General features: G+C 49.2%; 33 protein-coding genes; 12 read left to right on the forward strand and 21 right to left on the reverse strand.

Moving 5' to 3' along the window:
- Nucleotides 1-5,366, reverse strand: part of FFUJ_07545 (related to phospholipase D) — a gene marked incomplete at both ends in the record, with an annotated part of 5,478 nt that extends 112 nt beyond the window's left edge. Inside the window, one exon of the mRNA XM_023577810.1 lies at nucleotides 1-5,366. This exon is cut by the window's left edge and continues 112 nt beyond it. Coding sequence (XP_023430813.1) covers nucleotides 1-5,366 — 5,366 coding nt within the window.
- A 2,601-nt stretch (nucleotides 5,367-7,967) lies between these two features.
- Nucleotides 7,968-8,532, forward strand: FFUJ_07546 (uncharacterized protein; the record flags this gene model as incomplete). XM_023577811.1 has 3 exons in its annotated part: nucleotides 7,968-8,087; nucleotides 8,151-8,253; nucleotides 8,321-8,532. 3 exons carry the CDS (start codon nucleotides 7,968-7,970, stop codon nucleotides 8,530-8,532), a joined length of 435 nt encoding a protein of 144 aa, XP_023430814.1.
- A 1,624-nt stretch (nucleotides 8,533-10,156) lies between these two features.
- On the forward strand, nucleotides 10,157-11,521 carry FFUJ_07547 (uncharacterized protein; the record flags this gene model as incomplete). XM_023577812.1 has 3 exons in its annotated part: nucleotides 10,157-10,242; nucleotides 10,444-10,659; nucleotides 10,798-11,521. 3 exons carry the CDS (start codon nucleotides 10,157-10,159, stop codon nucleotides 11,519-11,521), a joined length of 1,026 nt encoding a protein of 341 aa, XP_023430815.1.
- A 1,907-nt stretch (nucleotides 11,522-13,428) lies between these two features.
- On the reverse strand, nucleotides 13,429-15,749 carry FFUJ_07548 (uncharacterized protein; the record flags this gene model as incomplete). XM_023577813.1 has 2 exons in its annotated part: nucleotides 13,429-15,274; nucleotides 15,322-15,749. The coding sequence occupies 2 exons, from the start codon at nucleotides 15,747-15,749 to the stop codon at nucleotides 13,429-13,431; spliced, it is 2,274 nt and encodes a 757-aa protein (XP_023430816.1).
- Nucleotides 15,750-21,003: 5,254 nt separating this feature from the next.
- Nucleotides 21,004-23,043, reverse strand: FFUJ_07549 (related to dityrosine transporter; the record flags this gene model as incomplete). XM_023577814.1 has 3 exons in its annotated part: nucleotides 21,004-22,093; nucleotides 22,341-22,483; nucleotides 22,600-23,043. The coding sequence occupies 3 exons, from the start codon at nucleotides 23,041-23,043 to the stop codon at nucleotides 21,004-21,006; spliced, it is 1,677 nt and encodes a 558-aa protein (XP_023430817.1).
- A 938-nt stretch (nucleotides 23,044-23,981) lies between these two features.
- FFUJ_07550 (uncharacterized protein) lies at nucleotides 23,982-25,415 on the reverse strand (the record flags this gene model as incomplete). Its single annotated transcript, XM_023577815.1, has 1 exon — nucleotides 23,982-25,415. One exon carries the CDS (start codon nucleotides 25,413-25,415, stop codon nucleotides 23,982-23,984), a length of 1,434 nt encoding a protein of 477 aa, XP_023430818.1.
- Nucleotides 25,416-31,548: 6,133 nt separating this feature from the next.
- FFUJ_07551 (related to GCP3 (gamma-tubulin complex)) lies at nucleotides 31,549-34,249 on the reverse strand (the record flags this gene model as incomplete). XM_023577816.1 has 2 exons in its annotated part: nucleotides 31,549-34,051; nucleotides 34,113-34,249. 2 exons carry the CDS (start codon nucleotides 34,247-34,249, stop codon nucleotides 31,549-31,551), a joined length of 2,640 nt encoding a protein of 879 aa, XP_023430819.1.
- A 571-nt stretch (nucleotides 34,250-34,820) lies between these two features.
- On the forward strand, nucleotides 34,821-36,324 carry FFUJ_07552 (related to transcriptional coactivator HFI1; the record flags this gene model as incomplete). XM_023577818.1 has 4 exons in its annotated part: nucleotides 34,821-35,052; nucleotides 35,108-35,394; nucleotides 35,443-35,545; nucleotides 35,600-36,324. 4 exons carry the CDS (start codon nucleotides 34,821-34,823, stop codon nucleotides 36,322-36,324), a joined length of 1,347 nt encoding a protein of 448 aa, XP_023430820.1.
- A 3,251-nt stretch (nucleotides 36,325-39,575) lies between these two features.
- On the forward strand, nucleotides 39,576-40,820 carry FFUJ_07553 (probable CAMP-DEPENDENT PROTEIN KINASE REGULATORY CHAIN (mcb); the record flags this gene model as incomplete). XM_023577819.1 has 2 exons in its annotated part: nucleotides 39,576-40,067; nucleotides 40,119-40,820. The coding sequence occupies 2 exons, from the start codon at nucleotides 39,576-39,578 to the stop codon at nucleotides 40,818-40,820; spliced, it is 1,194 nt and encodes a 397-aa protein (XP_023430821.1).
- Nucleotides 40,821-41,325: 505 nt separating this feature from the next.
- Nucleotides 41,326-41,985, reverse strand: FFUJ_07554 (related to BCAS2 family protein; the record flags this gene model as incomplete). XM_023577820.1 has 2 exons in its annotated part: nucleotides 41,326-41,891; nucleotides 41,949-41,985. The coding sequence occupies 2 exons, from the start codon at nucleotides 41,983-41,985 to the stop codon at nucleotides 41,326-41,328; spliced, it is 603 nt and encodes a 200-aa protein (XP_023430822.1).
- Nucleotides 41,986-43,276: 1,291 nt separating this feature from the next.
- Nucleotides 43,277-43,747, reverse strand: FFUJ_07555 (uncharacterized protein; the record flags this gene model as incomplete). XM_023577821.1 is given in 3 exon segments in its annotated part: nucleotides 43,277-43,502; nucleotides 43,565-43,721; nucleotides 43,735-43,747. 3 exon segments carry the CDS (start codon nucleotides 43,745-43,747, stop codon nucleotides 43,277-43,279), a joined length of 396 nt encoding a protein of 131 aa, XP_023431503.1.
- Nucleotides 43,748-47,001: 3,254 nt separating this feature from the next.
- Nucleotides 47,002-51,405, reverse strand: FFUJ_07556 (related to transcriptional regulator protein SPT6; the record flags this gene model as incomplete). XM_023577822.1 has 4 exons in its annotated part: nucleotides 47,002-47,255; nucleotides 47,317-50,929; nucleotides 50,996-51,184; nucleotides 51,241-51,405. The coding sequence occupies 4 exons, from the start codon at nucleotides 51,403-51,405 to the stop codon at nucleotides 47,002-47,004; spliced, it is 4,221 nt and encodes a 1,406-aa protein (XP_023430823.1).
- A 1,984-nt stretch (nucleotides 51,406-53,389) lies between these two features.
- On the forward strand, nucleotides 53,390-55,096 carry FFUJ_07557 (probable MAP kinase kinase; the record flags this gene model as incomplete). XM_023577823.1 has 4 exons in its annotated part: nucleotides 53,390-53,671; nucleotides 53,725-53,882; nucleotides 53,935-54,466; nucleotides 54,518-55,096. The coding sequence occupies 4 exons, from the start codon at nucleotides 53,390-53,392 to the stop codon at nucleotides 55,094-55,096; spliced, it is 1,551 nt and encodes a 516-aa protein (XP_023430824.1).
- A 416-nt stretch (nucleotides 55,097-55,512) lies between these two features.
- On the reverse strand, nucleotides 55,513-56,079 carry FFUJ_07558 (related to HAD superfamily hydrolase; the record flags this gene model as incomplete). Its single annotated transcript, XM_023577824.1, has 1 exon — nucleotides 55,513-56,079. One exon carries the CDS (start codon nucleotides 56,077-56,079, stop codon nucleotides 55,513-55,515), a length of 567 nt encoding a protein of 188 aa, XP_023430825.1.
- A 1,013-nt stretch (nucleotides 56,080-57,092) lies between these two features.
- Nucleotides 57,093-57,823, reverse strand: FFUJ_07559 (uncharacterized protein; the record flags this gene model as incomplete). XM_023577825.1 has 2 exons in its annotated part: nucleotides 57,093-57,625; nucleotides 57,688-57,823. 2 exons carry the CDS (start codon nucleotides 57,821-57,823, stop codon nucleotides 57,093-57,095), a joined length of 669 nt encoding a protein of 222 aa, XP_023430826.1.
- Nucleotides 57,824-58,130: 307 nt separating this feature from the next.
- On the forward strand, nucleotides 58,131-58,748 carry FFUJ_07560 (uncharacterized protein; the record flags this gene model as incomplete). Its single annotated transcript, XM_023577826.1, has 1 exon — nucleotides 58,131-58,748. One exon carries the CDS (start codon nucleotides 58,131-58,133, stop codon nucleotides 58,746-58,748), a length of 618 nt encoding a protein of 205 aa, XP_023430827.1.
- A 1,382-nt stretch (nucleotides 58,749-60,130) lies between these two features.
- On the forward strand, nucleotides 60,131-63,432 carry FFUJ_07561 (related to Lactobacillus putative histidine protein kinase SppK; the record flags this gene model as incomplete). XM_023577827.1 has 3 exons in its annotated part: nucleotides 60,131-60,196; nucleotides 60,273-62,856; nucleotides 62,906-63,432. The coding sequence occupies 3 exons, from the start codon at nucleotides 60,131-60,133 to the stop codon at nucleotides 63,430-63,432; spliced, it is 3,177 nt and encodes a 1,058-aa protein (XP_023430828.1).
- Nucleotides 63,433-63,750: 318 nt separating this feature from the next.
- FFUJ_07562 (related to DNA directed DNA polymerase II chain B) lies at nucleotides 63,751-66,131 on the reverse strand (the record flags this gene model as incomplete). XM_023577829.1 has 3 exons in its annotated part: nucleotides 63,751-65,392; nucleotides 65,446-65,884; nucleotides 65,942-66,131. 3 exons carry the CDS (start codon nucleotides 66,129-66,131, stop codon nucleotides 63,751-63,753), a joined length of 2,271 nt encoding a protein of 756 aa, XP_023430829.1.
- A 352-nt stretch (nucleotides 66,132-66,483) lies between these two features.
- On the forward strand, nucleotides 66,484-67,296 carry FFUJ_07563 (uncharacterized protein; the record flags this gene model as incomplete). XM_023577830.1 has 3 exons in its annotated part: nucleotides 66,484-66,567; nucleotides 66,625-67,160; nucleotides 67,215-67,296. 3 exons carry the CDS (start codon nucleotides 66,484-66,486, stop codon nucleotides 67,294-67,296), a joined length of 702 nt encoding a protein of 233 aa, XP_023430830.1.
- A 1,086-nt stretch (nucleotides 67,297-68,382) lies between these two features.
- On the forward strand, nucleotides 68,383-70,678 carry FFUJ_07564 (probable serine/threonine protein kinase (SNF1); the record flags this gene model as incomplete). XM_023577831.1 has 4 exons in its annotated part: nucleotides 68,383-68,762; nucleotides 68,828-69,663; nucleotides 69,719-70,357; nucleotides 70,410-70,678. The coding sequence occupies 4 exons, from the start codon at nucleotides 68,383-68,385 to the stop codon at nucleotides 70,676-70,678; spliced, it is 2,124 nt and encodes a 707-aa protein (XP_023430831.1).
- Nucleotides 70,679-71,514: 836 nt separating this feature from the next.
- FFUJ_07565 (probable isocitrate lyase (acu-3)) lies at nucleotides 71,515-73,426 on the reverse strand (the record flags this gene model as incomplete). XM_023577832.1 has 5 exons in its annotated part: nucleotides 71,515-71,872; nucleotides 71,931-72,483; nucleotides 72,576-72,918; nucleotides 72,976-73,131; nucleotides 73,196-73,426. 5 exons carry the CDS (start codon nucleotides 73,424-73,426, stop codon nucleotides 71,515-71,517), a joined length of 1,641 nt encoding a protein of 546 aa, XP_023430832.1.
- Nucleotides 73,427-75,965: 2,539 nt separating this feature from the next.
- FFUJ_07566 (probable neutral trehalase (alpha,alpha-trehalose glucohydrolase)) lies at nucleotides 75,966-78,347 on the reverse strand (the record flags this gene model as incomplete). XM_023577833.1 has 4 exons in its annotated part: nucleotides 75,966-76,119; nucleotides 76,175-78,044; nucleotides 78,101-78,164; nucleotides 78,219-78,347. The coding sequence occupies 4 exons, from the start codon at nucleotides 78,345-78,347 to the stop codon at nucleotides 75,966-75,968; spliced, it is 2,217 nt and encodes a 738-aa protein (XP_023430833.1).
- A 1,859-nt stretch (nucleotides 78,348-80,206) lies between these two features.
- FFUJ_07567 (related to yippee family protein) lies at nucleotides 80,207-80,938 on the reverse strand (the record flags this gene model as incomplete). The annotated part of the gene is made up of 1 exon (XM_023577834.1): nucleotides 80,207-80,938. The coding sequence occupies one exon, from the start codon at nucleotides 80,936-80,938 to the stop codon at nucleotides 80,207-80,209; it is 732 nt and encodes a 243-aa protein (XP_023430834.1).
- Nucleotides 80,939-81,791: 853 nt separating this feature from the next.
- FFUJ_07568 (probable cytosolic nonspecific dipeptidase) lies at nucleotides 81,792-83,275 on the reverse strand (the record flags this gene model as incomplete). XM_023577835.1 has 2 exons in its annotated part: nucleotides 81,792-81,972; nucleotides 82,005-83,275. The coding sequence occupies 2 exons, from the start codon at nucleotides 83,273-83,275 to the stop codon at nucleotides 81,792-81,794; spliced, it is 1,452 nt and encodes a 483-aa protein (XP_023430835.1).
- Nucleotides 83,276-84,544: 1,269 nt separating this feature from the next.
- On the forward strand, nucleotides 84,545-86,509 carry FFUJ_07569 (related to MPE1 Role in mRNA 3` end formation; the record flags this gene model as incomplete). XM_023577836.1 has 3 exons in its annotated part: nucleotides 84,545-84,716; nucleotides 84,768-85,056; nucleotides 85,108-86,509. The coding sequence occupies 3 exons, from the start codon at nucleotides 84,545-84,547 to the stop codon at nucleotides 86,507-86,509; spliced, it is 1,863 nt and encodes a 620-aa protein (XP_023430836.1).
- Nucleotides 86,510-86,988: 479 nt separating this feature from the next.
- On the reverse strand, nucleotides 86,989-88,062 carry FFUJ_07570 (probable arsenite translocating ATPase (ASNA1); the record flags this gene model as incomplete). XM_023577837.1 has 2 exons in its annotated part: nucleotides 86,989-87,624; nucleotides 87,673-88,062. 2 exons carry the CDS (start codon nucleotides 88,060-88,062, stop codon nucleotides 86,989-86,991), a joined length of 1,026 nt encoding a protein of 341 aa, XP_023430837.1.
- A 1,061-nt stretch (nucleotides 88,063-89,123) lies between these two features.
- Nucleotides 89,124-89,558, forward strand: FFUJ_07571 (related to transthyretin-like protein pucM; the record flags this gene model as incomplete). The annotated part of the gene is made up of 1 exon (XM_023577838.1): nucleotides 89,124-89,558. One exon carries the CDS (start codon nucleotides 89,124-89,126, stop codon nucleotides 89,556-89,558), a length of 435 nt encoding a protein of 144 aa, XP_023430838.1.
- Nucleotides 89,559-90,090: 532 nt separating this feature from the next.
- On the reverse strand, nucleotides 90,091-90,665 carry FFUJ_07572 (uncharacterized protein; the record flags this gene model as incomplete). XM_023577840.1 has 2 exons in its annotated part: nucleotides 90,091-90,500; nucleotides 90,566-90,665. 2 exons carry the CDS (start codon nucleotides 90,663-90,665, stop codon nucleotides 90,091-90,093), a joined length of 510 nt encoding a protein of 169 aa, XP_023430839.1.
- A 3,482-nt stretch (nucleotides 90,666-94,147) lies between these two features.
- Nucleotides 94,148-96,085, reverse strand: FFUJ_07573 (transcription regulator Staf-5; the record flags this gene model as incomplete). The annotated part of the gene is made up of 1 exon (XM_023577841.1): nucleotides 94,148-96,085. The coding sequence occupies one exon, from the start codon at nucleotides 96,083-96,085 to the stop codon at nucleotides 94,148-94,150; it is 1,938 nt and encodes a 645-aa protein (XP_023430840.1).
- A 758-nt stretch (nucleotides 96,086-96,843) lies between these two features.
- Nucleotides 96,844-100,103, reverse strand: FFUJ_07574 (uncharacterized protein; the record flags this gene model as incomplete). XM_023577842.1 has 3 exons in its annotated part: nucleotides 96,844-98,772; nucleotides 99,674-99,809; nucleotides 100,081-100,103. 3 exons carry the CDS (start codon nucleotides 100,101-100,103, stop codon nucleotides 96,844-96,846), a joined length of 2,088 nt encoding a protein of 695 aa, XP_023430841.1.
- Nucleotides 100,104-102,566: 2,463 nt separating this feature from the next.
- Nucleotides 102,567-103,405, reverse strand: FFUJ_07575 (uncharacterized protein; the record flags this gene model as incomplete). XM_023577843.1 has 2 exons in its annotated part: nucleotides 102,567-102,757; nucleotides 102,814-103,405. 2 exons carry the CDS (start codon nucleotides 103,403-103,405, stop codon nucleotides 102,567-102,569), a joined length of 783 nt encoding a protein of 260 aa, XP_023430842.1.
- Nucleotides 103,406-104,858: 1,453 nt separating this feature from the next.
- On the forward strand, nucleotides 104,859-105,943 carry FFUJ_07576 (related to endo alpha-1,4 polygalactosaminidase precusor; the record flags this gene model as incomplete). XM_023577844.1 has 2 exons in its annotated part: nucleotides 104,859-105,485; nucleotides 105,539-105,943. The coding sequence occupies 2 exons, from the start codon at nucleotides 104,859-104,861 to the stop codon at nucleotides 105,941-105,943; spliced, it is 1,032 nt and encodes a 343-aa protein (XP_023430843.1).
- A 369-nt stretch (nucleotides 105,944-106,312) lies between these two features.
- Nucleotides 106,313-109,193, reverse strand: FFUJ_07577 (related to Zn(II)2Cys6 transcriptional activator; the record flags this gene model as incomplete). XM_023577845.1 has 3 exons in its annotated part: nucleotides 106,313-108,607; nucleotides 108,685-108,709; nucleotides 109,045-109,193. 3 exons carry the CDS (start codon nucleotides 109,191-109,193, stop codon nucleotides 106,313-106,315), a joined length of 2,469 nt encoding a protein of 822 aa, XP_023430844.1.
- Between the last annotated feature and the right edge of the window lie 958 nt (nucleotides 109,194-110,151).

Consider the following 110,151-nt stretch of genomic DNA (forward strand, 5'->3'; position numbering starts at 1 on the left):
AAAAGCTCTTCAGCCTGCCCCCGTGATGGCATGTCGTCGATACTAAAACCGCGTCGGCTATTCTTAGTAGTTGCACGGCGTCTGCGTTTCACTGAGCCAAACTGCCCCGGTGGAGGGGCATTAGTATCTCTTGAGGAAGGTTTCTCGAGCGTCGAAAAAGTAGTGCGCCTCTCTCTGTCCTTGGTACCTGTCTGTGGGTCAAGGTATCTTCCACTACTGCCTCCATCGAAGGCAGGGAATGGGGTATCTCCGGGCGAGTAGACTGGAGATGGTGCCTCTGTATGTTGATGTGCATCGGGGCCATTGTCATTTTCCAGCCCAGTGGTGGGTCGTGATGATATAGCCTCACCGTCTTTCATTGCTTGTTTTTCATCAGTATCACGCTGGCTCTCGCCAGGAATGACGATTTTGATTCTATCCTCCTCATGGTGGCCAAGAGGAAGCTTCTCGGTCATTCTTCCGATTGCCTTCTCTGCTTCAGTTTCAACAGCCTTGGCCATCACCTCTGGTCCTGGTGCACTAACACCAGCACCACCCGCAGTGGATCCACGATGTCTCGAGGATGGAGGAAACTCCGAGTCTTCACCTCTTGATCGGCCACCTTCCATGCTTGCCCGGAACCTCTCGCCGTAGGTCGTGTACTCTCGATATTCTGCCCAAGTGCTCACTTCGGAATCCGGCATACAACGGAACACTCGTCGATAGAGCTTCGTGTTGTTTTGAGCAGCCCGGTTCCAAATTTCGTCAATAAAGTTGGGGTTGACTGGATCTACCATACAGTCTTTGTCGATGTGGGCTAAATGAATATCTGCGGCCATCGGATGGAAAATACCATTAACCGGTTTTCCTGTTTCAGGATCGATATGTAGTGGAGGGCCGCCAATGTCAGTATCGTCGCTTATCGGCAAAGACGGTAGCTGTGCGGGACGGGGCAGACCAAGTTGATCTGTAGTGCGACGATTTAGAGCCGGCACAGGGGGGAGGCTGTCGTTGTGGTTTCCTGGGTCCAGATATCGATTATCGGGTTGTGGACTGTGTGGCTGTGTTTCTTTGGGTGATTGCAGTGTCCCCTTGCCTTCATTGCCGATATTGCTAACAAGAACTTCGCGACCGTTGATGATAACAGAATCGCGGCCGGCATCAAGGCCGGATTTCTCGGCAGTCTTCCAACGGTCAGGCCCATAACCGGTCACGTCCAGCTCATGCTTCACCTTATCCTCCGATTGATTGATGATAGTACTATCCACTTCTGCGTTACTGTCACTGCTGCTGCCGCTGCTGCTGCTGCTGTCGTCTTCAACCTCAACAGCAGCATCTAGATCATGGTTAATACTTGGAATGCGTAGGTGATCGGGGCGTTTCGGTGAAAGCTTTGAGGAATCGGCAGGACCACCATTCTCTTCATTATATATATCCTCCATCTCTTTCTCGAAATCTTGACGGTCAAGCTCTGCCTGGCGCTCTTGCTCAAGTATTTCGTCAACATCGAGGCCGAGATGTTCTCGCATCAGTCGGAGTCGGAGTGTGTGAGCAAAACGGCCAACCTGGTATGGTCTTCCAGCCATTGTCGAGTTGATCATGTCAGTATCTCGAACGATTGCAGCACACTCCGAGTCACGACTACCAAGCATTGATCGCTCATTAATGTTAGCGGAGCCGATAAGAGCCACGCGGTCATCAACGATAATTGTCTTAGCATGGATGTAGAGTTGCTCGGTGACAAGGACATCGTTACTCATGACTCCCCATTGACGAAGCGAGTAGAAAGCGATGTAGTCTTCCGGCTCAATGCCAGCGGTTCGAAGCCTGCCAAAGATGGACTGTTCGCCTCTACAAATACTAGCGTACTGACACATCAAGATCAGGCGAACACTTGTACCCTCCTGTTCATCGACGGTATTTTGAAATCCAGGCATAAGGGGAATAACAATAACGCAACGCCAGTCTTCATCATTCTCGTGGGCCCGTATGATGCGTTCAACAAGAGCGTCGCCGATACGATTCACGATTCTGGTGTTATATGCCTCAGTACTGGTAATGAAAAACTGGTTTTCCATATAGACAAAATGATCTGACTCCTCGATCATTTTGATGTATGCATTCTGAATACTGTGCTCAGTCTGTTCGATACCCAAGGACCAAGTGGTGGCAGATCGGAGAATCTGGACTTCGCAAGTGCCTGTTAGACCCAGCTCCTTCAACTCATCTACGTTAGCGTCCGGCGGGGGGAGCAGGAAGGGCAACGGGCGTGTAGGCTTTCGTCCTCGGCGAAGATAATTCCAACGTTGGACAAAGTGGCGCGTCAAGTCTCTTGCAGGCTGGCCCACAACTTGCATGGCAACATCATGCCAGGGCATGCGAGGTACTTTGCTTCGGTCGTACATCTCCTCATACGGCTCGTTGAGCCTGAAGAAGTCCTGCACTCGAGGGTTTGAATAGTCCTTTCCGGGGAATAACTGGCAATGCTCTGCATCCTTAGGTGTCTCAGACATCTCAAATCCAGTTGGTTTGTCGTCGACGATAGGATGCTGAGGACAATCCCATCGTCCAAAGCACAAATCAATTCCTCCAACAAAAGCTACATCATGATCCACGATGCAGATCTTCTCGTGGTGAGCGAAGAAGAACTGGTTCTTCTTGAATTGGTTAGGGGATCGTTGTACGAAGATGTTAGGGTGGAGGTTCAACAATGAAGATTTGGTATGCTCGGAATCTATCGGAACGGCAGCTTCGACGTTTCGGTATACTATGACAAAGACTTTAACACCTTCTCTAGCTTTCTTCTGCAGCAGTCTATCCAGTCGCCATTTCTGGCTGATAGCTGCTGGTCTGCGCATGTACAGCTCGGGGCTCAGCCACCAATCGTGGATGTAAATGACATCGCGGGCCATATTGATAGCTCGAGAAACGTTCCACATATAGTCGCGGCCGTCAACGAGCCATTGGGCAAATACATGGTTTCGCACAGGAGAGAAGCTGTCAAATCGTTTGTTCTGATACCAGGGAGTTTGCTTGAGCATCTGGTTGATGGAGTCCTCAAACTGCTTCATCACGGATTGGTTGCGGGAGAAGAGGCGGACCTTGCGTTCGGATGAGCGAAGGGTCATAGTGTGATGTTTGTCAGGGGGTGCCTCCACAGTCAAATCGATCTCAGCCTTTTTCTCAGCGGAGCCAATCGCCTTGACTTTACTTCGCTTCGAGGAAATACTGAATTTCGAATCGACTAGGTACACATCGAAAATGTTCATGTTTTCGGGAGACTCTACGCAGACGATATAGCTCTGTCGTACGAGGAACCATTTTCGACTGTGTCGAGAGATAACCTTCGCTGGTGTCAGAGCACGGCGAAAGTCTAGACCCTTCGAAGGTTGGATATGAAGGTAACACTCCTTTCCGTGGTAACTACCCTCGGCGGCGAGGCGAACACCAAGGGCCGAGAGTTCGAGAAAGCGGCAGAGTCGGTTGCTGTCAGCTCTAAACATGAGCCATCTGATCATCTCAGACAGGTACTTTTCAAGAATACGCCGTTGCTTCTCAACATAACGTTGTCTCCGCGTTGCCATGTCCATAGCAGGCATTCCTGGACCCTCTGGGTTGGACATATCCCCAGGATCGGTAATGCCTGTGGATCTGCGCCTCGGGCCCATCCCCAGGAAATTGCGAGACTTCCTTCGTGGGAGGCCACCGGGATTCTCGGGGTCACTGAAAATGCCGTCCCCTGCTGCTTCAGTTGCTGTACCTTCACCAGCTGTCTCTTCTTCTCCGCGAATACTGGCTTGATCTTCTTCGTCGCTTTCTTCTCCCTTCTTGCGAGCACCGCGAAGATAAGGGAAGGCCGAGTATGGAAATTTGGGCTGCTTTGGCCGGCCACCCAAGTCCATGCGTCCGGGCATGTACTTATCGTTGTTGATAGCAAACTTGTAACGCAAATGTAGGTTGTAGATATCTCTAAGCGTTCGAGTTACGGTCCAACTCATTCTGCTCGGTCCACTTCCGTATTCCAGTTCTATGGTGAATAGCCAGTGTCGGTCCTTGTCGTCATCCTCCATGGGAGAGCTATCGGTAATGCGAAGCTTGAGCTGCTCAAGAAGAACCGGAATCCTCTTGTTCCCGTGTTCATCTCTTTGGATCATGCTAGCAAGCATAAGAACGGCGGGAGCGCCAGCCCTTAGTTCGGCCATCAGCTCGGCCGATTTATAATAGTCAAAACGGTCTTCTTTCTTCTGCCGAAGGAGTTTGAGTGTGTTCTTGACTTGCTTCCACTTCTGAGCACCAAAAGTGGACGCACGTTCAGAAGTGAAGAAGGGGCGTCGAGGTGTCATAGCATCACCATCCGAAACCCCTCCACCACCAAAAACGGTAATTCGGCGGACGTGACCTGTTCGTCGTCCGACCGCTCCAGGGCTTTCGACTTCATCAATTTCCTCGCCATGGTGTCGCACAGCGGAAGTCATCCAAGAGTTTCCTCTGCGGAAAGCCATGCCCAAGCGGTCTCTACCTTCGCCTTCAGAGACACCATAATCAGGGACAGTTGTATCGGGCATACTTGCGCGGCGCTTAACCAACTGATCGAAGCTATCCAACACATCGATGTCGCTCACAAAGCGCCGAGGCGTTCCGGGTGTAGGAGTGGTTGCCTTCTTTGTGCGGCGCATCCTCCTCTTCTGTTTCTTTTTCTTCGATTTGCCATCTCCGGGGCTGCCCTCGTCGGCTGTTTCCTCGGCGTCGGCATCGGCGTCAGTGTCCTCCTCTGTCAATGTGCCAGGGACTCCACGGCTCGGTCGCGTCGGAGAGTTGATGTTTGATTGATTGCCTTGACTCGAAGGTCCAGCCACAGTAGATGACTTTGGTGTCGACACGCCCCCATTGTTGGTGAGAGCCTTGAGTTTTGACATCAATGAGGCACCACGAGATTTGCCTGGGGTTTCTGGCTCTTCCCATGAATTGCCTCGCATAAATGTTGGAGGCGTATCGACGCCATCTGGGCGGGTGAATTGTATGCTCGGCCTCGAAGGCGCCTGACTATTGTCTTGTCCGTCACCATCAACGGCCAGGCCAAAGTCTCGGTCGCTGATGCCATGGTCCTTGAGCGACTTGGTTGAAGCTGGGGTGGATCTCGGTATGGCCGTTAAAGGTGCCTTGCCGTGGCCCGAAGCCAGTTCGTTTGAAGCTGGCTTTATTTCTTTGGTCGAACCTGGAGGGTTTGACAAGGCTGTAATCTTAAGCCCGACAGGAGGTAGGAGAGTATCGGAGGTTGATTTGGAAACAGAGGGGGGAGCAGGTTGGAGATTCGGGTTCTCTGGGGAAACTGAACGAGGACTGACGTCCATGGGCGAGACATCCCCGTCTGGTCGATGTTGCGTCATGACGAGTTGTCGCTCTCGATTCGAAGGTCTGGTGGTAGTCCTATCCTATATTACCTAATTGGCAAGGACAACAACGGGCAAGCTGAAAAAAGGTATTATGTGTTCAACTATTGTAGCCACGTAAAACATGCTGAAAGGAACAGAAAATAATCAAACTTGGATATTGCGATCTATATGCCGTCGTTCTGTTGTCACAAGCAAGCACAAAGTGTGTAGTTCGTAAAGGGGGCCTTCAAGCGTCGCACGCACGTATGTTGGTCGCGCGGCGAAGGGTGGTGACGAACTAAACAAGCGGTCGATGAAGATGGATGAATGGTGGAACAGCCGAGATGATTTTAGTACTGTAGTCGAAAAGAGCTTGCTGTACAGCGTTATCGACGCTGTCACGAGACTTGTGTCGGACAATAACTATCGGGGTTCAAAGGGAGTTTGGTATCCTTTGTTAATCACGGTCCATGTACCAAAATTTCGGGAGACAAGCTTAGTACCTAACCCTTGTCAAGTCAGGAGCGGATGGAAGATCTGTCCAGGTTTCTCGCTGCGCGTTGGAGATGGACAAGAAAGAATCGAGCTCCACTGAATTTCGAGTCTACCTGGTAAGCTTTAAACTAGAAATGGTATAGGCTTTAGTTAGAACATCCTTATTTGCACCTGCAGGACGATGAAGCCCACCTTGGTAATCCCCCAAGTTACCTAGAGCTTCCATCCATAGGTAACCGCTCTAGGGGAGGAAAGAAAATACAGGTCCTCGATCCTAAATGACAAAAAGACTTAGGTAATATAGCCTAAGTTTAGGATGACTTTTGCTAAATTTATTTTGACACCTCACAGCAAGGTTCGCTGTTTTCTTGGCCCCCGAGGGCCGCTCACGTACCCATCACGACAAGATCCTCAAATAATGTGTGGGTTTCAGGGTGAAACGACGATCAACATTAGATTGGTACACATAAATTTTCTGTAGGGTAGCCGTGACTTGAAGTAGAAAATACCTTACCATTATGCCAAAACGGAAGGTACCTTCACATTAAGGAAGGCAGGTATCTCAGGTTTTACCTCCTTCGCTCTACCAAGAAGCGCGTGGGAACAGACTAGGGTATCGACTCGTAGAATACTAATCATTAGTAGTTAGTTGTCATGTCATGGGTGCTTCACATGAATTGCGTCCATAGGTGCTGTCATATCTCTTACTCCTCAACCAGATTTATGTCCAGTTATTATTATCTCTTATTACACAGCCAAATAACCGTTATAACAACTGTTACCCCGGCACTGTTACTCGTTGTGAGCAACATCATCTCAGGTTCTCTGTTAGACCTATGATTTGATCGATGCAAGCTCAGTTTAATCTTCCTGTCTCCCGACCACATAGTAGATATTGACAAAGACAGTGTCCTCTGTCTTTGCGTGCCCGAAGCATGAGCAACCGGAGTTGGCCAAGAAACAAATCACACTTGTTTGAACTCATGCATATCTACGTATGACACTACGATCCTGGTTTTATATGTTACACTAATATCACCAATAATAGCCATTCATACTGTACGTCGAGGTGTCAGTTGCAGTGACCAGCGACTTGACCAACGCACAGGAGGGACAAAGGAAAACACATAGTTCTTTTCAACAAACCCAACTCAATCGTTTCGGGTCTCTTATTGCCTGCCCGTCACCCTCGATAGCAATATTGTAGGCATTTTCATCAGGCCTATACTGCAAGTGTTTCAACTCAGCATAGTTCCTTCAATACGCGCTTGAGATTACCCTATACAGCACGTTATGCTCCACTTAACATTCAACCAATTGTCTAGGTAGGTAGGCATTTATATTGCCAATTTAGACAAGTATCCGGTATCTTATATACACACTTAAAAGTAATATCCGGTGAGCCACTGTGATCTCAGAGTAAAGTGGTGGGTCTTATACTATTGCTCGTACATTCTATTTTATCTTCCTTTAGTGCCTACCATAGCTTGCACAAGTTTGGCAGCCTGCTCACTAGTTTTTTTTGCTCTGTCTGTTAAACATCGAAGTCTGGATTCCATTCATCAAAATATTCCCCGAAGCCTGGTGGAAATCTTAACTCGAGTAAGCAGATGGTGCCGTGGTTGGGGTATTGTTAACACAATGACTTCCTGGAGTCTTATCACTTCGGTTCCCTTATCGTGGAGGGCATGAAGGGTTTACCAGCAGAGGAGACGTTTTTCTCGTAGAGTCACCAGGGATATCGTCCATGATGGTATGAAATGTCGAAGCTACTCGAAAAATATGTTCTCGACAAGAGCATATCCCCAAGTGTGCGTCGAGACATGGGAAATTACGTCAATCCAGCGATAATGTCCTTGCCGCCGAAAGGACCACTTGGAGGTACACAGAAAGCAACCCAGGGCTCGTCTAACGAAAAAAAGCTGCGATTGTATTCAGAAAGTCAACTTAAGAGGTCCAAGTACTGGTAAAAATGTTGACGGGACTGGTGGGAGGGCTAGCGGCACCATCACACTCAACCGGAATATAATGAGGCTGACGCTGAATTTTACCCCCTTTCCCGGGTTTGGTATTTATTGAATATGGCCTAGGGAGCCATTGCCCTCAAAATCTGACCCAAAGATGACCAAGTATGGATCTCCTCAGCCCATTGCTGACCATGGATTGAGTATTGCTACGGCCATTGCAATCGCTTCGAAGAATATTGTTATGCCCCCCCCTAACACACTGGCCTCCCTGGAAGTATAGCACGAAACTATGTCAGGTTGTCGATGCTAACCATCAATAGTGCTGTTGCCAATCAAGAGGACTCAAATTACAGCAAAATCTTCCGAAGAGTATGGAGAGTATATGCAGGAGCCGATCGACCAAAAGAATATTGAAGTCCGCCGGGGTGAGCGTATAGATGGTATGGAACTTGTGGGCTGATTGGGAAAGATCCAGCTAAAGGACTGATGTCGGTCCTCACCCGCAAGGCAAAGAGCTGCACAAGGGGACACTATCACAGGATGATGTCCGTGGAAACACCTTTGTTATGCTAGCTGCAGGACATGAGACCTCTGCAGGTGTGCTTCAATTTATCTTTTTGGAGCTGGAAGACAACGCAGTATCACAAAGGAGTCTTCATGGTACCACTGACGAGATATGTGGTGATGGTGACCATCATTGTGCGACTGTGAAAACCTGATCAACCCTAACATGGCCAGCATGTTGGGTGTTTGCACTAAAGAAACTCTGAGAATGACACCTGCGGTTTTCGAAATTCCCGTAGAAGTGGTTTCAAAACAGGGTCGGGACATCACTGTCGACGACAAGAGTCATTTGTCCTGAGCAAGACATTCATATCGTCGGGTGCCGTATCGTCGTACCGTGATCCACGGTGGTGGCCGGGACGGCTCAGCCTGATTAACGACGGCGAGGATGACATTAACGCTGGGTCCCAGAGCGGCGGTACCGAAAGAGCCAGGAGTCAACAGCAAGATCAACAGAGTCAGGGGGTGCCAGCACCGGGATGAGGAATTTGGGAGCCCTGCTACAGGCACACGTCTTTTTTAGCCAAAGGCAGACTCGTTCATCTCCTTTTAGCGATGGCCAAGATCATGCCTCGGCAGACGGATTTCCCGGGAAGGAATCATTGCTACGCTTGCGGTTTTGTTCGAGGACCACATCCTGGAGCTGGCTACAGATGATTGAGCGAGTGATGAGCAAATGGGTCGAGAGACACGGCGCGAAGTCTACACCAAACCCAACCGAGCAGCAGAAAGAAGATGTAGGGTGCAACTTCAGTACTAACACTCAAATCAGTGATGAGATATGCCGGTCAGGCTGTTTAAGAGAGGACGAGAAAAACTTGCGAGCTGTATTTAGAGTCACGACAGCCAATGGAAGTGTTCCTATAGTGTCTGTATAATACATGCTAAACTCATGACTGGAGCGGTTCCAAGCTGTGTTTATTGGACTACACCACTTCGCTCAAGGTACAGTTCTGGCATTCACATTTACTACCTGGTAGTCAAGCTCTTTGTAAGGCTCGCGAAGGGAATAATATACTACTACTACCGGCATATTTGGATCCATGAATAAGTGTGTTTTTGAGTTGTTTTCATCTTTTGACTGTCAGCAGTCAACTGTTATGTTTAATGCCTGCATGACTACGTTAGTAGTTTATAATGGCATCTGCCAAAGGTCCAAATTTGACATCTTGACAATATCGATTGTGGTAGATATTGCCATCGAATTGGATTGAAGAGAAAGCTCCCCACTACGGACGGAGCACGTAGGTGCAAGCTCCTCCAAGATATATGGCTGGGGATGAGTAATGAGGTCATTTTTTGGCGCAAGAGAGCCCTGGCCCGAGTTGCACTTGAATGGCACTGATACCTAGGTATTTCCTAGCTGGAAGTCCCTAGGAGCTCCAATTTTCCGCCCTTTTATTGGGCGCTTCTCTCACAACCAAACCATACACACCTTTCTGCGGGGCATGACCATCAGATCGAAGGAGAAGACACGGGAGTTGAAAAAAAAACATAAACAAGGGACCGGACCCGCCGCTCATTGTTGACACGGGCCCTTCCGTTCTTCACCAGCCCATCAGCCGTCAGCCATCAGCCGTCCCCCATCCAACGTGGACCCCCCCAAACAACACATTCGAGCTTGTGCCTCTGTTCTTCATCACCATCACCAGCTTCATTTTTTCCTTCTGGCCGTGGCCCACTCTCCCGCTCCGTATACATATTGTACTTTCACTTGCAATACCCCGTCAATTGCTGAAATTCGCTTTATGCGCATTCGCTTTCAACCTATCCACCAACATGTCCAACCACAGATACAACTCTTGGCTCAAGACCAAGAAGAAGGGCGAACTCGAGAATCTTGCCGAGTCTGTTGGTCTGTCAGAGTATGTTTACTTCACCCCGATCTACTGATATACGTGCCATTTGCGCGCGCACCACCCGTTCTCCAATATTGCCCGCATCACCTTTCTTTGTTCTTATTCTGCGCCCAAGCTTGTCCAAGCGCTTTCGCGACGCGCCCACTCTACCATTATGACCCCTCCATGCAATCAATGAAACACTCTTGTGCTGACACGAACATACAGTATCGACGGCTACAAGAAAGACGACCTTGGTGTGGCTCTTGATAACTTCCTCACTGAGAACTCGACGCGCTTTCTAGCCAACCCCGAGCTCGCTGGCTACTTCAACAGTCGCTCTAAGGCCCAAGGATCTCCTGTCAAGAAAGAAGTGTACCGTGAAGATGCCCTGAAGGTAGTCCGAAGACGGCCTTCCAAGGCCGTAGAAGAAGTAACCCCCGAGTGAGTGACCTCCAGTCATACAAGAGTCTATGGCGCGTTTTGCGCTTCTTCTGAATTGGGCGCGCGCCACGATACAAATAATGCATCACGCGTCGCGATTGGAGCAACTAAGCTAACATGATAATTTCTGAACCGTAGAAGCGACGATGCCTCATCTCCCCAAGCTCCATCGACAGCACTCGTCGAGACTCCTGGTCGCGCTCTGTCCGAGGTCGCATCGCGCATCGCGCTTCCAGCGACTCCCGCTGATGTTGCTCTCGCTGTTGATCGCTCCACTAGTATTGTGCGCCAGCGCGTCTCGTCACTTTACGAGGAGAGTGGAATCACCGAGGTCAGTCATGCGACTCGCGACACTCTCAGTACCGTCACCAGCATCCTATTCTGTGTCGCGGGCTGGGAGCTTTGGAACGTTCGACGCGAAATTCTGAGCAATGTTTACGCGTTTACAATTCCCGCCATCAGCACACTCGGTACATCGGACTACCCTGTCTATGTTCCCGATATGTTCCTTCTTCTGACGTCTAGCTTTTGGTCTCCAGCCTTGACTTGGATACTGACCAGCGTCATCATCCCCTCTTTTGCTGGTTACTTCTTCAACCTGAGCGCGACAAGCCCCCCACCTTCGCGCGGACGCCCTCGCCCAAGCCATGCGGACTATGTTGTCGATCCCTTGACTTTCAGCATCGTCAAAGCCTTGGTTTCATTCGTTGTTTACGGGCAAGGCGTTAATTTTGGCGGTCTTCTGAATGACCTGTCTATAATGCGCCTCGAGAACGCCATCTATGGCGGCTATAAGGGTATCCTGACCGGTACTGCTGTCACTGCCGTGGTCAGCATTTATGATGCCGTTCTGAGGAAGTAAGATGTTTCGAGGAGAGCCCGGTATTATACAGGGTTACTGATTTTCAACAACCTCATATACGATTTGGGAGACAGCAGCAGAGATGACGAGCAACCCATATCGCTCGTATACTCAGCGACACTCGCTTGAGTTATTCAGTCTTGCCGTAACTCGGAAACTTGCATTTGGGCGTCATGGCGTTGGTGGGGTTTTGAGTGTTGAAGGCGTCAAGGGATTTTGATACCTCGAGGATAACTGTGTTCTCTTGTCTTTGCCTCTTGAAGATGGTACTTTTGGGTTAAGCAAGTCTTGGTGATGCGCCTTTGCCTGCTCGTCTGAATCGTTCAACAGCCCTTCGTCGTTGAACGAAGTTGAATGTGAGTGACGGGGTAAGGAATTCCCCGGCAACGCATGAAATGGCGAGCGCATATTGCTCTATACTATATTGACGGCCAGCCTGGACCTGGCATTTGGTTCTTTTAGATTGATATTTTGGTGTCATTCTGAGTTGGGACATGGAGACCGGTTAGTTGGAAGAAGGCGCCTTCAATTGAATGGATGATGGCTTAGCTTATAGTAGGGACTTTCGAATTATGAACAGATAATATGCCCTGAATGACTCTCCTTCTACACCTCTTGCATTCCAAGAGGATACTGTTCCGCGAGATGAATCTATGTATCAGAATGATTTACGCAAACAACATCCCATCACCTTCTTACAAGATCTGAACCACGAATGAGCTAGGACAAGAGATGCCTCCCTTTCGCTACTGATACTTACGGGGCAAATATAGCTTCAAGTGATATGACGGTTCATAGATTCGTCGAAATCAAACGGACTATGGAGGAACGGATCGATGACTGTTGCTTACCGACCTTACCTCTACTAACAAAGCTGTCCTAAGAATCCAATCGATAGTGTGGGTTACCACATACCTTATGGTGTCGAAACAGCTCACGTGTAAAGTTTGGCCCCTGATCTCTGATCCTTTCTGTATTTTGTAGCGAATTTACATTTGCCCGAAGCTGACTTGAGGACGCAGCAAATGAGGCACATAAATTCGTTGTTAATACCTCTAAGCAGGGGAAAGACATGTGGCTCTATCGTGGAACCGACCACCACCCAAACTGAGACAAGTTAAGTTTACTTCGGATGTCGTCTGTTGAGCAACGTTTGGCCTATATTACGAGTACCAACAATCAAACCAAAAGGTTGGTTTCAAACCCAGTTAGAATTTCACACCAAACTGCCACCTCTAATACTAGATTGAATCTATACAAGTCGCACCATGTTCACATTTGTCTTCCCAAAATCCCCCGGTCCAGAACGCCCCGTAGCATGCGCGGAGAACCCTTCCGCGTTTGGTCCTGGATGCCTCGTACCCAGAAACAACATGCCACACTGATTGAGTGACAAAAGTAAAGTAAATAAAAAGAACAGAGAATTAACAGACAAGTTGAAAACAGTGAATTTTGGGTTTCAAAGATGCAGACAACCTCGAATGATTCCCAGCCAAGACGAGAAGGGGCGAATTAGGACCATGTTCTGGAGACCGTTGGCCGAGAGAATACCCAAACATTGGAAGTGAAGAAATAAGTAAGGTATGATAAGGTTCAAATAATAAAGTGTCTAGGTAGTTCTAGGACAAGTTCGCTGGGTCCGTAAACGGAATGCAAGCCGGACTAAGGAAGGAACTGGATAAAATGGATGCATAGAAATCGCGTCATCTCCCTCATCGTCATGGTGGTACTAGGAATCGGATGTCTTGCCATTCAGTAGTCGTGGGTATATTTGTACAGATGCTCCTGCAAATGCATATGTGCGTGGTGATGTCTGTCGTGTGCGCTGGTAGAGGGAGGACATGTAGCGTCGCCTTGCTCATGACGGCGACAAGGTTGAAGAGGGACTTTGTCTCGCGTCCCTAGACTCAAGGTTTCTCTGAAGGATGTTCAAACTTGATGGGATGCACCAGCATACCACGCAGACACAACCGGCCGCTGCTGTTCTCGTTCATCTCTTCTGTCTTGCCACCTCTCTCCCGTCCCTCATTGGCACGACCTCCATGCTTGCCACGGCCATCTAGCTGGGCATAGCCCAACCATCGGCGCCACATTAGACCAGCGAACTCGCTGTTAAAGTACCAACTGGTGCCCTTGTGATTATGCTCGTTGAGTTGGTCAAAAGGACTGCCAGGACCAGATGTCGAGTGATCACGACCAGCGTTGAAGGCTGCATCAATTTCACTGAAAGGGTACCAGGCTCGGTCGAGGAAAATTGGGTGTGGGGCGTACACTCCCTTCATACCATGATGCAGCGCAACGGTTGGAGGGAACATCTCGGAGAACATGGTGTGGTGGTATCGCCAAACCTCTTCATGCATGGACATCAGCAGACGTCGGCTGAGACGCGATGCAGTAATGATGGCGCATCGTCGCGGAGGAGGAGCCTTGTAACCTGTAGCATCATCCGAAAAGACCCAGCCAGATTGCTCGGTGTCGAACAGTGGGTTGAGAGTGATAATATCAGCCTCTTCACCAACGCCACATTTGGATCGATCGGGAGCATCGGAGCTGCATGAAGGGGGCATCATCGACTGACCCCACTCATCATGTCGTAGCTGTTCCTTGCCCTCGAACGATAGCGGGCCGAAGATGGGAGCGCGACCTGAGGCCAGAGTGTCTTGCTGCACAGTTTGAGAAAAGTTCTCCCAAGTGCCATGGTAGGGAGGAATATAGTAGCGAGCGCTGCGTTCCCAGAGAAGGGTTCGAGGCTGCTCCTTGGCCCACTTGCCTAGGCGGTCAAAGAATTCGTAGTAGCTGCCCAGATATCGCATATCCATCTCCCAGTTCCAGTAGTGTTCATACTCGGGGTGTTGCATAGCGAAAACTTGGAGAGGGAAGTGGGCGCTACGGTAGATGCCGTGGATATCGGCACCACTGGGGTTCTCGATCGTCTCGCCAAATCGTCCAGGGTACATGAGTCTCATTTGAGGCTCACTCCAGAGCGATACTAGGCCTCGGAACTCAGCAGGGACGTTGTCATTAATGATACGCTGTACAGTCCACTTATCAGACCAGATGGGCTCATCAATGTTTCGCACCTGCATCAGAAAGTGAACCTGGTATTCACCACCTGATCGCAGGGATAGCTCGCTGATGAGCGCACGGAAGTTCAGCACAGCTAGTTCAGTCCACTTGAAGCCGGTGTATGTTCGAACGACGACAGCAATGCGTCCCTTCTTGTCGCTTGTCTCCGAGAGTTCCTGAGTGTCAGGGTTGACCTGCTTGAATCTATGCTTATTGGCCTTGTAGCAGTCTTCTTGTGCATCTGCCCAGTTGACATCGATGTAGTTGATTTTCCCAGTCTCTGTCCAAACATGCTCGTTACCAGACGCCTCGGTGTCCAAGCCAGTATCTAGACCACCCTGGGCTCTGCTATAACCCAGGCCGTAAGGTCCATACCGACTGAAACGATCGAAACAGACGTCGTCCCTGAGTCCGAGGAGCTTGTACGAACCGATGGCGGGATCCGGCATGTGCTGAGGAACACCGTTGTAAGCATACAGATCAGGAGCAGGTACCGTTTTCTTCGAATCGAGATAGCAGGTCTTGACATCACTGCCATGGTCGTAAGGAATGTACTTCTGAGGCTTAGGCACATGATCGCTCATAGTGGGAGAGGGCATCGGAGCCTTATCAGTAATATTGGGATATTCGGGAACAAGGTTGGCTTTGCTGACAATAGTCCGAAGACCGTGGAAGTACCCGTCGAGGCTGAATACATAGTTAGTAAAAGTATTAAACTAGACTGTTCAACGTACTGAGGAAATCTCAACCAAGGCATCTTCTCAAGTTGCGCAGCAACTTCTTTCTTTTCATCAGCAGTAACATATTCGTTTTCAGGAACGGTTTCGAGCTTTCCATCACCATCCATATCACCGGTAAGCATTACAACGGTTTCGCCGTGTGTGTTCAAGACGGTGGCGGTCGCAATGGGTTGCTGAGTCTTGGTTCCGCTCATCTTTCCAACACTGTAGCCAGAATTTCGGGATTTTACAAAAACCAGGGTGATGAGCACAGCCACGCCAAAAAGCCAGGTCAACACCCTTCGGGCATGGCAGGGGCCCAGAAGTGATCGCATACGAAGTCTGGGTTTCTTCGTTTTTTCTGAAATGATGGAATAGGGGAGAAGAGGATCGATCTTCCTGCCCGATGGGCCTCGCGAATTATTGTTGTTGCGGGCGGCCATGGTGACTGAATGGCGCCGCTGCATACTAGGCTGAAGAGTCTGGCACGCTTAGGCCGAGGGCTTGTCGGTTCGCAGGAGTTTGTACAGCGGGGGCGTGGGATGGTAAGATTTACTGGTTGAGACAGGTGATGGCGAAAATTAACTTGTATGCGGAGCGAAAGTCGTAGTGGAGCCGGCCGACATCGAAGGTTTTATTTCAACAGGTTGCAGGTGAAAGTAACGACTGGCAGTCGTCGAGATATCCTGGAAGGTAAGTCGACGAAAGATATTATCCGATAAAGGGCGGAGGATGAGCAGGTGAAAAGACTACCTCGTCATGAGACGACGGCAGTGAGATCAAAGGAGGTGAGGCTGAACAGCACAATCGCACGGCGCGACGCAAACGATTGAAGCAACACGGGAACGGTGCTTGTCGAATTTACGATTAGAAGAAGAGGGCGTCGAGGAGAGTGACGAACAGGCCGAGCGATGAGCGAAGGCGTTGACGAGGGGGAAAAGAAAGGAGGGGGGGAGTAAGAGAAAAGAAGTTGACCAAGAAGAGATAGGAGGGAGAAAAAAAAAAAGCGAAGCCAGACCAGGCCAGGAGAGGAGAGGCGAGAGCAGGGGATTATGGACACGGGACAAGGGGTTGCTATCCAGGACCTTGCAAAGGGCGATAGGGGGACGAGGGAGGAAAGCACTCGGGGCAGGTCTCTACCTACTGCACAGTACAGCTCGGATGTACCTACGGATGGGGCCCGCTAGGTACGGGGCTCCGCTAAAGAGACCGGGAAGGATGGATAGTGGAAGGGGTATGGCTGGGCTACCTATGGAACCTCATTTATAGGGAGCAGGGACAGTCTTCTGTAGGTGACATTCACTTTCTATCTCATACCTACCTAAGCTAAGGGGGTGTCAGAAAACGTCTGACGTGAAGATTTGATTTTGTATGGTGAATGTGGAATCCCGCGTCAGACGTTTTTTTGACACCCCGCGCTAAGGTACGTATGTGCTGTAGATGCACATTGTACTGTGTTATTTGCACCCATCTTCTTTGACTGAAGGCCTCTCTAATTTAGACCTGCATCTGGTGGCTGTCGTCGCCTAGGCACTCAAGAACTTCACCTATGCCCCGGAGAGCCCGGGACGCACGACTGCAGACAGGATGTTTATAGCTGATGTAAATTGCGCCCATCCAAAACAGCGTTCGACGGATCACAAGTAGGTGGATGTGTTGAGAGCTCATGAGGAGAGGCTATTGGCAGAGACTCGGGGCTCAAAAGAAAGAGGAAGGAAATAACCCACTGATATCAGAGACCCTAGGATATTTGGGGATGCGCAAACTGTACCTACGCTGTACAGTGAATGTCGGACAGTACATGTAAGGTGTCTTCATCTTCAGTTTCGAGACCACCTAGGCCTGCAGGGAAGCTTGTACACACTTCCAAAAAAAGCCAAGTCTCGCTACTGACAAGGGGCCCAGGGAACTTGGGTCAACGTCAGGCATTTGGAGAACATCGAAGAATTTGGACTGGAACAAGGCTCCATTCAAGCTTTAGAGACTGGATACCAAAGGCCCCAGAAACGGCAATAAGTGGTTCACTGGCAACTTCTTCAGCTCGCATTCAGCACCAAAAGGTACCTAGATTTTGCCGAATCAACACCTTGAAGAAGGTCTTTTCCCTTGACGCTCTATTAGACGGTGTTGCTGGGGGTGGGGACAGATGTCCAATGAGAAACACTATATCCTTCAAATATCCAACCAACGATCGAAATCAAACGCCTTCGGGGCATATCTGATACTCAATTGGCTGAGCAATTTGGATTTTGGCAAGTCCCCGCTGATCTGACATACAGTACTATCGATGGCCTTGGGAACCAATCCGTTGCAGCTCTACGTTGTAAACAATCAACAGGGCCGTTATTGCTATGGACATGACAATGTCATCGCCAGCTCTACTGCCGCCATCGCTACCGCTGTCCTGGGGACGGGCTTCTGATGCCTCGCTAGTCGTTCGCTATTCTCTACCGACGAGAGGACAGGACAATGGTTGTCAGGAACAGTCAATGGCAATCACTTCCAGCTAAGCCTTGAGTCCTTGCTTGACCCAAGCCTTGCATCCCCTGTCATTGCGCCATATCCCAGCAACGTTCTGTCGCCTCCATCCCAATCAGAAAGATTAGAACGCGCACTGGGGGCTCCATGGAACATGGGCCCGTGGGTCTCCGAGCGAGGGCCAGTCCGCCCCTATTGTTAGAGAAGGGAGAGGCTCTCGTGGCTGAATATGGCGCACTTTGTCAATCATGAACCCTCTGAGCTCAAACATTGCCATGCTTGCCTCTGGCGGTGGTTGCGCGTCCTGCAACTCCTGATCGGCGTCTGATTCGAGACCATGGACTCAGCCGCCTGTCAATCGACAAACCCATCACCGGGCGCGGCTCTTGCTTTGTGTCCTAGAAGAGGCATCAAGCATGGAACTCGGAACTGTCCCTGTCACACTGCGACGTCAGCAGTGTGTACCTACCTATGCTGAGATCTCCAGCTAGAGACCAGCCTGGAAGTCAATGGGCTCGAGGCATGTCTCACTGGCAAATGAGTGCCGAGAGCGACCCTCCTCTTTTATGCTTGTTGGCATCTCATTTCGACCCTTTCCGAAAAGTCGTCACTCCAATTATACGGTAGTAAATTAGCTCTGAATCGACGACAAGCCGTTGAAACAATCCCTTTCTTGCGACATAGATCGATGTTGTCGGTTTAGAATCTTTTGCTGAGCAATCAGACTAAAGACATGAGTCGGTGAATCTTATCTACGCAAACCCCGATTCTCTCCCCCAGCCACGCCCCCTTCCGTCTAGTCGAAGGACAGGGACACACGATGGGCGAGGGTCCTCTCGCCACGCGTCCTTAGGGTCTACTCCAATTATTTCTTTTCCACGGGGGTCAAATGGTTTATTGTGACTGTGGACATTCATAACGGAGAATTGTATCAAGTAAAACTGTTGGAGATTGATGCACACTGCTTCATTCTGTAACGTTGGTTGCGAAGCCTTGTATGCCGATCCGATCCAAGACAACGTCAACGTCAACATCAATCTGAGAATAGCAACCTGACCCCCACTGTCGGCCTTTTTCAGGGTCGGCCAGCGTACCGATTTGATTTTACAGAGTCTCGCGATTAGCCATCTAGTCTGCCGTGGTCTAATAAATGCACATCTAGTTGATTCTACCCACAGTAGAGCAACGGCGAGTTCACTCATTTTCAACCAACCTGTTCTGCGATTCAGTAGAGGCGAGGATCCATGACCGTTGAAGTTTGAACTGTCTTCTTGGCCAAGCTTTTAGCCATGGTTGCATCGCGAGAAGTCGCCAACGCCACAGGTGCCACCTCCAAATGAAGTTTAGCGACAGGGGGCTGGCGAGGAAAGTTGACAATAATAAGCAGCACATGTTATCTCAGATAGACCAAGGCCAGCAGCAACAGATTGCCAAGGGCTGCTCACTTGCTGACACGAAGTCAGCAGCCGGCGTTTTAGTGCGTGCAAGGGACGAGCGAACCAGTTCTGCAGATGCATGCATCGCCTTGCCTAAGGTAGTCAGGTTCTTTCTGCTTACGGAGTAAGAAGAAGATGCAAATCGCTGACTTGTTAATTAGCTCATCGTTCACTACGATGTACCGGTATTATTTTGTCTGTGGATATGAACAAAACCGCCGGAACCGCCGGTGACTCAGCATGTTCTATTGTTGGAGATGCACTACGCAACGTGGTAGTTATCACTGTGGTATATGCTCCACGACGGAAACCCTTCACATAATGTCCCCGTTCTCGTGTTTCGTCCGTGTAACGTCTTGCTGGCGATTATGCTGCCACAGGGTGGGCTTGCTGACTGGGGATTGTACTGACTATGGTGTGGGGGGAGGGTTTCCCGAGTCTACCTGGTTGTGCCGATGTCGTTACAAAAGTATAATGCATTATCGTATCCACTATGTTTCTTTATTACCTTGAATATGCTTGATATTTGAGATCCGATGCCTTCGTATTCTTAAGCGAGCGTTTGGCTTACATCAAAAGAGGACCCGCCATTTTCTGATCAACATATTCCTTGGCAATTAGCAAGTTTATCGCTACCTGAGGATGATTGACTGGGTCGTGGTCATTTCCTAAAGTCCCCAATCCCAATTGATACTAGAGGCAGCCGTTGTGAGAATCCAATCTCCAAAGCTATGCAAGGTCATTTCAAATGGAGCGGGTCTCGCGGTAAGGCCAAGTTGAAAAAGCTGGTGTTGACCAGTCACCACGCGGCAATTGACCGGCCCTGCATCGTTATCAGCTTATTTTGGCGTCTTGAGCTAGGAATTTCTCATATCAACCACTTAACTCAACTGGGGTTGAGATTGACTTGCGGGCCGGAATCCCTCAAAATCTGGCCCATACTATTGCAAGGTAGCTCATCATGCTGCGTTGCGTTGCTCGCACGAACTCGACATGAAGAGAAAAGGCATTATTGCGTTTCGCAAGGTGTTCATGTATTGTTCCCTTAATCCTATTGTATCATATTGTATCGCATAGGCCAAGACGTACGTTGAGGCCAAGGTAGTACCATGTAACCTTGAATTCAAAGAAAACAACGAGCACATACTAGAAACCTATGGTAAGCCCAACACTAGTTAAGCCTAATGTTAAGGTTGCGTTATCTTTCTGCTGCACTCCGTATGTGCATACATTTCTATACACTGCACCCTTCCCACTTTGAAGATGCCACCAAACAACATGGCTTGCGTTGATACAGTTATCGGTCGGTTACATCTTTCAGTAAATAGGTAATAGTTAGTGGTAATATCAAGGCCCTGTAGTATAACAGTACCAACGGGGAAAACATTGTAAGGCTGGCTTATTATTACCCCCCAGGTTCTTCGGTTCCCATCTGAATAAGGCTGGGGTGAACGGCAAACTTTGACATTTCTCCCATGATGCATTGCATCATAATATATTGATTGTATCTATCACATGCAATTGATGGTTCATAGATGCAACATCTTTGCCGTCCATTTATTTTCTACTAGTTCATCTGAAGCGACAGCCCTATTTGTAGGAAAATGAAGGCTCACAGAAATGCGAAACAACTTCACCACTTCACTTCTATGCCCTTATCAGATTCTCAGTTGCTCCAAATGCTGGCCATTCAATCTCATTATCCTCGGTACAGCTTGCGCCTATATCTGACCAATGATGTCCCCGCAAGTTGTCCCTATCTAGTCCCATTCCTTTGCAAGAATCAGGTCTCACGGCCTATGTTTCGGCTCTGCTGTTCTGGACCACTCCTGTCAGACGCGAAGCTGGGTCCCAGTATTTGAGCGCTTTTGGGTCGATCTGTATCCATATCATGACCGGCTTTGGCCTCGTTCTCATCCTCCTTAGGACCCTCTAGCCTTGCTTGAGTTCTCTCCCGCCAGCCTTTCCCCCATCGAATTGCAGCCATGGTAGCCAGAGCTGAGCCTATCAAATACGCTGCTGAGATGGTCGAAAACCATCCAATGCCGACAGCCTCGACAGCTGGTAGAACTACGGCTGAAGCGATGCAACCAACCAGATATCTTGCGAAAAAGTTGGTTGCAGCCACCTCTGCCCCATGGCCAGGCATGACGTCGAGACAGTAAGTGTTGTACGAGGGAAAGCAAAACAATTGCGCCACGCCCTGTACGAACATGGCGATGACAGGCACCGGAATACCTCCAACCTCCCTGTCGACAGTCCAGCCATATACCAGCATGCTTCCCGGCATGATTGCGCCCATGAAAGGCAGAGTAGACCGAAGTCGATCTTCCGGTATACGGACACCTCCACGTTTCTTGATCCATCGCTTGGCCATCATGTCCGCCCAGTGCCCCCCTCCGAAAGTCCCTACCAGGTAACCGAAGCCGGGTGCCAGGTAAAACAGACCCGATAGCAACGGCGAGTCGAGCTTGAAGCGGGGATTCAAAACATAACGGACCGGTGTTAGGAGGCTGTACATGTTCCAAGTTAAGGATGCACTACCACATGCCACCAGCGCAATATTGAAGAATCGAAATAGCCGTAAGACTCGCATCGGGCTGATCATGCCGAGAACCTTCAGTGTCCTTTTCTTGCCCGAGAGGCTTTTCAGATCGTTGATCCTGAGGTGATGAGCTGTTTCGCATACAACAAAGTACACGCCGAGTACCCCGGTAGCAGCCAGTCCCGTCTGAAGCCAAAAGATACTCCTCCAGGACGAACTATATGTTACAATAATGCCACCCAAAAATGGTCCAAATGCAGGACCAACAAGTGTGCCGGTCAGAAACCATCCCATTGCTGCACCTCGCTCTATTGGACGATAAATGTCACTATTTCTTGTCAGCATCACTGATTCTCATAGCGCTCGTTGCTATTGAAGCTCCGTGAAGATCGAGCTGGTCATTTGAGCAAACAACCAGACTCAGAGGTTGGTTGCTCAGAGCATAAATACTAGGCAAGTCGAGGTTATTTTTGCGGTCACCAATAAGATGGCTCACTGTCTTACCTTTGGCCTGGGATTCTTTCAAGGGCATGGGGCAGTTTATAAGTTGAAGAATGGAAAACCTGGCAACTTACCCAATGCATGCTGGGCCGATGAGAATGAAGGCTGTTCCCCCAAACGCCGAAGCTGCTCGAAAGACAATAAACGAAGTGAGGTCAGGAGCCAATGCAGTGGCTAGGCTGAGTAAGAAGAAAATAGCTGAAGAAGACAAGGCTGCCTGTGGAAATGTCAGTGTTTCTCCTGCTCTTATGGACACTGCGTCAAAATTGGGGAAACGAGTTGACCTCCTGACTTCAGCCAGAGCACCGACTGAGGCTCACCACAAGCACTTACACTCCGCCTTCCATAAACCTGGCTCATGGGTCCCCAGAATAAAGGTGATAACGCCATAACAATCATGTAAGCTGCATTACTGAGATTTATAATGCTTCCCGTGCTGTTGAAAGTCTTCGCAACCTCGGGTGTCGCTGCTAACACTGAAGTGCTCGATATTGGCGATAGGAACGCCCCAAATGACAGCACGGTCACGATAGCAACTTTGCGTCTTGAGGAAACTTTGTCAAAGATCTCATCACCTACCTCGCGGTAAGGCACATTGCCATCTGACGCAGTGATGATGGCAGCCTGTTCGAACGCATCGTGGCCAGATATGTGTGATATTGTGCGGTTGATAGCGTCTTGGGTTGGGTCTCGGGCTGCAGTCTGTGGAGAAGATTCTTCCTCGCTCATGGTAGATGATGAGATTTCATCCTGTGAATCATGTAATGTCTTCGGCATGGTAATCGGTGGGCTCTAAATGTTGATTTGGGTTTCCGGAAAGAATGTGGATTTACATTCCCGCTTCAAACAAAAAATGATTAAACAAATCAATATTTCCTAGATATATATGAAGTCAGAGCAATAAAGTAAACGCGATAAAGAATCAGCAGCTATAAGGCATCTTAGCACACGAAAGCTCCACGCGAGGAACATGCAAACTTCGTCCCTAAGAGCCCTCGATTATTACATGCTAGCAAAAGCAGTACCATACATGGGATCATCCCCTCTCCACTTCTCCATCACTCTTGAGCCCAAGTGATCGATCACATTAATACATACATGCATAGTCGCCTGATGTGTCCGTATATCCACATCGCATCTATTCACGATCAGCTACATTTCCGAACACCGACATCCATGACCAAACGGAAGAAACGCGTCACTTCGAGGCCCCAGGACTGGGGACACTTGCGAATGGCTGTTTGAGAATTCGGAGTGCATTCCGGCGCAATTTCTTACGCTGGATTTTGGGTTGTTTTGGGAATAAACCGGACATCGGCGCTGGTCTTCGGGTGCGGTCTGCCGGGTCGGAATGGTGCTTCCGATACGGGTCACTGTGAACCCACTTTTTGTTCGGGGGTTACCGTTCAGGCATTCCGGGATGACAAGATTGCCTTCACAACTCCAGCATAGGTACGGACAGGTAGATACAAGGCTGGTCGATGGGTTTTTAGCGGATCAAATCTCTGTTCAATCTTATTTCTTATTCTTATTACAGCGCCTACAAGCAAACACCTAAGTTGTAATACAAGTTCTGTCATAGAATCAGATGCTAGAACGCCAACGCCTCCCAATGCCTGTGTATATGCTTGTCCAGTAGTCTCACCGAAAAGCCATGCCTCCCCAGGGTATTCTTGTATCTAAATATGCGTCCCACAGTTCCTCCGTCATTCTTCCTAGGCCAACAACTTCTGCACACGATTCTGTAGTACTTTATCGACGGGTTGACTGCTACGCTGCACAACCACGTTTTCTCTGCCTCCGATTGTAACGACTCGAAGCCACTCCGGGGCGACATCGCTGGCAATCAAACGCACGCAAGCTGCCCCCTCCTCCTTGGAAACCGGAACCCGGAGAGAGTCTTTGAGCTTCTCGAGTATCACTGCCATCGTAAAAGCCTGTCGTGGTAGGGACATAGGGTTGGATAGGCTCAGCATTGAAATGGTTGCTGCAACATCGCCCACGCGGTTGAGGGCCGCACGTCGCTGAAGCTCGGGCCCAGAAGGGGGAAGGGGTTCGTTGGCTTTAGCTAATTGTTTTAATCGTAACCGATCAAGCAGGCTCATCTTTGTGCCATCTGGGTTGAGGAGGGGGTTGTTGGATGCCGTGTTTTGTCTTGCTGCCTTCTCATACTGCTTCGTCACAATGCCACTCTTGAGCTCTGACAACGCACGCTGTCCTTTGTTGAGAATTGGATTCGCTGTTGTTCTGTTGTCCATGTTCTTTATCTCCACTTGCGGAAGCTCGTTCAGCGAGAGGTTACCCAACGGAAGGTCAATGTCCATTTCATCAGCAGACCGTTCGGTGCCCAATGCTCTCAGATTGATCTCAAATTGTTTCAGCAAACGTTCTTCATGGATTGGTACCATGTCGATAGGAGAGCGCTCAACACAAATCTTTCCCCGGCCATAGTCGGCAATTATGAATGGTGAACGAGTGTTGGTTTTTGTCGAAGTTTGTATAGCGATGCATCGTCGAATATCCTCGATAGTGACATGCCGTTTACCCCACGTCTGAGAAATGTGTGGCGCAAGTGTGCGTATATCGATAGGTGAATTGTTGCCGTTATGAGCAAATTGGATCATAATTGTCTTGACAAACGACCGGTGTATGTCAACGAGCTCGGCAAGATGGAGAGGAAGTGCATCCTTGTCGACCGTCTGCTTGCGCAGAGTTTTGAAGACATTGTCGAGCTTGGTTTGCACTGTATTTCCTTGCCTCTTGCTCTCAGAAAGAGGTGTGGTCCCTATGGGCTTGTGGGCAGCTCTCGCCCTTGAGGGAGTTGCCTTTGCAGTTCGTTTCCCTTTTGGTACATTCTTTTCAACCTGGTTCGTAGCCAGTTCTTGGTTTCTTGATACGGGCTTTATGGGCGTGGAAAGTTCATCGTCACTACTGGGTGCGAACGAGGCAGTCCGAGCCTTGGTTCTCGGATGGGTATCTTCTCCATCTGTGGCCGCTTTTCGTTTCCTGGTGATTATGGAAGATGCAGGTTGGGCGAAAATTTTCTTGGCAGTATCGTTTGGGGTGTAAGTTTTTGAGACACGGGCGAAGTTGGTAATAGAATGGCTAGCAGAAAGCGCAGCTTGGTTGCGCCTGGCCGGTCGAGGCATCCTCAAGTGTCTGTGAGAGTTGAAACACGTGAGGAAACGATTTTAAGTGAAGGAGCAGATGAGAAATTATCGAGAACGATCTTTGCAAGAAAGGAAGTCGTGGTCATCAAGTGAAAAGACCCAATCAAGGAAGTTGCAGTGAAGAAAATTGCTGAGATTGGGAAAGTAAAGGCGATGTCTTGGAAAGTGGAAGTCATATATGGAATGTGCTCCGTCGTCAAGGGGAACGCGAAGATCTAGGCGCGTTCTGGCGTGCTCACCGCGTCCCAGACGCGTAAAGCTGTTCCACAAACTCGCGAATAAAGTTAAGTGGTGCATGTACCACTCTAGGTAAAGTACAGACGGCTGAGGCCCAGTATTCGCATATGCGATGGTAAGCTGCTGTAGGTGTGTACTAATTTAATACCTCAGAAGTATTACTACCTTAATACTATCTACCTTAGTACCTACCTAGGCCGATGCTGTTGTATGCAGGTTTGCATCTCGGCTCCCGTTGCCTAAATTTGGTCAATTTTTGCCCTGTCCGAGGTGTCAATACGAATCAGCATCTCAGGCACAACTGATATCACTATGCTTCTACGGCAGTGATGACATTTTTATAGGAATAAAAGGTCCTAAACCTTCCATATGTCTCTATGGCCTCGAAAGACGGTATAAGTGCTAAAGTCTGCCTGTAGCCCTGAATACAAGGGCAAAACGAACGTCTTTGTACATAACCCTAGCCATGCTCCCCCAACACTGACTTGTTACCAGTAAAACTGTTTCCTTTACAAGACTAAATCAAGTTAATTTTGATGCAGTGGCCTGATGGGCAAGCATAGGTACTTATATATCTAGAGTATTTGGGGTAGTCCGAAGGCAGCTCAACCTTTCTGTGTAATATGGTGGTCCAGCAGGTCAACCAGCGTTATTTGATTCTGAGCAGTAGCGGGTGTCATAATGTCCCTTGGGTACAAATATAGTACAAGAGCGGCAGTAAGTGTTAGCTCTCCAGCCTCATTCATAATATTTCAGAAGAACCAAGTGACAGCTATTACATAATTGATCTTCTAGAAGAGATATGAAGAACGGCACCTAGTTATAGAACCTTGCTTGATCCTTGGATCAAATAAATGCGCCGTTGTCCAAAATCCATGGTCCTCGTGGTGGCTTGCATAAAAAACAACACTTCGTACCCCAATTATTTGATTTGTACCAAGACTCCAGAGTGCACTAATATGATATCGCGATAACGCCGGCAGAACAAACTGCAAAACAATGAAACGTTCTCTGAAGGCAAAACAGAAAAAAAGGCCATTTTTTAGTATGAACGGGGTACATGGGTAACGAGGCTTCGCCAGAGCCATTCAAGTTTCTCCGGGCAGCTAGAAGACTTACAGCTCAACGGCGGCCAGACGTGACCCAATATTCGGGCCTAAAGCTAACAGGACTGGGTGGGGGAGGAGCCGGTACGGTATAATCATCCTCTTGGATGTGATGAACTGGAGTTGAGGGGCGGTTCGTTTTGGTGGAAAGAGTAGCAGTGATACTGGTATAGAGGAGGTCTTGCGAAGTGACGACTCTCATGTTGCGAGGCGCACCCTGGATTGAGGACGAGTGTTGACCAGGCATCTTCCCTTTTCGATTCAGAAGACAAGAAATAGAGTAAGATTTCTGGGTGAATTCGCTGTTAGAAGAAGATCCATTGATGCGGGCGAAGCTGACTTAGAGGCCAAGAGATACAGTACATACCAGAATAGAAACAAAGCAGCTTGCGTAAACTGTGGATATGTGACGGAGCTAGCCCCAGTATAACTTTGTGATACACGTCAGGTCTGGATATCGTATCTTTAGGCTCGAGCGTGCACTGGTAGCAATGCTTCTTTTCCTGTCTCTCTTTCTTGCTTTTCTTTTCTTCGTCCTACTTCAAATTTTCTGCGCTGACCTTAGGTCTCGAGATCGCCAGGGAAGGAGTATCTCAGCAACCGGGATATCGGCTAATGGTTGCTGTTGCAAGGATGAGACCAGGACTTTCAAGGTCCAAGTGAAAACAACTGAAAGATCTTGCGCATATGCAAAGCGGCCACGGTCAAAGGTGGAGGCAATAAAAGATTAGTTTAAGCTTCTCAGATAGTTACCCAGGTGAGGTTAAAGGTAGGTAAGATATAGGAAGAGATCAATCCGGGAAAGAGGGCGGACGGCCAGTTTATAAAGGGGAGAGACATTGGTAGGGACGGAGAAAAACGATACCTACTAGGTAGGGATGGGATAGGTTGAGATCATTGAGGTACCGTACCGTACTATCAACGCAGTCCAGGTACATCATCTCACAACCCAACCTGGGCCTGAATTGAACGAATACCAACCCAGGTCCCAACCAAAGCCAGGGCAGACAAGGGCGTTACTGCCATTGCACGATACCGACGCCGTCAATACGTTATCAGCGAACGGCATTGACAGGGCGAGCCGGCCTGTGAGACGACGACATAACAAGTCATCAACTTAGCAAGGGCAAAAGCGACAAAACCTGGGGAACAGCCAACAGGACGGGTGCCATGTCTTGGCTTTGGTGCTAAGGAAGCAGGTACATGTTTCTACCTGACTAGGTATCCATGCACGGCACCACGGAGAAGAGGACACCACACACCATGTATAACATCCCTGACCTGGATACCCGTAGGTATGTATGTACTATTCCAACGATTATCTTACCTCACTCACCCCCGAAACCCCCGTGCCCACTTTGTTCAAGGTTTGCATTGTTTTGGCGTTTGCTACTCCGTAGTGACGAACAAAATCTACCTACTTATGTAGGCTCCTAGGAAGGAGACCAGAGACCACTTCCGCCCATCAGAAATCTTGGTGTGTATGGTCGAAACTGTCTTGACATGATAAGCAAGATGGTGCAACATGCACGGTCTCTCCCCTAGGTTCCTCAAGAGCCACGTTATCGAAGGGAGGTATAGATACAAGCACTGACTAGCAACCCAGTTAAGTCCACTCAAAAGAAAGAAAGGCATTGGAGTTGTGACTCTAATTTTGCTGGTTTACAGCCAATAACTGCTTCGCCGGTGACTGCCCTGCGTCATGCCGATATCATTGGGAGGACTTCAACCACTGAACAAGTGTGTCGCTTACCAGGATCGCTCCGAACAAAGGTATGTATCCCAGTTCTGTGATGCTGCCACCTAGCACAGAAAGAAAACAACAAATGCGCCTACCAGTAAAGGGGGAACGACAAGGCGGAAGGCCAACGTGTAAAGAACGCCAAAGGCTGCCATCGTCAGTTGAAGCATGAGGCCTCGGTTTGTATCTCAGAACCCACACAGAAAGAGAACACAAGTACCAGATAGGTATGTTCATGATCTCACGATTAATTACGAACAAGCCATCGCCAACACCAACTTTCTGGACCACAGATAGCGAAACGTCAGTGAGGAAAATGCATTCCATAGAAGCTTGTTTCTTTTGGGCGCAATTCTGGATCGATTGTGGGGCCCATAGGCCTGTTCCTGAACAGACAGGCAGCCCCAGCTTCTTAGGCAGTTCAACGTATTCCAGAAGGCCGGCCACTCGGCCCAAGCAAAGGGGCAGGCGAGATTTTTGTTGCTAGCACCTTGCGGTTTTGCCCCTGGTACTCCGTGGTTATTTGTGATTCTTAGTATCCAGCACTGACAGCAAACCAATCCTTGGTCTCCGTGTAATGGATGGACCACAATCAAAATGACGGCCTTCACGTCAATGGTCCGGAATATGCACAGTCAAGCCGCATTGAATAGAACTCGACACTAATTCATTTAATCACACCCCTGGCGCTGTTCAAAACACACACGACCACGTCGAATATGCTCAATGAACTGGCTTGGCTAGGCGCGACGATACGTGCCACAACCTGAGTTGCCTGCAATCACAGCACTTGAATGTCTCTGACATCCAGGATAGCAATGGATGTCTCATGACATAACGGGCACTGAGGAATGTCCGTGCAACAAACAACGCGGCAATTTACCTCCCAAACAAGGGAGATAACCACACTTTGAGTCAAAAGGGGCCAGAGGAATCACGACTGTTTTGATAATTCAAGTCACTGGAAGTTAAGTGTCCAGTATAGGTAGATGGCTGAAAGCCGTATATATGTGCATATCCGCTCAACGCAATGTCAGGCAGCTTAGCCGTGGGAGAATTAGTTGAGGGAGACGAGGTAATATGAGGTATCCATTACTCCAACCTATCATTCCGAGAAGCTGGTATAGCTTAAGGAAAGCTATACCAATAGGTAGACTTTACCCGAGATGATTATGGAAGGCTCAGCGGATCAAAAACTATACCATAATACCTGAAGAGCAAGAGATTCATGGCCCTGGGTAATGGACATCGTCGGTATTGAACCATACCTGGGCACCAGGCGAGCGAAAGCCCGTTTTGTGTGTATGAGTAACTGGTGAGAATTCAGCTTTTATTCTGTTGTATATCTGATTTCCCCACTGCTACTGAGTAAGGCAGAGTCGGCTCCTCTGTGGCCCTATGTCAGTGCCAAAAGGACGCGACATAGCATCGTCCCAACGGGAAATCATTAGCGCCCCGGCACAACCGAGAACTGGCTCGTCGTGAGAATTGGTGAGTTCCAGTACTGTCCTTACCCATCACTCCACCCATGCCTATCCTGTCGTATCTTTTCTCTGCAGGTAGCAGTTATGTTTACTGACTCCTAGTTACTTGGCTGAGACGGGGCTCGAAAGGTTGGTGGGGCACCGGAAGATATGTCCATGGTGGGGAGGCTGGGGTTAGGGGGGACATGTAAGTTAGAAGTGATACTGTAATGTACAAGTGTACTCCGTACTGTAACCGGGATCTTCCAAGATTTCCTAGATGTGATAGTTGACGACAGTCCATGTACCTGGGTTTCCGGTTGAAGTATATTTACCTTGGGATCAGGGCGAGATCAGCCAGGGAGGGAAACATAGATACCCATACGTCTAGATGGTGGTTCGTACTACGAATAGGTACGATGAATGAAATTTATGGCAAGGAGGACCAATGGACTTGGAAAGCGATTTCGCAATGTGAAGTACGCATAGTGCATGTTGCCGCTTGTGGAAGGGACAAGTATTGGTTATAGAGACTTGGAAGCAGTCGAGAAGGCTGTAACATTATGCGAGCCTGGATGTTGAAGCCTTGACAATCTTTGCAATATTGGCTTGTTCCTCGAAAGTGGTTTGCAAGAAACTGACGCCTTGCTATTAGGTGGCCGTTGAAGTTATGATATACGATGAGACGCACGAGAAAGTGAGAGCATGCTGGTTACTCATTGACCAACGCTCCCAAAACGTGATAGATTCTGGACTCCTACTGTTAACGTGTTCTGATCACCCGTCAAAGGCCTGGCAACTCCATTCTGCTGTCTCATTAATTCAGTAACCCCGAGGGCCCTGCCGATGTCATTACGACTTCTTGTCCTTCCAGTTATTGTATGCAACATTATAAATTATTAGCTAGGTCTGTTTATGGTTACGTGCTTCCAAGCCATGTCCAGAACAGCTGTAGATAAAGAGTAAGTAGCTAATCAAGGTCTGCTTATGGTTCAGGAACTGGAAGAAAGGACAGGCATCCGACTCGCTTATGAAATGACTGAGATGGTCTGAAACATACAAACAGTATAGCGCTATACTGGGAAGGCGGGCTTATAATCAATCCATATGTCGTTGATAGCGTATTTGGTAGAGCGATATCACGAATTTACTACCATCTACGTTAGTGGTGGTTCCACACAAGACAATTCATACTACCTTACATCAGTTCAGCAGTGATGAGGTACAGGGCCCAGAATCTTTCCAATCGCACCTGATAAAAATAGACAGGTAAAGTCTAGCTCAATATTGATTATATTGATTAAAGCTTTGCGTCCTTTCTCTAGGTAATAAAACAGAGGAAGTCATGAGACCACGCCAGGAGTAATAATGGCAGTGTCATCACGGCCGCATCATGTTTCACAAGAGCATTAAGAATATGGGAACAAGAGTCGTACTACAGGTACATGAAGAACCATATGCTTTTGAGCCCGTTTCCTACCTACAAACATAATTCTTTCCATATCATCATGCATGACAACTATTGCAACTTCCATGATCCATGCTCAGACAAAACAGGCCCCCCTTCACCTCTCGCCTCTGTTAGCAGAAGCACTTCGCGCCGCCGTCGCAGTTCCAGGAGCTGCCTTAGTCTTCCGTCGTGTCGGCTGATAAACGTCGTTGAAGTTCATGGCAACACCAAGGAATCGCATATCTACATCTGGTTGATACGCAAGATCACCAAGGAGGATCTGCACACGAGTTCGGAACGATGCACCTAAGTGTCGAAGACGCTCTTGTAGGACGGGAAACTCGGAGGCCACGCCACCAGAACCTGTCATCGGTGTGTCAAGGCCATCGTGATCATCGTTGTGTCGTGTGGTACTTCTGACATCAGCCTCCTGACGCTGCGTAAAGTCTGACACGCTCCAGCTGTAAAGTCCGTCAACAGAGTCTCTGTAGCTAAGCATGAACCGCAAGATTTCGCCGAGCTGCATCATATATGTCGTGCGGTCATCTTCATCAGAGCTGTGCGCACGTCGTTTTGCCCCAAGGAGACCTTTATGAGTGATGTCGTTGAGATACCGTGTATGCGCCTTGATCAGGTCATCCAAAGTGCAGTCCTCCTTCTGGATCCGTTTTTGAAGTTCGCCCCACGAGGATTCGATGACCTCAAACAAGATGTAGTATTGGAGCTGGCCCACAAAGTGAATCATCTCGGCCAGAACACCGCGCGTTGACTTCCACGTTTGAGAGACGGCAGGGTCGGAGTTCTGAAGAACTCCACGAGCACCCGTCATGCACTTCCGCCAGGTTGAGAGTACTGCAAATTCTACTCGCTTGATACGCCAGAGAAAATTGAAGACCTTTAGGTATTGTCTATTCCCCCACTCTGTCACGACAACATCGACAGGTGCATCGATCTTATATTCAAGGGTAAAGCAATCCCATCCGATATCACCATGAGATAGTTGCAGCATGCGAGCATCCAGGCGTCGTAGAACCTCGGGAGAGTCATACTGGGCATTTGAACCCCGAATGGCGTGTTCCAATTGCGCCGTTAAAGTATGTCTGTACTGTGCCCCAGCTGGACGGTCAAGGTTGGCAGCCAGAGATTCCATCAGGAGCGCAATAAAATCTCCCTGCCCTAAGAGGATGTAGTTCTTAAGCGCCTGAAGATGTTTAAATAAGTGAAACTTGTTGGCCATCAAGTCAATGAGACGCTTCATGGTGGTCTTGTAAGCTTCATCGATCCAGGCTTCCAAGGTAGCTGTGTCGCCATACCTTAACTCTTTGGAAGCAGCTTTGGAGTAATCCTCAACCCACATAGCATCACCGCAGCTATGTCGAATGAAGTTTAGTGACTTGCCGATTAGAAAGACCTTCTGGGCAAAGTCCTGAGTAATGATGCTGGGGATCATGTCTGTAGCAATCTCGAACTTGTCCTCCCAGACATTGCCTGCGCCCTTAGCCTTCGCTTGGTCTTTGTCAGGAGCCTGCTCTCTAACGAAAAATTCCTGGAAAGGGTCGGACAGTTCACCGTCGTAAATCCAGTGCCGTAAAATGTCGTAAAATGGCCGTGTGAAACTACTTAAGAGTCTCTCTGCGAATGCGGCCACCACAGGATCTCCATGTGAAGAAGAGAAACTATGGATTAGGGAGACAAGCTGGCCCCCTCTGTTCTTCTCAGATTCCTCAGCAATGAGGCTCATTAACCTGAGGCCCATTGTTGCTTCGCGTGTCCATACCACACACCTTTTGAGTGTGACACCTGTTCTTCCAATACCTTCTCTTGGAGCCTCCTCGTCAAGAGATGCAAGTGCTCTTCGTATCTGAGTCTCAAGAGTTGCTATCAAACTCAGATATGACTTAAGCTCACCGTGTACAGCAGCTCTGAGGCTTTGGCCTAGGAGCCCTTTTGCAGGAGTCTTGCAAAATCCATCGAGGCCGCGATATAGTAGCGAAGGCTCAGCCAAAGTGTGAAGTAGGGAAATGATTGGCAAAGGAAGTGTGGCCGGTAATTTGATAAGATCTGATTTTGCGAAAGGTAGATTGGTTGATGATAGTCCCTGGAGAGTAAAAGGAAGATCTCTAAGGATGACCGACTCCGGAGGCTCTATTTCCGAATGATTATTTGCCAGCAAGGTTGATTTCAGTGAAACATCTCTTTTTGCCGGCTCAGGACGTGGATCCCCCTCTTTGCTGGATGGCTTGCTCTCTTTTTGTGTAACCTTTTTGAGTCCTTCGGACTGAAATGCCTCCTTGAATTGCTCCTCCTCAAATCGAGAAGCCCTACTGTTACGTTCCCGACCTTGCCGTTTGATAGCATCGCGACTGATGACGTCTCGGTAATTGGGCGCTGAAGGCTTCACCGGGCTCAGTGGGAGCGGTTCGCTAGGGTCTGGGGAATCAGCGAGCTGATAAAGGAGGTAGAGTATTGCCCATTTGTGTTCTAGCACAGGAAGTGAAAGCAATCGGGTGTATAAATTCGAGAAGCGCAGAGCTTGGGAGGGATTGCTCTGAATGAGCTTTCGTTTTATAAGGTCGGAGGCGTGGTTGACATCAGAAGAAATGGCGGGGGAAACTGGGCTAGACCGCGAATGGTGAGTTTTGGCATATTTTTCGGATACCTTTTAGAAAAGATACATACCTATCTATTATAGATTTGACAATTTCGAAGCAAGTATCGTGACGTTCTTGCGCAATATCTTCAGGATCATTGGGATCACTAGGTACGATGTGGGTTATCAGGCTGTCAATAGCGTTGGTGATGCGATCGGGAGCCATGACGGCATCGTCGCGGGCCACTCAAGTGTAGGGTTGGGGCTGGTGAACAAGGTAATGGTAGAGAATCTTTTTTCAGGAGGTAATTCAATCAAGAAGCTTATGCGCGGGCGAAAGTTCTGGGTAACTTGTCCAATTTCATCCGCGTGATTGGGATCATTGAAGCTCAGACGCGACAGGCGCGACAGACAAAGTTGGTAGTGATGCAGGGCGAGTTGCTTAGTGCCTTTTAGAGGTTGAATGTAGCGGGGACCTGATCTGCCTCGACTTTTAGGCGACGATTCAAGTACAAAAAACCTTGACAATGCACTGATGTATCCCTGAGCTGGGTGTGCTCGCGGCAAAAAACCAACTACACTCGAAACCATTCATTCACCTTTAACCTCACGTCAACAGCAGAACGAGTCGCCCATCAACTTATACGACGCAACATGCCTTTTTCATCAGCTTAATGTCACCATAGTGATCGCATCAAAGCCCCCGTTCATTTCATCCAACTCATGTGTCTTTTTATCGCGCCGCGCCGCGCTATTTTGTCGCACGCGACGCTGTCGCTTATTCAACTCCTATCAAGATGCCAGACATCGACCCCGCGGCTTTGAGCCGTCCATCTGTCAGCCTCTCAACGCCGATTTTATCCAACAAGACACTTGCTGGGTCTATCTCTGGTGCGCCAAAGATAGCAAAGTCAAGTCAGATCATTCCCGCCCGAATTGATCTCGAACCGCTATATACTGCGCTCAAGGCCGCCATTGGCAACGAGAAATGGGCAATATATAAAGAATCAACGACCGAGTTCCTGATAGGTAGATGCGACAACATCTATCAAGTTCACATACGCAATTACTCACATATATTTAGGGCGCTTGAATCAGACCGAATATTCTGAACGAATTGACCCTATCCTCGCAGGCCCAGGGGACAAGGAACACCTACACAATAATCTCATTGCAGCTATATACGGAAATGTTACTCGAGAGATGCCCGATCAAGGGCTGGCCCCCTGGGTCAGTGCCAACGATAAGCCTGCGGCGACGACAGGGATCAAGCCAGTGTCCGGGGATGCCACGGAGCGGAGGTTGAAGGGAGATGTGATGCAACTGCCAACCCGAGACCGCAGGCGCATCAAAGATTTGGTCCAGAACGATGTCAGTGTCTCCAAGCCGCCTCCTATCCAACTGCTGACCAGTAACAAGTGGGATCCTCACGAGAGCATATCCAACATCTTTGCAGACACACGTCGCAAACTTTCTACAGTGACGGATGCCACCCCGACTGTAGGAGGCATAAACAACATGAGTATGTATTCTATCGAAACGCATTTACTGTGGTAAAGCTTTAACAAAGTGCAAGATTTCGATTTAGAAATTCGAAAACGTTATGCTCAACCTTTGGCGGTCGAATCAGGCGAGTTTCCTGACATCAATATGATCTCCGGCCGAATGCTACCCTCTTGCTACGAGGCAGGACTAGTCAATGGACACACAGTGGATGCTCTCCAATTTCTGTCGGTAGCTGTGGAAACCTTTATCAAGGAGGTCCTTACACAGGTCTTCAGCCGCACGCGGAGTAATGGACCTGGTGAATCAGGTAGTGCTGGGTTTGGCGTCGGGACGACATGGATTCAAACGCACAAGTACAAGCGACAGCTGGAATACGAAGAAGAAGCTGCGATGCGAGGCGAAATCTCCAGAGACAAGAGCGGGCTTTTGCCCATTGAGTCCAGGGCTGCGAGTGAAAGAGGCCCCTTGGGGATGTCCGATCTTCGCCTGTCCTTAGAGATGGCGGACACAGGCATGGCACAGTTCCCTGTGCTAATGACACAGGTTATATATGGATATCGGGAAGGGGAGCTGGAGAATTGGGATGACTATACCTGGGTGTGTGATCAGCCACCTGAAGCCTACACAGACGAGAAACACGATTCAGAGGCAAACGGAGGACATGTTTTTGAGCTTGCGAATGGTTACCCTGATGCCATGGATATAGACACGGAAGCATGGTGGGAAGGTGCGGAAAGTCAGGATGGTGATATGCTGGATGGCATATTGGACTCATGCCTTGCGGCAGGGTCCTGAGACTTGTCTAACGAAGTTGAAAATCTCGACTTAACTAACGTGGAGGTGGACAGTGGACAACGCCAAACGTTGCATCCATGTTGAGTCCAGCTCATCTACATACAACAAGGTGGACAGCATCGATACCAGAAGCAAAAGGGGCCCAACTCATTAAGCCGGTTTCACATATATAACCGAAGCGTCATCGCATGGCCGTGAAAAGCGCAGACTGGCGTTACAACCAAGAGAGAAAGGAATATAATAATAAGAAAGTACGGGTAAGGCAAACAAGGCGTGCAAGGAGCTGGCGTTTGACGAAGAGAGTCGTGATTCAGTACAACAGGTCGGAATCAAGGTTCAGGCGAATGCATATAATCGGACGGCTTTATCTTTGGCGCAGGGGCTTTTGGCTTAACTCATTTTTGCTTCTTCATTTGGGTTGCGGTCGTGGAAGACTCGTTTTCATGGTGTTCATGTTGTATGTATTTCTATCGCTTTGTAGGGTTGAAAGTCACCCCTATACAGCTTGCTATCAAGAGGCAACGAAAACTTGCCGCGGATTGGAGTAATGGGGACGTAGGGGAGGCGGTGGGATTTTTGTACTTTTATCATTACAGGAACGATACCCGGGTAGCTCGATGAGAGTAAAGAAGAAACCGCTAAGTACCTACCCATGATGGTTTAAAAGCCACTGATTTCGTCATGTTAGGTTAGGATAGTAGCTGGTGGCCTTCTTATGGCTGGCCAAAAGGGATTGGAATCGAATCAAGTTATTGATTCCCTTTACATGAGATATGAGAGACTCTTGTCAATTGGTTTATGAAGAAGTCATTACCATATCAAGACAAGCGAATAGAATGAATGAACAATTGTGGAAGGAAAAGAAGATAAGTGTCGTGACATGTTAGTTGGAATCCTTGCTACGGAGCTCATTGGAATGAGAGAGCTTTGTCGGGAAATTCACCATTTAACGAACTGCCAGAGCCAACTTGACGCTTTGATCAATGAGTTGGCCTCATGATGTTTGCAGCCCACTTTGGATGGGAACAAGAAATGTCGGGACTGTTTGGTGGCCAAGTACTAGCGAAGAACCATCATCTTTATTGCATGCCAGAGAGATGAACGCAGCGGGGCTCCAAGTTCCTTAGCCCCTTTGTTGTTTTAGGTGATTCTGCCTTCGGGAAATAAAGGCGTCAGCTCAGAAGCCTTGCTACCTAACTAACATCAAAGCCAGGAAACCAAAAGAGAAAGAGAAAAAGAAAGAGAGAGAGAGAGAGAGAAAGAAAACAAATATAACCTGGCGCAGCCATCCGGTCTCAAAAACCATCATAATACGAGCGCTGACAAAGGCCAACATAAATCACTAGTTTCTATTAGTATTGGAGAAAGACATTCTGGATTTGCGTTAGTTACGTGTTTCGTCTCTTCGATTGGTTCCTATCTATGTTGGGCAGGCAGCCAGGCTTGTCGATCATCAAGATGTCAAGAAGAGGGAAAGCATCCAATGATGGATAAAATCAGTCACCTGCAGATCCACAACAAGAAAAATATTCTCGGCGATGCTATAATGGTCTATACCCAGGTAAAGACTCGGCACGCACAGTAGGACAAAATCTACAGTCCATCCAATCCTTTCATTGAAGCAGGAAGCTTGGATTCTTCCCAGTTCGGGAGCTGCACCGAAGAGCAGCAGAAATGTCTGTAGAACAAGCGCCCGAGAAGCCCAAGCCCTTAACAGGCCCGTGCACAACCTTCTAGAAAGCTTCCCTGACGGCAAGCATCTCCCAGCTCCCAATCAGCTCCACTTCTCCCCATTCCGTTGGTTAGGTCTTTGGGTTTGACCAGAGAAGCTCCTTCTCTCTATGCTGGGATCTATCTGCTCTACCTTACCAGCCGCAAGCCTTAGTAGACCTTACTAGGCAGTACTAAGCTAAGGGAGTGCCTTACATGCCCGCGCTACGACCTACAGGAGACAATAACTCATCTGTTGTCTTCCCTTATCCACCTGATTTTATTCATCATTTCCTGAACTCGCTCATCCTGCCTCACGTTGCCGTTCCTTTCGTATCTCGATTTCTCGCACCCGCATCTGCTAGGCTCTTCTTCATCCTTTGTATCTTCAACTTTCTCCATCGCCATCAGTCTCCTTGACGACGAGGCGGGGATTGGAGCAACAGAACCCCACTCACCTTGCTCATCAACTCTTCCCGGCCCCTTCATCATTCCTCTCAACATTACGGCATCGTGGATCTCCAAAGCTGCTCGACATCGACCTTCATTCTCGAGATTCCTGTCGTCTTTTGATTTTCTCCGATCTTGTATCATATCGAGAATTGTACCCTTGTACCGCGCCTGGCCCCCCCCCTGATCTATAGAGCCCTACAGGATATTGTCATCCTGCTTGATCATATCTCAGGTCTAAGGGTCTAGTTACCAGGATTCAGCGTGAGTGATAAGCCTGTTTCTTCCTGTCCTACCCTTTCCCGCCTGCAATGGAAGTTTGGTTGCAAGAGCCGTGCGCTTAGAGCTGTCTGGGTACTCCATTCAACGAGAAATCGTTGAGGATGGCCGGCTCTGCACATATTGATCGATACCCAAGCTTTGCTGTTCCACCCATCCCCCAATTCGAGTTCCTTTCAGCGTTTCACCATCCCCTTCACCTTGTCCTCCATAGATTCATTTCTTTGATCTGTGCATGGGCTATGCACCAGGGTCTTGATCTAGGCCCCGCCACAACACGTCACTTTACAAGCGTGGATTGCAGCCCACGTCCAGCTTCACCTCTAGCGCATCGCCCCCGGGACTTTTCCTGTACTGCACATCCCTTGTCGTCCAGATGCCATCGATGTTCGTTCCAGGCTTCAGCTGCAGCTCTCTCTGACACTCCTATAAGCCTGTCCATTTGTTGATTTGGCCATAAGAGCGCCTCAGTAGCTGTAAGTCAGAGCATCATTCCCGTACAGCACCACGTTGCCACTTACTATTATCTCATCATTTCCTTCGCACATCCCTTGTCGCTCTTGGTTCCAATCATCGATCTTTGACGACCTTCGCCCATTACTCGATGTGTTTTCTATGGCAAACATTTTCAAAACTCTGAAGCTAACGAAACCCGTAAATAGACAATTGACGACGAGTAACCTCTCCTCATTCGCCCCGCGATACCCCTCACCTGCGTTGACCTTCAATACTCGCAGGGATCGATTCTCTGGCTATTTGTCGATACCCTCATAACACATCTGAAGAAACCAACTTTGTTCCAACTCCAAATTATGTCTGGGCCCTTTTCCAGTCCCTTTGGGGAGAACAGCAACCCTTTTGGGACAGACAGGGGAAAGAGGACGAACAACGCAATCCATGCTGTTGCCGAAGAAGATGAGAACGATACCATCACATCTCCTACAAACCCTCGATTTGGGGCTTCACCAAACTCCGCTTCCATGTTCTCTGGCCCTTTCGGTGGTGGCTTTGGAGGGGACTCTTCATCTGAGGCACCTCCTTCGCGTAACCTCCCAAACCCCGATAGCTACCCTGCTCAGTACAATTTTGGTCGCCGAACATCAGTCTCTGCCGAATCCCTGAAGCCAAGTGCTGATTCATATGACAATTGGTCACCGCCTTTTCACGAGAAGTCTGCGGAACAGCTTGAGCGTCTTAAACGTGCTATTGAAGGAAACTTCCTTTTCAGCCATCTCGAGGATGAACAGAGCGCTCAGATTCTGGGTGCTCTTGTTGAAAAGCCGATACCAGCTAAAGGTATCAAGGTGAGTGGTATATACACGAGGTTAAAACGAAATGCTGACAAGATGTTGTAGGTTATTAGCCAGGGTGATGCGGGGGATTATTTTTATGTCGTCGAGAAGGGATCTTTCGACGTATATGTCAATCCTACCGGCTCGCTTCAACCCGGTCCGGATGGCATGGGTAACCAAGTCGGCAACATTCAGGCTGGTGGTTCGTTCGGAGAACTGGCACTGATGTACAATGCACCTCGAGCTGCGACGGTTGTCTCAGCTGAGTCCGGTTGCACTGTATGGGCACTCGATCGTGTTACCTTCCGCCGTATTCTTATGGAGTCGACCTTCGCTCGGAGGCGCATGTATGAGAGCTTCCTTGAGGAAGTTCCACTTCTTGCAAGTTTGAACCCATACGAGCGCTCCAAAATTGCCGATGCCCTTGAAACAAAGAAATTTGCGGCAGGCGAGGTCATTATCAACGAAGGAGACCCCGGCCACGCATTCTACCTTCTGGAGAGTGGCGAAGCAGATGCTTACATTGGACAGCCTGACAACAAGGTTCGCCATTACAAGAAAGGCGATTACTTCGGCGAGCTTGCCCTGCTTAATGACGCCCCGCGAGCAGCTAGCATCGTTGCTACGTCTCCAGTCAAGGTTGGCAGCCTGGGCAAGAACGCTTTCCAGCGACTTCTGGGTCCTGTAGAGGGCATCTTACGAAGGACCAAGTACCAGGGTGTTGCAACCGGTGTCGAAGAGATGGATCCTCTTCACACCGGCTAAGTCAAAAGGGAAGATATATGAAAGCATGAAATTGAGGTTCGTTGGACACGCCGGGAATCCCTGTCACTGGTCTTAGTAGTGCTGTTGGGTTTGCTTCGTGCTGGTTGGGTGTAAACGTTGATGGCGATGCGCCTACGGTTGGATTGAGAAATGAACGACGGAGGACTTGACTTTGACAAGGCGTTTTGTGAGGTTTTCTACCACCTTCGCTTCTCTGAGACAAGTATTGCTAGTGATCAGAGACCTTGGTTGATATCAATATCATTATGCTGTATCTCTCCACACCATGAGCAGTAGAATGCAACGAGACTGAGGTTGGAAGTAACCATCGACGAGCAATCCGTTAAATTAGAGGAAAACCGTGAGACTATAGTCGGTGTGACTTCCTTAAAAGACTATTGAAAAGACAATGTTGGTATCAAAACGCCGGAGTTGGTGAGGGAAATCCTACAAACCGATGGGACCGCTTCTACATATTCCATGGTAAGCGTACTACCTTAGGGAGTTACTGCCCCTGACCGTCTGTGGCCCTCCGCGCGAGCTCCTCCCGGATCTTCCTCCTAAGTTCTTCAACCGCAACTTCAGTTTCTAGCACCCGGCCGACGCCAGTGCGCCAGGTATCATCCAGTGTCTTGATCTCAGCCCCTACAGCGTTCTGCCTCTTCTGCCTCTCTAGGTTCACGATATCGATTTCACGCTTAACAGCTGCGAGTTCACGCTCCAATGCCTGGAGCTCCGCCTCGAGTCCATGATTCCCTAAGAGCCAAGCGTTCTTTCCCCACTTCTCCAGAAGCTCGAGGTTTGTGAGACGTGAGGAGAGGTAGCTATGTGCGATAGCGGCAGCAGGCAGGGCGGTCGCTGGAGGGGCGCCGGGAGAAGGAGCCTCGTAACGGCTTAAATCGAGCGGTGCAAGTGGCGTGGATTGAGAGACGCGCTCAAGCTCGGCTATCATGGCGGGCGTGAAGGAGGGTTCTGGATTAGAAGTCGGCAGGGGATGTTGAGAAGATGCTTCGGCAGCGATAAGGTCACGGGCTGCGGCCAGAGCTTCCGGGGCTGGTTCCTGGTCAACATCTAGAGGCTAGTTAGCAAGGGAATGAGTAAGGGAGACTTGGAGAGCACGGCACTTACAAGGGAGGGATTCGTGGTACGCTGGAGGAATGGGCATCTTGAGTTATGTGTCGCGGTGCGCTTCGTCAACCCAGGCCGACTGGAGGTATTGAATCAATTGAGAAGACGACAACGGTTTGTACATATGATTTTTTTGTCTGGTTCTTTCTGACTCAGGAGCAGTATCTAGCTTTGAGCGGAAATCGTGATTTTGTACAGGCAGATAGATAGATATCTGAGATACAATTGTGATCACAGCCTTGCAGCCACAAGCTTTCGCAAAATTACGAGCAAGAGTGTAAGCACGGGCCATGAAGTAGCCTTATCCGGTCTGTTCGATCAGCCTTGGTGGCTGAGGTTAGCAGTGCAACATGCGGGGATAGCGTGTTACTGGTTTTAATGCTGAATCGGGATGGTGACGGAGCTGCACTCCACTCAAGAACGGTAAGTAAAGTGCAGCAGATATAGGGACAACGACGTCAATGCCACCAAGCCGAATACCTATGTTACAAACACATGCAGGATAAAAACCCCGGCCATTCCTAAGTTCGAGGCTTTCTTGATATTTACAGCCATAACGAAGAAGGATAATTAGTACTCTCACTATCCAGTATCTCGTCCTAATAAATATCGAAGCGAGTGAGTTGTACCAGAACTTGACCCTGCGTAAAACTCAGCACGCTCGAGCGCAAAACGGCTGCTCCCAGTGCCAGATATGTTGTAAGCGGCACTGGGTGTTGTGCTTTCATGGCATTGCCATAAACTTGATAATCGATGAACAAAGTAGTGGCCGACACTGCATAATCAATTTTGGAGATTTAAGGGCTCATTGATTAAATAAGAGCTTGATAATTCAAGATTGTTTTATGTACGAATTGTCCGCGTGATCAACTTCTTTTCCGTCACTCAGGCTGTTCAATTTGAGAAGGCATCTGATAATATTAGCTGTGCCTAATTTCGGCCATAAGCAGCCTTCTTGTTCGCTTTGGTGCGAAAGTTAAGATAGTTATACAGTAATACATTGTTCCGCTGGAAGGCGTACTTTCTCAGACGGCCATAAAACCATGCATGATCCACGTAGAGATCTGAAAGTCACGAGGGTTTCAACAATTCCGCCGATATCCCTTTCCATATCCCCCAGGCATTTCATCCGGTGACTCCACCACAAGGAGGCAGTTTGGTTTCTGTTATTTCATTCGTTTAGTCTCGTGTCGTTTCGTAGTTGTAAAGCAAAGATCAAGCTCGCGTCGCAATTCCAATACATGTGAACCCTCAAAGATGCCCTGGCCATAGCATATATGACAGCAGGCAGTGACTACCAATCTCTTGGTAAGGACTCGGTAGTCTGATTAGGATGAGGACCGACCGCTCTCGGAAGAGTCGGTCTTCGAGAGATCCTCGTGGTCTTCTTCCTCGGGGCCGTGAAGTGACTCCTCGAAGACCGGCTCGGGCTCGTTGACCTCAAACTTGGTCTTGAGGTCGCTCACGTGGTGAGAGAAGCTGCTGCTGTTGGAGCGGCGTCTAGTGTTTGTGAAGGTGAATTGTTCGTCAGCGATGTCGTCGTTGACGGTTCCCCTGTAAGCCGTGTAAGTGAAATGTGGAGACGGCAACATGGGTGGTACATTGAGCTAACATACCAGTTGCCTCGACCAGAGCCGTCTTTCTTCACCTTCTTTGGGTCGACATCGGCGAACCCGTTTTTACCAAAGAAACGAGGGACATTTTCCGTGGGGAGCGCGGTTCCCTCGGCAATACCCTTGTGATCACGGTCGTTGGCCTTGTGAGATCGGGTCACTGTGAGCAGTACCTGTTAGTACCATAGCATGACAAGGAAGTGGTCATAGGCTGACTTTTGGATTTTATGTGAAGGTAATATGAAGAAGAGGTGAAATTGTGATGGTATGGCGAGATGAAAGATATAAAATGATGATCAGGATGATGAATGATGGAAGGAGGGGTTGAGGTACGCGAGAATTAGAAGGGGAGCTCATCTGCTTTTAAACGGATTGGACGGCCTAAACGTCACCAACGGCACTCGCCAGTGAACATGAGCATCCATGCCTCTGGAGTCTACCTAAGCTACGCCAGGTGCGGGGTGCCCAAGTACTCCGTGTATATAAGTCGCTATACGGAGGAAGGGGGAAGCAGGAAGAGTAGGCGAGAAATGACAAGACACTGAAGGGTTCGAGAAACTCACTTTTGAATAATGGAGATGTGTTAGAACTGCAGCCAAGCGATTCGATAGCACGCGGTCGAGTTGATGCGCAAGTTGGCGTGATATTGAAACGGGTGGTGTTGGATTTCGGGGTAGGTAGGTTGTCAAGGACTCAGGTGAGTTTAGATGAGGGGATGGTTGCTTGTTTGTAAGTGAAATATCGCGTAAGAGAAAGGGGAGGAGGGTTATGATAGCAGGATCTTCAGTGTGTAGAACTGATAATTCAAGGCGGCGGGAAGCAAGAGAATTTATCTGTGATCAATGAACCTGCTTGTTTGCAAGGGGGTCTTGCCTTTATGTTCCGAGAGTCACGCGAGGGACGATGCGTGATGGCATCACCTTGTATCCAATCAGCTCATTGCAGTCCGATGCTCCTTCCCGCCTACCCAGCCTCATTTTACACGGGGGGAGGCTATGGCAGCTTCCCAACGGACGGCAGGGTTTCAATTGGACAATTGCGAATTACGGAGAGCAAAGACGAGAAGCGGAAGGGGCCAGCTCATGGACTGACTTGACTGACCTTTCATCATGGTCCATCATGGAAAGACCAGGCCTGCATATTCACCAGTGCAAGGACCCACATCTCCACCTCCGGCTCATCTGCTGTGCTGGTGAATACTAATAAGTGGACCTCGCATGTCCCATCCCGGCCGCCTATCGCGTGACCATGCGCAACCAGCCGCTGGCCAAACTCTCTGGTCCAACACCTACCAAGCTTAGCACCTACTTTTTAACGTGCTAGGTATGTAGTAGGTACAGCTTAAAGCACCTCACATTACGGAGTACAACCAACTACTAGGTACCTACTGCGGGGGGCAGCTGCCAGCATTCCATTTGCAAAAGAACTAAATAGACTGGTAGAGAAACTGTCTGATTTCAAGTGAGACTTCAGTCGAATGAAACAGACGTGGAAAGTACCTGTTCAATTCCATCATAATGTTGCTCTCTGTGTCATCTCTCTCAATCAATGAGTGGAATTGAATTCAGCCCCTGATCTCCTCTGGCCTCCCAAAGCAAAGAGGGGTCATGCCATGTGCTCCAGTGCCTCTGAGTCTTTTATAGGAACACCATTGGATTTCCACAAACACTAATACCGATGCTGAAATGCAAGGTCCCTCCCTGTACATAGATTCGTGAACTTCGACTATCGATTCTCGATGGTACAAACTGAATTACCACCGTCCATTATGTATAACAACTCTTTGGCATGGGGCTGACCTTACTGTCCAGTGCCAATGCAATTGATATCGGCATCCATGTTTCTACCAGTACAATTAGTACAGGTCTTACAAGTATTAGTCTTTGACTCTTCTTTGGCTTTTGGCTGCAGATGGCCCAGAGGCTGACGGCTCCACAAAGTCATGAGGGACAATCCCACTTATAATTATGGGACTAGATCTGGGGTAAGCCGGTGAGACACGCAGGTACCGGCGGCTTGTCTTCCGCTGAAAGTGATATACCGACCACAGTAGATGGTAATGGCTTGTAGTGATGGGCAAGAAAAGCTTGTTGAACAGTGGGAATGGCATAAGGAATCTTTCGACCGCAAGATATGCGCTGCGATACTGCGCCTTTAGATAATCATGACTCACATACAGACATACAATCATACAATAGGCAGCCATGGACGTCTCAAACAACATCGATACATACACCTTGCACCATATACGGCTGAAAAAAGGTTATACGTTCATCTCTAGAGAGATCATGAGTCTCAAAAATCAGGCTTAGGGTAAATGATATTCCAGGTTTGACTGTACCATCTCCGATACCGCCCCGACCTCGTGTCTGCTCGACTCAGCCCCCAGCGATCAATGGATCTTAACAAGGACTGACTCAGTGCCAACATGAAGCTGATGAAGAGCACATGACCCCCTCCTTATCGGCCCATTTTGTATAGCTGTCATCGAAACCCGCCGATCGCAGGCGCCAGTCGAGTTCAGAGTTCTTTTCAACACTTATCGGTGACTTGAATCCGTTTTCAGCATACTTGAAGGTTTCGTTATCCAGATCGCTCCTCATGATACGCCTGCTTCTCATGACCCGAACGGAAACCCTGAGCAGGATCCTCTTGATTCTAGAAACGCCGCCAAAGACTCAGGCCTCATGAAGTCTTGTGACCTTCCCCACTGCTCCATTTTATTATCGTATTGCCAAACAAGGCCAGCTTCATAGCCCAGGCCATCAAGAACCACTGGGGTGGCAAAGGAGCGATAACCAGCTCTTTGTACCCAGCAATACGATAAATGTCATGACAACGTATATTAGACAACTCTGACATTTAGTATAGGGCTTGTTAAGTTTGAAAGAAGTCTACAAAATCACGGGGGCGGGAGTCTTCTCCTCACACTGCCCTTGAGAATAAGCCGGAAGAAGGTGTCCTTAAACCACTGGGACAAATACCTCCATATATAGATTGTTGGCGTGGCCGAGCAAGATCATTTATCAGATAGCATGTCCGGGTATCTACTCCCCCAGGATTTCTCACTCGCGGCAACGGGGTTATCATGGAAGCCTACACTAGGTAAATCATTCGCTATCAACACAGATCAGTTAACATTGAGCCCAGGTTGTCTCATATGGCTGTATTGCTTATCCATTGAAACTCATCAAGCATGCGTCAAATTGGCTTCTCTTCATTGCTGCCTTTTCCCCTATCTTCGCCGTATCGAGACGACGTCTAATACAACCCCTTTGCTTATTTAATAAAGAAATATCGTCGACTTGCGCCTCAATGATACAATTGCAGCGTCATCCTCGTCCCAGAAAATGCTCATTCTGCGTAATCAAACAAATACATTTCTCCCTCCCCCTCTCACCATATCACCTATGCATATTATAAGAATAGGCCCCCATTTCCTACCGGTGACCCATCTTGGAGAACTCATTTTGATAACGCAGCTTGAATCCGTTGCATAGCGCTCGCATGTCAGGATATTGATACCCCTTGAGCTCAAACCCTTGTGGAATCGCGCGCACCGGCAATGCAATGACCCTGGCCGACCTGCTGGCCTTGAAGCACAACCAAAAGTATCCAGGATGCTTCGTGTCGATGCAGAACGCGTAAGCTGATCGGTTAGGATTGGCGTCGATGTACGTCGTAAGCCATTTTTCTACATCTATCGTTAGCATCATATCTTGTGTCTGTGAGCACCAGGATGTGTGGGAACGTACCCGTCTCTCCCCGGGATCGATTTTGATACTTATCGTGTCGCATCAGTTCTTCAACTTTACGCGCCATGGCTTTGACGTGCTCCACGATCAGTTCATCCAGGTCAGTGTACGTATATTTGCCGCCCACCCGCAGCAGCTTGCCGACCGAGAATTCTGTCTCTTTCTGCATCTCGAGGACGTCAATGTGTTGATAAACACCGTCAGCGACCTTCCAGGTCACTGCCAGATGATCGTTACCCTTGGATGAGGGTCGAATGATAACCTCACCATTGGGCTGCGATCCCAGATATTCCTCTGCTTGCAGGCCACTGAACGGTTTGAAATTGGGGTGCTTGACAACACGCTGCGTCCGCCCCGTGGTCTTGTCCTTTTCTCGCAATTCCTCTTTATCTGTTGCTTCAAGGGCGTAGTCCCACCCATCTCGACCGAGGTTGATCGGGCGCTTGTACGGAATACGTAGGGTTTCATCCCGCATTGATAGCTTGGCCATAAAGTCTTTATAATTGATGTCCAAAATCTTTGCCTGCGTCGTTTGTCCCGAGGTCAGGGCATCCTTGATGGACGAACGATGGTTGATTTCATGACCCTCAATACGGCCTTCGATACCACAGTCGAGCTTAACAATGGCGAAGTCATCCTTCACAACCCGAACATTGATGGGTACAATCATGCCTTCGCATAGAGTCTGCTTGGTCTCACCAGTAAACATAGTGAAGATCTCGGATGCTGACAGGAGAGCAAAATTCCGTCGAAGTTCTTCGTAGGGCGCCTGGAGTTCGGCACGAATGGTTTCCAACGTAGCTCGCTTGCGCTGGCTGTAGTTTCTCTCCAATTGCTCAGCATACTCTTCCAAGACTAGCTCGTTGACCTTGTCTTGTTCATCCTGCTTGAACAGCTTGCGGACGATCGCTCCGGGTCCATTCTCGTCAGTTTCGGCCTTGACATCCTCTTCATCAAGCTCAAGAGCATCGGCGGCCATTTTACGTCCGAGCTCGTAATCTTCAGGATGAACTCGTGTGTTATCTAGGGGGTCCGAAGCAGGATTTGTGGCTTCGTATTCGATGAACAGAAAGCTTGCGCAGTTGTTCCAAACTCTGGGGCCAACGACAGGCAGCTTGCCACTGTCTGGATCACCCACGAGCTCATCCCTTGTACCAACAGCACCGCCATTAGCGTTGATGGCCTTGATGACACTTGTTGCCTTACGGGGACCCAATCCAGACACGTAAGGAAGAAGGTTGGCGGTATAGGAATCGTTCATGGCCTCGTTGATATCAACACCGCAGAGGTTGACCATGTCAACCATAGCGGAGTCGAGGTATTTGGCCAGTTTATCAGGTGGGAGAAGGTTTTGGCAAGGGTGGTAAGAAATGGAGGCAACGTCTTTGCCGAGAGCTGCATATTCCTTCATAGGGTTCTGCATATATCGCGCCAGAGCAACACAGTACCTCGTCACAGGATTCAGACTTGGGTGCTCAGCAAGTGCACGAGGGCTGTCCTTGTACAAACGAGCAACCTCATCATTGACTACCACAACCTCTAGTGGCTCTGTTCGATAGTCGTTGGTGTCTGGGTCCTCAAACTCAGGGCCCATAAGGCCCTTCTCGTTGACAAGGCTCTCCAAGTCACGCACCAGCTTATTCGTCTCAGCAGACCAACCGCTGACGGCAATCACATCGGGTCGACGACGCTTGACCAGCTCCTCGAACTCTTCTCGTTGGCGCTCATCTCTGGCAAGGTTCCCAAGCTTTCCTTGCTCAACCACACGGCCATCTTCCTCAACCCATGCCCAGCAGATGGGATCGCGGGCAGGGTCGGCCATGCCATTGGAGAGAACTAGGACACGGGGCGTAGTGCCCAGTATCATGCCCTTGGGCTTGTAGGGTGCCTGATCGAGCCGTTTTGCATATTCCTCTCGACACATCTTGAGCACCTCATCTTGGCAGAAAGTTCGAATGACTTCTTTGACATTCTTTGCAATAATCCTTTCGAGTTTGGGGTATGCAAGGTCAAGTACTTTCTTGCGCTCTTCCCGCCACTGTTCGGCCCGGTCGCTGAAGTTCTCAGACTCAAACTCCTGATAAAGTTGTCTCCGGAAGTCATAGCGGGCTGGCATATCAAGCTTGATAGTAACAAGGCCTTCCTCCTCAGCCTTCATCATCTTCAGGAAAAGCTCTGGTTGGTGAACTAGATCAGCAATGGCCTGGTTTTGCAAATACTTGATCTCATAGTACGGGTGAGAATCATCGATTCTACGAAGACCCTTCTCAGTTCGTCGACAGCTGATCTCAGCAGCTTGGTAGTACGAATTTCGGAAATGTTTGCGCATCCTTGGGCTTGCAAACAATTCTTCCGAATACATCTGTCGAGCTGCGTTGATAACTTGGTCGCCTGTGTCGAAGTTGTCGTCGACCAAACTGTCAGCCAGGTCCATGGGATATTGAGCGTCATCATCAGGAGTGATCTTCTTTCCATATCGCAATGCATTCTTGGCAAGCTGATCCGCTGAGATTCCATAAGCACGGACGAAGCTATAGGCCTTGCCTTGGCGGACTCGTTCAAGCAAATTCGATTTTGAGCCCGGCCGTTTCGTTAATGAGAGGTTTCCAGCCATAGCAGCAAGATCCTTGAGCTGTGGACCGTACTGGAACTGCAAATAGTCTTGCAAATCTTGAAGTTCTTCCATAGTGGTCGCCTCTGGAATCATCTCCTCCACAATCGTGTCGTGAATTGCCAATCCTTTGAGGTTTTCAAAAGTCTTCTCGAGAGCATTTCTCTTGTCCACAAAAGAACGAAACTTGATGTCCAATTCCAAAATCTTCCAGAGGTCGTCTTGATTCAAGAGCTTGTCTGCACTGATGACGTACTCAGGCGCATCAGGGTCATCACGATTCGGGTTCCGCGTTTTTCTGGTGTGAAGTAGGTAGTCTTTGCGGTGCTGGAACACATAAGGCACCTCAACTTCGTCAACAATGAAGAATTCGAGGACCTTGCCAACGGCTTTGCCGAATGGGACCTGGAGGTCGGCCGCCAAGCCCTTCTTTGGCCACAACTGGTTCGTGATCCATCTTGCCTCCTCCCTAAACTGCTCTGCAGTAAGCTGAAGTGTCTTGAAGGTCTTCCGGTCGAGTTGAAATCGCTCGGGCTCGTCGGTGAAACGAATCTCGTTATCTTCGTCGGTCAAGAGCTTCTCTTTAAGTTGCGAAGGTTCGAACACGTCCTTCAGCTCAATGGCTTGTTCCTCTCTTTCACGATCTTCCTCCTCCTCTTCCATTTGCAGCGCCCAATCGTAGTCTTCGCCATTACCGAAGATGGCCTCCATATCGTCTAAGGCATCCTTATCGAGATTACCAGTATCGGCGATATTTCCAATGACGCGATCTCTGGGGCGAGCAACCTCCGCATCTTCTCGCTGTTGTTCTAATTCCTCAGGGTCTTCAGGGAAATCCTCTTCGATGAAATCGTCGAACTCGTCGGCTTGGCGGTACGATCTGCCGTAAGGTCGCTGCTCGCTTGTGTCTTCATCCTCGTCCGAGAAGATATCGTCTAGTCCACGGCGTTGGTTTCCCCTTTCTTCGTCGCGGTAGCCACGCTTGAGGCGCTTGAACTTGGACTAAAGACGAAGTCAGGGGGTGCTACTTAAGTCATGGGAGTTTAAGTAGCACAAGGGAAAACTTACCTGTGTTTGGGGCTTGGGACGCTCGCCGAATTGCTCGCCGATGAGATCCAGGTCTTCTTCATCAAGCTGCGCCTCCTCTTCACGGTCGCGATGTTTTCGCTTTCGTTTGTGAACAGGGCGCACATCGCCATCTGATTCGCCGCCTTCTTCCTCGTCCTCGTCCTCGTCAACTATAAAGCCTTCACGTACCTGAGAGTTAGGAGTTAGGGAGCGTGTCGCTGCGCATAGTTTATGACAATACGGACCTTGCGAGCCTCTTCCTCATCGTCGTCATCTTCCTCCTCCTCACTAGAGTCTTCTACTGCAGCCTTTCGTCTGCGCTCCTCACCACCTTCATCAAAAGACTCGTCCTCTTCCTCGTCATCAAGTTCGGCCTCGCCGGATATCAGGTCGCGCATACTGTTACTCATCTTGGCGACTTGCGATGCTGCCAAGCAGGCAACAAAGCTTTCTTTGTCTGCTGAAGATGTCGGCGATTCGAGAGAAAATTCCGAAAGAACGAGTGTTTGGGGTCTCGGGGCTTTTCGTGATAGATAAAAGAAGATGACAAGAAAAGGGAATTATTATTTGTGCTGTTGTTGGAAAGCTTTGGGTAGGTATTTAGGATTTTTTGGCGATGCGCTGCAGAGCTACACGTGCAGCCTTGTCGCGCCTGGCAAGGATGCAGAGCGGTGATATGATAATCCGTTTCCGACAAGCGGGTGATTGAACAGCATCCATGGAACCGCCAACTACCTAGGTACTCCTACTATGTACCTACCTCCTCCGTACCTACCTCCTCCGTACCTCAGGTAAGGAACTCGGATACAGCTCCATTGACCGCAAATATTTTGGCCATCAATAGCATTATCATGTTTCTTTTGGCATACTTTGACCAACCATGAGGCTTGTAGGTATGTTCGCATGTATGCCATTGGAACTTACCCCTGACTGTACTGTGCTGGCTAGTGGTCCAAGTGTTGTTTAAACATGTTTGAATCGCCCAGTGTCTGATCCATCGCCTGTTCTCATGCTTCGATTACTTTTGTATCCCATACCATGAGGCTCCTGTTTTAATCACTTTTTGATTCTTCCTTAATGTCTCTATGAATATCCTGCGGGGTAGGTATTTTTCCCTTCTTAAGATCAGACCATTGCAAATTCCTTGTGAGATATTGAAGGTTCGCCTATAATCGGGTTTGGATATATGCTGTCGTCAGACTACAATGTCAGAGCTTTGTGGACTTCTATGGTATCCAGGGCGAGTGATATTGTGACTGATCTAAATCCTTTAAGAGATGCTTTATAGGTTCAGAACCTGAGCTGAGTAGGGAATTATGTCGTATTAGTCTGGACTAAAGACTTATCACAAACAACCGACGACCACCATCTTATCATGATTATGAATCGATAACTGTACCAAGCTCGAGGCGTGAAGTGTCTCAAGTTCCGAGAGTCTGGCCAGTAGCCGTCCCGGCCTAGCCTAGGTTCCTACATAAGGTACCCAGACAGACAGGGCATCGCGCCTCCTGGACGTTGGACTCAGGCTCAGGCCTCGCCTCGTAGGAAGACGTACAATAATTACTCCGTATTAATGGACAATGGATGCTGGCCTCCGTGTCTGTACTCCATGGTGTCCCCTTACGGCGAATGAATGGCCCACTAGATTTCAGGTACATAATTTCAAATCTGACAGGCCGTTGCTGTAACTCCTTACACTCTTCATGGCTTTAAAAAGTCGTGATCACATCTCGTCGCCAAATTCTCCTGTCCCCCTCTTTCCCCCATCTCGTCTTACCGCCAGCTCTGCCTCTCTTTTGTGGTTTGTTGCGCCTCCAACTTCTCAGAGCGCAACTCCAGCCACTCCCGTCACGTTGTCGCCGGCTAGACCCCGCCCTCCACTGTCCGCGCCTAACCAGCCAGAAGCTGTAAAAGAGACCGGGACAAATCCCCCATTCCCAATCTTCAGCGACGCTTTGCATAGACGCCCCTGATAAACCACGATCAACTCTAGTCGAAAGGTTTCTCTGTGTTGTCCTTTTTCGTCATCGCCATCGACGTCCTTGATTCTATCGCCAAGAATCAGTGCCTCTCGTGACGGTCCGAAATCAACGTCTGCCAGCGCTCGCATTATCTCGACGGCAGGCAAGGACAAGACGCTTTACCTGACCTGCGTCTATTCAAGCTCGAATACCACGAGCAACTCTTACGACTGCTCGGCCGGATCGATATTATTTGCGGCCTGGTGCGGTGACTCCTCTATTCTAAGCATCGGAAGCCGTCCACTAGTTGTCAGTCACTACAAACGATAAGACCAGCCCGATTCAATTTTCGGTTTTTGCAGCACTCAGCGAGCCTTCAGTTTTTCGAGCCTCTTTTATCAACCGAGCTGAATTTCGCGCGCTACTCTCCAGAATGGCCGACCCATTTGCTCCACGCTCTATGAAGCGCAAGAACGTCAAAGGACTTGCACTCAAAGCGGCTGCCCCTCGACCCCCACCAACCGCCGAAACCAACCATCATGAGTACAGCGGAAGCCAAGATGCAGGTAAAGATGAACAGTTGGAGATCGGTATCGAATACAAGTTGGACCTAAGACCTGAGGATCTCGAAATTCTCAAGGAGTTAGGGTCTGGTAACGGTGGTACGGTCAGCAAAGTGAAGCACCTAACAACGGGAACTGTCATGGCTCGCAAGGTCTGTATCCTGTGTCACGGAATTAAGGGGTTTCCTGTTAACATATTTGGCAGGTTATTCATGTGGAAGCGAAGCGAGAAATACGGAAGCGAATTGTCCGAGAACTCCAGATTATGCACGGCTGCCATTCTGACTACATCGTGACATTCTACGGTGCTTTCTTAACTCCAAATAACGATGTTATAATGTGTATGGAATATATGGATGTGGGGTCAGTTCGATATGATACATCCATGGCGATATGATAGCTGACACTGGACCAGTTCCCTTGATCGAGTCTCGAGAGTTTTTGGCCCCGTTCGAGTTGATGTTCTGGGTAAAATTGCAGAAGCGACTCTTGGTGGTCTGACATACCTTTACACCAAGCACCACATCATGCATCGTGATATTAAGCCATCCAATATTCTCGTCAACTCGAGGGGTTCGATCAAGCTTTGCGATTTTGGTGTTTCTGGCGAGCTTGTCAATTCTATCGCTGACACCTTTGTCGGTACTTCCACTTACATGGCACCCGAAAGAATCCAGGGTGAGAAGTATACGGTCAAGTCAGATGTCTGGAGTTTTGGTCTGAGCATCATGGAACTTGCTATTGGCAAATTTCCTTTTGCTGCCAGTGAGCAACTCTCAGATGGCGATTGCGCTCCTGCGGGTATTCTGGATTTGCTTCAACAGATTGTTCACGAACCGGCTCCCAAGCTTCCAAAGAGCGATGCTTTCCCTAGCATTCTTGACGATATGATTCAGAAGTGTCTTTACAAGGAGCCCGAACGTCGACCAACCCCCCAGGAGCTATTCGTAAGACGGATTTCCAATCTTGTTTGTTTTGACATGTGCTAATGTTATCAGGACCGTGATCACTTCGTACAAGCCGCCAAGCGTACACCAGTTGATCTTAGAGAGTGGGCTGTCGGTATGATGGAGCGTGACAATAGAAAATCCCACCTAGCGCCTCAGCTCTCTCCTGCAACCCAGGATCTTCTGCGCTCAAGTGACTCGCCCACCCAGTCCCAGCAGATACAGGCATCGGCCCAACCAGAAGAACGGTCTCACACTCCCACTTCTGGCGAGATCCCAATCGGCGGCGCTGGTATTATTTCCCCTCGTGATCAGTATGGCTCTGGCCAGAGCCGATCACCGCCTCGCAACGGATACCCTTCGTCACGCACACCAGCTTCAGCGCACCCCGGACTTGGACCCAGGGTTGTCACCACGAATTCCATTCCCAAGGTTTCAGGCTATCCTGACAGTGCTGGTCCTGTGAGCGCGAACGCTGCCACCTTTAGCTTACCCGTTCGACCAGCACCGCCAGGCGGACCTCTTCCCCCTCCGCCACCTCGAAAAGAGACTCCCGATGAGCTACGAAGGGAGAACCGCAGACAGGCAACGTTTGGATTGCCACCTAACCCTGGATACAATGTATCTTAAGGCTATTTTTTTCGAATTGTTTCCTGGAGCTGCATCTCCCGAGATAACTTTGCCGAAAATATTGGGACAGCAGCCTAAACCTGAAGATCATTTAGCATATCTCGGCGCACTGTTTTGAAATCTGCGGTGGTCTCTGGCTAGATCACTACACTTAAATCACTTCATATACCTTCTTCAAAACCCAAGGACGTGGTTTAGATTTGAGGAGGCGAAGATCTATTGATCTCGATTCCCGAGAGTCTATCTGCTGTTTCTAGTGTGGAGGAGTCATGTACAGAAACCGGCCCCATGTAGGAAACCTAAATTAAATCAATTCGCGGTTGAGTTGGCACCGTGATATCAAACACGGACGAAAAGAGGTGTGACAAGTTGTGATTAACATTTGTGAGCTGACAGGGGCTCGCGTCAACTTCTTGCTATTCCGGGACGTCTCTTCCTACGAAGCCTCGTTCAAGGATATCAACGAGCTCATCCAGCGTAGAAATGACCAGGTCAGTATGGGCATGTTCAGCCAATGCTCGATTTACGTCATTCACGAGCAATACAGTAGCTGCGCCAGCCTTTCTGCCTGCGGTCATGTCGTCGATGGAGTCGCCCACCATGATAAGACCACTGGCGTCGCCCTCGCCAGATTCGCCGTGTAAGCCCCAGTTCTTAGCGATGTGCAGGATACCGGCAGGATCAGGTTTGGGTGGGCGGAAGTCTCGTGTCACGATGGGATGAAAGCGAGAGCCTTCAAGAAACTTGTCCACAAGGTTCTGAACAGGGACATCAAAGTTGCGGGTGCATATCGCCTTGGGGATGGCATTGGCGTCGAGGTACGCCATTAGAGTCATCAGACCTGGTTGAGGGGTCTGGGCCTTCATGGCTTCGCGCTCAATATTGCGGATAGACTCAAGGGCAGTCCATTGTTCTGATTTCGGCAGAGTATCAATGTGCTCGAGTATGTCTGTTGTTTTTGTAATTCCTAAAACATCTCTCATTTCCTTGAACATGTATGTTTGGGGCTCGCTATATACTAGATTAGCGATGCATTCGTTGCGCCAACTCTTCTTGATATGTTGAGAATAGTATAAATGAAAATATGAATCATCCTCTCTTTCAACCACCTCGGATAGTGGAGCAAAGAATATCATCAAGTATTCGTTTGTACAAGATATGTGAGTCAAGGTCATGTGCGGGAAACTTCCGTGCCATAAAATAAGAGTAGAGTGAGACTGAGGGTGCAGATCTTACCAAAGGGTGCCATCCATGTCAAAGACCACTCCCCGAAGTTTGGGGGTGTCGGCAGGACAGCTATGTTTGCCCTTCTTCAGTGGTATGAATCGCTTCGGATGTGATGGATTCATGATCGAGACCAAACGGCGTAGCATAGAGCTGAGCCTGAGGCAACTTGAAGGACAATAGAGTAAGGTTGATATCAAGGTCGAGAGTTCTCGGGAAATCTACCTATATGCAATTATATGGAGTTACTGAAATATCCCTCCTTTGTCTTTTCTCTCATCGATGATAAGAATGAGAGCCGTGTAGTTGGCAATGGTAATGAGTGCTTTGACTCAGAGATGACGCTCTTATTGGGGTGGGGACAGAAAGAAATTGGGGCTAAGAGTTCTTGGGTTACCTACCTGTTCCAGGGATTACACCTACCAAAGGTCCCCAATACATGGACCTATAGTTTGTAGACCACAGTATATTGCAGCACAATTGATAGGTAGAAATGCCAGTCACATTTGAACAAGAATAAAGTATCTAATGAATGCTTTATTAGCATCAGATGTCATTGTACCATTTGGGCAACAAGCCACTTAACAGCACTCACTAACTTGGGTACTGAGACAGCAGTGTACTTCTTCACATCGAGATATGGATATTTCCGATACATCGTTATTATACTAAAAGGTCTTTCTAGTTTAGGATGTCGATTATGGTGACGAGTAACAGTTATCATTCTCACCTAACTTTTGGCGAAAAAGTCTGCTACGTAAGGCATCTCTCATCAACCGGTTTTACATGCGTCTTTCACATCTTTCACAGAACTGCAGTCTGTTCTCCTCGCCACTGCCATGGATTCATATTCATCAAGTCCAACTTCGCGACCATGTTTCGTCCCAACAACCACAAATTGACAGCTTCCATGTCCGGTGTTGAAACAAGGCTCAAATACCTCCCAGTCGGCCATAGGCCCAAGCCACACAATGGCTTCGACTTTCAGATCCTGCTCAGCGATGGACTTGATATATTGCGAGATCAAAGCAGGTTGGCGTGGATAGACGAACATTAGAGCTGTCACATCTGAATCCTGCAGCCTCGAAGTAACATCCCAACTACCACGAACAGTGTGTATGGCTTGTTCTGGAAGATAGCTGTTGACATGGTCTCTCATACCAAGTTGCTGAACTTCAACTCCTTCAATGTTAACTGAAGCATGATCAAAGCCACTGCGTTGGCATTGCGAGTTGAGATAAGCAAGGAAAAGAGCTTCCAGTAGCCCGGATCCGCTTCCGATCGAAAGCACAGTTGGCGTTTCTCCTAGAAGCTATTAGTTAGTCATTCACCAAGAACACCTTGCCTTAGATAAGGGGTTCTCAGACTTTTGGCATGGTTCAACGAAAGCGTGGTGTTGGGGATTGCGTTGACTAGGTTCCGGAATAATTTGTAGGAAAGGCTTAGACAACAATCCGGAGTGCGGATAGGTGCTCCTTGTAAGTCGAGCTCAGGAAGGTGCATGTCCTTTATGGTGGGCTTCAAATGAAGAATCAAGTGCAATAATATTGATAGAAAAGTCTGCTTAAATGCACGTTGGGAACATGACCCTTGATTGCAGAGATGAGGTGAAGTTTGCTCATAGTTAAACGCTAGATTTGTTCTGTGGGTTTGTTGAAGTGGCGTGCCGCCGTTGGATGGTGGGTGTAACACTGATAATTCACCTCACAAGTGAACCTATTTTCATTCCAAAAACAAAACAAAATTCCTTCTCCGCAGGACCACTCTCTTTTGTGATCAATGGACTATGGACGGAAATGCAACGAAAAGCATGCGTCTCACACAAACCAACTACGAGGAGGTCGAATCAGACTCTCAGAATGTACCGCCTGCAACGTTCAACACCTACTTTCATACCGTCGAGGAAATTCCAGCACATGAGAGCAGGAATTATCTTTCACGTCCATCAGAAGCACCTTACTCCTTCGAGCGATGGCTACCCTTGGTTCTTAGAACACGAAACCCCGATGCAAAAGCTGCACAAGTTGTCAAACTTACACGAGCAGAGGCCAGGCTCGTCGTAGCAGCATCAGGCACCTCGATCATCACTGGGGAACACAACCGAGCATATCAAGAAGACATCCAGGAAGAAATCATCCCGCATTTATCGTCTCTCGACTTCCCTGCCGAAGGTCTCTTCATGCGTTTGGATCGTTGTTCACCTAAAGATGGTCGCCAAGCCGTACCGGGTAGGCTGTCTCTTCACCCCCCAATGGATATAATTATTCGCTTGATCACATCACAGCGAGTACGTAATGAAATATTGAGGAGTCTTGAAGGGGGGAGTCCGACTGTCGACTTGACCTTTCTTCCATTCAATAAACGTATGGAAGCGAAAGGGAATACCGAGTCTACTGTGCACCTGAGACCGGAGCCATCTCCGCAGTAAGTCAATACTGTTGGCACAAGCCATGGCTCTTTGACTGTGAAGAGCACGAAAATCAGGCAAGAGTAGTGGATCAAATCTGGGAGGGAATCCAAACGATTCACATATCAATCCTACATGATCTGGATCCGGACGACGGGCTGGATCAGCTGCTTTTAAAGCAAGGGCTGTCGTTCGATGTGTTTTACGACGAGACAGACGAAACATCCCAACTAGTCGAGCTGAACGTTTTCGGTGCGAGGAGCGGATGCGGATCGTGCTTATTCCATTGGATCAATGATTGGGACCAACTCTATGGCCATTGTAAAAGGGTCGAGTTTCGAGTCGCACGAGGAAACAAAAAAAAAAAAAAACAAAGCGACAGTGGTGTAACGGGTTTGTCTGCTTAGTTTCTACCAAATCCATAGGCGTGCTAGGTCTCTGAAACTATTTTCCCGTTCCTGATGATCTTGCGACTATATCTAGTGCGTACCTAGCCACGAGCTTGGATGACTGGATGGAAGTGTTTGGCCCTTGTCCCCCTCAAGATCCCATGCTTGTCCCGCCAGCCCGCGTTTAAGCAACGGGCGCAGCCGGAAAGTGTGCATAGCCCCACTAGGCATTAGGCTAAGAGATCTCTCTAAGAGTGTTTTTATTTTTATTTATAACAAGTCACGGAAAAATCTAGACTATTCCTTTGAATGATAAAACAGACAATCTTCGCACATTATTGTTCATGTGAAAACTTGGTATGGGAGGGAAAGCACGAGATGCTTGCCTCTAAATAATCCTAATTTTCCCATATACAACTACGAAAACTTTGTTAGTGTCATTGAAGAAAGAGCTTGGAACATCTGCCATCCATTCCATTCTCTTTTTAAGCCGTAACTGTTGTGACTGAGCCAAAAGCGAGGGCGCCCTCTTGGAATACCAGGGTCACTAACAGAATATAGGTACCTTTCTCAACAGTACGGAGTAACAGGCACCTAATTAAACTACTCCCGCCAGCACCTAAGGCAATGGAAGTTAGGTACACTAAGGTAGGTAGCTAGAGGTACAGCCAATGCGAGGTCGTCTCGATAGCTGATCGAAGCCCCACACTAGCTGCCTGGGGTGCATGCATGTTCAGCGTCATCCTTATTTTCAAGACTATAATACTCCGTAAGCTGCATTGCTTTCCATTATATTCGATTCTACACCTACAACACCTGTTCCTGACCTTTCTGATTGATCCACCCAGGAGGACAAGCAGCGGAAATCACGACCGTGACAGCCTATTCCTCTCAAAAGGCTGACACTTGGAGACCAGCGCCACTGTTCTTATGGAGCTCTAAGACTAGGAGAATGAAGCGCGCCTCACAATCGTCTCACCACTCCAGACACGAGTACCATCAAAACAACCAACCATGAGCTCCGCCACAGGTTCATCCAACCTGGCATGGCCGCCTAAACAGCGGCCTTCCCAGCGAACGGTACGAAATCACTCGCTCTATAATTTCCTGCATGCATGACGGCGAGAAATGGGTAGATATCTGATGCATCGGGCAGAAATTGAAGAACGGAACCTTTATCATCCCCAGGACTGGCGAACGATCGAGGTCAGAATTCTCGTTAAGCACATCTACCAACGCAGTAGTTGCAGAGGATATCAACAAGAAACCGAAATATCAATCCTTCGAGGCCGCTGAATCCTTCGGTGACCGTGTCCACATTGTCGCACATAACATCAAGACTGCATTCATCTTGATATGGCTGTGGCTACATACTGAAGAAGGCCACGGAGTTCTCAAGTGTACACTTGCCTACGTACTTGGTAGTATGGGTACTTTTTTCCCACCCTTGACAGCCTTTCTTGGCAACAGAGATGGAAAGCATGTCTCTGCTACCATTACCGTTTACTTTCACCCAGCACGAACCGTTGGCTCTATGCTTGAGGCAACTGTTATAGCAGTCGTTGCTGTATTTTACGCGGAGGTCATATCGATGCTGTCGATGGGAATTGCAATTGCCATGAGATCCCAACTCGGCTTGACTGCCGCTGCTCACGTGCTGATCCTCATTATCTGCATCGGAGGAGGACTGGGCTTTGTGGGTTGGGTAAAGCAAAGACTCAACAGCCCCCTTGTTAATGTCGGCTCAACCTTGGCATCGATCGCAATCATATCTGTAATCACCAAAGAGGAGGGCGTACAAGGAGGCTACTTTGACGACGACAAGATCGTCCAGGTCTTGAAATTGCTTCTTGTTGGCATCACCTGCACTTTAACAGTTAATGTATTAGTCTGGAGAATCTCGGCGAGGCGTGTGCTTCGTAGATCCATCATGACCGCCACCAGCTCTCTAGGCGACAAATTATCATCCATTACAAAAGGATTTCTCAGTGGAACGGAAGATGAATTCTGGACAAGCGAATATGGCCGAGTCTCCGCCCGGTACAACAGCGCATACACAACTATGAACTCAACACTCCGAGAAGCCAAATTTGAGTACTTCTTCCTGGGCCGAGAAACCTTTTATCCGCTTGATAAACGTCTTTCAAGATCGGTTGAGGCGCTCTCCCAAGCCATAGGAGGACTGCGAAGTGCACTCGAAAACCAATTCACTTTACTCAGAGAGGTTCCCAACCTGGAAGATACCTTCCCTTCACCGAAGCCCACAGGGATGACATCCACCTTGAATCGAGCCATTTCTGCATATATTGATGCTGGAGGTCAAACGTTATCTGACATCGATGAATCTGGAGAGAGCGAGGAAGAACGACTGGCGGAGAGAAACAAATCGGATACCGCTCTAGACGCAGCTCCCGCTTTTCAGGAGCCTTCTGACATCTTTGCCCTCTTCATCAACATGCTTGGCCCGTCAATCAAGTCCCTGGCTCATACGCTATCAGAAATCCTGCGTGAGCCTGCATTTGGACAGGATCCGAACAAAGATATCGCGGTGAACGAACAGTTGAGGGAGAGCCTTCGCGATGCTCTGAATCTTTACAATAATGCAAGGTCAGAGTCATTACAGGAGCTTTACCGTACCATTCAGATCGGACGTGCTAGATCCGAGAAAATCCAAGCGGATATAGAAGAAGTTGCTGCAGCCTGTGGGCATTTCTCCTTCAGTTTACAGGCTGTAGCTGAAGAGACTGATGCATATTTGGATGTTCTAGAGGACATCAGGTACACGACTGAGACGGCGCCGTGTTCATGGAGTTGGCTCAAATTTTGGAGGTACTTCGGCCGGACTGGACCTTCAGACAAAGATAGGGTTGAAGATCCGGAACGTGAGAGCTTGATACAGAAACCACCTGTGCCGAGATTGCGGAAATCTCAGATGCCCAAAGGTATTCCAGATACAATGGTCGCACGGCGAGATACCTTCAACTGGGATGCTGCCCCACAATCTAGCAGAGTCAAAAGAAGAGTTGCTCAGAAAATGCTCAAGATTTCCCGATTCATCGTACGGGAGGACATACTTTTTGGTATCAAAGTTGGTATTGGTGCTCTTCTCTGGGCCATGCTTGCTTTTATACCAAGCACAAGACCTATTTACCAGACATGGAGAGGTGAATGGGGTCTCCTTTCCTTCATGATCGTGGCGGCTATGACAACTGGCTCAGCGAATACGACTGGAACTGCCAGATTCAAAGGCACCCTCATTGGTGCAGCCTTTGCCGTGGTGTGCTGGACTGTCAGCCAAGGTAATGGCATTGCACTGGTGTTTCTGGGCGGCCTTGTAGCTTTGTTCAACTTCTACGTGATTCTGGTCATCAAAAAGGCTCCGCTGGGTAGAATTGCTTTGTTGGCATACAACGTGAGCACCCTTTATGCCTACAGCATTTCGCAAGATGTTGATGATGATGACGATGACGAGGGAGGGTCTAACCCCCTGATTTTGGACATTGCCTGGCATCGAGTTGTTGCGGTCACCCTAGGCATCCTGTGGGGTATTGTTGTTTGCCGAGTCCTCTGGCCGATTTCTGGTCGAAAGAAGTTCCGTGAAGGACTTTCTGTCTTGTATCTCCAGATGGGTCTCATATGGAAGCGTGGCCCTCTTACTGTGTCGCTCACTAAGGACAGCACACATAATAACACGCTTGACTACATGCGCGAGGGCGAACAGGCGGCTCTTCAACGATATGGTAGGCACTCACTGCCACGTCTTTCTTAATCACGCTAACTCTGTGACAGCCTTCAAACTTGCGAGCCTGCGAACGGCTGCGAAGTCTGAATTTGAGCTTCGTGGTCCATTTCCAGACGCAGCTTATGGGCGCATCATGCGTTCCACCAAAAACATGCTCAATGGTTTCTATGCGATGCGTCTCATCACATCGAAACGAAATCAATTAACAGAAGGCGAGCGGGCATTGTTAGAGTACACAAGCACTGAGAGAGCTCTCCTTTGCCAGCGCATATGTCACGTCTTTCAAGTTATCGCGTCGTGCCTTATGCTTGAATACCCCTTGACTGATGCCATCCCTACGGTTGAGAACAACAAGGACCGACTCTTAGGGAAAATCTACCAATTCCGCAAGGAGCACATGAGTACGGATCTTTTGGGCGACGAATCCCCTCTGATTGTTCAAGAGAGTGACTATGCTTTGCTGTACGCATACACACTCGTTACGCTACAAGTGGCAGCTGAATTAAACAAGGTGAGGGCCGAGATTGAAGCCCTGTATGGAGTTTTACACGAGGAAGCTCTGCTGCTGCAGTAGAGGAGGAAGGCTTGTCAAACAGGAGGTAAATGGTCTTTTGCATACTTAGTCATTCATGATACCGGAATCCATGTTCATCGCGCAGTGAGTTGGTGCATTCTCCGTGCCCTGTGTATTCTTTCTCGTGTGTATGTAAATAAAAGCTAGCATTTTATGATGAGGTTCAAAATATTACTGCTCTTCGTGATTATAGAAAGCTACCTATGTTCGTATGGGTTGTCCATCACACCCATCATTACCTTGTAGGCCCCTGAATCCCCTGACGCTATGAGTCATCGATAGCAGCAACTAAATAATATTTAGATCTGGACGTCCAGTCTAAACTGTACATTCCCTTAACCTGCCCAGTCGACCAACATCATACTCGACCCATCGAGCGATTCCCTTGCGTCCTGGTACGAGCACACTGCCTGGGTTCATTACATGACAACCCTCGTATGTGACGCAAAACGGCGGGGCTGTTGTGTCGAGCAAGACCATGGCTGTGGGTAGTGGGTACAGATGTAATGCTGAGGAGTAGTCCCAGTGAACGGGGCGAATAGCCTGGCGGAATGGTGCGAGGTAGCCTTGATCAAGAATAGTCTTGACAAGTTTCTGCGCGGCATGAACGTCGTGAGGAACAAGAGGTGTGACGGGCGAGGCGGTAGCGGTAGCGGTAGGATCATCATGATGAGCAGCATCGATATCCATCGGCTGAACATCTTCGGGAGGTGCAGCACTTGAACCTGGTGTCTGTTCTCCACTGGCATCCTTCACCTTTGGTTTTAGACGGACAGAGGCTCGACGCAAACGAGCAGATACATCATCTCTAAAGATAACAAGTTCGTGGTTGGGGCCGAATAAACTGATTCGGCTTGGGTTCGACGTCCATACAGCAGTACCAGTTGACTTCCCTCCTGCTTCCGCATTGGCTGTCGCAAAGGCTCGACGTATTCTCGACGTGAACATTTCTGGCACTTGTTTTCGAGGCAAGGGAACAGAGGCGCCAGCTGTGAAGGAAGAGACCCAGGCGTCATTGTCTCCGGGAACAAAGACAAAGGTAGACGACTGGAGCAGTGTTGGAAAGTCTCCCAGAGTTGAAGCCAGGGCATCAAAGTATTCTTTATATTCGATACTTCCGCCACTGCCGCCCCGTGCCAAAACAGCGTACTGAGTGAAGTTACCCATCAGCACGAATGTTAGAGGCGTTGAACCCTCAGGCTCTGAGGCATATCCTGAGAGGATCTTGCGTAATGCTTGAAGAGTTCGTGGTTGATCAAGGTTCAGTTCGCCAATAACAACGACGCGCCCACGTGACGGTGCAGTATCCTCCTCTGCTCTGCTGCGTAGAAGGCGCTTTTCGAGCCTGCGCATCTTGGTACCCACGGCACGCTCGCTGCCAACACCCAGGAAATCGATCCAGCCAAAGCCCCCTCCTATGGTCTGCTCCTGGCCACCATCGGATGCGCTAATGCCCAGAGTCGCTTGACGACGTTCACACGGGGGCTGACCTATAAAGAAGCCTTGAAAACGGCCGCCTAGTGTACCTCCAACGCCGCTGCTGCCGCTCAGGCCCTTGCCCAAAGATTCGTCTTCTTCTTCATAGACACCGTCAACCAGCACGATCATCCCAGGACAAAACCATGCTGAATCGTCTGGGATAGCTACCGCCTGGGATAAGTCCAAGGCAATAGAACCAGTCAGGTCGCTGATGGCAAGATCGCCGGTAGGGAGGACAACCAGGAGCCCTAGTAGCATATGGCTGCTGCCATGCCGACCAAGGAGGTTCGCGATTGGCGTGAGTTTAAGTGAATGCTGGTTGGAAAGGGAACGGCTCAGGCTTTGTTTTCGAGAGGAGGAGACTGCGGAGGATTGGAAGGTTTCGTTACGGAGAAGACGTTGGTGAATTACATTGTAGCGATTTCGGAAAACTGTCGTTTTGTGTGATGCCGGTGGTAGTAATGAAGGCGTTGAAGTATCCCTAAGAAATGTTAGTCGCAAATTCAGTTGATCCATCGAATAGACAATACTGACTTTTCAAAGTGCTTTTTACCAACGTTGTATATGAACCTGGGTTGGTCATATGCGTCTATGATCTTAAGCCATGCTCTAGGATCGCTCGTCTCGCTTTCTTGCTCCTCATCCACACCAAGTCCCGACATGCCGAAGCTTGTGTTGCTATCCTCCCTCCTAACTTCTGCCGGCCGTAGTCCCAACCGTGTGTTCAGGGTCTCGTTATCCTTGAGATCAAGCATACTATCCCCACGCGGCAGTCCTCTCGTTGGGCCAGTGATTCTGCCGCCGCTCATGTTACCCTCAAGGGTCTTGAGAATTTCCAGGAGCTCTTTACTCGAGCCCTCGACAATGACGCCTCCATTGCGGTTTTTCCAGCTTCTTGCAACCTCTTCAAGAACCCGTTCGGCCAAGCCTTCTTCTCGCCATCCTGAACCACAATGCCTTCCAATGAAGGAAGCTAGTTCTTGAAGGGCAGAGGATGTGAGGGTTAAAGAATGTTTTTTCGTGAATGTACGGAAAGCGAGCGGTCGAAGTGTGGGAGGAGGGAGTATGATCGGTAGTATTGCAGCCTTAGGGGCATTGACAGCGAATGGCTTCAGTGGATGGATGGGGGTACCGAAGGCTGGAGAGGAAGATGGTATCGCAGACGACGGAGGGACCGCCCCTCGTTGTTTTCGGAATATAGGAGCTGGCGTCTTATCCATGATCTATACCGCTAGCTTGGCATGGCAGAGAAAGAAAGAAAAAGAAAAGAGAAAAAAAGAATTCAACTTTTTGAATATGAATTCAACGTTGCTTGCTAATAGAATTTTGTGTATGGTGTTTTGGTTGATTTGCCTACCTCGTTGCGCAGGTCGTCTTGGAGGGTACGCGCCGACCGCGTTCACGCGTTTAATTGACCCGTTACATACATATACCCTCCATAGGCATGTATCGCGTGCATTAGGATCCTGCGAATGACCTCATTCACGATCAAGGTCGAGTCAACACAATGATAGCTTCATTGAACCGGACACAGTAGTAAAGTCGATTTGAATTCCAAATAGGAGCCAAACGATGGGGTCAACATTTCGAAATGTTGCTCGGCACATGGCTGTACCTGTCAGAGCCATATCCAGCCTTTCTAGCAACCCTAAAATTGTTTGTATTCAGCACCCAAGCCAGTACCACTTCAACAACACTCTGACCATGTTGTAGAAAGTTGTAAAGGATCCCAAATCTCCTTTTACAAACTACTTAAGCTATCTCGAGAAAGAACCGCCGGACGAGCGCCTAGCAATTGGGACTACTAGCGAGCTCCCTCCTACTCCTCAGTCCTTCACTGAGAATAAGGACTTCGTCAAGATTCTCAACGAGGTGATAACTGAGTACGGTCACCAAGATGAGGATCTTATCAATCAAGCACGCGCATTTGCCAGTCCGGGAGGCTTCAATCTGGGCTCAGGCGGTGCCTTTTTCTCACAAAAACGACCTAATAGAGGTGGATCTCGCAAGCAGGGAGCCGGAGGGGGAGCTGGAGGAGACGGTGCAGGAGGCGCCAGCGCTCAGGGAGGAGCCGGTGGTGGTGGAAGAGGAGGATATGTGCACCTCAGCGACCGAAGGAATCCCCCTGACTTTGGACGCATTGCATGGCCTGAGGATATCCTGGGAAGTGTTGAGGTGGACGGTAATGGCACCATCATCGGCAAAGTACAGCCAAGTGGAACGTACCGTATTCTAACGAACGAGGGAATGTAAGTCTAGAGGACACGAACACAGTCACGTCAAGTCGCTAACAAGTTTTCAAGCCTGGGACTCAGCCCATTCTTACAAGCAAAGTTGGTGGAGAGACTAAAGCGAGAAGAAGCCAAACAAAACTCACCAAGTTAGTGGAAAGGAGAATATTCATGGCCTAGTCGAACAAAGAAAAATCGACCGAGGCAGCCAATTATGATCAAGGGTTATGAAGACTGGAAGGAAACGAGATATGTATCATGACTGTAGGCAGAGATGAGTGTAACAAATACTGTCTGGCATTGGCGTTTGTCAGATATAAGTAAGGTACTCTGAGACCAGAATCATCCAATGCTTGCATATGTAGACACGGACCAACACATGACAAGTTTTCATGGAGGACTGTTGGCTGGTAGCTGGAAGGGGTCGATAAATAATCATGATGTTATGGTTCAACATCAGATGTTTTGGTTATAGAAACAGATTTCGACTCGACAACTTATAAGTCTATGTTGGCAGAGTTTTGACAATTGATTTGATGGGAATTCAACGCCGTGAGCATATACAAAACACCACTGGTTTTGTAAATTGTTCTTTGGGTGACAGGTCAGACAACAGGAATGGATGTAACAAATGGGGAGAAAGACAGCTCATTAGGTTCTCTGATAAAGCATAAAGCGAAACGCCATCAGGAATATATAATAAGCTTCAAATGAGATAATCAAGATCTAGCTACAGAATTTCTGTGTCAACTATTGACATCCAATCCATATCCAACGTGCAAAATGCTGGATGGTATCCGTACCAAATCACCATTCTTATAAAGTGTTGAGAAAAGAGCCATTAGCCCATGCCTGAGGTGGTTCCACTGACCTGACCCCCTCCACAACAGTGACGACTACCTCAAGGTAGGTAATCTACCCCAGTCAGTCGAGAGCTCTGCAACTTCGACACCACTAACGAATGCCTACCTACACAACATCACGATACGCGATTAGAATAAACTATCTAACCGGTCACCTACCTCCTCCATTTCGCCGCTTCATTTCCACCCGCTCTTCTCTTTTACGACAAACCACCCCGCGCTCGCTTCGTCAATCCCACTATCCCTGCAATACCTGTACGACCGTCGCACCCAGTTCCTGACAGCCGAACCAAAAGCTCTGCAGCTCTGGAAACCCCGCCGACCGATCACTTTTCGACCTGGCCCGCCTTGACCTTGGGTCAGGGCATCGCATCGCCATGGCTCCCCGAGGTTTCGAGGACGAGGAGCTTACCATATCCCTATCCTCCTCCCACGTTCGTCGCCCTCAACAGCAGCAACAACAGTCACAGCAGCAGCACGCTTCTAATGAGGCTCCTGCACCCGGTTCCCGCCCCGCCGATGCACCGCTCAAGGAAAGGATCAAGACGGAACAGCGCATCGGCGCCTACAAGGTCCTTCGAACTCTAGGCGAGGGCTCTTTTGGAAAGGTCAAGCTTGCTATTCACAATGGAACCGGCCAGCAGGTTGCCCTCAAAATCATCGCCAGGAAGAAGCTTATCAGCCGCGATATGGCTGGGCGTGTTGAGCGTGAGATTGAATACTTGCAGCTCTTACGCCATCCTCATATCATCAAACTGTACGTTGCGCGCCCAACCTTGGCTAAATATATTGGTGTCGTTATGACTGACACCAATCTTCCAGTTTCACCGTCATCAAGACACCCAATGAAATCATCATGGTCCTCGAATATGCTGGAGGCGAACTCTTCGACTACATTGTTCAACATGGCCGGATGAAGGAGCCTGAAGCTCGCCGTTTCTTCCAGCAGATGCTTTGTGCCGTCGAATATTGTCATCGACACAAGATTGTTCACCGTGACTTAAAACCCGAGAACTTGCTACTCGACGAAAACCTCAACGTCAAAATCGCCGATTTCGGCCTAAGCAATATTATGACCGATGGTAACTTTCTCAAGACCAGCTGTGGCAGTCCCAACTATGCTGCTCCTGAAGTCATCGGCGGCAAGTTATATGCTGGTCCCGAAGTCGATGTGTGGAGCTGCGGTGTTATTCTTTATGTTCTTTTGGTTGGTCGACTTCCCTTCGACGATGAACACATTCCAAGTTTGTTTGCCAAGATTGCAAAGGGCACATACAGCATACCGCAATGGATGCCCACTGGCGCTGCAAATCTCATCAAGAAGATGCTGGTGGTGAACCCCGTGCATCGTGCTACAATTGAGGATATCCGAGCCGATCCTTGGTTCACCACCGACCTGCCCTCTTACCTTCAACTTCCCGTTGAAGAATTCTTCAACACAGGCGTTGATCCAAACAAAGCCATTAAGAAGAACGACATCGCGCCGAATGCTTCAGAAAAGGTTCAAGAGAGACTGCATAATGAGGTCACTGAAAAGATCAGTAAGACTATGGGTTATGGTAAGAGTGATGTGGAGGAAGCGCTGCAGGCTGCCGAACCGTCCGCAATCAAGGATGCCTACATGATTGTAAGGGAAAACAAGATGATGCAAGTGAACCGTGAGTTCCTCTCTCTTTTTATGACTAATCTCTCGCCGTATTGAAACTGATTTAGACAATCCTGAAGCCCTTCTAGTAGAGCCCGAGGGATCAAGCCCCATGCTAAGCATGTCTTCTGCCCGCTCAACGACTTCTCAAGCTACCACCACCCCTCGCCCGTACGTGAGCAAGGTCGGTATCTTGCCTTCAAGTTTGCCAGCTTACCACAAGGACTATATGGAGCGGGAGAAGGCCGGTAGCGTCGAAAACTCGCCACCCAAAGTGCTCATCAACGACGAACCTCCCAGCAACAGGACAGATGCGGAAAAGGAAGAGACAGCGCGCCGTTTACGGCCCCACTCGAGAAGTCAATTGCGTATGGACGAAGCCAACACAAGGCCCCAAGGGATGACTCCTATTAACCCCCCTAAAAAGAATAAGCCAGTTCGTTGGCAGTTCGGCATCCGATCACGTAACTCGCCATGGGAAGCCCTTCTGTGCATCCACAAGGCACTTCATAAATTGGGCGCGACATACATCCCCGATGAAGATTATGAAACAAGAACTGCAGAAGAGCGAGCTGAAGCTTCAGGCGAAGGTAGCTTTGCGGATTCTCACGATAATAACCGGGGCTCAAGTTCAAGCATCGATCCTAAGAAACGTTACAATCTTCCCGCAGATCCTTGGCACATCAATGTGCGCTGGGATACTTCTGGTTGGTTCTCAGATCGGTTGTACTTGAATTATCAGAACTGACATCTTCCCAGCCATCAAGAAGAAGGCAGCCAGCGTTCCTGGCACTCCCAGCTCGCCGAGCACGCCAGAGGGTCAACATTACCCCAAAGAGCCTTTCGTTGCGCTACATATGGACATACAAATTTACGAAATGGAACATGGCGTGTACTTGGTCGACTTCAAGTGCTCTGGATACGAGACAGCCCATGGCCGACTGCTCGAGGAAAAAGATGTCACCAGTCCCTTTCCCTTCCTGGACATGGCCGCCAAGTTGATCATGCAACTCGCCGAGGCTGATTGAGAAACCTCATTTTGAAAAGGGCACTGACATTCCAAACTTACACCAATGGGCACGATACGTTTGGCTGCGAGCATGCTAGCTCTGCTTCGTACACTGCCAGACGGTTATATGAATACACACATTCAAATTGGTTTATGAAATAGCAAGTGATCTACTGCCTGGGTTCCAGCAGATTTGCAGTCATTACTGTACCAAACGAAACGAATCTAATGGACATGTTGGTGATGTAACACTATGGACATTAGAGGAAAACCAAGAGGATATGTCTCATTGCTAGGTTTTTAATTTTCCATTCCATTTTGATAACAGGCGTCTTACTGTTCAACTTTGATGATATTTGGGTTATATAGGACACTATGCTGCTACGATTTTGACCAACCAGTCCCCATTCCCCATTCAATGTTTTTCTTCTTTTTTGAAGTTACGACTGGGTGGTTGGTCAGGCGCAGGATGTCTATGCTGCACAGAAGGATGTATTCAAGATGAGTCAAACACAAGCGAAAATATGTAAAGATGTGCATATAGTTGCTTATAATGCAATTTGCAGAGCATGATCATGGTCTTAAATTCTTTTCATGATGTTTTGTTGCTTCATAACTAGTCGTACATACCCAGGCAAATGCTTGCCCTATGCAAAGTAATATCGCAATTAGAAATCGGAAAACAGTAGTGTGATATCAAAATGCTCCAAAGACAAAGAACCTGCCGCACTTCTTTTTTTTTTTTTTTTTTTTGCGCCCCGATAACAACCTCCGGTCATTTCTCAACACATAATGATCTTTATTCGTCCAGGTGAGCGCTCAGTTGCTGTTTACCTATCCCTCACCAGCGGTGATTTATTTGAACTGGTCCTCAGTTACACCGGCGCCCATAGCAGCGGTGGAGCTGATGCCACCTGTAACCATCTTTTGCAATTCATCGACGTAGGTTGCGCCGCTCCACTTCTGGTGCTTAACAACATCGACCTTCTGCTCCATTTCAGGCTCTTGAACGAGCTCGCCGTAAGCGCGCATACCGACGGTGCTATACGCCTTGGCAAACTGGTCGCTGATCAGGGCTGTTGTGTGCAGGCCTGCAAGCGTGATGAACTGCCAGCAATAGCCAAGCTTGGCCAGACGGCGGATGTAGGTTTCCTGCTCGTCACGAGGCATGGCAGTTTTCCAGTTGAACGATGGGGAGAGGTTATAGGCGAGCCTAGTCATGCCAATGTCAATGTGAAGTCCTTGAGCTTGGTAGGTTGGTAGAGACTTACTTCTTCTCGGGCCAGACGGCGTGGACACCTTCGGCAAACTCCTTAGCCTGAGCAAAGTCGGGCAGCTTAGACTCCATCCAAATAGCATCACAATAAGGAGCGTAAGCAATGGCTCGGTTCACAGCGCAGTCGCAACCACCCTTGAGACGGAAGTAACCCTCGCGTGTACGGGGGGCGTCCCAGTCGAAAAAGATATCACGGCCAAGTACCTGGCGAGCGATGGCCCTGGCCTCGAGGTTACTCTTTCCCTTTGCCTTGGCAAGATAGTCTCGCTTGAGACCGGCCTTGTCAGAAGAAGAGCCTGCATCAATGGCAGCGGTCACAGCGTCGTCGAAGCGGCTGAGGTTGGCCTTGGCAAGCCACTCATCTTCAATGCGCTGCAGCTCAACACCACTCTTGCCAGCACCCTCAGCGGCGATCATGAGATCGTTGAGGGGCTTAATAGTAGGGTTTGTAGAGCCGAGGATGAATGCATGGTCACGGGGATCGATGTTGGTGGAAAGTAGAGTTGCGGCCTCGGCGTCGGTGCGTGCAATGGCGAGGAGATCAGAGCCTTTCACATGTCAGTTGTGTTCTTTGCGTTTTGGTCCCACTACCACCACCAGCATGTGATAATTGGGTAAGTCTGGGGAAGTCAAAGCTCACCCATGATGTCTGCCTGCGCACGAATAGCAACAAGGCGGTTGATGTGTTCCTGAATGGGGACAAGAACCTTGCCAGCCATGTGGCCGCACTTCTTTGTGCCGGGGGCTTGATCCTCGATGTGAATTCCAGCTGCACCCTTCTCAATAAAGAGCTTGGTGAGCTTCATGACAGCGGTGAGACCACCATGACCAGTATCAGCGTCGGCAACAATGGGACGAAGATAGTCAATGTTCAAAAGGTTCGCGCGTTGCGCCTTTGGGACGCTCAGACGCTCCTGGCGCTGCTTGCGGTCATGGAAGAGTTGGGCCATGAAGAGATGGCCGACCTTGTTGGGCACAGTGGTCTAAGTCTGTGTTAGACAATGCTTATATGAACATGCAACTATGTCTTCCAAACTCACGTAGGGATAATCAGCCAGATCGGGACCAGGTTCATCAGAAGCAGACGCTGTCGATGACGATTGCCAACCAGAAACATAGACGGTGTCGAGGTACTTGGCCATCTGGGTGACCATTGTAGGTTCTAGGCAGCCGTAGGTGTAGCTGGCATCTCGGGTCTGCGAGGGAAAACGTCAGGATTTCGCTTCACGATGTAACAAGCCTTCAATGGGAGAGACTCACCTCGAAACGGTGCTCAAGGATCTTCCACAACTTCTTCGCCTGGGCATTACTAGCATAATCGACAGGGAGATATCCACGTTTGGAGACAATCTGCTCAGCAGTGAAAGGGCGCTTTGTGTGTCGCCATCTTGAGTCGGACCACCAAGCCTTGACAGCCTCAACCTCCTTCTGGAAGAGCTCGTCTTCGATATCAGGGTTGACAGAAGGGTTTGCCATGTTTTGTGATGCCATTTTGATCGATGTGTGAGTGAGAAGAGGTATGAAGCCTTTTGGGGGAGAGTGCTGAACAATGGAAGTGCGTATAAGAGGGCCTCAGGAAGTAGGTAACTTAGTAGGTACTTAGATGGCACAATACTAAGTAGAGTGAAGTCTGGAAAGACGAGAACAATGATGGATAGATTAAGGAATTGAAAGAAGGGGGAGGAGAAGAAGGGCAGGCCATATAATAAGTATCTCTTGGACCGGGAATTAGAGATACTCTTGAGTCACTCCTGGTCTCCCGTCCCCCGATATTTCAGAGAGAGACCCGTTCCCCATTGTCTCGCTGTCTCTCCGCACCCGGCGCAAGCGTCTCTGGACTTTTTGGTGGAGAAATGGACCAGCACACCGGCGTCGGTTTAGCAACTTGGAGTCAAATCTTTGATGCAATTGGTAGATAGGCGATGATGGTTATGAACGAAGCTAGGGGAGTGAGAGTTACCCCCAGTGAAAGGAAGGGGACCCAGAACTTGGCGGACCCGCTGTTGATGAGGCGTTGGAGAGAAAGAACTGGGCTTCGGTCTTCAAAGGCATGTTATTGCTTGAATGAGGTCTTCAAGATTGTAGGGAAACACTGCATCAGTTCCAATTGACCCATGTCAATCATATTGTCATTACTTGAGAATCTCTCAGTCTCAGTCTCTCTTTCTCTCAATCATCGTCAGTCTGGGCCTCCGAAATCGAGACCGTAAACGTCTGCAATTGCATTTCTACTCTAGCTCGGCTTTCCACCGAGCACAAGCCAGGCACGTTTTCACCTCGGCCATAGCCTAATCACTTGGAGGGAATGGATGCTTGTGTCAGATCAGCCTCTCCTATCTGCCGTCACGAGCCGCAATCGAGCCCCAGCAAAGGCGAGAGTGCTGGTAGGCAAGGTGGTAAGGTAGGTAGGCAGTGGAGGTCAGAGAGTACGTACCTCCGGACAGTCACCGAACGCCCCAAAGGGTGACCTACAAGTTTACAAAAGCCCCAAAGAAGCACCAATTCTGGAGGTGCGTTTTGTTCTGTAAACGGAAATTGAAGCCTGTCAGATCAAGACTTGCAGCGTGATCGGGATCGTGATGGGTGACTGGCCATGCATGGGAGTGAGTGCACGCGGCCTTGGTATCATGACGTCTTTGCTGTTTTTCCGTTCCGTAGCTTACTTATCCTTAATCAATTTGCGTACAGTACTTGTTCGGCTCAAGGGCTCGATATTCAGCATCCGGGATCCCTCACCACAGGGAGGCCGAAAGCCGAAAGCCGTACGGCCTACCTATACCTGTACCTGTACCTGTCGTCCCTTTTGCAGGCATGCAGTTTATAACTTTAAGTATGTAGAAATCATGTATCCGTATCGTCGCTAATAACAATGCTCATCTGGCACCAAGTTTCTCCATTAGGTACACACGGCAACAACTCGTGGCATATGGATGGGCCCCAAATTTAAGACGCGGGACTTGGTCTCTACTGTACCTAACCCTCCTTATCCTTGTAAAAGCATCACTCACAGTAAAATCTGGGGAAGTTAGGTACCTGTTAATCCTCACCTTGGCTCACCTGGGATTTTGCTCATTATCCCGCTAAACCTTAATCGCCAAGTTTCAAATGGCCCCATATTGCAGCGTCACTACAATCAAGCCCTTCCTCTCTTGTCCCATCCTGGCATATATTCTGCAAGATGACTAACTACAGGGAAGCAATATGCCTTCAGCACAAGTAAATACAACAGAAAGCGAAAGAAAAGACGAAGACGAAGAAGAAGAAGTAGGAGAAGAAGTAATTAGGAGCTACACTCTAAGACAAGTAACCTGCATAGTATACTCACTCTTCTAGGCAGTATATCAATCAGTTTCTGACTGTGAAATCTCGGCCTTCCTCCGTCAGCGGATACCCGCCTGGGCCCGGAATGACGGAACTTGGCCGAATCTTAGGCCCGTCTCCAGCTCCGGAGCAGCGGAGCTTTCTGGCATGTGAAGCCCTCCTACATTGAAAATCGATCACTGAGCTCGGCAATCAATGTCCTCATGACGGCCCCCTCGAACTCGTATCAATGGATTTCAATATCCACTGCCGCCTCTGTAGCTCAGGAGTCAGAATAATCATCTTAGTTACCTCGGTCATTTTCTTGCCGAGACTCATCATGGAAAACATCACCACTGATACCTCACATGCCCCATCAACCGCTTCGGCAACTACCCGAGGTCAACGGCTTTATCCTTTTTCCGACCTCTTCGCCACTTCTCTTTTGCTATAATGTTGTGCCAGGCCGTCAATAGTTATTTATCATGTTCCTGGTCATTCATCTATCTCATCATAAAATCAAAGGATACGAGAAAAGGTTCAGGCTTTCTCGGCTTTCTAGTCATGTTTTTGTGCCCAACATGTACTGCTCTCTCATCAACAGCTTTCAGGGGCTCCAGAAACCAGCAAAGCGGACAGGTACTGTAACATTCTTCAGGTATCCTATGGATATCGATAGCTACAACGTTTTCCTTTTGCCAAGGGCTTCCTAGTCTACAAAAGCATTACCCTATGGAGCAAGCAGACCAGCCAGCGTCTTCTCCTCATTCTTTTCAATCGCCCTGATCAATGTTTGATACGGCGTCAGTGCTCCAAGTGCCCTGCGCATGTGCGCGTTGATGATTTGAAGTCCGTAAATGTAACTGGCGTTAACCCATGCGAATCTAAGCCAACGTTAGTGAACAGTGTCTGAGATTAGTGAGTGGATGTTCAACGTACCCTTCCTTGTTGACGCCTCGGAAACCAAGACCCTGGTTGCCGTATTCCGCATCAACTCGGTGAGGATCGACTGGCCGGGTGACATCGTACTTCTCGACCACTACACCATGGAAATCGACAAAAGCCTTGGTTACCATGAAGAGCCACTTGTAAGCAATTCGCTCTGCTTCCTCCGTGAAGCTATAACGAATCAGACCCGTCCAGGCCAGCATTTGCTGTGGAGGCCAGCCGTAGGGGTAATCCCATTGTCTGTTAGGCCGTTCGAGGCCGACCGCTCCACGCGATTCCTCCGTTCCTGATACCAGGCCGCCGTACGCCTCGAACTTGGGAAGAGCTTTGCGAACCATTTCAGCCGCTTGCTTGGGAGTAGCAATGCCTGCCCACAGAGCCCAGAGAGTTGTGCAGGACTCATACGTGCAGCGTTCACGCTTTGCGGTATCATAGTCAAAGAACATGCCCTCCTTCTCATCCCACATCAGCTTGTCCACTGTGAGCTTGCGCCGCTTGGCTCGTCGGTCCCAAGCAGCTGACGACAGAACCTCACCAGGCTGGTAAGGTGTACCAGCGCAAAACTCCTCAGGCATCGTAAGCCTGTCATTGAAAACACTACGAATAGTTCGTGCAATGTCAGTTTCATATTTGAACAAGAGAGAGTTGAGATCAATTGTCGCCAGGTTTGCGCAAACACCCTCAAGGCGGTAGGATGTGTCATGGCCCGACTCTCTCACGGCACGGTCGTGCATGAAGTATTCATCGAGCTCAGGCTCCTCAACTTCGCCGTGGTTGTATGCTCGAACGAATTGTTCGAATGTCATTTTGTGCTTCTTGATATAAGGGTCAAGAATATGCACAAAATGAGTGGCCTCCGTCTCAGGAGGCACTCCACGACCTTCGGGCCGGTATCTCGAGAGACCTGTGCTGGGGTCTAGTCGAGGCTCTGACATCCAAACACTATGATACTCCTTGATGGCGGCTAGAATAGATCGTCGGAGGAATTCCTTGGCATCGGGCTCGTGCTTGATCTTTTCATAAACACGAAGGGCCATGTCAGTCAAGAAAGGAGGCTGTGACCGGCAAAGGTAGTAGGATCGAGTAGCGTTCAGTATCTTGCCATAGTGCTCAATGCAGAAGCAGAAATTGATGACCATCGACTTGGCCAGGTCGACGCGATCGTTGATAAGAAGACCTAGAGATGCCATATAACTGTCCCAGCCGTAAAGCTCGTTGAAACGGCCACCTGGGACAACGAAAGGCATGCCCTTGAGGGTCCATCCTGAAGGGTGTTCTGGCTCTGGAACTTCTTGAACATCCACGGCCAGAAGACCAGGGGCATCATTCATGTCGCGAACCAAATCAGGGGTAATCTTCTCAGGTAGCATCTGAACATCCAGACGCATTTCTGGCCTCTCTTCAGCGACTCTCTTGTAGAACTCGTATTGTCTAGGACATCGATACGGGATATAAATACGAGGACGAGGATCGGCTGTCCAATCCTTGGGGTCTCGAGCGGCGATATCCACGGTCGATGCATCAATGCGTCGTGTCAAATTCTCCCAGAAATGATCACGAATCATGCGGGACAGACGATCGACTGGGTTCTCGTTGAGACGAGCCTCATCCAGAACAATCTGTTTACGCCCGTACTCTTTTGCCAAGGTCAACTCCTGCAGGAGGTTACTCAACATGTAAGTCCCGCGGACGTCGAAGCGATTGTGGCCAGCCGAGGCGGCGGTACGCAGAGAAATAACTTTGGGACCATTATCTTCGATCGTAATTTGCATGTCTCCATCAGTGTCCTCCTGCAATGAAAGACTTTCCAGGGTTGAATCGACTTGAATCAAAAAGCGGCGGTTCTGTTGCGAATTCTCATCTGTCGAACATAGAGTTAGTAGAAATACTGGGCTACGCGAAATTGATGTTTCTAACCATGGCTGCCGCGTCGAAAAGGCTCTCGGAGATTGACTCTCTCAAAGCGGTGCATCAAACTGTTCTGGTTGCCGAAAAGTCAGTCTACGTCATACTACGAGGGTGGGCAGATACTCACCTGGGAGTAGGTGCGAGTTCGGGGTCCCGCGCGGTTCATATGTCGTTCCTCAGTATAGTAGCTTTTGGCGTCGTCGAAGACGCCCAAGTCATCAGAACCGCGAGGTTGGTGACCGGAGGGCGCGGCCATGGTGGTTGAGTTACCAACTTATGGTCAGGAGACAAAGCGGGGTTATGATGATAGAGCTAAATTTTAGTAGAATGAGTGAGTACTTGGATGAACTGGTAAAGTTGTGACTATGTCCAATTGCGTCGACTGGCGATAGTGGGATAGAACGCGAATGAGTGAGATGAACCAGGGACGTAATGTACGACAGGCCACGAAGAGGTATAAGAACAATGGAATGGAAGGTTGTAAAGGATTCGTAGGGATGAGAACGAGTATGACGGCAGAATATGGGGGCCCTTATAAGAGAGAGGAGACGAGAACAAGGTAGAAGTGGAGGGGAGCAAGAGAGATAAGTGGCGGAGACAGAGAGAGGAGAGAGCTTGGGTGGAGGAATGGAGCCTGTAGTCCTGGGGTGACGACAGTGACAACTGACGAAGTGGTTCTCTTAGCTTCCCACTCTGTTTTTTAGCGGGTGAGAAATGGGAGACAGTGGAGATGAACAAGAAGGACAAAACAGCAACAACTATGATCTAAGGTTTACGCCGATCTCGCTCACCGAGCCTCTCTGACCTTGCCCGACGTTGGGATTAACCAAGGGAGGAGAGAAGAAGAGACCAATAAAGAATGATAGAGCGGTGAGAAGGAGCGTGGGGGTAGCACACCTCAAGCAATCGAATGCGAGATCTATGCAGAATTACTCGGTGAGAGATGGATTGGATGCAAATGATTAGGTATGGCTGTCTGTACCTGAAGTGATGTGCCTGGCGGTGCGTACCTGGCTGGGGGTGCGTACCTGGAGGTGCAGCGGCAGAGCGGTCCTTTGGTTTGCGGCTCGTCTCAGTTTAGAAATGCCTGCCCCTCACACCCGACCCCTCCATTGGATGCTTTTTTATTATCGTGCCCATACTGGTAGATGGCTGTTTACTGTCATGATATCCATTGCACAGCAGGGGTGCTCCACTCAGAAGGACAAGCCCCACGCACGGGCTGCCGTTGACTTACACCAACAGTGATGGGGGTTAGGGGGGTAGGTAGTAACTTAAGGCACCTTATTACCTACCCAAGTTAACTGTTCGATTGACGTCCCTTGAGCACCCTTCACCCTTCTTCCTAATATGGATGCTTTAACGTCTCCATAACACCAGACCCTTAGCTGCACCATTGCCGATATACTGAAAGCCTTTCCCTCTATTATGTGCAATGTCAATCAATCATGGGGCATGGGCGAGATGAGATGATGCTGAGGCTGACGTCAAGCTGGACTTCGATATGATCTTGCTATCAACTACCTTGACGGCGAAGGTAAAGAGCCCAGTGGGCGGGAATTGTATCATTTTCTCTTGTGCCCTCCTTGCCTTAAATTTCATATGCTTCATCAATTATCCACAGGACTACTACCTATGCTAATATGCCATGATCACCTACCAATGCATAGCATCCATCGGCTGGTCGCCTTTCAAAAATTCACTGTGTTGTTGTATTCTGTCACAGCCCATCGTTGTGAGCTTTCAAAAAATGAATACTTGAATAAAATTGAAAACAACTTTTGGCGTTTGACGATAAGGCATGTCAGTTGCCCTAGTATCATCATTACAAATCCTAGTCACACAGCGGTCCAGACGCCAGGTCGAAAAGCCTTGTACGCCGCCATGACAGTTATTTCTTCATCAAGTGAAACTGAGACTCGATTTAAATCAATGTCTAAAATGCGGAGAGGTCAACCGCTTCCTGTGTTGGCGCTCCTGTGTTTCTGCTCGTCCATCTCTTCAGGGTATTTATCCTATCCCGCTATCGCAACCCAATATTCATCCCTTGACGCCTATCCAATGCATAACTTAAGCCCAGTTCATGATCTCGAGGCAATACCGCAGCAACGATGACTACTCGCCGCTCTCGGCTTGGCTTCGACGTGACATCATCCTCCTTCGCCTCTCTTCTACAACCTCAGGGTCCCAAGTCCCTGCAAATATATCTTCGCATTCATCATCATCATCAGAATCAAATTCAATGTCCTCTTCCTCGCCATCCTTGCCTGGCATGGCAGTCTCTGCAACATCTTCATCAATTGCATCCTCCCAGCTCCGGTACGTAACCACTCGTTCCATCTCAAGGATGAATTTTCCGACTTTGTACTTCTGGCCTTGTTCTTTAGCATCCACATACTTCCAGCCAAGTTTTGTTGAGCATGACCCGCAGTTGATGTCTGCAACGACATGCCATCCTGTCACAAGCTGGCGATTCTCACTTTTACCAACTCGGATGTTGCTCAATGTCTGGGCCGCTGGAGGCGCAGGCGGGGCCACAAGAAACGCACGACCGTACCGGCCGGTGAAGCCTTTGGATATGATCTGAGAAGCAAAAGCAACATCGACAGAGCATGTTGAACAACGAAGCGTATTCGGAGATATACGAGATAATTGACCTCTGGGCGCTTTTGCAAGAATTCCTTCGTTTGGTGGCGAGCTCGCTGGTGTTGTCACTGCTGAAGATGCGGCAGATTCTGCGGAACTCGAGGAGACCGAGTGGCGTCGGGAGAAGGGAAGCTTTATGCTGGGTAGTAAGAAAGTAGGAAAGACTGGCTTGGTAGCCGAGATGCCACTCTCGCGAACCATCTCGGCAATGGTCAAGTTGGCACCTCTTTTGGAGTTGCTAAGTGTAACGTCTTGGAAGAGATGGAAATGCCCTCCCGACTTTTTGGAACTTTCTATCGAAGGCTAGGGGACCGATAAGGCGGGGAGCTGTTCCACTGAAGGCGCCAAGAGCTCCACAAGTGGCGTAAAGTCCTTCCAGATGTGACCTGGGAAGTTTTGGCTCTGTCAGAGATGGCATTCGAGACAGAAACGTTGGAGAGGCGATGGCGAAATGGCGCAGCGGTGTCGTATCTAAGTTCGCAAACGACGGGTTTTCCAGATGAGGGTTTCAGTTATAATCCAGGAAGGAAAGAAGTTTAATATTACCTAGTGTATAGGCAGTCATTTATTTGGTCACTCTCCCCGACTCAGCCGGGCAGCGATCACCAGACTCACAACCAGTGATGAAAGAGGGGCAAAAACATGGAAGTGTCCGTTGGGTGGCGGTTGTGGCGGGCAGGACAATGCAAGGCCAAAAAGAGGGGCCTCCCAACCAGACCTGGGAGCTTCCATGCTAGCATCCGTGCCAAGCGCCAAGTAAGCGATCTCCCTACCTCAGGTAGTAGATAAGGTAACTAAGTATGGTACGTATCTTATTGTTCACTGCCCGGCCTCCGGGTCAGTTTGGTTATCACGGGATCAACATGTAGATGATGACAGCTATACGCCGGTTGATCGATTCTACAACGCACTGCTAGTCGTCGGAACAGACTGGCTCTCAGAAAACTGCAGCGCAATATTTTGTGTCACTGTCAATAGTATACATTGTAAGGGAGTCCATAGTTTCGATTCTCATATGATGGTATGTTAGATATCTTCCATTAGTATAGATAGTTCAAGACTGAGGCTCCTCAGCAACATAGTGTAGATAAGCACCAAGCAGCTTAATACCCTCAATGTAGTTGCGCTTGTCGAGCTTCTCGTTGATAGAGTGAGCGCCGTCTGTCGAGCTACCCATGGGCAGCAAAAGAACATTCTTGCCTGTGGCCTCCTCAAATGTCAGGGTAACAGGGATGCTGATCATTACGTTAGTGGTGAAATACCAGACATTTGGGTCAGAGTAACTTGCCTTCCACCTTCGCGAGTATAATCGGGCTCGACACCCCACACACGTTCGACAGCTTTGGCTGCAGCCGAGAAGTTCCAGTGTTTTGGTGATGCAACCCACCACTTGCCAGTATGCTGAGCATACACCTTGAGGGTGTTCTTGCTGCCAAGCTTGGCAAACTGCTCGTCAACGTACTTGTACACAGCCTCGTTGGTCTTGTCAATGTCCATGTCGGGAACAGTTCGGATAGAGAACTTTCCGATAACCTTGGCAGGAATAACAGTCTTAGCTCCAGGAGCAGAGAAAGCACCCTCAACGCCATGAATAGATAGAGATGGGTATCTCCAGCGACCCATCAGAGTACGCTTCTTATCATCGAAAATGGTGGTCTTGCTACCCAGGGACTCATGAATGTTGTCCATAGTGAATGAAATTCCATCATAGAGACCCTCCTCATCCGCCGTGACAGGTGCAACCTGCTCCTTAATACCGGGAATCTGGATCTCGCCGCCAGTATTGACCAGAGATCCTAGGACTCTAACGAGGTCAGTCATGGGCTCCTGGGCGGTACCGCCGAAGACACCACTATGAAGATCGGCGCCAGGGCCGGAGATCTCAACTGAGTAGTAGTTGCAACCACGGAGACCGTAAGTTAAGCATGGCTTCTCAGTACCGAGCCAGTAGTTGTCGGAAATGCAGACAGCCTCGGCATCAGCAAAGTACTTCTTAGCCTCTTCCTTGATTAGGTCATCGAGGCCTTCCGAACCGTATTCCTCCATACCCTCGAAGCACATCAGCAGGTTGACAGGGAATTCAACGCCAGCTTTTTGGTGAGCCTCGATAGCATTCAACCAGCCTAAAACTGGACCCTTGTCGTCTGTAGATCCACGGCCAAACATACGACCCTTTTCGTCCACAGTAAGGTCAAATGGCTCAGTAGCCCATCCATCGCTCTTTTCCGCAGGCTGGACGTCGTAATGCCCATAGACAAGGATAGTACGCTTATTCTTGTCGCTTCCGTATCGTGCAAGGACAACGGGAGGTAAGTCGAGGTACTCCTTATGAGGCTGCTTCCCAAGGGGCCGAAGCTCTACAGAGGCTCCAAGAGCCTTCAACTCTTCGCCGAGCCACTCTCCCATGCGAACAACATCAGGGCGACGGGCATCCTCGGCTGAGATAGACGGAATGGCGACAGCCTTGCGCAGGCGCTCGATGAAGTGGTCAGCCGAGCTATCGACTTGCTTGAAGAAACCGTCGAGCTGGGGGGCCATCTTCTTTGCTTGGTGTGAACGAATAGAGTCTGTGAGATAGGTACGAGAAGAAAGGCAGAGTTTCTGAGGAAAAGTTTGCGGGACGGATACTCGTAATGAGACAAAGGGCCTTTTGGGTGGTGCTGTTACCAGTCGAGTACAGCAAACAGCTGCCCTATCGAGGCGTACGGTGCGGGGCATTACACGGACAGACTTGCCAGGACCTGCTCGATCGAGCGGGCAATGATGGCGGGGCACTTTTGACAGGCACTCCAGTGCAATCGGAACCTCCAACCAGTGGAGAGAACGGCTAGTTACGGCAACCAATGGTCAAACAGGTGCGAAATGATTAGTCAGTTAGAAAGTGAATTTGTTGGGCGAACTTGTGCTTGGTGGCTACATACTGACCTATAGTGGGGATCTCGGATTAACCTAAATGCGCTCCTCACAAGGACTTCATGTCATGATTAGTCAGATGTCCAAGGGGTAGTTGGCCGCTTACCATTCTCATGACCTGTTGCCGAAGAGTCTTCCTCTCCCCACTCTCCTTGTCACTTATCCATCCATCGTCGACGTTCTTCCTCACCATCGGTACAGCGACATAGGACATCAAACACAGTCTTTTGATCGCGGCCTATCGACTTTTTTCTATTTTGGTGGTTTTACAGTTGGCTTTTTTTGTCTTCGCGCAACCTACGATACGCAACCCATCGGCACGATCCGCTTGTTCTCACGCGACCGCCGACTATCCGCTCCCCCTTCGCTCAAGATCCTCGCGTATAACGTATTACTGGTCTGCTCTACAAGGGCGTGATCTTGGGACGCCTGGCTAACATTAAGGTCGCTGGTTCATTGGTTTTGACAAACGTGGTGACTGGAAAGTGAGGTGGAGTTTCAGGGTTGTCTCTCTTCTGGCTTGTTTAGGCCAGCTGTACTCCTTATTCATTGCACCCTATTTCGTTTTTTTTTTTTTTTTTTTTTGACCCTATTGCCACTATTGTTCCCTCAAAGTACAATCAAAATTGATTATTTCCATTCACCTTGAGTTGAAAGAGCACGGCAGTGCGAGAAAGAAAGCCAACAGAGAAGAAAACAAAGACTTTCATTGTTTACAAACGCAAGAACAATCAAACAATCAATACTTACATAGTGCTTTGTGCGACCGGCCCCAACCTGACTTTGGGGTTTTTTTTTTTCGACTTGCGATATTGAATCTCAACAAACTTTTGTTATCACTTGTACTGTGCTCCATCTGTTCCTGTAGGAAACACCCAGCACGTATCAGCCAAAATGACGTCCTCCGTCTTTTTCAAATTCAAATCTCAAAAGGAGCCTACTCGAGTCGAGTTTGATGGCACCGGTATCTCAGTGTTTGAGCTGAAGCGTGAGATTATCACAAAGAGTGGTCTAGGAGATGGTACCGATTTTGACCTGCATATTTATACCGATGATAACAGCGAAGGTGAGTTGATTGAATCGACATCAGGCAATAACATTGCTAACGACCTAGTAGAATACGACGATGATACAACTATCATTCCAAGGTCAACGACTGTCATTGCCCGACGCCAACCTGCTCTCAAGCCAGGTGCAGGACGCGCAGCTCGTTATGTGTCTGGAAAGATGCCCGTAACAGCCAAAAACGCTGGTCGCAAGGAGCAAGCGGTGAAGGCCTCCTCATCCAAGCCCAGCTCTGATGCCATCAGTCAGATGAACAATGCTATGACTGAAGAGGAGAAGATGGCTGCCATGTTTGCAGCACAAACCGAACAGTGGTCTGCTCAACAAGAGGAAATGTCTCAGTATGTTCCAGAAGCCCATACAATGTTACACGGAAACTAACAATTCGCCAGCCAAACACCTGTGTTCAAAGCTGGTGCGAAGAGACCAGCAAACGTCCCTGACCATGACCCCCCGAACGGGTACATCTGTTACCGGTGCGGTAACAAAGGTCATTGGATTCAACTGTGCCCTACTAATGACGACCCCGAATTTGACAACCGCCCGCGTGTCAAACGAACCACGGGTATCCCACGTTCATTCCTGCAAAAGGTAGACAAGTCTGTTGTCCTCGCGCAGACTGAGGGTGATGAGTCCAAGCGTCCGTCAGGTATCATGGTCAATGCCGAGGGGGATTTTGTTATTGCTGAGCCCGATAAGGCTTCGTGGGAGCAGTTCCAGGCCAAGGCCAAGTCTTCATCTACAGCCAACGCACCACTAGCTGAGAACAAGGAGATTCAGGAACAGGGCTTGGAGTGTTCGATTGACAAGAAGATGTTCATAGAGCCAATGAAGACTCCATGCTGTCAGAAGACCTTTTGTAATGATTGCATAACTAATGCTCTCATCGAAAGCGACTTCGTCTGCCCTACTTGCCAGTCAGAAGGCGTATTGATTGATGACCTTCAGCCAGATGATGAAGCTTCCAAGAAGATTCAAGAGTATTTGAAGGACAAGGAAACGGCCAAGACTCCCCCGCCTCCGTCGCCCAAGACTTTGACGGATGCCAAGTCGGATGGCGAGAAGCAAGAGAAGTCAACAGACGAGACTAGCGACAATATGGAGCAAAAGCCTGAGAATGAATCAAGTGACAAGACTAAGGACTCGCCTGTCAATGAAAAGTCAAAGTCGCCGGCGTCTCAAACTGCAGCTGTCAACTCACCTCTCCCGGGTCCTAAGAACATTGTATCCACATCTCAAGATACAAACAAACAACTAGATAATCTCAAACCGACAGATACCAGCTCCAAGAAACGGCCCGCAGATGAAATCCTCGACAACCCAAGGATTCCCAGGGGTCCTAAGGCCATGCAGAACCAGCAGAACCAACAGAACATGGTGAATGGCATGGGCATGAATGGCATGGGTATGAACATGGGCATGAATAATATGATGTTCAACGGAATGCCCATGATGCCCAACATGATGGGTATGCCAAATATGGGAAACATGAATATGGGCATGCCAAATATGAATATGATGGGAATGCCCAACATGATGGGAATGCCCGGTTTCCCTGGCATGAATGGCGGATTCGGCGGCATGCCTGGTTGGGACATGGGCATGAATGGAATGAATGGCATGAACGGTATGAACGGCATGGGTAACATGAATGGAGGAATGAACGGTATGAACGGCAACTTTGGACAGGGTGCTGGCGCGGACGAAGACGCCTACTTTCGTAAGCCAGTTAACCCTCATCGCCACCAGAACAAACAGCGAAGAGTGCGACCAAGCGACTACCGAGAGCTCTGAACATCGATTCGACTATCATTCCTTCTTCTTGCGGTTGCTTCTCCTTTTTGTTCTTGTCGCGTTTTGGATTGGGACTCTAGGCTCATCACGATGTGCTTGGTTTGTTAGCATACTTACTGTCAGGCTGAACTGACCGGCGTTGGGGTATGGCCTTGGAGGATTGTTTATGACAGGTTTCCATGTCTACTACGGACGGCCAAGGGTTCGGGAAACGGTGCATTACTTAACAAGATCTTGAATCAAATCAAGGTCAAGCAATGAATAAACAAACAAATGAACGAAAACTAAGACTCGTCGGGCACTTTTTTTTTATGATTGAGTGTGTTTGCATCTCAATTCTAGAGTGTATTATCGTAAGATATCAATCAATTATTTCACAACTCTGCGCCACCCGTGCTCTTTTATATGTGACACTATCTAATGTCTGTTCTCTCGTATTCCACATCACTTTCCATACCTATCCCTTGATACCACCAGCCTTACTCAGGAGGAACATAGGGCGTAACAAGCATTTCGCTAAACTTCTCAAGCTTCTCCTTTCCTCGTACCTCCTCAACAAGGAGAGGCATCTTGACGACATTGAAGTCCTCAGCATATAGTTCTTCATACTGGTCAAGATACTTGCGCTGCATCTTGCGACGGGCGTTGCACTGATCGCAATCGCTAGCCTTCTTTGGGAAGAGCAGCTGGTTGACAACGATGGAGTGGGTATCGATACCATAACCAGCAAGCTCCTGAATCATACGCTCCGTCTCGTAGAGACTCAGAAACTCTGCAATGCACACACAGACAAACGTGGTGAGTTCGGCGTCCTGGAACTGAGTATTAACCTCGCCGATGGTCTCTCGCAAGGATTCAAGTTTCTGAATCATATCATTGAGGTTCTGTCCATTGGGTAGCTGGCCTCCGGAGCCAAGGAAGCCATTGAGGAGAGGACCGTACTGTGACGATAGCTGAGAAACCTTTGCGAGAGCCTTCTCGAGAACGGTGGGAAACTGGAGGAAGCGCAGGGTGTGGCCTGTTGGGGCTGTGTCGAAGACGATGGTCTCGTATGAGAGGGACTTGACTTGCTTCAGGACTTCGGCAAAGGACATAGCCTCGTCGATACCAGGGATCTAATGATGTTAGCTCGACCCCGGGAGAAACGTTCCGCCTCAACCTACTGCGAATGCCAGATCCTGCATCATGCCTCCCAGAGGACCACCAGCCGCAGCGTTGACATCATCGGCCTCGCCCTGGCCTGCTAACATATCCTGAATGCTACCATTCGGGTCGATCTCCATGGCACTCAGGTTGTCAAACCCATTGACGAGGCGGGCCTCTTTGCCAAATTTCTGAGAGAAAGCATCTGAAAGGTTGTGGGCGGGATCGGTCGAGATGAGAAGAACAGAGCGTCGGACCTTGGCAAGCTGAATCGCGAGAGAGCAAGAAGTCGTGGTCTTGCCGACACCACCCTTGCCACCGACAAAGATCCAACGAAGGCTTCGCTGGTCCAGGAGAGACTGCAGAGAGGGCTCAAGGGCATCCTCGGCGGAGATAACTGCGGTGGACATTTTGGGCGAACTATGCGATGAGGCGGTAGAGTACAATTTTTGAGTTGGTGTTGAGAAGTCAAGCGGTAAGGAACCGTTTGCCTGCCTTAACTGTTGGTGGTAGGCTAGAGTAGAGAGATAAATTGTACAGGGCAGAATCAGGATTTGTGTCCTGTATGTTCTAGAAGGTCTTGGATGGCGGAGTTGGCAATGGTTGCGATTGACCATTGAATTGGAGGGGTAGTAGCAGACATAATCACGAGTCAGTAATATCGTTTCAGTGGTTTAGTCATGACTTCTTTATTCTGTCAGCACCTGATGCGCCTCAGCGGTGTGCAGGGTAGGCGAGGGCAAGGTAGCAACTGTATGGCAGACCTAAAGTTGACTTGAATGAGCCGTCAGGATATGATACTGTATTTGTTGTGTAGCATCTGGCTGGGACCATATTGCTGCTAACAATAGCTGAAGCTCTATTACACGCGACTTGACTGGTTGCCTACCGTTGTTCCCTTCTCCGGGGCCGGCTCCGTCCATGCGATAGGACTTCAAGTACCGGCGAACGGCGTAAAGCGTGCGGAACCACGCGGAGGGGCTCGTTCTTGAGTCTAATCCTTCTGTAATACAATAATATCATTACTATCAGTCATACATCTCCTATGAATTGCTTATCTGCAGAGCCATGCCGTAAACTTTGTCTTGATTATATACCTACCCAGGCGTCAGCGGCAGTAATCAGATAGCCATTCAGCACCAAAAGCAGGTACTTTATAGGTAGGCTGTGCAGCCGCAAACAACCCAACTCTCTGCCTCACTCACGTCACCCTTTTACTTCTTCCCCTCCCTTGGGCACCTTCTCAGTTCTGGCCTCAATCTCCCTTCCCTTATAAACACGCAATCCTATAAGCTCCAGAGGTATCCTACCTGCCTGCCTACCTACCTACCTAGGTTACCTCTTTCCAAAGCTCTTGCTGTCTGTCAGCTTGCACCTACGCCACCTTGACGTCAACCTCACAGAATATTTGATCATACCTCATCACCTACACCACAGTCAATCACTTTGTACCCCAAACTCAACCATCACGATGGCTTCTCACACCAAAGATCCTATCACGTGCCACGTCCTTGATACGCAGGCTGGCCGCCCTGCTCGTGGCATCCGTGTCCGTCTCGAAGGCCCCATCCCGCCGTCGACCAACCCCCATTCTGCTGCCCAACCTCGACCCAACACCTTCGAATCCATGACCGACGACGATGGCCGTGTTACAGCCTGGCTACCGTATCTCTCTGAGGATGCTGCTGGAGAGCCTCCTCTCCAGACTCTCGTTGAGGTGCTTGAGGACCGCAAGGGGCAGGGTTCGTCGCGATGGACGCTGCGTTTTGATACCGGAGCTTACTTTGGCGAAGAAAATACCTTCTTCCCTGAAGTGACGGTAACATTCCGTGTCGAAGAGGGACAGACGTATCATGTTCCCCTGCTGCTGAGTCCCTATAGTTATACTTCCTACCGTGGAAGCTAAATGGGTGGCAGCAGGCTCCGTAGCATACGGAGCGAAATGACCGGAATCAGGGGCTAAATCGCATGATAAGGAATCGATGCCAAGGCGATTTTTAGAACCCCATTTATGAACCATTACTGGTATGATATGACGATAGCACAGAGACGATGGCAATGTTACAATCATAGCGATAAAGCTACTTATTAATTCTTAAAAGAGTGTCCGTGTTGGCTACTTCCTTCCAAGCCAAGCCAACTGGCTATATGAGTGACATTGCTGTCTCTGCCCTACCAGAGGGACTTTAATATCCAAGTATTTGCACTGTTTGCCAGGCGATACTTCTCCTCGCCGATCAAGAAACCGTGATCCAGGTAAACGCCACGCTGTCCAACAAAGAAAAGTAAAGAAAGTGAATTTTTTCGCAAGAAAAGCATCTGGGTGATGCGTTCGTCAAAGGTCATCAGGTTCGGCCGTATACGTCGTTGTAGAGATCATGATTGTTCCGATCTGAGTGAATTGTTGCACTGTTTGTTCGGAAGGTTATACAACACCTCTAGCCCCTCCGAAACTTGCTCATAAATCCTTTCTTAGAGCGATGGGTTGGTACGTCGGGCGAAGTTGGTGGTGTGTCCTCTTCGTCTCTCCTCGTGTTCCTAGACGCGAGACTATCGGTCTCGTCCTTGGAGAGTCGGATGCTTGATGTAGATGGGCGGAAGCTGTTCATAGATGGGTTGCCGGCTCTGATGCTCTCGTTATCTCCAACATCAGATTGAACCAAGGAGAACACACTGTAGAGAGCTTCCGAAGTAGGGGTTATGCGCCCATGGTTGAGAGTGCGTCGTTTCTTCCTAAGGAAAGATCGCCGAGTTCGCATAAGTGCTCGGTCAGGATCGATATCTTCTTGAGTGAGACAAGCGTTGGGTGAAAGATCCGCATCTGGATGTGGGAGCGTGGTGTTTCGGACTATAACATGGTTAGAAACAGGTATAACATTGTGGTAGTTAGGTACCGACTAAATAGATACTCACCATTGTTAAAGGGCTCCGGGAATCCTGTGTCCCTTGGTTCTCTCGATTCCCTTCGAGGCTTGACGGTACTGGTACTGGTAGTAGTGATAGTATCCGCCATGGTTTCGGTAGATTTGGAGTGTGTAGAATGAGAAGTCATTTGATGGTCGGCCGAGAGTTGAGTATGTGCTTGTTTCTTATGAGAAGAATAAAAAGTAAAGAGAAAAAAACGGCGATTTCGCTCAGTCCTTGACTACATCGACTCTTGTTGACTGTGGCTGTATTACCACATGGGGCAAGTTCAGATGGACGTGAGAGAGCGTGCGTGCGTGTAAGCGGGCGCGATACCGTTTTCGTCTCCCGCCAGAGCAAAGCCTCAGCGGTTGCACGTAACCTTGAGCTTTTCAGAGAGAAAGCACCAAGAGGAAGAGTGCAAAGAAGGATGATGAGGCAGTTATGTTTTGTTGGTCTGTCACTGAAGAAAAAGGAGATTTCACTTTCGCTTCAGTGAAGAGAAGGCCGGAAGATTTTTGGTCAAATTAAACCAGCGGCAGGGGACGAGTTTGGAGTAAGTAGGTAGCACAGACAGCGCTGTAGTCTGTAATAGCTGGGCTGAAGTTGCTGGGGTAGGAGATTTGGGTAGAGGAACGATAGTGAGCGATGGGCGATGGGGGGGGGGGCAGACAGGGTTATATTCCGTCCACAGAATGATGAGCTACATGGAATGATTACGATTAGCTTCTTCTTCTTCTTCTTCTTCTGCTTGGCCTACAGCCTCCTCAAGCGCTGAGTTTGATCGGATCTTCGGCGCGTCCAATGTCGAGCTTAACCGTGAGGCTTGGCTCTCGCTATTCGGCACCTCAGCCAAGAGAGACAGTGAGCAACCAAGCCCAGCCAAGCAAGCAGCAGCGGTAAAGTGGCCCTTTGCCTGCGCCCCAGAGAGAGCAAGTCTTAAAAAGACAGAAAGGACAGGGGTGCGAAGAAGGGCAAAAAGTGCGTAATCGACAAGGGATGGAGTGATTCCAGAGGCAGGTAAAACTCCGAAAAGACAGACAAGTTCTGTGAACAAAGAAACGCAAAGAGTGAATGAACAGCTCACCTTATCTCGTTTTACAATGTCTTGCCAGTACCAAAGACGGATCTGATGGGCGCTGCCTCAAGAAAGCACGAAGGCTAAATAAATAAAACAATGAAACTCGATGTAGCTGAGGATCTGCACAATGGGAATTTGCTACGGAGTAGTATAGAACCGTCTCTGTTGTATCGCAATTTCACGCCGGAGACCCTTTCAGTGGTGTTAGTGACCTGGGGTACTCTGTACAGGCAGTTTGTAGGCACATATGCGTCAAGTGGCGTTGCTCCTGCTTGAGGCTCGGCCCAGGACCAGGCGCTTTGTTAGCGAGCTCTTGGCTCAGTATCCGTAAGTGGTGGGGTCGTCGTTCGTCAGCCGAGAATTGACTGCTCTCGCTTGGTGAGAATGATTTGTTGGGCAAAAAGGGCGGCGTGACAGTACCTAGCCACAACGACGGAGACTTTGGTAGCCGTTGGCCAGCGGGCAGATGCCTATTATTGGGTCAAGTTCTGCTTATCCTGCGCCTCTAGGGACGAGACAAGACACAACGGTCAGATTGCAAAGGAATCGAGTGAGAAACGATGGATAATTGAGGGATGAGCAACTCAAAGTTCCATTGCCGCTTCGTATCTGGCTGGGTTATTCTGCCTCATTTATAAGCTGTCAATTGCGTTGTCAGCGTCACAAGATAGTCTGATTTGCCCGCCTGTGTGCCCAACTGTCTCTGATACTTCATCGTTATTCATCAGTTCACTCACTGATTCCGTGCCGACCAAGCGGTTTTCCCTTTCCCCTCTCTTTTGTTCTTCCCCAACAGCCTAGGATATGCCCAGTAGTATCATGAACAGACCCCCAGTACACATGACGACAAAACGGACCGTGCAGCTGGACTCCAGCCGGTGTCTCGCAGGCCGTACAGCAACTAGTGTTAGTGGCTCGCCAAGTAGTTCTGCTGTAGGCCAAGGTCCAAGGGGGGGCCGCTCATCGTCGAGTGTCAGAAGAGTACAGGTTTCTCATTGTCAAGGTCCTGGGATTGGTAGATTCGTAAGAGACGGCAGGACGGCATTCGATTTCGATGGCGGGGTCACCGATAGTCTCCTCACTGACAATGATATGTCTCTTCTTGGCGCAGCATTCATGTGAGTTCTTGGCCAGTCTACAAAAACAACACTCACTACTATATCTGTTGTCACTATTCCCGCCGATGAGGTGGGCTCTGTAATTTCAACATCTAACCCCTCGGCCCCTAATCAATTAGGTCCAGCTCCCCATACCCCGCTCATTCCCGCTAATATATATGAATGTCCGTACATCATATCAAATAATAAACACCTTTTCAGGACGGGAATGGAGATTGGCTCCCTCCCAATTTCCACTCAATCCTCTATTCCGGGCAACTGATTTAAGCCTTAGAAACGCTTACAGCACAAGGTCTACTAACAACATTCTTGATCGTGCTGGTGGGTAGAGATTAGAGCCATGACTCCCTCCTATCCTCATACCGCCAACTCCTGTAACCTCAATTCACGCATATGTACTTGTACTTTGCGGGGGTTGCTTGGCTGCGAAGAAGGGTGGCTATCGGTGATCCAATCCAATGACAAGAAGTCCGCTAACCATCGAATCGGGTGTGCCTACTGCAAGTCCTGAAGTATGCTCCGGTTGGCTTTTCAACCTTGGGTCCTGAGTGAAGCATGATTTCCTAGGCAATTTAACAACGTCAAGCCTTGACTAATGGAACGGCTTCAACATTCAGACTCTCCCTCCTGTCTGCCTTCGTCAAAGAAATCGAGGCTCTGCGTGGGTAAAGGACGCCACGCCAAAGCTGCATTTTGATAGGCCAGCCCGTATCCTTGGCATGACTGGCTTCCGACTATCGAGTTGCGTTGCACCTCGTAAACGGGATAGACTGCCCTGCCCGTTGACACTTGCTTCCAAGCGGCTAAGTGGTAGGCTTCGTTCCGATCGACAAAGTGCCTCAGCACCCCCGGTTGCAACATATATGCCGCCCTGAGTGTATATATGCAATCACCCAGTTTTGTTTATGTACCGAAAACTCTAGTTTGCGGTCATCGGCAATTCCGCGTCTAGTCGATCTTGTGTGGAGAAATTGCTCCAGCGACTATGATGAAAGTGCGTGATCAGTGGAGGAGACCAAGCAGTATCATCTACCAAACTAGCTAGACTAGCCATGCCGAGTTTCATGTTGCAAATCAACAACAAGTTTCGATCGGCATTGGGTGCAGATATTAGATTGGCAGATGGGCAGATGATGCATGTAGGTAAGCTGGTCGGAAGATCAGGGCGTGATCCCCAAATTGTCCCACATCTGTCTATGAATACGAGTCACGTACGTGTTGGCTGATGGTTGTTTTGATGGAAGCATCTTGAAATGTTGCAAAAATCTATTGAGTATTGATACCTAACTTCTTCTGTCACTTCCCTAGAATGGTAAAGACAAATCCATTATGCTACGCCATAATAACCCATTGACTCAAGACATGTTCAGATTGAAAGCAAGAACAATGATCCTAGTTACCTCTCCGGCCACCAGTGCTCATGAGTGTGATTTTCTGTTTCTTCTTCTTCTTGCCCCCGGCACTATTGTTGATTCCTCCTCTAACTTCAGCTGCAGTATTTGAACTGACGCTACTCTCCGCAGCTTCGATAGCCTGTAGCTGCATCGCCAGATCGGTCGTATCAAACAAATCCTCATCTTTGAGCCAACCGTCATTAGCGTTCAAGGGTTGTGCAGATGCTATCTCAGGCGATCCATTAATCGCCCTCGTGCCCCAGACTGTCCTTTGTGTCGAGGGGCTGGTCGACATTTCAGCTAATGTCTCGAATCCTGGTCGGGGATCCGGGGGCGTGGTGCCTGAGCGCCCGCTCAATGGTTGGAAATCCTCCATGTCCATTCGAGGCGCCCTATCCTCTTCTAACGGCTCAGGAAGTCTCTGATATCCAGTAGTCTTACGCAGATTCGCGGCTTCAAGCCGCTCTGCTTGCAGCCGCTCCCGTTCTTCCAGTGTTTCTTTGTCACGATTACGTCTCCTTCTCCTCTCAATGTCGCCTGCGAACGATTCCAGCGTCTCTTCTGGCACGATGTCGGTCCAATCACACTCCAAAAAGTTCACGACACATCCACGGGGAAGATGGCCAAGATATTTTGCTCTTCGCCGCATTGTGTCATCGACCACATGGCCAATGGAGATATGCTCGACGCGGGGGAGTAGCGTGGAAGGAAACGAAGAAAAAGAGCCATACTTGGTCTTCAGGATGCGGATATCCAATGGTGAGAGATATAGGTGAGGTGGGGAGCTGTAAAAGTAGAAGTCGGCATCTGGAGAGGGTTGTGCCGGCGTGGCTGGGCTTGCAGCAACCTGAAGATCAGCCAGTTTCTCTTTCGCCACTGTGATAGCCCGAATCGCCTTTTGTGACCATTCATCAGTCTGTCCGAAGAGGGTCTCGTCCTCCTTAGCTTGTTGGCCCAGCGAAGCAATCTCCTCGTCAAACTGAGCTGTCATATAATCAGCTGTACCTTTCATCATGCGAGCGTAGTCTAAAACATTGGCAGCAAAGTGCCAAGGAATGTCATCCTGTGAGTACAGCGCCTCGGCACCACCCTCTCGTGGGAGGGCCAAAGTCGATTTTGCATTCCGTGCCATTAACCGCAGTACGACGTCGTCACCAATCCGGGGGAAAGGACTTTCTTGTCCAGCATAAAATCTCACAGGCCGAACATCTTGCATATAGATAGAATCTTCGCAAATGGGGCATTTTTTCCACCTCGGTCCGCGACCCTTCGTTTCATCTTCACTCGAAATTGAGTTCATAAACCGAATGAGGCAAGGTAGACAAAAGATGTGACCGCATTTTGCCATGCGAGGCGCCACAGGCTCTGAGAGACAGATGGGGCATGATGAACCTTGCGACTCGCTTGAAGCAAGGATTTGCATGACAAGAGACCAATCGAGGTGTGTGTCGGCATCTGTAGCTTGCTTGTTGTATGTGCCTTCTGGTGAGAGAATGAATCGGTAGTTGGCATGAACGTATCGAGCCTTGTCGCTTGCATGGTAACCAGAGCCTGGTCCCCATGTAGGAGTTCTACGATAAGACCTCGAATGTGCATGATGATCCTGTACTGGGCGTGGCATTGAGTAGTTGAGTAGATGTGTAATCGAGGTTTGGCCCCGCCTGCTGTTGGGGTTTCTGAAGGCCCTTAGTTCGGCCATGGCATCTTCATCATCTGGGCCAGTATTTGACCTGTCACCGAGTCCAGGTCGCCGCTGGCTCCGGTGTTGTTTGCGAGCGCCCTGTGACTTGCGAGGCATCGATTGCGTGTTCGAGGAGCCGGCCTGTGATGGGCGACGGGACGTTTCGAAGCTCGATAATGCCGTGGCTGCTGGGATGGCTGTGGAACTAGACGGTGCAGAGGCAGTTTTTCCCACGTTTGAGCTAGAGGAGCTCATCTTCGTATCGAAAGCTTCTGGGCGACTCTAACCGCGGTCGGCGAGATAAAGGACTGGTCAATCGTGCGATGAATCGCGCTCTGTGCCCAGTGGTTGGGATGACATACAAGTTGAACAAGGTTGCCGATAACAGAACGTTATTCCGAGAAATGAGTGTTGTTGGAGAGATATAGGATGAGCCCAAGGTGGTGTTATGAAGGTAATTGAGATGGAAAGAGTCAAATGAGGTTCACGAAGGGGTCCAGCTGGGACGGACCCCGTTGATGGATGGAGGATCGAGGTGGATCGAGGCGAGTCACTGGCGGGGCAAATCGTGACGGAGTTGACGGCTGGGCGGCGCAGGGGAATGGCGTTGCCGGCTGACATAACGAGCACGGTTAGTCATGGATCCAGTGGGTATCACATGACTTGACTGGCATGCGATAGATACGTAACGTGATTTTGGCATGACTGTGAATGACTTAAGACTAGAAGGGCTTCTCGAAGACTTATCCAAAAGCGATATCCTTCTTTTGACCTATCAGAAGCTATCATACATGAAGCCCGGTATCAATCAAAAGCATGCACATAAAACTGACTATGAATTAGGTATATGACAGAGATCTACGCCTCCAGCGATCTCAACCACTCGCCTCTTGCTCATGGATCCAGGGGAATCATTGATAAACGAAGACACCAACCGCAAGAAAACAAAAATCCATGAGACGTGACTGACCCCACAACGTTGCGACATTAGCTAAGTTGCCTCATTCTCTCATCTATTTGTCGGAAAGCTTGTGCTTGATCTTGCTGAAGATTGAGCTGAGTCGGTTGTGCTTCTTCTTCTTTTCACCACTGGCCGTCGAGCTGCTGCCGTTGGCTGGTGTGGTGGTCTTGGTCTCTGTGGCCTTGGCGCCATTTCCAGTTGCTGTAGTGCCATTACCGGTTGCTGAGCTGCCATTGCCAACGGCCGGCGTTTCTGTCTTAGCCTCGGTCTTGGGCTCCTCGGGCTTAGTCACAGGCTCAGCATCAGGCTTTGCATCCACAACCTTTGTCTCAAGAGGGGCAGCAGCAGGGGCGGGAACAGCGGGAACAGCAGACTCAGTCTCCTGGGACTTGACCTCGTCAACAGCAGGAACAGGCTCGGCCTCTTTGAGAAGCTGAGCTTCGACCTCCTTTTTGTTCTCGACAGCTTCTGTGCTAGCAGCAGCCTCAGGGCGCTCGCCAGACTCCACGATGGACTCCTTGACTTCGGTGGGAACTTCAGGAGCAACCTTAGGGGTCTCATCGATGGTCGCAGCAGGCTTAACCTCCTTGAGGAGCTCAGCTTCGACAAGCTTCTTTTCCTCAACGGCCTCAGTGTTGGCAGCAGCTTCGGGACTCTTGCCAGCCTCCACAATGGAGTCCTTCACCTCGACAGGAACCTCAGGAGATACCTGCTTTGGTTCCTCTTTGGGTTGCTCAACAACAGAGTCATAAATACCGGTGACAGGCTTGACCTCCTTGAGAAGCTCATTCTCTACCTCCTTCTTATCCTCAATAGCGGCAGTATTAGCAGCTGCTTCAGGTGACTTGCCGGCCTCAACAAGAGATTCCTTAACTTCGGCGGGAACCTCAGGGGAAACTTCCTGTCGAATCTGCTCCTCGTTCTTGGCGGCCAGGGTCTCTTGGGCTGCAACGGGAAGCTGCTCTTTGACGGAATCGGGTAAGTTCTTGTTGGCGGTATCGGTAATAGCGTCAGCAGCGCTGTTCAGTGCAGGGCCGGCCTTCTCCTCCACTGTCTCCTTGGCAGCAAGACCAGCAGCAATCACAGCACCGCCGGCAGTAGCGGCCAGAGCGGCGAGGCTAGCGTCTGGTGTGTTCTCAGACTTCTCGGTACCAACACCAGCGGTTCCTACTGAGGTAGCAGGCGCCTCGGGCACAGTTTCCTTGAGCTCTTCCTCAACCAGGGTCTTTTCCTTGACCTCCGTGGGGTCAGTGCTGGCCTCAGTAACAGCGCCAGCCTTCTCCTGGCTTTCTCTTACAACCTCGGGGACGAAAGCACTGTTGGATTCGAGCGGAACCTCGGCGGCAAGGCCGGCAGTAGTGGCTGTGGGAGCAGCGGAGTTAATGAGAACATCCTGTGCGCCGATAATGGGCAGACTGGATTCGGGAATAGTGTTGGAAGATACAGGGGGGAGCTCGGTCTCAATGCCGGGGAGAGCGTCGCTCTTCTCGTACGACTCCTTATCAAGCTTGACGTATTTGTCGGTGCTTTGAGCGGTGATGGATTCGGGGATCTTCTCGCCAGGCTCCAGCTTGATAGGGTTTCCGGCGCCCTCAGAAGCGGGCAGAGGGTTGATGCCAATGGCCTTGTCGAGCTCGTTGGCAGGTGTAGCTGGGAAGCCACCAGGAATATCAGAAGGGGTCTCGACGGGCAATTTCTCGTCTTGGGTAGGCTTCTCGGAAGTCAGTATATTGCCGTCAGTAGCAACAATCTCGCGAGTTACCTCATCACCCAGAGTCTTCTGCTCTGTGGGCTTGTTCTCGATAGGTTGTTCGGCAGCCATCGCAGCGGTTGTAGACGAAGGAGTCACAGTGTTGAGTATAGCGGCGCCGGGGGTTTCGGCGTTAAGTTGATCGGGAGTGATGAAGTTGTTTACGTTACCCTCGAGATCAGGTTCGTTGGGAGCTGATTGATTGATGATCCAATTACCGTCGACAATGAACTAGATAGAATGCTGGTGAGCGACGGACTTTGCGGTGTTTGCGACAAGTATGTAGAAGTGTAGGGACGGCAATTGGCTCGAAAAGAGGGGATAAAGTGAGTTTAATGAGCTGGTGCGATGACGAGGGGAGGAGGGAGCTGAGAGCAAGAGCGGGTCGGCAACGCAGGCACACTAGCGTGCAAGCAAATCAAGCGCTGACTTGAAGAACGCCTTGGCAGTACGAGGGAACTTTGTCCCTGCGCGACGCAACATGATCGCCTGACGCCACAGAATTCTACTGGTATGACCAGGTAGAGACTTGACATGGGCTGTGAGTAGCGGTCTTTCCACCGCTCTCCGCTCAGTGACTCCATTCCATAGCTGTCGCGATCGTGGTCGACTTGCGTCATACTAAACGGCGGAGGTGTTTTGGTTGGGGACTGGTGCGAAATGCTAATGGGTCGCAGTGAACCCCATGACATGACAGGCAGGGAAATGAACCAGGGGTTCAGACCCCGATCCTGGCAGCGAAGCAAACTTGCAAGAAAAAAAGCCATGGGCAGGGGGCTGGGATTACGGCAGCCACCGCTCCTACGCCTCAAAGCTCTTTAGGCTTAAAAAGCCCTGCAGATTGCGATAGCGATGGGCGCAAAAGCACGGAATCCCGGGCGGCACGGTCATAACAGCTATTCGTCCATCTCGTTCGAGCAATACGGAGAAGCAAACGCACAAGATAGGCTGTTGATGCCAATGTTTCTCCTCGCCATCTGTAGATGACTCAAGAAGTGCCAATGTTTGTCTCCAATGCTGGCGAAGAGTGCAGAATTCGTGCTGTACCAAACCAGTGCCAAATGCAAATTGAATGTCGAAAAGGAGAGATGCTGTTGGGATTGCGGGTCGAGGCTCGCTGACGCTGACGCACCTTGTAGTAAATCTTGCCCTCGGGCTCCTTCAGGTCGACTGTCTTGGAGAAAACATTGCCCTCCTTCTCGAGCTGAACGCTCTTGGTCCAGTTGTCGAATGTACCCGTCACGTAGACCTCGTCGGCGGGATGCTCCCTATAGAAAATTTGGGGTCAGTGTCCGGGTGTCTCAAACATGGATAAAGTTGTCGCGGTCTGCAGCAGCTAGTCCGCTATATGAAGCAGCCTCAAGAGGCACACGCATGGGACAAGGTGAACTCTCGAGACAGAGCTCAATTGACTTGTCTTGTGCTGAGGCAGATGAAGTGCGACTCGGAGCATTCATTGTCGAAGCTATCGCGATGAATTTTGTCGGGCAGCGAATCGCAGCGCATCTTAGCAAAGCAACATATCAAATTGCAACTTACCACTTGAAAGTGAAGCTGCCCATGACTGGAATCTGTGCTATGATCGGTGGTGGAATCTGCGCAAGGGGATCGAGAGAATGCAGCAAAGAGTTAATAACTTTAATGCGTATAGAAGTAAAGTGAGATTTTGTTTTGTTTGTGGGAGAGATGTTGGGTTGGGAAAAGAGCCAGGTCCAAGTCGTTGATGGGACGGGCAGAGACCAGGACAAGTCCGGTTTGGCGCTGGTCGAGGCTGGGGGGGACTGGAGCGAAATTAAAGATTGTTGGCGGCTACGGGGGAGTACCAGCGACACGAGGAAAAGGCACAGACGGTACAAATCGAGAGCGCTGAGACCGCTTCGACCGGACCGATCGATGCAGGGATTGGTTGTAAGCGGTTTGAGAGGATGGCTTCGCCGGATGCAGAACAAGACAAGTATTGCAATGATACGCAGAGTAGATACGGTGAGAAGGTTGGTTTTATGGTGAGGAAGATAAGAGAAGCTCATAGAAGGAGTTTGCGAAAGCGGAAAAGATAGGTACTAAGGTAGGTAATAAGGATGAGGTCAAGGACGAGGACGAGGATTGACGAAAGGAGCAAAAGACGAGCACGTGGGGGGTTTTGGTTTGGGTTTTGTCCAGCAAAATCGATGGTGATGCGCAACAGGAGGAGGAGGAGGAGTTGCAACAGACAGAGTCAGTAGTAGAACAGAGGCAGCGACAAGAAGAGATGAGTCGCAGACCGAGTCGGAAAGGTTAAGATAATTGAGGCTGTTATCAGGTATCAAAGAAAGAAAAAAAAAGCTTGTGATTCCCTGGGCATGAGCGCGTCTCGATGGATCAGCCAAGCTCAATACCTACCTACCTAGGTACGGGTACTGCTCCTGTATGTATGTATGTACAACGCATATGGATCTGAAGTGACAACCTAACGGCAAGGCTGTTCTCGTCACCCAGCCTCCAGTTCTGGTGTAGCTGACGAGGGTGTATCTTTGTCACTGACATTCATTTTCGTGCCGTTACTGACAGGATCATCTCACGTTTTCCATTTCAACTAAATATGTTTTCGGTACTGACTCTGATGCTGACTTTCAAGATAGCCAAATGCGCAGTGTCCAGGTGGTCTAAAGTACCTACCTACCTACCTATTCGGAATGATCCATGACAAGTACGCAACATGCAGTCTTGCATCTGCAGAGTGGGCATGTACGGTAGCTGCAGTTCGAGAGCTGTGGGGACTTCTCTGACGACATGTAAACTGTGTCATGGCGTTTGCTGGCGGTTGGGTTGGCTAGTGGGATTCTTCACTTCTGCAACGAACCGCATCCGGGGAGACATCAAGCAGCACGCTGCATATCAACACGGTGATAGTGGCTGACGACGGTTGAATATTCTCTCGTCACCATGCATCGCATGCCCTTCAAACTCGTGAAACCGCCCTCTCAGATATAGCGCAATTTGAAAAAGTTGCACGTACTGTACGCTCCGTTGTCACCGGAAGCTATTGGATGCAATACTGGGGTAGCTTAGCAAGGTCGCATTGCCACGAGTGCCTGGCCTATGTAGTGTAGACCTCATCATGAACAACGATGGGGCTTTCCAACGTTGGGCTGGATGAGGATTCCTTGTGAGGAGGTTGGTGAAGAAATCGCATTGATACATGGCGCAAAGCCTCGTTCATTCGAGTTGAACGGTTCGCCGCTGTGATAAACCTCGAGCATGATATCCAATGTCTTTCTTGTTCGCCTGGAAGAATTTTCCTTACCATGGCCTCTCATACGATAGCCACCACAACCTCCTGCATTAGTTGAGTGACTCTTCATGACAAACAGACCCATATCATGACAACTCAATCCTGCATCGTGAAGCTGGCGTCGATCCGATCAAACTAACACACAACACCAAAGGCGGTGTGCGCGGAAGGAATTATTGGTGCCCAGCGAACCAAACCAGGATCATTTGTTCCTGGATAGATACATGTGAGTCGTAGATCAGAACAGCGGTCAATGGAGAAATCCCACGGAGTTTTTTCCTGGCCCGGAAGAACACCTGAGGATAGGTAGGTACCTAGGTACGATGGCAGGTGAATATCGTGCTCTCTCAGCATGATACCTCCTCATCTACTAAGCTTAGTAGGTATCTACTTGTATGTACAGCATGTACCTCATTGACCAGACAGGAACAGACAAACCTTGACGCCTACCCGATAGTTAGGCCGGTATTGCTTTTTTTTTATCTTGCCTTAATTACCTGAGTACCTTACCTTGGGTATTTTTTTTGTTTGCGATAAATACTTCCCTAACCCTCCTGCATGCACAAGGCCAAGTGCAAATTGGTGTCCATCAAGCACAGGCACAAGACCCTTTATGCAGCTATGGCTCTATTTACGAGGATTATTTGGCTACAGAAGAATATCACAAAAGCGTCCACATCAAGCAAGTGGGCACTGAGGGTTTGCAGTCCAGTCATTTCGACATTGAGTGTGTAGATAGTCAGCCATGCCTACCCTACAGCTCCTCTCTTGACGCAGACTTTGCCTGGCCTTGTTCTTGATCACTCTTGACCTCCTTCGTCTTCAGTGCCTGGACTTTAATGTCGAGTTTCGTCATATAGTTCTGGGGTTGAGTATGCATAATCCAACCAACAACCCCGCCGTCTGAAGGCTTGGGCTTATACTTGCTCAAGTCCACAAGTTGATCTGTTATTTCACTGTAAGCAACTGGTTCAAACAACTGGCTGGAAATGGTGGCATACCCTCGCATTTACTTGTCTCTGCCGCCCACAGAGGAAGGATCCCATACAAGGCTCCGGGTGCGAATATGGCAACCTTGTCCTTGTCATCATCGCGATTAATCTTGTCAGCCTCGGGGAACTGGACAACTTTCTCGATCTCATCCTCGACGTTCTTTGGCTTTTCAAGAACGGCAAAAAGGGCCTTCCCCTTCCCATCAGTCCGTTCCTGTTGCTCAATCCACCTGCGAACTAGGAGAGGCATTTGATCATAGTTCATCAGCAGCAGACTTCGGCCATTAAGGTGAGGATCGAGACCCAGCCACCCTCCAGGGTATTCTTTATCAGCAAAAACCGCCTTCAGGCCCTTCGACCATGGCTTCAACCCCTTGGGAGGAGGTTCCATCAAGTCTTTGAGGGTGTACTCCAGAGCTTCAAACTGAACCTTGGCCTCGCAGGTAGGTCGGAATGAGGCCATGGCATCGAGAGCAAAGGGGTCCTTCCAGTCGAAGCCCTGCACAAGCTCAACAGGCGGCGGCGGTGCCATACCAATTGCACGAGCGAATCCAGCCAGCACAGCCGACGTGAACACGAATCCAGCGGAAGTGGTCTTCATGATGGCAATGAGATACGTTATGGACGGCAACTATTCAACGTAATTGGGAACCACCATAGGCAGAATTATGAAGTTGGACCTGAATATCTGGAACCTGTCTTCTTCCATGATATTTATGCTCAAGGGTCACCTTATGTTGGTCTCCAACGTTTTGTTGTCCTTTTCGGAGTCTTGGTCGCCGAGTTTCCTTTTCAGGTTCATATCTCGGTCCATGTCAACAGGGAATAGTGAGTATTGTGTATCTGGACGAGCGACCTTAGGCTAAAGTATCTATGGTTGCAGGCTAGGAATAAGTTGAAATTGCTTACTCCCGGGTCCAGCGTTCTGTAACAAGAAAGACATCATGGTTGTCTGACGGTGTTTTGGTGGTTTGGAGGTAAAACATCAGCCGAATAGGTACCTAGCTAGTAGGCTTCACTATTTATCAAGACAACCTAAGTACCTTAGCTTACGGAGTACCTTTATTATGTATTCGTCCATTTCAGGGGAACCTGGGAGCCCTGGTATAACTAGCGAAGTCCTTTAAATGCGATTGTCGTCATCGCGAGTCCGTTATGCCGTGTTGTTGTGGGATGTTCTTTAAGGAGAGGTGGCTATGAAACGAGAAAGAAGCCGACTGATATCGATGTCGACACCAAACGAGTCACTGGCATGGCTATGCTTTGTCTAAAATGATATAAATAAGGAAATGTAAGGCTATAAGATCACGACTGCATTACGCAATTCACGGGGCTGAATCAGAGTTAATGATAACTAGATACTCAATTAATATACGATCTGGGCTGAGCCATACTGAGACTGGTCTCATTGTTCCATTTCAGCGGCCTCTTTAATTGTGTGACCCAAGCCTCTCTACCCTGTAATGCCGTGCTAGCCGGGATTACCAATTAGACGAAACATTCGTGCCGTGAAGTGTGCTCATTGAAGAACTGAAGGATCGTGTTCCATGAGATGTTAAAAATGGCAGAATGTGAGTTGTATGTTACACCGAGCTCTAGGCTCCGACAATGGGTTCTCAAGTCCAGAAAAGGAGAGACGGGATGGAATGAGTGTTTCAAATGCGGTGATCTGCTTGTTACATGAACAGCAGAAAACAAATGCAGATCGCCAACTAAACTCAAATTCTGTCTCGTTCGGGTGCTCCCGAAGCCCTGTAACTGGCAACGGCATGGAATCATGCACCTCGCACTGGGTCCTCAGCTAGTTCTAGACCTCAAGCTAATGGCTTGGTGCTGACAGGAGACCATCTTATCCATGCAATATTTCTGCTCCGCCCTGACTCTTGAAACCCTCTTGGACTGCTCATGGACCGGATGAGGCTTAGAGCCCAGGTGCCTGGCATGTAAAGTTGAATGTTTGCTTATTCCCCCCTACCTTAAAACCTCGCTGGAGCCAGGCGTCGCCAGTTGATAGAACACATCTGCCCTCGTGCACTCACATTGCAATCACAGTCATGGCGACAAATGCAGCAGAGGATGCGACCTCAGAGAAGCCGCATGTGGCAAAAGCAAAGCGATCCTGGCCACTCTGGAAGAAGCTCACTGCCTTTAGCGTGACACTTTCAGTCATCATCGCTCTGGCTGTCGGACTTGGTGTTGGCCTCACTCGAGGAAAGGGAGGAAGCAACAGCGACGATACTGCAAACTCAGAGACCGACGATTCAACAGAACCCTATCTCAAAGCTCGTAGCAGTCTTTGGCAACCCAAAGTTGGAGCACAATGGCAGATTGTTCTCCTCAAGCCTATCAAGCTCAACAAGGCCGGCTCCGCCAAGGACCTCAAGCCCAACGTTGGCATTTATGACCTGGACCTCTATGATAACGACGCTGAGACCTTTGTAGCCCTGCATAAAGCTGGCAAGAAGGTCATCTGTTACTTCAGCGCCGGATCATGGGAGGATTGGCGCGATGACAAGAACCAGTTCAACAAAGCCGATCTTGGCAAGACTCTTGACGGCTGGCCTGATGAGAAATGGCTCAATCTGAGAAGCACCAACGTTCGCAACATCATGAAGAAGCGCATCAAGCTTGCTGCTCAGAAGGGTTGCGACGCCATTGACCCCGACAACGTCGATGGTTATGTAAGTAGTATCACTTATTCTTTCGGTCCGTAAAGTACTAACACGAGCCGTAGCAGAATGACAATGGCCTCAAGCTGACCAAGAAAGACTCTATCGACTACATCAAGTTCCTCGCTGCAGAGGCTGCAAAGTACAATATGTCAACTGGTCTCAAGAACGCCGGCGATATTATCTCCTCTGTTCTCCCCTACGTCCAGTTCTCAGTCAATGAGCAATGCGTCGAGTACTCTGAGTGTGAGACATTTGCGAAGTTCATCAAGGCCAAGAAGCCTGTTTTCAATATTGAATATCCCAAAGGTGCGCCCAAGGTCAAGGAGTCCGATCGCAAAGCCATTTGCTCGAAGAAGGGCAAGGCAAAGGGTACAGAAGGTTTCAGCACTGTTATCAAGAAGATGAATCTTGATGGTTGGGTCATGTACTGCACCGGGAATACCTATCAGACCGCAGTCAAGAACTGACGCACCTCGAGAAGTCCATAAAGATTACATCTCATCACAAATATCACGATATATTCCGGATCCTTGATATGAAATGATAAACGTCCCATCGCTTTTCGGTGTTCTTTATTCTTGTCATAACCCGTGAGTCGTAATCCTAAGTACTTCTCTTTTAGACGACATTAGCTCCAACCGTTGTCCACCATATTTTCACTTCCAAATTTATGTACAAGTTTCCAGCGGTATAACCATAGGGCATATTGTCGTGCTATCAACTTGAAATCCGCCAATGTCCGAAATAAGGGGTATCCTGATAATTACAAACCGCCCAGAACTCAAAATGATTTTCAACACTGCTGAACAACAAGAAGCTTGCGCTGAATCGGCGCTTTATGTAGCTGCCATATACTTGGGCCCTCCCTCTTGCTTGAACAGCCAGTCACTGTTGGCATCGACCATGAAGTTGGTTATATTAAATTCATTTGACGCCCCCAAGCCCGTTCCGTTGTCGTTGGACGCGCTCATCTCGGCTCCTGGCGGCGCCGGTGTTCCATTGACGCCAGAAATATGTTCACCCCCAAACGGGAGTCGAGGCACGTTGAAAAAGTCGAATACGTCAAGATACTCAAGCTCGTTGGGAGCCGGTGTCCTCGCGGGTGTGACGCTGGGTAACCTACTCAGAGCACTAGGCTGCCTGGGCTGCCTGGAGATGAGGAAATCCAAGTCAAATGCTGTGCGTCGCATATCAGAAAGGATTTTGACTGAACTGGGCGTAATCCCGTCACCTTGTCTCTCGCTATCGTGATGCTCATCCAAGACTCTTTGCAGCAACTGGGAATACCGTGCCGCAACAGGCCAGTAATGACCCATTTCACGGAGACTATCGACGAAGAACGGAAGCTGCGGTGAAAGTTTATGTTCAACTGTTGAGCCATGAACAAGGAGCAGACGAGCCGAAACCCAGAGAGTAAAAGCAAATGGTGGGCCCAACTTTGCTAGCATCCCATTATTCACAACAAATTCTCCGAGGGCAGCCACATTTTCAACTGCACCATGACATCGTTGTGACGCGCTATATGATGGAGTGAATATGGGCGACCTCGTTGTAGGATAGGCAGCTGACGAGTGAAGGCGGATAACGGCCGTATGGTAGGTGGCATGAAGCATAACCCAAGCGCAGTTGATGCTCTTACTCCCTGGATGGAACAATTTTGCCATATTCCCAAATTCACCGGGAAGACTGAACTTCCAGGATGTCAGCATGTTGTCAAGTTCCTTGTACCGCATCTGCCATTGTTCCACATCGCTCAAGGCACTAATGTCGACTGGCTGTTTAAGAAACTTGTGTATCTTGGATAGAATACCGAGGATTTCGATGTAGTAGGCGAATGCACCCAGGTTCTCTGGCTGATCAATATCATGACCGGGTGAACCAGAATGTAGGTCAGTGCTGAACCATCGGGTGTCGACCTTTTGATTCTTGATCCACAAGTCATCGCGGCACGGTAATGTCCTGTCAATCTCCTTGTCGTCCAGAGCAAATTCAAAAGCAGTTGCAAGAGTCGCATATCTGTCCAGAAGATATATCATCCAAAATAGACGCCGTCTCGCCTCTTCTTCGATAAAATCCTTGGGTTCTGAGAGCGTCATGGCTCGAAGTGTATATATGGAAAGGTAATGAGGTGACACAGTCGATGAGGTGATTTCAACAGCGAGACCAAGCTGCACTACAGAACGAGTGATCAAAGCCATGATATTCCACCCTGGTGGACCGTTACTGCTCCCACAAAGATCAAGCGCCAGGATAACGAGAGCTTGCAACGCCTTGACCGAGGAGTTTTCCATGCCATAAAGCAGAACGCGTTCTTTGGAAACTCGGTGATAGTGCTCTCGCCGCTCCTCTGTTAGCCTAGCATCCGTCGAGTAGCGCATTGTGGTTGCAACTATGGCGTGGAGTAGAACTCGATCCGTTTCATCGAGGGCAGATGGTCCAAAAAGGCTATCTAGAGTTGTTTTGCGGTGCAAAATGGGGCACCAAGTATTGATATGTTTGAAGTAGAGATCAACAAGTGCATAGAGAAGGTCGTAAGGCGGCATGTCTCGATCTGGGGTCGATGTGCCTGGAGCCGACGATAGTGGGGCCGTGGGTGAATGAATGTTAGGTTGCACAGACGTGTAATAATCTTGAGTAACAGCAGTATGTTGCATGGGCGATAACTGGGAGGATGCTGCCACACCTGGCATCGACGCCTGGTTCTGACTCTGGTAACCATCGTTTATTCTAGGTGTATGAGCAACGTTGAAATCGAGACTCTGTGTGCTCGGGGCAAAGTTGGAGCTGGGTGCCTTCTGACCAAACATGACAGGATCGGTTTGAGGTGTGCGGACTGGTTCTGAAGGTCGGAGGAGATTTGGGTGAGTATCCCGTGGAGTTCCTTGGTCGCTCGGAAGACTTGGGTTACTGTGCCGAATACTGGCAGCTAAGACAGGATTTGTGTTTGATGCCAAGTTACCATGGAGAATCTCAGCATGGGAGCGCAATATCTCCTCAAGCTTGTCGAGGCGCTGCTCAAGCTCGCGACCATAGCCCGCTCTTAAACCAGGCTTCTTGCGTTCTTTGTATTCGCATATAGCGCCATTGCGGCTACACCAGCCGCACGATGGTTGCCCACGATCACACTTAACCTGCCCAGTGAGAAGAATCAGTATTGGTTGGCATAAGCAAAACACCAAGAGACAAGATCGTGTCACGGAGGGCATACCTTTCTTTGCTTACATAGCTCACATCTGGGCACAATATTGTTAGTCTCGGTGTCGGCGACAACCTGTAGATTTGAGGACAATGTGGATTGTATTTGTAACGTGGTATAGTAGTTGAGATTTTGTGAGGGCGGGGAGCATGAAGGATGAGGCGATGAAGTGGCCTCAGATGGTGGCATGGTGTTGATAAGAGAGTACAAGAAATGTAGATAAGACTCCAACATGATTATCAAATCATGGACTTATCAAGAGGACAAAAGGAAATCTTATCAAGACATGGACTCAACGAGCGTGCAAGGCAAGGTACGATTGACAAAGTATGTAGAGGAAGCGAACGGAGACAAGTAGAAAGCTGCACTTACGAAACCGAGACAGGACGCTTTCTCTTCCCATTACGACAGAGTGTTTCGTGGTCGCCGTGGTCCTCATCCTCGCTAGGGAATTGGTTGGCTTCATCACTGTCTGCTTCTGTAGAGGGCGGGCGATTTCCAACCGAGCCCTCGCCCGGCATTTTGCTGGCCCCGTTCTGCATGGCTGAGAGTAAGTAAGATGTTGGGCTTTGGGTTCCCTTTTCCCCAGAGCCCTTGCCGCTGGCCGTGTGTCGGTACGATGCAAGAACGAGCTCACCAGCGGTCGTGTGAGAGTCGATAATAGTGAGGCCGAACAACAGGGGTAAGCTCAGGCAAAGCAAGCATGCCACGAGATGATGGATAGCAAGTATGCGCGCGAACGATGAGTCCGCGTTCGTTGCAAAGGGGACCTCGCGATCCGGGATAATGGGCAGCGGGATCAGGAGAATGATCGCCCGAGGATAAATAGGCCTGCCCCCGTACTAAGTACTAAGAGAATGGGTGTAGGACCTGAGCCGCAGCTGGGGAGTTATTGTCGGGGTAATGCAAAAGATTTCGACCAATACCGCGAATTACCGAAAAGCACGAATGCTCGCTGTTAATACGTATTATTTATGAGCAGCTCTGTTCCCCTTTGCCTATCACCTGTTTTTCTCGCTTTCCTCCTCGCTTTCTGCTGGCTTTGTGCCTCGGACGGATGGGAAGTGGCGCCGTGATGACCGGACCAATTTGAGGTGGGCCGAGGTGGACTCTGGGGCTAAACAAACTGCCAGAACTCGGTTTCGTCGGTGTACTTCCGTTGGCCAGAGCCGCAGAATAAATAAATTATCAGGAGTTCCAACACAGATATGAGAGACTGTTTAGGATATCGATTGATTTTTGATAATGAACCGGAGATCAAAGATGGTGAGGGAAAGGAGAGACATAGTTTGCTTGCACATGCAACAGGATATCCAACTTAGGCAAGTTAGTCTAGTAGGTAGGATGGCCATAAACTTTCAAGTAATGCGGAGAGAAGGAGCTGATCTCGCACCGCACGCGTACCTGCCCAAACCTACTTACCTTAGTCTTACAAGCTCTTTCCTCAAGGGGTTGAGGCGGGGAAATTAAAGAAGCGGT

This window comes from Fusarium fujikuroi, chromosome FFUJ_chr05, assembly GCF_900079805.1.
Source record: "Fusarium fujikuroi IMI 58289 draft genome, chromosome FFUJ_chr05".
Classification (NCBI taxonomy): Eukaryota; Fungi; Ascomycota; class Sordariomycetes; order Hypocreales; family Nectriaceae; genus Fusarium; species Fusarium fujikuroi.